This window comes from Silurus aristotelis, assembly GCF_946808225.1.
Source record: "Silurus aristotelis genome assembly, chromosome: 12".
In the NCBI taxonomy this organism is placed as follows: Eukaryota; Metazoa; Chordata; class Actinopteri; order Siluriformes; family Siluridae; genus Silurus; species Silurus aristotelis.
In genome coordinates, this window is record NC_139585.1 from 10,304,033 (window position 1) to 10,446,871 (window position 142,839).

The 142,839-nt window shown below is 37.8% G+C and overlaps 7 protein-coding genes and 1 long non-coding RNA gene across 21 annotated transcripts in view; 5 read left to right on the plus strand and 3 right to left on the minus strand.

Moving 5' to 3' along the window:
- Positions 1-4,908: 4,908 nt before the first annotated feature.
- On the plus strand, positions 4,909-9,311 carry zfp36l2 (zinc finger protein 36, C3H type-like 2). Of its 2 annotated transcripts, none has more exons than XM_083555556.1 (2): positions 4,909-5,182; positions 5,401-9,311. In XM_083555556.1, exons 1-2 carry the CDS (start codon positions 5,132-5,134, stop codon positions 6,481-6,483), a joined length of 1,134 nt encoding a protein of 377 aa, XP_083411682.1. In that variant the 5' UTR covers positions 4,909-5,131; the 3' UTR covers positions 6,484-9,311. The 2 variants fall into 2 exon arrangements, with proteins under 2 accessions (XP_083411682.1, XP_083411681.1); XM_083555555.1 differs by having other exon boundaries at positions 4,916-5,182; positions 5,398-9,228.
- A 34,541-nt stretch (positions 9,312-43,852) lies between these two features.
- LOC310734535 lies at positions 43,853-48,427 on the minus strand. 2 transcript variants are annotated; one of them, XR_014536057.1, is made up of 3 exons: positions 47,060-48,427; positions 44,860-44,967; positions 43,853-44,611 (listed from the first exon to the last, which is right to left on the minus strand). It is a non-coding gene; the product is annotated as an uncharacterized lncRNA (long non-coding RNA). The 2 variants fall into 2 exon arrangements; XR_014536058.1 differs by having other exon boundaries at positions 44,860-44,987.
- Positions 48,428-55,033: 6,606 nt separating this feature from the next.
- On the plus strand, positions 55,034-60,049 carry LOC310734503 (hydroxycarboxylic acid receptor 2-like). 4 transcript variants are annotated; one of them, XM_083556631.1, is made up of 3 exons: positions 55,034-55,052; positions 55,793-55,881; positions 58,033-60,049. In XM_083556631.1, the coding sequence occupies exon 3, from the start codon at positions 58,082-58,084 to the stop codon at positions 59,054-59,056; it is 975 nt and encodes a 324-aa protein (XP_083412757.1). In that variant the 5' UTR covers positions 55,034-55,052; positions 55,793-55,881; positions 58,033-58,081; the 3' UTR covers positions 59,057-60,049. The 4 variants fall into 4 exon arrangements, with proteins under 4 accessions (XP_083412757.1, XP_083412758.1, XP_083412755.1 ...); XM_083556632.1 differs by lacking the exon at positions 55,034-55,052 and adding an exon at positions 55,157-55,500 and having other exon boundaries at positions 55,793-55,885; positions 58,038-60,049; XM_083556629.1 differs by lacking the exon at positions 55,034-55,052 and adding an exon at positions 55,157-55,500.
- Positions 60,050-60,144: 95 nt separating this feature from the next.
- On the minus strand, positions 60,145-86,241 carry mta3 (metastasis associated 1 family, member 3). Of its 6 annotated transcripts, none has more exons than XM_083556500.1 (20): positions 85,915-86,240; positions 83,773-83,840; positions 81,981-82,074; positions 80,770-80,896; positions 77,869-77,932; positions 77,005-77,122; positions 75,457-75,559; positions 75,047-75,146; positions 74,752-74,940; positions 72,988-73,062; positions 72,842-72,900; positions 72,609-72,730; positions 70,826-70,983; positions 70,196-70,418; positions 66,357-66,449; positions 66,082-66,261; positions 65,962-65,993; positions 64,859-64,980; positions 63,762-63,789; positions 60,145-61,423 (listed from the first exon to the last, which is right to left on the minus strand). In XM_083556500.1, exons 1-20 carry the CDS (start codon positions 85,940-85,942, stop codon positions 61,376-61,378), a joined length of 2,031 nt encoding a protein of 676 aa, XP_083412626.1. In that variant the 5' UTR covers positions 85,943-86,240; the 3' UTR covers positions 60,145-61,375. The 6 variants fall into 6 exon arrangements, with proteins under 6 accessions (XP_083412626.1, XP_083412625.1, XP_083412623.1 ...); XM_083556499.1 differs by having other exon boundaries at positions 64,859-64,983; XM_083556497.1 differs by lacking the exon at positions 63,762-63,789 and having other exon boundaries at positions 85,915-86,241.
- Positions 86,242-89,032: 2,791 nt separating this feature from the next.
- Positions 89,033-95,705, plus strand: kcng3 (potassium voltage-gated channel, subfamily G, member 3). 2 transcript variants are annotated; one of them, XR_014536046.1, is made up of 3 exons: positions 89,033-90,047; positions 92,719-93,735; positions 93,806-95,705. XR_014536046.1 is itself a non-coding variant. In XM_083556615.1 (2 exons), exons 1-2 carry the CDS (start codon positions 89,383-89,385, stop codon positions 93,362-93,364), a joined length of 1,311 nt encoding a protein of 436 aa, XP_083412741.1. In that variant the 5' UTR covers positions 89,033-89,382; the 3' UTR covers positions 93,365-95,705. The 2 variants fall into 2 exon arrangements, 1 of the variants encoding a protein (XP_083412741.1); XM_083556615.1 differs by having other exon boundaries at positions 92,719-95,705.
- A 1,578-nt stretch (positions 95,706-97,283) lies between these two features.
- cox7a2l (cytochrome c oxidase subunit 7A2 like) lies at positions 97,284-99,679 on the plus strand. The gene is made up of 3 exons (XM_083557274.1): positions 97,284-97,452; positions 98,570-98,704; positions 98,787-99,679. Exons 1-3 carry the CDS (start codon positions 97,381-97,383, stop codon positions 98,925-98,927), a joined length of 348 nt encoding a protein of 115 aa, XP_083413400.1. The 5' UTR covers positions 97,284-97,380; the 3' UTR covers positions 98,928-99,679.
- Positions 99,680-125,542: 25,863 nt separating this feature from the next.
- Positions 125,543-141,710, plus strand: rhoq (ras homolog family member Q). Its single transcript, XM_083556657.1, has 5 exons — positions 125,543-126,007; positions 126,380-126,438; positions 138,073-138,237; positions 140,991-141,086; positions 141,445-141,710. The coding sequence occupies exons 1-5, from the start codon at positions 125,866-125,868 to the stop codon at positions 141,598-141,600; spliced, it is 618 nt and encodes a 205-aa protein (XP_083412783.1). The 5' UTR covers positions 125,543-125,865; the 3' UTR covers positions 141,601-141,710.
- Positions 141,711-141,761: 51 nt separating this feature from the next.
- Positions 141,762-142,839, minus strand: part of pigf (phosphatidylinositol glycan anchor biosynthesis, class F) — a 218,768-nt gene continuing 217,690 nt past the window's right edge. For all 3 annotated transcript variants that reach the window (XM_083556653.1, XM_083556652.1, XM_083556651.1), the window contains exon 6: positions 141,762-142,563. In XM_083556653.1, coding sequence (XP_083412779.1) covers positions 142,450-142,563 — 114 coding nt within the window. In that variant the 3' untranslated portion in view covers positions 141,762-142,449. The remainder of the gene's footprint in view (positions 142,564-142,839) is intronic.

Genomic DNA, 142,839 nt, shown 5'->3' on the forward strand with positions numbered 1-142,839 from the left:
CACACACACGCACGCACGCACAGACGCACGCACGCACGCACCCACGCACACACACACACACACACACACACACACACACACACACACACACACACACACATATATATATATATATATATATATATATATATATATATATATATATATGCAATCATAAACAAAAAAACAAAGCAAAAAACAAGAACTGATGGGGAACAAAATATTAATACACCACAATTTACCCACATTAGTAGTCTGTTGCTTAACTGCTGCTGTTGGCAATTACAGCTTCCCTTTTTCTACAGTAAGAAGTACATTTGTTTTGCACTATTGTGCTATAGTTTTGCTCCAGACAAATTATCTTCAGTTCCACAAGGTTACAAAGGTCCTTTTTATGTACTACATTTTAATGGAGTTCAGGTCAGGCCATGGAAAGCTTTATTTGGCTATTTTAGCTGTATGTTTGGGGTTAATCTTTGATGAAAAAAAAACTCTCAGTATGTCCTGGTACATCTCAATTAGTGTTTCATATGTCCCTATATCCTGATGCGCCCATCTACATACTTAACTATCTGATGTTTTAATGGTGTTCTCTACAATCCTTCTTGGGTCATGAAAAAAAAGGTCATGGCTGGACTTGCGAGTAGATTAAATTATATAGAATATGACAGTGTCGCCCTCTGGTGTTTAAAATACGAAACTAAATAAAACAATGCAACTCAATTTCCTTGTCTCTCGTGGATTGAGAAATGACTAACATGCAGACTGTGGCTCTTGGTGTAATCCTGCTTTTATTTTGCATACCTAATATCCTCTTCTCTTTTAATTCTACAAGGCCCAAGACCTTCTAACCAATAAACACATGAAAGGCCATGTACAGTGAAAATTATAATCATATGTGGAACCCTTTACAGTTCCTTTATGTGAATTATAATAAGCATATGCATCTTATTTATTTATTGATTTATTTTTGGGATAGTAAACAGCTCAAGGCTTCCTAGATGGATGTATTTAATCCATTTATATAATCAAGTTTATCAAGTTTAGATTTTGGACTCTTAGGCTTTGATTGTTTCTTCAGAAAAACAAAACACAGATGCAGCATGAATTAAAATGAAAAAAAAAATTTTGTATATTGAGAGGGACTCAATTATTAAATAAATAAATATATATATATATATATATATATATATATATATATATATATATATATATATATATATATATATATATATATATATATATATATATAATTTTTGTAAATATATTAAAAGATAAAAATTCATAAAATAAAAATGAATTAAATTCACAGAAGGTAGAAACGTTTTTAATGAACATGGGAGAATGAAGACAGTGCAACAGTAATCGCCACCTCAGCAGCAGAGGGCAGTGGTGCTTCCATAAGCTACCCTTAGGTTTCTACCAGCTGAAATTTAATAGGGTACCTTCTGCCTTTGCTTACTGCAAAACAATCCAAAACTTAAAAAATAATTTAGAACAGTTTTTATTAACAAGCTACTGTACTTTTTTAGGAGATATATATTTTCTACTAGTAAGATATGAGATATAACTACAGCGAGTATGTGTTCATATCTGTGCACTAATTTATTTGTACTACACACTGTACAGAATTGCAAAGAGTGCTTTTCAACAGGACGTACTCCGGTCCGAGGCGGTGTCCTCGATGGGGGTGTCCACAGTACCTCCCTCGGCTGTTTTAATGAAAGGTTTCCTGGATGTGGCGAAGCCAGCGAGGCATTCTGCAGCTCAGAATACCCAGCCTGTGACCCAGTGCTGTGGCACTGAGCACTGGGAGGAACACCACACTGGCTTAGGAGATCAGTCGTTACCCAGAACAGTGTGTGTCAACTTTAAACACAGAGAACAGCTTGAACGTGTACAAGCATGAATTAGAAACACTGTTTAGTTTAGGGCTACAACTGCCAAATTGTCTCTAGCATGACAGGGTAAGTGATGTGTAGCATTCTTTCTTAGATATTAACACTGATTATAAATATCTTAAAGGATTTCTGAAAGTACTGAAGTCGGATTGAAGAACACCTCACATGACCCAAGGGTCACAATATATGGAGAGAAAAAAAGAGAAAGCCTAGCTAAAAAAGAAAATCCCCACAGGGGAGACGCCTTTGACAATAATAACCCGGAGTGGCAAGTCGGGTTCTGTAGCAGGCAAGCGGAGCAAACCGACCCAAACCAGTCTGATACACAGGGCAGTGGCCTGGGTGCTGCAGCAGATGGTAGCTGGGGTTAAATTCAGCTCTGGGTGTAACCGTACATAAACAAGCAGAGCAGACCTCAAACAGGGCTTCTGGATGCACCACTGCCTGCTGTTTACGACGATGACTTTGGGAATAAATTTATCTGATTTACAACCTGCTGCTCCTCTACAAAAATCATAGCTGGAAACTGCACTACTGCAGGTGTGTTTGGACGAACCACATAAGAAGATCTTGTTCACAGGGAAGCTTTGAGTAGGAATCAGAAAGGCATGTATGGCTTTATTGCTGATATGCACAAATTAAGTTGACTGTCTCTATTCCCTGAAAAAAGGACACTCTTCAAAAGACAAAAAGAAATTAACTCAGGGTAGCATATGTAAGTTGTTTCAAAACTGACATGTTACAGAGCATGCACCTGTGCACCTGTTTCACTAGCTCAGGGAAAGGCAAAGAACTAGTGTGTTCAAGCATTAGCATGCTTAGCAGAAAGGGGGGATCCCTTCTTTTGTGGGATGCCCTCTATACCGAGTGGTCGCCTTGGAAACATTCTGTGGTCATCACAAAGAGACCAGTGTGTAGCGGCACACAGACGTCTTGGCCATAGTAGCTGATGTTCTCTCTCCAAGCAATGATGTAATGTTTTGGAATGATCAGAACATCTCAGTGAGAAGCACAGTCTTTATAATGGATGAGTGGTTGTTGTGGATGAAGTTTTGTTAGACAGTTTTCTTGTTTTGGACAGTGTGGTTTCAATATGGTCTCCGTTCCATGCCAAGAGTATGGCTTAGACATAAAAAAAAAACCTCACACTCTCGCAGTGTAATTTAAAACACCAAATTGATGGTTTGCCAATGCCTGCATCCTCGATGATTTGTGTTCTGTCACTTTTTTGCTCTGCTATTGAATTATTTACTTGTCTGTCCACTCATTTTTACGTACTCACCTAATGAGGAGCAAATCCTGAGCCTGTATAAGAGGCTGAATCATGTGGGACTGTTACTGTGTCTGATGTAACACATTACATAACCCAAAAAATCACAAATAAACATCCATATGGGATGCCAGTGTGGTTACTTGTAGTAAGAGAAACTGCCAATTTATGGCAACGGGAATTTTTACAAAATTGTAACGTAGACTAAAGTTTAAATAGCTTCGATGCCTGCCTCCCACTAACAGTCTGCACCAGCAGTTCTCACTTCACATATGTTCTTTTCCCTGAGAGAGGAAGGACATGGATTTCAGGCAAGGTCAAGTCAAGTTAAGTTAGACTGCAGTAAAGCACAGGACTTTTCTACATTTCTTAAATAAATGTAGTTTTCTTGCATTGAAAAAAAAATATTGTTGATTTACTTTATTAATAATAATAAAAATTCACTAATTATCATTTCACCCGCCCCCCTCCAAATAAAAAGGCATATGAAGTTAACTTTGATTAACTCTGATATTCAATAACTAAATAAAGAATTATTTTGAATACACTTTTAATTGTGCTCACATCTGACTAGTTTTTTTCTTTAATAATTAATACATTCATTAATTTCAGTGAAATAATAAGCAGTCTAAGCTGTTTGTTTTTATGGCTTTTGGCGTAATATGTAGAAAATCCTATTAAAAATCTAATTAAAATGTATTAAATAGAACCTACTTAATAAATTAATCCAATGTCTGGATTCATGCCCTAATTAATTTTGCCTATAAGGGTGTCCTGTCATATCATATAATTATACAGAGCTACACAATAAACTAGAAATTCTTTACAATGATTTTAGAAATGGCAACAAAATGCTAAAGCTGTAAAACAAAACGAAATAACATCCTGCACTAAATGGTAAATATTATTTAGTTACTTTTATTTGAAGTACCTGCTTTCCCTTTTGCTTTTTTTTTAGTTTGTTTGGGATCATTATTCATATTGGGTGAAATTGTTACTAATATCCAATGGGTGGCGCTGTTTGGCTAGTCGGTGTTGTTAATATGATAAAGCATGGAACTGCTGTTTTTTATTTATTGATTTATTTATTGATTGATTTATTTATTTATTTTTGTCTTAAACAGTATGACATGGACGCCTTGGACGAAGTTGATTTGGGGTAAGAGTTGCCATACCATATAGACCTATTATTGCGGGAAATAGTACAAAGTAAGTCATAAGCCTCTATAGGAAATGTTTCCAAGAGTCTCAGATTTGTCAGTAAGTGCTTGGATCAGGATGTTCTATTTTGCAATATCTATAGTATACGATATATGCAGTATTTTGAGAAGTAAACTATTTTGAAAGCGCTCTCTGAGTCACCAGATGACAGGAAATTTCAAAAGGTGCGTCGCATAAAAAACGTGACACCCCCCTCCCTCAGGTCAACAAAACACTCCGCTCTGATCAGTAAGCCCCTCCCACAGACCACCAAAACACTCCCCCTCGACCATCAAGCCCCTCCCACAGACCACCAAAACACTCCCCCTCGACCATCAATGCCCTTCCCACAGACCACCAAAACACTCCCCCTCCACCAGCAATGCCCTTCCCACAGACCACCAAAACACTCCCCCTTCACCAGCAATGCCCCTCCCACAGACCACCAAAACACTCCCCCTCGACCATCAAGCCCCTCCCACAGACCACCAAAACACTCCCCCTCCACAAGCAATGCCCCTCCCCTGGAACAACTGTAAGGCATTTATACACATGTGCGAAACTCGCCAAAGCGCGACACTCCCCACATGCAGGCTCGCAGAGCGCCGAAGTGAACAGGGCAGTGCGGCGATCTGTCTGTTCTCCAATCTCTATACACCACAAGAATCTCCAAACAACAACAACACCACACACACACAGACACCAGCCGTGGATAAAATACTGCATATAAGGATCAGGGATCCGACACGTTATTTTTTTGAGCTGGAACTCGCTGAAGAAAATGTCGACTTCAGTACTGTCTTCCATTTACGACTTGGACCTGTTGTACAGGGTAAGAAAAACCGCTCCAGAAAGTAAAGTAATGTCCGTGTCAAACTTGGTTTCACTGTGCAGAGCACAAGCCAGATGTTGACGCTGTATTGTGAGAGCTGTCTGGATAACTAACTTTGGTAGTCTTGTAAAGTCTAGTATATCACTATGAAAAGAAAAAAAAAGACTCGTGCCTAAAAGATTGTGTTGTGTTTTTTTTTTTTTTTTTTTCGCCAGCAGGAGAAAAGCCAAGGCTCTAACGCAGTGCACCTGAACAATGTGTTGGATAGGAGAACCGTAGGGATCCCGCTCTCTACCTCCAATAAAAACAATAACAGGTTCAACGCGGGAGGTTACTTCCGGGCCAACTCCATCAGCCACATGGACTCCATCAGCGGTGGCAAGGAGAGCCCTACACCAGCATACATGAATAAAGAGAACAAGTTCCGCGACCGCGCCTTTAGCGAGACAGGAGAACGAGGTCATCAGCAACTGCAGGAAATGCTCCAGCCTAAGCCTGGTTCTCAGATCAACTCGACTCGCTATAAAACTGAGCTGTGCAGGCCTTTTGAGGAAAACGGCTCGTGCAAGTACGGCGAGAAGTGCCAGTTTGCGCACGGCTACCACGAACTGCGCAATCTCTCCCGCCATCCCAAGTACAAGACCGAGCCGTGCCGCACCTTTCACACCATCGGGTTCTGTCCCTACGGCCCGCGGTGCCACTTCATCCACAACGTGGACGAGCGCCGAACCGCGCCGGGCGCGCAGCTGAGACTCCAGCAGGGCGAGGGCGCACTTCCGCCCGAGAGAGACACCGCACCGTTTTTCACGCACAAGGACCGACCCAGGTTGCACCACAGCCTGAGTTTCTCCGGCTTCTCGAGCTCGCACGGCGCCACGACCGACAGCCCCACGTCTCGCACGCCGCCGCCGCCCACTTCCTGCGCGCTCTCGTTCTTCGAGGACTCACTGGCTCCGAGTCCGCACTGCCTGAGCGCGTTCGCGATTCCCGAGCAGGACCTCAAGGCTTTCCTCACCCCTTTAATCCCGCACGCCCAAAGCGCTTTCAGCGGGCAGGCCTCGTACGGGCCGCAACCTTCGCCCCCTTTCACAGTGAGCTCGTTGGCGCCAGTGCGCCTGATCTCCGACTCCCCTCCGGTGTTTGACTCCCCGCCAAGCCCCCTGGACTCCCTCTCGGACCCGGAGAGCTTCGTCAGCGGCTCCCGCTGCTCGTCCGGCACGATCAGTGGCTCCGAGTCTCCAAGCCTGGATTCAAACAGGCGTCTGCCAATTTTCAGCAGGCTGTCTATCTCAGACGACTAATTATTATTATTATTATTATTATTATTATTATTATTATTATTATTATTATGTTATTATTAATCACAGAAGGTGTTTTTTTAAGCAGATCACTTCAAGCTTGAGGTTTTTAAAAGCCAACAAATAAAAAAAAAAAGAAAGAAGAAGGTGCCTTAAAATCTAGCTAAAGGGTCTAATCAAGGGCTTCTGTTTTTGTCCGATAAAGTAGCTACGTCGGAAAAATAACACGTGAGATGTGCCTTGTAATTTCGTTTTGTATTTTTAGCGCCCCCACATGGCGCGTGTCAGTCAGTGCAGTTTTTGCTGCTGATGGAATGTCGCTGCATTTATTGGTGCGTTTTTAAGTGCTACCATTGCGCTTTGCTACATGCTATGAAATCTATTTAACTTATTTATTGTCATGTGAAAAGTATGGCCTCTGTGTCTAAATTGAGTCCATGTAGTATTTATCAGGTCTAAAGCAATACATTTATATTTCTTCTTAAATTATGATTATGATCTCCATTGATAATCTGGAATCACTTGTTTTGTTTTTTTCTCTCTCACAATAATATATTTTTGTTATGTTTGGGGATTGTATGTGTTGTAAATGAGTTAATTTATAAATTGTATGCTATTTATTTCAGTTTTGTTTACGACGTGTTTAAAAGAATGGGAGCATCTAAAGAGGCCTCATTTCTATTTTCTTTTCTTTTTTTTGAGAGGCGAACAGAGGATCTCTGGGCATTTGAGTTGTATAGGATGTATAAGATTCTTTTCAAGGTGTAACATTTAACTAGCCTGTCACAATTCAAACCATCAAAAAACATAGGGACAGTAGAGACAACCAAATAAAAAAAAAACTTTGCACATAGTTGCAATATTTCAGTCAAGTGCCAGAGAATGTAGCAGTCACTTATGTCGATGTTAACTTTCTAAAATGTGCCTATGTGGTAAATGATCTCGCATTAAAGTTGGATCAGCCTAACTACGGATGATGTTTTAGTGCCTATGTCAAGGAAATTCAGTTGAATGTAGCTTTTGTTTCTATAGATCGAGATTACATACATTGATTTTGACTATTTAAATGCTTTTATTCATCTACAATTGTTTTTGTTTTGGATAATTGTGAATACACCATTCCTTATAATAAGAGTAAAGTAAACACAGTATTTTGACTTCATATAGATGAACTAAACTTGCTGGTCGGGGAAGCATTTTGAAAATGTTTTGTAATGTAGTTAACTTGTAATAATCAGTTGGACTACTTGGATTGAAAGCGAAAAAAAAAAGTTTGAATGTACAGACAGGTCAGGTTTGATTCATGAGGGACTGTGTATGCAGAGACATAAATTTGTACTTTGAAATATTTTACACCGATATCCTAATAAAAAAAACTTTTTAAATAAAAAGAGAGTTGAATATTTCTTTAAGAACACAAGAGATGTGTTTTAGTGCTCGTTCAAACTGAAAAGAGCGCTTATTGGCATGGAACTGTAAATGATTGACCGTTCTCTATTCTACATTTCCCTTCTCTACCGCTTGTCTTTCTTTGAGAAGAACAGCTCTCACAAAGTCCTAAAAGTTTGATACATTATTAAAAGGTTGAGAGAGCCAGACTGGTCTGCTTTGAATAGCAAGCAGTGCACGTGTGTGCGTTCCCGCCACATACACGCCAAAGTATGTGATCAGTTTATAAACCACACAGCAGAATCTTGCATAATGTAATGGACTTCAAAGTTTCTCCTTCTTCCTAAGATTAAAACTTAACAAAATACCATGGCATGCTAATTGTAAAGAGAAACAAAGTGCCTCGTGTTAATTTATCACAGTCAGCATATCAGCACAGGAGTTTGTGCAAAGATAAGGTGATCATCAAATATTATCCTCAGGACTTCAGACAAAGCTCTTTAACCTTGTGCAAGCATTACGATAGAGCTTTGGCCAATGTGCATTTACAGATCTGAATTTGTACAAATGTTTGCTTAAGATTCTATAAGACCATGTTCAAATTCTGTGTGTGTCTGTGTGTGTGACTAAGTGCAGATGTGTATTTGAGGAAAAATGGCCATCAGCCCTTAATGAACTGGGCACTACAATAGCAGGAAACATACTCTGTTCCCTGATTAGAGGCCCTTGGGAACAAAGCTTTTCTTCATTTTTCTTTCCATGCCTTCCACACACAAGTGTTTCATCTAGCGTGGCCTTATTTTAGCTGCGCTTGAAATAGAATAAATTTTTCCTACTTGACGTGGAGAATAAAGAATTCTTCAATCATTAGAATAAAGCATTTCTTAAGACTCATTGTCAATTCTTGGTAGTGTGTTCAAATAGCTATAAAGCTAACACTATTACGGTTAAGGTTTCCAAATAATACATCTCAATGAATTTCTTTCAAAATGTGCATCATTAGAAGCTCATTTATAGGCTTTTGATGTATGTTCATAAATGGTTTTACTGTGATTCTAAAATATTTTTACTTGCAGGACTTTAACATGAAGGATTCTAAAGTATTAAGCTTGTCCATCTGTGAATGCTGTGTAAGCAACATGAACATTCTGATGCAGACTGTTATCATGTTTTCAAGCATTTTATAAGCATTATTTAAAATCTAACAGCCAAACAAACTTAGGACTTAAACTGAATATAATGTCCTTTGTTAAACCTGTCCCTATGCCTAAAAAAGAGATGCTCAGGATGTTGCTGTAGCTGTAAATTGCTATTTAAAAAGCTTATCAAGGGGCAAATAAAAGTTCATGTTCATTAGTACATTAGGTTATTAGCACATTATTCAAGGTACAGCACCACAACCACAGGCACTGCTGACAAGCCCTGATAAAAAAAATACAAAATCAGGTTAATACTTCAGTTGCATTCCCACGCTGCTTCATTCTGGAGGATTGCGAAATGCATGCGTTCAGTTTGTTTCTATGTTAGCTGCCAGAATAGTTCACTATGTTCCCCAAGGCAATGTGTGAATGTTTACCCAAATATACCTCATGTGTTTTATAAGTGCATAATTTCACATGGTTGACAAACAATGATGGATAGGATTATGTCAGTAGCTGCTATTTGACCATACAGTGTTCAGGTCTTTGCAATCAGCATTCAAAATGATGCACGCACAAAAAGGCTCCAGATAAAAACTGGTGGCAAGTTTTTAGGGAATGAGTATTATTTATGTGGGTTAAACATAACATGCCAAGGTTATTTAATGAAATGTTAAGTAAAGCATAACAGGGCACGTAAATTAATATCTGGGGTGAGAAATGAGGTATCAGCGGGTACTATTACTTCATGGTTCTTTGAGATAATCAATAGCCAAATTATACTTAGACACAAACATATATCAGATATAAACAAAATAAGAAAAATTACAGCAGCAATTTTAGAAGCTTATAAATAATTTGTATTAAATTAAGAAGCTGATAAATAGGCAGCTTCAACATTCACACTGAGTATATTTATTTTGAATGTGGCCATATAGTGTATTACAATTGTCCTGTTGTATCAAGTATGTTATAAGGCTTGAGGCAATAATATGAGACATGTAACCAAAAGTTATTATTTGGTCCCGTGGTTTTCAAGGTGAAGTCCAGAGGTCCATAAAACATACCCATAAGGGCCATATTTTCAGATTTTTTTTTTTTTTCGAGTGATGAAAACAACAACTTACCAGTATAAAGCTGCCAAATGGACACTAATTTGCATTGTACTAGAATTGCTTCTATAAGTGGAAACTAAATAAAAAAAAAGCTATGTATTATTTGTTATTAGTTGTAAAATTTTAACAACGTGAATAACATAACAGCATGTTATTTTCGGGTCTGTGATTTTTGGGTCTTAAAATTATGCAATCATAAAATCATAACAATAAAAAAGTTTTTTTTCCTCAAAATATTTTTCTATTGATTTCACTTTGCTTTGACATACTGTAGCTTAATTGTAAAATAGTACTATATTTTCCATTTTATGCCAGCCTTCAATGATGCTTATGCACTTACATTTGTATATTATATTGCAATGTAAACCTGTTTACTGTATTTCTTTCAAAATTGCAACCCTTCTGAGCTACCTTCTAAAGACTCACACATTTACTGCAAATAGCAAAACATGGATTCGGATAGCTTAAGGAAAGCGGGGGAGTAAATAGAAGAGTTTATGAGAAATAGGGAGTGGCTGTGCTTTTAATAAAAGGCCACAATTTCAGGAACAGGATGGCTGTACTAAAGGCTAGTGGACCATGCTTTGGTCTGGTTTAAGCTTATCTACAGTTGTAGTGCACCTGTGACAAACGAACTAGCTAACTGTGAGTTTCCTGTTTTGTTGACAGAAGTGTGTGCACGGTGTGATCCATAATGGCTCCTTGCACAAGGCAAGGAAGTTCCACCCTCCTCCTCTTCCTCTAGTGCTGAAGTCAGAGAGCCCTGAGTGAATATTTCCTTCCTTTAAAGAAAGCAACATGGTCATATCCAATTCAATGCAAACTGCTACTGTGGCAGCCATATTGTTTACTTACTCTCTAATCTGAAAGCAATCAGTACAGAAAACAATAAGGCACAGTGAGTAATGTAAGAGTCTAAGAGTGCCTACTGTGTCTATATAGACATAGGAATAAAAGGTGAAATCATAAAGATAAATGTGTGAGAGGTGTATGATAACACAAAGTACTCCCAGAATTTGCTCCATAAAAAGGAATTAATGTTAATGTTTAAAGAGTGATAAACTATAACCTGTGGAAGGAACTTTATTATGTAGGTATACACTCACCAACCATTTTATAGGTACACCTGCTCAATCATACACTTAGCAAGAGCATCAGTTAAGTTACAAAACATCACGTAAAAAAAAGATATTAGTGATCATGGCATGTTGATATATTACTTGATGTTTTGATTATTTCAGAGAATAATTATTGATATTATTTCACACACAAAAGTTTCAAAATGGCACATTGCCTATTAGGTACCATTTTGCTACCACATTTTGCTGAGTAACCATGAGGAGTCGGTACTGTTTGTTACTGTTTGACAAATGATAATCTCTAACCTATAGAAAGTAACTGCCCTACATAGATATACTTAAAGTGGATTCTGACACAAACATTAATAGTTAAATGCAGCGAATCTGACACATCATGAGGCAGAACAATTAATACAAGGGCCACTCTAAGATCAACATGCTTAGCTGAGATCTAAACAAAAGGAAATGAGAGGTCCCATCTGGGATTTGATTTGACTACTTAGCACAGAACAATGGAACAACCTGTTTACTTTCGAATTCCATGTCTTCGGCCTACAGATGTGATTCTATTAGTCTACTTGGTCTGAGTAGAAAATCGCAAGTTGGCTGAAAGAAGAAAAAAAACATTCCCAGGGTAGTTAGATGATTAGGTTAATTAATATGCAGCTGCTCTGCTCTTTGGCTGCAGAGACTTTCTTTTGAGTTTCTTTTTTCCATGTGATGTCTGCCCCTTGAATGCTAAACAGGTCAAAAGGCATAAAATGTAGCACAGCACACACACCACTAGGAGCTTTTCATTGACGTCAGTGTGAAGCCTGCACGAAACTGACCTTGAGCTTGAGGCTGATGAGAGAGAATGGCTGCTCTGTTTCACCTGACTGGAAATGAGATGTTCACGACCAATCATTAACTTTCCTCTCATATAGGTCACAGAAATAACTGCTTGAGACTGAAGTTTGCAGACAAACAAAGGAGTTCAGTGCCATTTTTATGTTGAAGTTTATAGTCAATAGTTTTATACATTTGTGTTATAATAATGTTAATTGTACTTCTGAAGTGTGTGCAAACTTGACACTGCTGAATAATTAATGACTATTAAATCAATGGTTAAAATGTTGGAGTGTACTTGGGTGTGTAATGAAGTAAGAATCTGGAGAAATGTGTGTAACTATAATCATGTTGTCAAACATTATACTGTACAAGCTTTAAGCACCAAACTCCATAAAAAGTCTGACTGCTTTACCTGAATAAGTCTGCTGACACTCATTTAATCCTACTGGGCTTTCAGGGTATGGTTGCCTTGTCAGGTAATTGTCATGTAATAATCTCACAAATCATATATATACACACTTTATGTTTGCTGTTACCTTTAGGCCAGAGAACAGCTGGTTCTCTACAGTGGCACCTGCACTGACTGATCCCCTGTCATTGTTGTAAGCCTATATTCACTCACTGAATGGTGCCATATTTAACCTAAAAAAACATACTGAGATACATCCAGTGTACTGAGTCTGTGTTTAGATGCCTATCAGACATGTTTTACCTGCAAGCACATAAATAACTATAGTTTAAATAATATACATTTCCCAAATGTTTCTTATTAACCCATTCTTCAATAGGATCAACTGGTTTGATTAAATCCAGTCATTATTAATATAGATACAAATCCTGGACATATACAGTTTTAACATATACAGTCCCATATATGAATGCTTATATATAAATTTTTTTTTTTTTTTTTTATAATATAATATGTATTATTGGTACAGCAAAGTAAACAGTAAAGACCAGCTGTCTTCTACTGGTTGCTTTTGATTTGAGGTCTGCAAGGCTAAGGTTTTGATTTAATTTAGTCACCCTGTTTTGTTTTTTTGTCCTGTGCCAGGTGTTGTAGTGTAGAAACACTCAGTAATATTCACTCTGTGCCTGAGAGACCAGTAAACAAACATAAGTCAGAGAGAGCAGATCTGTACTCACTGGCACACCAAAGCATATAAAACAATATCCTGTCTTATAGTTTAGGACTTTGTCCTCCGTGAATAGCAAGCTTAAGCACATCCACCTTGCAATATCCTACACATATTACATATTAGTGATAACCCTGTTCATGCTTCAGGTTATTTTGCCTTGTAAAAATCAGTCATGAGCTATGAACCATTGTGCTACATTTATGTATGCAATAATTCTATAGGGGAAGTCTTGTACTAGCTTACCCAGTTTATGAAGGATGTATGTTTCTTTCACTTTTACTTTTTGGATTGGAAAAGCTGTCTGTACAAATCTTTCTGCCTTAGGGCCTGGCTTTCCATCTCCAGGTGTGTGCGCGCGAGGTTAAAGGTTCATAATAATTTGGGCGTGTGAGTGAAGTGGTCTATAGTGTCACTCTGATGAAGGGATCATATACTGCAGTGGTGATGGCAGTGGTGTGGCTGTAAACACTTACAATAGTAGTGACAATGGAGAAGCTTTATTTGGTTTGCAGTAACCTAAAGCTGCCAACTAAATGGATCACTTCAGGTTTTCCATTGTGCTGGATGGGACTACTGAAAGATGTTGTTCTCTTAAAAAACAGTAAAAAGTCCAACCATTGTTCCTTAACCATAACCATATACCATCACTTAATCCATTTAGTTCATCTAAACCAGAGCAACATTTACCCTTTTGGTTTGTTTACGTTTTACTTTCCTTTATTTCACATGTTAAGAGGTGTTTATGGCTGTAAATGTACTTGTAATACTTCACTAGTGACAAATACAGCAACAGAAAAATGTAAATAAAACTGTACAAACTATTGACAAGTGTGAGTAAAAACCCAAAAAATTGTCCAAGTTATATAAAGCTAAAAAAATGTGTAGAGTGAATAAATCATTCATTCATCTTTTGCACCCACTTTATCCTGGTTGTTCTGGATGTGAAGTCTGTCCTGGGAAGACTGGGCATAAGGTTAGGATACTCCTGTCAGGATAAAATGCCAGTCCATCACAGCAGCACACACAGATGTATTCATAATGTACACAAAGCAATTAACCAAACTAATACAGCTACTAGCAAGTTTTTAGGTTGCAGCAAAATGTGACAAAATGTGGTGTCACAAAAAGTGTTAAATGTAGATGAATTAGAATAGATTTGGACTGGAGATGAAACACAAAGGTTGCACAAACTTAATTGTACATACACAAATGAGGTATTAGTGCTGTGTAACTGCAGTGAAGTAAAGATTTTGCAAAAGAAGATTTGAAAGGTTACAGGCCACTTACTTCATTCTTGCTGAGAGTCAAAAAACATTTTAAACAACAAATAATAACAGGATCTCCAAGATCTTAAAATCATTAACATTTTGTCAGTTTGTAGAGCCTGAAAACACAACTTTTTATTTTTCGTAATGATTCAGGGAATTTATGAGCCTTCTGGGCTTTATCTTTTTCATAAAAAATAAAAAAAACCACACAGTTGCTGCATGTAAGGCATGTGCTCTCATCATCTCATGATGTGTGTGTATGTGTGTGTGTGTGTGTGTGTGTGTGTGTGTGTGTGTGTGTGTGTGTGTGTGTGTGTGTGTGTGTTAAAGAAAGAATGGTTAATAAAAAATAAAAAATAATATATATATATACATACACACACACAGTACAGACCAAAAGTTTGGACACACCTTCTCATTCAAAGAGTTTTCTTTATTTTCATGACTATGAAAATTGTAGAGTCACACTGAAGGCATCAAAACTATGAATCAACACGTGGAATTATATATGGAATTATATACATAACAAAAAAGTGTGAAACAGCTGAAAAATGTCATATTCTAGGTTCTTCAAAGTAGCCACCTTTTGCTTTGATTACTGCTTTGCACACTCTTGGCATTCTCTTGATGAGCTTCAAGAGGTAGTCACCTGAAATGGTCTTCCAACAGTCTTGAAGGAGTTCTCCGAGAGATGCTTGGCACTTGTTGGCCCTTTTGCCTTCAAAAGGGGTCCAGCTCACCCCTAAACCATCTCGATTGGGTTCGGCCAGGTTATCTGGCGCAGCACCCCATCACTCTCCTTCTTGGTCAAATAGCCCTTGATGCCTTCAGTGTGACTCTACAATTTTCATAGTCATGAAAATAAAGAAAACTCTTTGAATGAGAAGGTGTGTCCAAACCTTTGGTCTGTACTGTATATATATATATATATATATATATATATATATATATATATATATATATATATATATATATATATATTTATTTATTTATTTATTTTTTTCATCAATTTATAAAATGCAAGGGGAGCAAACAGAAGAAAAAAAGGTCTAAATCAATATTTGTTGTAACTACCCTTTGAATTCAAACCAGCATCAATTTTTATTTTTTGCCCACTTTGTACACTTGCGCAAAGTCAGGGATTTTGTCTAATCAGAACAAGGTGTATGATTAACCAATTATACAAGGCAGGTGCTAACGATCATCAGTTTCATATGTAGGTTGGAACACAGTCATTAACTGAAATAGCTGTTTAGGTGGCATAAATAGCTGAGGAACATTTTGCAACTAAGGTGAGGTTGTGGAAGACAGTTTTATTTCAGAGATTCCACACCATGGCCAGACTGAGCACAGCAAAAAGACACATGGTAGTTATACTGCATCAGCAAGGTCTCTCCCAGGCAAAGATTTCAAAGCAAACTGGGGCTTTAAGATGTGCTGTTTAAACTATTTTAAAGAAGCACAAAGAAACAGGCAATGTTGAGAACGTGAGATGCAGTAATCAGATAAAGGAAACTTAATGCAGCAGTTGAAAGACACATCATGCTTATGTCCCTTTGCCCAAATCATGGCCAGTGGAACCCTGTATATACTTGTGTTACCATTCATGACAAGCAATCATGATTAGGTGATGCTTTGACTCAAGTGTTAGAGGAGTGAATGCAAGATTACATTTTACCATGCTGTGGTGCTCCAGAACTGAGACTGGAAAAGTACTGACATGCATATGCTGAAGGAGGGAAAGCAAGCATGCATGTTTATTCTGCAGGAACATATTCCATTCATCTGCTAGATAGTCATGCTCAAGAGAGAATGTTTTTTTACATGCTTGACTCACAATGGAAAGGAAATACAGTGCGTAAAAACGACAGTGCATACTTTTCTTTTCGATCATTACACAAGACAGACATCCTAAGGACAAGTGCATATTTAAGTACATACAAAGAAAAATACTTGGTTGCTTTGACGTGTGTCTTCCCACTCCCATTGCTTGTTTTTAACTTGTTCTGACAGCCTCTTCCAATCCCCCACAGCAGATAACAGTGTAGGCCCAGACTGACATGCTTCTGCAGGAGCATCATCACAGGGCCATAAAAAAATCAACTGCCATGGAAAAATTGCCTCTTTTACATGCACACTCAGGCTAAAGCTGAGAAGGATTTATGTAAATTGCAGAGGCTTTCTTTCACATAAACTGTGTATATACCCTCATGCAGTAGTAGTGGGAAATATAAGTTTGGACAAATGGCATTCTAAGATGAAATCTCTTACTGTATGTAACACTGCTACCATTACCACCCATTCGATTAATGATTGACTGTATGATACTGTGAGCCTTTGAAGTTTAACAGCGAAATTACAGCTGTTACCCTGTGAAATTTGCCATGTTTGCTATGTTTTTAGACAGCTCTGACACAATAACTCAAATGTAGTGGCTAGCAGATGTGTAAATATTTAATTATTTTCTGCTGATTATACAATAAAAGAGCTTTAAACCCGATTCTTTACTCTGCACTGAACAGGAGATTTTCTGCATGCTTCTTATGTTGTCCAGGCCATCGATTAGGAAACAGTGGGACAAAAGAATAATTATCTATCAGACCGATATAAATTGACAGATGAATTTTAATTTGGCTGCAAGCTGCACACAGAGTTGTTCACAAAGATTGCATATACATTTTTGCCATTTGGCAGAGCCCTATATCCAGTGCGAATTACAAAAATACTTTCACGTTTCTTTCAATAAATTCATTCTTTTTAGATAACATTAAAAGCAATGTATTAGTGGATTTTAAAATAATATTTTCACTACTTTACCCTCCAAGAGCTCTTTTTATGGTTAAGGTCTTTTACTTGGTTTATTTTCTGAAAAGAAAAAAGCCTTCAGTATAAATCTTTTTACATAGAACAAACCTAAGGCTCATTTAGCTTGCTTTTGTCTATCAATTGACTGATGTTAATCCAACAATAAATATTTTAAATTAAGGTTTGTGCAGCCTTCAATTGGATTGTGTTTGGAAGTGTCCCTGAAAGCTGTAGTCTTTTATTGTGTTCTAAATAGAACTTTAAATGAATACGATCCAGCAATTAAACAATTTACCTCATACATCTGTAACAAAAAAATCCTTGAAAAAAAAAAAAACAACAAAAAACTAAAACAACAATGTCTTCATAAAAGTCATTCTTACAAGCAGTTCCTGGTGTGTGCTTTGGAGTTTCCATGCTCCAACATTAAGCATTAAAAGGCTTGTTAATATGTTGTTGTGTTAAATCAGGTGCAATGGAGCATGGGAAAACACTGCACTAAATTCTGACTTCTCTGTTTGTACATTTGTCAACAATTCTCTCCATGTATATTTGATCTGTGTGGATTTTACTGAGGAAATTGCATTTACATTTATTACTCTGGGTCTTTCATCTAAACTAATTTAAAACTGATGTAAATGGAAAGTTTGCAAAAAAAAACCAAACATTTTTTTTATTTGAACCAATTGTTTTCCAAGAACTTGGACTGACCCTTGTTAATTGATCTTCAAGTGCCCACATACCTGAACACTGAAAATAATCTGTCCTTGAACCTTTTTTTAATCGATAGAAAAACACAGGTTCTCATGACAGATGTGTCCAGACCAAAATAAGGAAGATTTTATAGATAAACATAACCACTGACTAGTGTGCACCTCATTAAAGTGGTGTACAGAACTATGACTAGAATCATCCAGCAAACTGGCCTACAACTACAGTGTTATTACTTCGAAATTAAAGGAAATTGAAACCCCAGGAGGATCATGTGGTGGTTTTACAAAAATATTTGTATTTCTCAAACCTCTAGGCAGGTTGCTGGATGCTGTGGCTGGCTCCAGGCTGATGGAGTGGAAAAGTAACGGCCTTCTCCCACGAGAGTTTTGCTCATCTGGGTATGCTCTGTAGAGCTCTCGCACTGAGCTGCCATTACTCAGCGGGCAGGCGCTATTTCAGCTAGTAGAGCCACAAGGGATTGCAGTGCAAGCATAGCATACCTGCACATCTCACCAACCCCCTGACTACACAGAGAGACTTTAGAGAAATTCCAGCGCAAGTAAATATCAGAGTCAGTATCATCACTCTATTAATCAACATAGATTCTTGCAGCAAAGACGTAAAAAAGCTCACACAGCAGGATATTTAACAATCCTTCAGAGTGCAAAGATTGGGCCTTGGTAAATATTCAGAAATGTAGGTCAGTTTATTTACACCTGTGAGCATTCCCAGGAATAGTTTTACTAAGATATGTTCTGGCCCTGATATTAGCTCCCAGAATCTAATCTGACGCAACACAATTTGTTAAAGTTTCAAGCATCTGGGGATAGTTTTATAATATGTGTGATAGGAAACATGAATTTAGAATATAGTGCACAGTTTACTCCCTTCAATTCTAGAAGTCCCTCTGCTGTGTTTTATCTGTGGAACATTAAACATGTGTGGCAACCGGTGAAGAGATGCCTGGGAACTGTGTCACACTCCATTGCAGGTCACGTAAATAAATAAGTGTGCCACATGGAGACCTCTGGAAAACAAAAGGTTAACATTATAATAGAAGCTTGGTCATTTTTCGCTACACCAAATGTGTTTGATTCTTTGAAAATATTTATTAAATATAAAATGTTCCCTTCTCAGGAAATCTGCTTTTCCTGTACTCACACTGACTAAAGAAGAGTCTACTGTATGGAGCTTTTTTTGATACAGGAAAGTAATGGAGGGGAGTGCCACTCTCACAAAGTCCAATAGAGACATCTGCAATCTGTCGCATCTAACAAACTTGCCCCATTGACCTTCTTTTCAAACCAGAACCTCTGCCAATGAGGGAATAAAAAAACCTAACCATGAATTCCCAGTGCTTGGCAGTCACTACAATCACAGTTTCTCTGTGTCTTTTGTACTTTGTCTCCAAAAGATTTCTTTTTCTTTTTTTCTCCCTATGGCATAGAGGTTTTCCCTCTCTTTTTCTTGCACTTTAAGCAAGGCCCTGGAGGAGTCACAGGCACTCTAATGAACAGCAGGACAAAAAAGATTCCATTTACATTTCGAGTGAATGTGGCCCCATCAGAATTACGTTCCTTACTATTCTTGCATGTGAGCTCCACATGCTGTATAAAAGACTAGAGGAATTTTATTTTCCATTCCATAGCATACAACTGGCTTTCTACATGCTATATTGCTCTGTTACAAAACCATTTAACTTTCCTAAGTTACAATTTTTATGTAATATTGTAGTAGATAGAAGTAGAATTTGGCCCATTTAAATGTTAATAGCCAAAAGAATAGGAGGCCCCTGGTCCACATCAGCATAAGAACACAGCCCCTATCTTAAGCAGTCACTCAGAAGGAAGACCTCTCTTGTGCCTCTGACGAGACCAGGCACACCAACGGTCAGATGCAACAGCAATGTGTCAGTTGGCTGCTCTAGCCCTTGGCAGTGAATCCCCAAGGGATTGCCTAAATTTGCCCTCCTTGGCTGTCATGGTGACAGACATGTTAGTATTTACAGCTCTGTTTTCTCTTGCCTCTTGTTGCTCCTCCTGCTGCTCCTCACAACACACAAGGCTACAGGGGAGGGGTGCTTAAACTTTTGTGCAAGTTTTTTTTTCGTGGTTAGTATTCTGGGTTTATTTTCCTCTCATTCGGCCTGTCTGCATTGTGAATCCTATTCAGGATACTGACCAGGCAGGAGGTTTGTGTGTTGTTTTGTTTGGGTCTTTATAAGGTCCATCTGGACACTTCCACTGCCCAGTGAAGCATCAAAAACAGCCTGATATTTACATAGAAATGTCCTTGAAACACCTTAACACTCTTGATCATATCTGATATCTGTAAGCTGTCTATGCTGTGAATTGTCACCTTAAAAACCAGATTCCCCAGAATCAGCATGCTTCAACGTGTAATCTGTGTGGGTGTGTGGTTTTTGCACTTCACTTGTCAATGCTTCAAAACTTCAAACTTCACACCTTTCAGTTTGCATGCACGGGTTCACACAGTACTTAAACAATCTCTGTGTGATTTTTTTTCTTGTCTAGTGTGACACAATAGATTTGACATTTTGCAAATATTAGAGGCTGCAAGGTGTTTCTTGGTGTGACAATGATACCTGTAGTGGTTTGCGTCACTAACACACATCTGAGGTAACAGATGTAAGTCGCTCTGGAAAAGAGCGTTTGCTAAATGCCGTAAACGTAAATGTAAGGGTATTGCAAATGTATTGCAGCATCAGTTTGCTAGAGGTTCTGCTGAGAACAGATGTTCTGAAAGACCAGTTATACAATATGTTTGTCAGCATAATACAGAAAATGAAATTACTTACATCACAAAATTTTCTGTGATCAATGTTTTTTTGTTTTTTTTTTCATTTCACATAAGACACCTATACATTTTGTTAACTTTGTTTAAAAAATTCACATCATTGGCAAGTAGCATGTGCAGGTGATTTTCAATCTTTAATTGTCCAATTTCAGTGAGCCTGTACAAACTGTACTTTTTGGAAAAAAGTGGAACCCAATGTGGTCTTTTACATTACTTTACTTTAGCAAGTTTATCCATTCTCCACTGACCTCTCTCATTAAAGTGTTTCTGCCCACATAACTGCTCACTTGATGTTTTTAGATTTTGCGTGACCCTTTTGACAGCGACACAGCCACAGTCAAAATCTCCAATTCAGATGTTTGAGGTGAACATCACATTTGTCCTGTATCTACATAATTAAATTCAGTGCACTGCTGACACATGACTGGCTGTTTGGATAATTGCACAAATACACATATAAATCTAAAAGAGTGCTTGCTTGATTTACTACCTTTAGATAGTTAAATTGCACTTACACATCTTGTGAAAACAACCACAAAACAAGCTACATCACTGAAAAAACTGGTGACTCCACCAAATCTGGAGAAACTGCAAATCTCTAGTCTGAGCGTTTATAAGCAAGAAATTACTAAGAGCTGTGAAGTTAAGTTCAAGTGACTTTTTAATGTGAAATGTGAGATTTGTAGTTAAAAAAAAAAAACCTTTCGCAGAAGTTGGGTCTTTCTGCTGAGAGGAGTTTTTTTTAGAAACTGGTTTAGGGAACTCATTTACAAAACAGACTAAAACAAATTCTCAATCTTCCTTTACTAAGTAAAGCATTATCAATGAGTCACTAATTTCAGAAGGTGTTAGCCGCACTCTCAACTGAGTGTAACTATATAACTGAAATAACCAGTGATTGTAGAGTTCAAGTCAAGGCAAAATAACAACAACAAGCTGAAGCAGCCTAGCACAGCTGAGATCGTTAGGAATTGGACTGCCACCCTGTACGTATGCAGATAGAGCTTCACAGCTGATCATGGTGTAGCAGGCATGCCCCTGCGTGTCTGAAACAGGCAGAATCACTCCTAACAGCTGAGACATGCCTCCCAGCTTCCATCCAAAATAACCTGGGTGGTTATTGCTCTTCTCTTTACTGTTAACTGAGTGATACTGGCGAAGATGATTGTGAGTAACTTGATTAATGCTAAGTTGACATCCTAAGCCAAAATATCTTAATCAGTAGTGAATAGAAAGGGTTTTATATGTGTGTGTGTGTGTGTGTGTGTGTGTGTGTGTGTGTGTGTGTGTGTGTGTGTATTAGATACATACACTTTAGTAAATATCTATATCAGTGTGTAGTGGAATTCACACACTTGTATCCAGAGGAGTACACAAACTCTTGGAATTGAGTGGTGAGAAAGGGTGGGCTGTTAAATGTCAGCTGTGACAAAACAAAACACACACACACACACACACACACACACACACACACACACACACACACACACACACACACACACACACCAAAAAAAAAAAAAACTTGGTCTAGGTTAGTCAGGACAGCCTCTCATGTCATTCCAGAGGTCCAACCAAGCATGTGGCAAGTGCAAGGTCAAGACCTGTGCTGTGAAACCCTAGAACTCTAGCCAATGACTGGTTAGAGGCACTGATGTGAAAATGGTGCCATTATTACAGGCATGATATAAAGGGAACACACAACAACACAATAACAGAGTCTTTAAAATATTATCTTGAAAAAGAAATCAATGAGTAAATACAGCCCTTGATTAGGACCCATTTTCCTTTCAGTCTCCCAAGACAAAGATAAAGGTGTGTTCTTAGAATAATGATCCACAGGAATGCAGTGCAAACCCCTGCATATGCTATTCACTCCTCCACTGAAGCTTCCAAAGCCTCTTTTGATGTCCACTTTAATGCAGACTAACAGCTGCATGCCTCTCATGAAAGCCCATTGCTTTCTTTGGAGGAAAAGAGAGAAAGGGAGTCTGATAGGAAGCCTGGCAGTAGCAGGATGAATACGGCAATGCTTGAATTGCTCATTCAATCATTTGCTAAGGATAAAGATTTAGCTTTACATGGATTAGGCACACACAAATACGTGTAAGAAATTGATTTAAATTGAGTTCTTTGTACACACTTACATTGTGCTGACCAGGGAGTGTCCCCACAAACACAGAAATATTTGATAGTTTTGACCTTGCGGGGACATTCAGCTGAGCCCACAAAGAAAAGCAACCTATCTTATAATAATAAAGAAATAGATTTTCTTATAGATTTTAATGATATGGATAGATTTACATGTAGGCAGCATGTTATTTGGTTACAGTAATGATTCTTATTATAATAATAGAAGGTGTGTGTGTGTGTCTGTGTAGTTGCAGGAAAGAGTATATGTGTCGTGATGTCAGTGGTAGTGCTATGTTGATGTGTTTCAGTTCTTCGTTTCCAATCCAACTGCCCTGTTTACTCCGCCCATCATCTAGCTTGCAGCTCTCCCCGGAGCATGTTACATAACTAACTGATGGCCTCTTGCCCCCTTTCCTCCCATCCACACACCCATAGACAGAGAGAGAGAGAGAGAGAGAGAGAGAGAGAGAGAGAGAGAGAGAGAGAGAGAGAGAGAGAGAGAGAGAGAGAGAGAGAGAGAGAATTCAGCAGATTAAGCAAGCTTTGGGTCAGAACCCTCTCCTGACTGGATTCTCTGTGTGGGTCTTTAAAGAGGTCTGGATTTTATCCTCCACTCCCCCAGTATCCCGCATTGACAGCAAGCACACAATTCCAAGCCTCTAAACCTCTTCCACTCTGCCTCCATTTTTGGCCTTGCTGGTTAGATACACAACCGAGCAAAGAGCCATGTCTCAAAGAGAATAGCAGAAAGCAGCGGTTGCCGTTTAAAAAGGAAGCCTGTAAACAGTTAACAACTTAATGCGGACACAGAGCATTACTGTAAGTCAGAGGATAAAGTAATGGCGAATCCAGATGGCTAACCTTTGACATCCTGTGTCACGTTGTTCCTTTTAAGTATTTTTTTATTTTATTTTGCCAAGTCACTCGTGATTTTAATTCATATTGCAGAGATATGTTCTTTTCTCTGTGTTTATATACCTAATTGCGGTTCAAAGGGGCTTAATAATTATTTCTCATTACAAAAGCGCACTGTTCTTCCCAAGTTCCAATGTTTGACATTTTAAATTGCTGATTTTTTTTCTACTTCGTTCCACTATACTGTCTCTCCAGTGGCTGCTGGATCTCCAGAGTGATATGTGCGTCATCAGCAGGTTAATAAATCCAATTCTGAAATAATATTTATGAGAAAAGGAGTTTATATGGCCTGCAGCAACAGAGACAGAATAGGGAGGTGGAGGGAGGGCAGGTCAGAGAGAAAATCATCTTCAGGTGGAACACATCTGGAGGGAAGATTCTCTGACTCTAAGTGCTGGCCTCCACACAATGTACACTAGACAGAATGTGTAGACTGAACTTCCAGGCCCTGGAAAGGAAAACCACGAATGTAATCTAGGCCAGACATACAAATCCATCCTAGCCTTTGAATTGCAGTAGTTAATAGGATTTTACATTATTGTATCCAACTATAATGTGCACACAAGTAACAAAATATCATATTTAATTAAGTTTTAGTCGTACTATACCATAGCAACAGTTCTCTATACTAAGGGATTGTAACATATGAAAGGAAATGTCTAAACTGAAACGTCAGCAATTGTGGTCATTCTTTGTTGCAACTTCCCAGATGTCTCTCTGTACATCAGTCCAAACCAAAAATAACTCTGAATTTACAAAAGTAGAGAGGGAAACAGATCGTCACAGATGGTATAAGTTATCACAGTTTACAATAGTCAATTACCCCACACAACTTCTCTCCAAACAAGTCAGGAGTGATTTTTCATGGAAGGGATTATGACTAACACACTCAGTATGTGCTTTATTTATGAACCCATGGGAGCCATCTTAGAGAAAGTATTTTCCAGCTTGAGTTTTGCCAGCTGTGTGGCACAGGCACTGGAAAGCTTCAGCTTGCTGGTAGTCTTGTAATAATCTGAGATAATCTCATGAATTCTCTTCACAATGATAATGGTCAGGATTTTAGTGCATGTTCTAGATTAACATGAAAATCTTTTAGCCAGGAAAAGCACCAGGCATCTCTCCCAGCTCATATCCAAACCAAAGAAGAGCTGTTTTGAGAGTTTTACTCTCCTGCCTTGGCTTTGAATTTTTCTACCAAAACCTTTGGGCATAGACTCCTTTTTCCCATTGTGTTTAATTTAAATGTTGACAACCGATTCCTGCCAACCAGACACACAGCTCTCTGCATGGGCAGGACTAGGCTGGGTGAGTAAATCAGATGAACAGCTCAAGGTCAGGTGTGACAAAGTGAGGAATCTAAACCAAGGGGGCCAAGTGAAGGCTTTACTGAGAGCAGTCATTAGACTGTCAGGGATAAACACCCCCCCCCCCCCCCCAACATGAAAAACGATGTAAGAGCTGTTGGAGTCTGCCATTAGCCCGAATGATTTGATGCACATTTTTTGACCTGGTCATGATAACACACCTTCACACTTTACCGTTATAGTGCAGAATTTATCCGAATCTTCTTAAAAAATACAAATAAAAATATTTGAACAAGCATAAAATTTTGGCACAAAACTCACTGAGTGTATTTAAGGATTGACTGTCAATACTTACATAACCTAAATATTGCAGTTGTGTTCTAAGTTCTAAGATAGTAGAATACTTTTTTATTAACCTTATGATGACACACATATCACTCTTGAGATCCAGCAGGCACTGGAGAGACAGTATGGTGGAACGAAGTAGAAAAAAAAGTTATTCCTTGTCCATTTGTATCAAATGCAAGTTTATAAATTGGTAGCATCTACCTTGTAGGCTACATAGGCAGCAATCAATTTGTAGTTAGAACAGAAAGCCATACAAGCCATTCTAGATTAGTCCTGGTAATTCACTAGACATCCATAAGGCAACTGAAAGAAAAAAAACATACCAAATCTAATCTGAACTGTGAAGATTTTAGTCATTGTTGTGGGAGAAGACATAAAAACAGTACAGTACAAGAAATACAATTCAGTCTGAGGTGACAATACAGCCTAGGTTTATACAGTCCAGCACAGGGAAATATACACCCCTGGGGCAATTTAGAACAGACAATCCACTTACTGGTGTATTTTTTACAGAAAAATTAAATACTTGAAGGAAATATACAATATACACTGGAACAACATGCCTAGGTGGAATAATATCCAGTGCACACAATATTAATTAAACTTTTTTTAATCTGAATAAATAATGGAACTTGGTAAATGAGTTGGCAACTTGCTACCCTACAGGACTCTAAACAGGTATGACATTAACCCAATGAAAGAAAACATGATGTTTTACATGCTCTGATATCCTTTTGACTGTATGGTCCATGAAGATCACACTGTCGACTTTAACTCTCGTCCTAATTCAAGGTAGAAAATTTGTGCTTTTTCTTCAGCATGGCTCCGAGAGATAAAAAAAAAAAAAAAAAGACTGCTGCGGACTTAAAACTTTCTTCCCTTTATTGTGAAGTCTCAAAAAATGTCCCTGCGCCCATAAAAAGACAAATTTTAGACCACAGACAACCTTACACACACACACACATGCACACATAGACACACACAGCTGAAGCATCAATACACAAAGAGGGCCTAAGAGATGAAGCAGTGCGGCTCCCACAAAGCCCTCCAAACAGAGCTGTGATTCATCCTCTTATCGGCTTCCAGGGGCCCATGAATGGGCTGCTTCAGAGGAGCAGGGATTCTGGGTAATCTGACTCGCTGCAGTTTATCTCTGGGGTTGGGGGAGTATGGACTCAGGAGACACAAGCTTTGGAAGAAGGGGTCAGCAGAAGGATCCAGGCTCTTTGGGGAAGCTGGTCTTGCAAGGGTTTGACAGCTGCAGATGAAACTGTGTGATGTAACCCTGCTGGGATGCAGATGTTTATAATCACAGGAAGCAGCTCAGAGATGTGAGATGTAGACTCTTCCTACATCACCCCTTACCCAACTAGGTGGATAAATCTGCTGAGGAACCAGGACCAACACAGCCAGGTCACTTCCTCTCTCAGGGCTTGTCGCTTAGCACACAGGGGTAATATAGGAAACTGTCCAGGAATAACCAACCTGGTTAAGTCAACAATATACCTCTCTTATGGGCTTCGAGTTTTGCTCTTGCATTCTAAAAAGGTAATGCCTATCTCGGTCTCTAAACCTGGTGAGTGATGCAGAAAGCAGAGGTCGAGATGAGGTGGGTGGTGAAGGATGAAAAGTCAGGATCTGAGGAGAAATCTTTCTGCCTCTCTGAAGGTGACAAGGACTGGGGGTGCTGGAGGGACTTTGTTGATAAGAGCCAAGGAAAGAAGCAAGAATCCTATAGATGATCATTAGATTACTGCTGATGAGTGAAACGCATGCTCTACTTCATTTGTCTTTTGTCTGTATGGCTTTTTTTTTTATTATTATTATTATTATTCATTTACCCAACTTAGACACATGCTCACCAAAAAGTTAGCAACAAACCAAGAGAATGCTCTGTTTTGGTATTCAACATTATATTTACTGTCCATAATATTTGTTTTTTATTCATTAACACTACTCAGAAGCCTTTTGATCCTTAATCTTTGATCCTGCTAGGACCTCTGCCCATTCTTAGAAAGAAGACTAAGGCGCTTGAAAGTGAACATTCAGGCATTGGAGAAGAAGAAGAAATCAGCTTTGCTTTAGCTGTAGTGCCATGTCCTTTTTGACAAGCTGCATTCCAGTGATCTGAGTCATCACATTGATTGTAATGTACTTCTGCAATGTATTTACTTTTCCTAAATGCCTTGCACAGCAGATAATCCTTCAAGCACCAGTGGACATCTTGAATGTATTCTTAAAGCAATAGTTAAGCAAAAAATCTAATTTACACAATTTCATTTACACAATTTTAGTTAAATTTTGCATTTCATTTATTGCATGCTGGCAAAGGTGGTAGAAGTAAACAAGATTACTTGTTTAGTAAAAAAGTGTAAATTGAAACTAAGTATTACCTTAAAAATTGAATACTGATTTAAAATCATTTATTTAGTTGTCAAAAAATAAAAATAGAATAAACACAGCAAACACATTTATTTATAGTTTGAAAGTTAAAGTACAGAAAAGAATCACAAATGAGAAAGAATTCTTACACATGGATTTGATTATTGACAGTAAATGAACATGCCTTTCACGTAGGAACAATGACTAATGCTAACTGACAACAGCTATAACCCTAACCTCTAAAATGTTAACTAGCATTCTAATAGCTCTGAAAGAACTCTAGACTGCAGGCAAATTTAGAACTGTCACGTTACCGATAACTGCCCAAGAAAATACAAAATGTAGCTAACATTGAAATAGATTATAGTTTAGATTTTTAGGAATGGTAATCAACTGCTTGTAGCCACCTAATGCTAAAATCAGGCCCCTTGTGACTTGCAAAAACGTAGATTATAAGTTCATGAAATAGAGAGATTTTCCATTTTAAATGCAATGAGTAAAAGTCAAAATGTAAAAAAAATAAATATACAGCTACTTGAAAACAGATGGATAAAATAAAAGTCCTTTGTGTAGCCTAGCTAGCACATAAGAGTTGCTCATGTCACTTTATGTTTAAGTTATGACATACCTAAAGCTGTGTCAAATTGTTCAGTAATCTCATTAGAATATAGCTTCAATTTGATTTGTAACACTGTATGGTTATAAATGGTATTATTTAGCTAGGCAATTTTGTTCGAAAATAAGAGTGCATGGTAATTTGCAGGGCTGTAACGATTCCTTGAGTAACTCGAAGCAAATTATTTTTGTCCATTTAAGCACACACTGAGCATTGTGTTTCCCACGGACCATTAAAACTGATGCACCACCCGCTAAACTCTGAAGCGCTCTGGGAAGGTAAAAGCAGAAGACGCTGCCGAATAAAAAAATGGAGGAACGGAGAGAAAACAGTAAGGACTAAGGAGAAAATTCAGACCAAAGAAAACAGCAGTTTCCAGAAGTAATCCAGAAGTTTCCAAAGTGTGGGATAATTTCACATTAAAACATATGGAAAGCACAGTACAGTGCATCTACCATTTTTCAAGTAATAAAAAAAAATGTTTTTTATATTTTTATTTATATACAGTGCTTTCAAAAATTCTCTCTGCAGCGGTCGTGTAGAGTAGGTAGTGAAGCACGTTTAAAAGCTGGCGATAAACACACTGTTTTAGTGCCTGGATTATTTAAAGCAGCTTTACCAAATCATGATACTGTTTGAGATTTAATAAATAAAGTGACAATAATTTTTACTTTTATTAAATAGAGTAAAAATAATTAAGTTTTATTAAACATTATATTTTTTTCCATAACTTACTCTACATGGCCACTGTGGAGGTACTTTTTGAATATTGTTGTAACATGGCAATTAAATGCACTAAATAGGTTTAGTTTTCACCGATATTCTTGTATGCAATTTCAGCAATAAAAATGTAAATTTTTCTAAAAAAGTAAACAAATTACTTGTTCATTTTAAGACACCTGTCTTATTTTCTCTCTAATTTAGTATTGCTCTTTGATAAATAAAAAAAGTACTTCTTATTCGATTACTCAATTAATCAATGGCAGCAGCCCTAGTGATTTGGTTTTCATGATATTTTCATAAAGACGGTAGATATAAGCTTTCATTATTTGTTAGCTACATTAACCGTGCAGCTTCAATGCCAAACTAAAGCACTTCAGACATCAAACTTCTTGACTGAACAACCACATTTGTTGTAAGCGGAAAACTATGCAAATTTTATTTTATTCCCAAACTGTTCCATTAGGAGTGTGCACCTTATTCTCACTTAGTTACTTGAAACACCACAAAAAAGTGTATCACTGTACTGTATATATGTTTAGAAATGTTATAGTGCCTCACAATTTGATCCAGTTAAGCTTGTGTTATTAGTGCAGTGTAAGTTTATATGATTAAAAATGCTTCAGAAATGCTAGTAATACATGATAACGGGAACAGCTTTTTCCACTGCTTGCTTAAACACCCCCTGTTGTCCTATTCCTAATCGATCTGCATCAGTCAAAATGATGGAACGGACCAACATTCACATGGGTTCTGCAGTAAGTCACTTTTAAAGTCAGGAATGTGTGGGTCCAAACGATTTCCAGATGTGGTGAGGTTTTACTTTAAGTGAAACTGGCACTGCTCATAAATTAGGTTTGCTTTACAGGGGTTGTAATGGGTATAGGCTATTGCTTTGATTCGATCCAGTCAGCGCAGACAATATGTTCTCTCAGTGCACATCCTTTATAGTCCCATTACCAAGCATTGCTATCCAGGGCCTTTTCAAAGTAAAGGCTTCAGTAAAGCCCTCTCAGCTTTCCACCCTCAGCATGTGGAATGCCAAAATCTGACATCCACCTTATGATCAAGGGCATTGTTTTAAAGCAAAGCAAATCACTTTTCTTTCAGTCCTCATTTTCTTTTAACCTGAAGTTGTTTGTTGTTTTGTTTAAGGGTAGACTTGACCTGTGCGGACTGCTCACATTTCTATACACAGCTAAAAAATTCAATATTTGGTCAGTGTTCTCCACCAATGAGCAAATCAAGAAAAAAATGCAAAATCAGCTAGTTAGGGAAATACAAGAATTTATGTTACCCTATACTTAATCAAAACCAATTAACCGGTTAAGCAGTGACATTGGCGCAGCAGGGAATGGTATAGTTTAGCATAAGGATTAGACCTACAGATTGGATTTGGTTTAATGAAAGAGATGTGTTAAGCAGTGCATAATCAGTGTATAATAATTTACTGAAATTGTCAATAATAAAAGCAATCATTTTAGTAGTAAGCTATTTTTTGTAATATGTCTGGTTAAGTTAGTGACGAAGTAAAAAATGTTTTCTATTTTAGTGCATTTTAAATTGTTATATTCCTCTTTTAGCAAATCAGACTTAATAATAATCAACACATCATGCTTTTGTAATCTTTCTAGTAAATGAATATTTGATTATCCACAAATTATAGCGGATAAACAATAGTTATTCCCTCACCAGCTTCTCTTTTTCTCGGAAAACTTTCCAATGATGGAAAAAAATTTGCGACGTGCCAACACTGGAGACTCCTTTTATAAATAATAAATAAACATTTCCTTACAGAGAACACAATGTAAAGGAATATGCATTTTGGTTTATAAAAAATATTTTTTCATCCATTTATTTGTCATAGATTATGTATATTGTCTGTTGTAAAAGTTTTGTGTGATGATAATAATAACGTATTACAGCAAGTGCATTAATGTAAACTTCATATGGATTCTACTTGTATTACTTTCTGGGCTGATGTTATAAAAAAGAGAATAAATCACCTTTTGGCAATTCAAAGTTTAAAATTGAAAAGCTGTGGTATAATATTGTATAATAGTAGTTTTTGTGTATTTCAACAGTATGTTCATTATTTGGTTCATGACAGCTTTGTGCAACAAAAAGATGTACCATAATTAGTGATTTCTCCTATAGCCTCTAGATAACCGGATTTTGAGAAATTAGAGGTCATGTCCTTGTCTCTCTTCCAATTCCCAGAGAAACCTACAGTATGCCTGTGAACTTGATAGTTTAATATACAACTGTGACAGTATTAACAAAACTCAGGAATGAGTTACTGAAGGAGCATATGAGGATTTTTCATAGGAGTATGAGTCTGAACACTGTGTTCTGATATAGGTCACCCAGAGAAAAAGTGAGAACAGATGGGTTGTACCAGGGTAATGTATATCTATTTGAATATCTTCATGTACAATGAGAACAAATGAGTGAGAGCACAGACAGAAGAAAAAGGTGGAGGAGAGTAATAAAGGACAAAGATAAAGTTAGTCCTGTGTTCGATTTCCAACCTACATGTATGCACACACTTTAGTTTTCATTATACATACATTATTTACCATACAGTCATAAACATGTTGACTAAGGATACACGCTGTCTTCGATGCACATTACTACATTTACTGAGAATCTTGCAGTGCTTTTTTTTCTGTGCTTATATCTACAACACAGGCAATGTAGGTCAGAGCTAATATGGGAGAGTCTGACCTAAATATTTTAGGCAGAGATAATTGAAGCAGTGAAAGTAAAAGTTCTACTTTTAAATAACATCATTATGAATAATAAACATAATAATGGAAACAGATAAATAAAATTCAGATGACAGATTTGATGACAGAAAAGGGCAGATCTGTACCTATAATGTGTGAAAGTGTTTAAATACCCTGAGGCATTGAAGCATGAATAGCTGGATTATGTCTTATTAAGCCGTTGATTGTAGCATCTGTGTCATGGCATCATAAATACAGGCTACAAGTTTGCATGTACACATTTAACATGCTTTTTGTTTTCACCTTTATTCTTTTTCATTATTAAAAATGTATTAGTTTCTTAGTTCAGAACTTTATCTTAGATAATTTGTAAAGAAAAATAGTTAGTATTATCAGACAGAGTAAACAAAACTGTGAGCTATTATACAAGCAGATAACTGTCTAGTTTCCAATTTACTACCAGTGGCAGGCTGTCAGAGCCGGCAAGGCCTTCTTTGCTGGCCTAAACTCTCAGAATCACTGGCTTACATTTTAATATATTTTTTCCATGAATATGTATAAAATTATTCCCAATAGTCTATTCTGTTCATTTCATAGCACTTTTCACAGATGCAGTGATTCAACTAGCAGCACAACTGAGTGGATTTTTTTAGATTAGAGTTTCAATCCAATCAGATTTCAGCCTACACATCATGTGTTGCTGGGGTCAAAGGGGACTGCATTAAGTCCTTCACCATGAGAACTGCAGACTCTTGGAGGTTCAAATCCATGTTGCTTGAGGCAGTTGCTTTAATATAGAATCACATCGGCATTTTCATATCTTTTGATGTCTGACAAAGGAGAAGAATTTGATTTAGTCTCAGATACAATTACAAGGACATTTACGTGACAGACCTTTTTAAAAAAGTGGGACATCATGAGGAAGGGTCAGCCAAAATTGTACAAAACAGTTTTTAATCTAGAGATGATGTGTGTGAGTGGTGCAGTGAAAGAAGACTTGTGGAATTGTGTTCATTGGTTTCTTTCTTAGTAACGCCATTTATTAGCACTGCATGAGATATCTGTCTGTGATGCAGCACTCTGTTATGCTGCATTTGTCTATAATATTGATAGTTTCTAAAAGCCTGGCATCACAACGATACTATTAAGACGTGGATTGATTAAGGTAGGACACCACTTAAGGCCTATTATTATTATTATTATTATTATTATTATTATTATTATTATTATTATTATTATTATTATTAATAAGATAAAATGATCTCACCCAGTTCTCTGGTGTCAAAAAATTCTCTTTTACAGACTGTCAGAATGCCGTTCCTACATATAGGCTAGCACTACTTTTTCCAATGTACTGTAGCTCCATGCCATTTTGTAATATAAAATTATAATATAATATAATATAATATAATATAATATAATATAATATAATATAATATAATATAATATAATATAATATAATATAATATGTGTATCCTACAAGTATATCAGTACTCCACGGTAGCTGAAGTAACGATTGGCTTGGGATTCAAAAGGCACAAGGAAGTGTTTTCAGTTTGCATGTACTTAGATTCTTGTATTTGTAATGAGGGTTAAAGTGTACAGACATTTTATGGCCACTGAATAGTTCTCAAGATCTCTAGGTGTGTTTCAGGCATTATTTACTTCATGTATGAGCAATCTGAGTAAACACATGCTGCAGAAATTAAATGTTTCTTCGATTTTGACATTTTTTACAAAAGCTATTTGGTAGTAATCGCACCCTCTGTAATATGAATCATAAGCTCATTCAACATGAAACACTTTAAAGACAAGAACGTACACAGGTACATGAGGTGCATTGAAAATGCAAAGCGAAAAAAGTGAAGAAATGGCATCATGGTTTATTGAATACATTTCAAGTGGCATTTACGTATGTGTTGTATCTGTGTATTTTTCTTTCTGCAAACACAAATAAGAAGACATAATGTCTTAAGAGGAGAAACTTATCATTAGATGTAATCTAAGATTAAAGAAATATACAAAAACTGTATTCTGGGTCTTATTGTAATTCTGATGTATTTCAAATGTACTATTCAACATCACTATAGGGTGTAGCATATTCATGAGAGGCAGCTCTAATATCTGTAATAATACTAATGTCTGATAATAATTTGAGAAATTTGAGATCTCTCTCTCTCTCTCTCTCTCTCTCTCTCTCTCTCTCTCTCTCTCTCTCTCTCTCTCTCACTCACAGTCTCTGTCTGTTTCTCTTCCTCTTTTTTTCTGTCTCAGGTGAGGCTATGATTCTGTGCTGGCAGGCAGCGTGCTGTATTTGGCAGGCTTGGATGGCCGTCCAGCTCCCAGCGCTCAGATAACACATGGCTCCGGAACGTTCCACAGCCGGGCGCCTGCTTTGTTGGGGTATAATGATCGTAGGGTTGATGGGCCAAAAACACAGAAGCCCCAGTGAGAGAAGGCCACAGTGAGATGGAGCCTGTGCGGAGGCCCTAAGGCTGCCCTCTCACTCTCACCTTACTCAAGCCGGAGTGTCCCTGCTCTCATACACTGATCTGATGGCTGAGCACAACCATGGAAAGGTATGCAGCAACAAAGCAGCCATGGGCAAGCAAAATGAAATGGTTCATGAAGATGTAGAGATTGTCTGGGGCCCTTATTTTCTGTTTAATCAACACTATCTTCAGTGGCATGTGCGCCTGATGTTTTGTGCCAGCTTCTGGAAAGAAATCTCCATTGTTCGCATTTCTTAAACGAGCTCTTAATGATCATTATGAAAGCATAATGAACAGGCGGCCATGGGGTTTAGCAGGGGAATGACAGAAGTGTTGTTTTTTTAATACTCTATTTTAACAACCCGTGAGCACCCCTTAGTGGACAAAGTTCACATAGCTGTATAAATAAGCACAAGTTTCTCTTTGTGGGTGACTTATTCCTATATCACATATATAAAGTGTTTTTTTTTTTTTTTTATTATTAAGCTTAGTTCTCATTCCAAAAATAAATGATCCTCCCAAAATGGGATGCAATTTTATTTGAATTGAAAATATTGCTTTCACTGTATAACTCCTTAAATATTTGGAAAACTTACTTTACCCTAGACTTGGCTAAAGCTTTCCTACTCTCGTTTCTTGTTTAAATATTTATCTGTCATCCAACAGGGTGCAAGTGTGATTACTTCTGCAAATTAGTTTCAACACACTCCTAGCCCAAGCCCGACTGTCAATCCTGTGAAAGGAACCACTCAATATGCAGCTCTCTGCCTTTCCTTCTTATGACTAATGATGGGAGTAGCTTTATCACATGACTAGGACTCAGGCTCTGACCAACCACTTTAACTCTATACTCAGCTCCAAGGCTGTCATAAACCTGCGAAATAGATATGGCACAGATTGTAGGATCCAGATGATGAGGAAACAGTGCTGGATTTGAGAAGTGCACCCAGAAAGGGTCTGTATACACTGCCACCCAGGGTTCAGCTGGAGATTAAATCAGGCTGGACACAGCTTGCAAACGATTCAGCAAAAACAAACTTTAGTGCACCCGTGTTTGCTTAGGCCCATGCAGCTCCCTCTCTGTCTCACCCCACTGACCTGCTTCCTACAGTTCAAATGAACTTATTCGGCTGCTTCTATTTCTAAAAGCATTTGTTTATTTTCATGAAGTGTTATTAGAAACTGATTACTTACTTTTCAGAGTATGGTATATGTGTGTGTGTCATCAATCAAAAGTAGATTTCATTTGTCAGGAAATCATGTTAAGTGTGTGTGTGTGTGTGTGTGTGTGTGTGTGTGTGTGTGTGTGTGTGTGTGTGTGTGTGTGTGTGTGTGTGTGTGTGTGTGTGTGTGTGCAATCTAGCAAATAATTTGAAGGCTTGAAAACACTTCTTTGCATTTTTCAAGTGTACTGTTCCATTCCACTGGGTCACAGAAGAGCTACAAATACTGCAGATAGCAATGGCAATAAAACTTGTTTAAAAGTGTGTTAAAAATCATTTGTTTTTTGCAGTGAAAGCTGATCTGTCTGGTCTGCTGCCAAACTACGCAGCATAAATAAAGATGTCTTGCAGATCACGCTATCATCAGTACAGGCCCAGAAAGCAAGTGAAATAGGAATTCATTTCAGTCTAGAATTGGGGACGGGCCAAACCACGCAAAATAAATACAACTCTCGTCCAGTCCATCTGCATAACATAAGAAACTACCAAAGCTGAAATAACGCTGTCCAAAGAACAGCGTTCATAACATGGTAACTTAATTAAAATGTTTGTGAAGGAACACAATATGCCATGATTTTCGACATACTCAAATACTAACAGCTAATTTTCTTTCCAAAATTTGAACATCCATACAAGGCATTTAATTAATACCATGTAAATGTATACCATGGGAACTAATGGTTATTAGAACTTGTGCATGCTGATTTAAGATTTATCATGCAACAACAAAGTGGGCCACAGAAGTCATAACTTGCTGATTAAAATGAATAATTTAAGTTTTCATCATTCTTACAATGCAGGTCAAGAATATATAATAATCAAACCTGTTGGCTTATGCTGTTAGAAGAAAATGGTAAATAAATGGGTGCTGTGAGGTAATGTAATGTAATCAGATATGGAAGGGATCCTGTTACCACTGATTTTTTTCCAGTAAAAGCATATTTTTGTTTTAACCTACTTATTATAACAGCTATAAACATGTATTCCTTCCCAAGCCCTTTTTTATTTCTCTATCTTGACTTTATTTGAGTTTGGCATAAGCCCTCCACCCTTCCATATAAGAAAAGCTTCATCACTGACTATTATAAATGCTATGACTGGAGCACTTCTTCAAAATACTAAAGAGGCATCACCCTGTAGTAAACTACTGCCACAGCTGAGACGTTATAGAAAAATCCTCTGATCAACAGATGGATAGATATATGGATGGATGGATGGACATACGTACGGACGGAGGGACAAATGGATGGATAAATGGATGATTAGAATCATCACAGAAGTTCAAAACTAGAAATAAAACAACAGTAAGAATTTTTTAAACTGCCCGGTTGGTTTTACAGCTGCATTGCGTGAGTAAAGCTGAATAGCTGAATATAATATTGTTTAGAGATCTGTGTCTAATTTCTGATAGTAATTTGTGTTGTTATGTACATCCCTGCAGAAATGCAGTTTGTGGTAAACACACTTAGCTCCTGTTACTCCCCCATGCTCTCCAGCTGCATTCTCCACACATCCTTATTACATCACTCCAGTCCCCCACTACTGCACACTTCTTGGGCCCCTTTCTGTTTTTCTCTTCTATTTCTCTCCTGAAATGTTCCTTTTGTTTTTGATCGGTAACATTTGGGCGTCCATATGCCTTTGAACCAAAATATCCTTGAGAAATAACAGGCTGCTAATGTCCTTTTGTGTGTTACTGTTTGTGGCCTAAACCATGTCTATGAAATGGGGACAAAAGCCTTTTCTTTTCTTTTCTTTTTTTTTTTTTTTTTTGTCTGCTTGAAGTATGAAAAACAGCAGCTAAATCAAAGACACCTCATTACTATTTTTTTATTTTTTTTAGTCAATTTCCTTGTTCAGATTCCAACATAATAAATACTCATGCATCAATGAGAGCCCAATGTGTTTTATATCATGTGATTGGAAAATGTAAATAATTCTCAAGACATGTCTAACAATTTCCCCATTTTGAAATTCTATCTGCAGAAATACAGGATAAAACATTGCCAAACCATGATGGGACACCAACTTTCTAATTACAGCCACTCACATTAGTTTATATCTTCAAAGGTCCCCTAATATATTCCAATGCACAAAAAAACAGCGTAATGGAAAAACATAATTGGAGCCACAGAGGCAAACAGTTTATTCAACAGACGCTATTGTTTTGATTATTTAAACATGCAATTTGTGCATAGATATTAAGAATACTAACAACTAAAAGTGAGGGGATCACATACTGCAAACATCTCAAAAGTTAGAGGAAGTTGTTACTTGTTCTGTACATTGCAAAACTGATCTATGAGGTAGAACAAAAAGAAAAAATATCATTAGCTTTGATCTCCATTTGCTCCGCATGATTTTTGGCACCCGTCATTCCAAAACGTTATAAATTCGACAAATTTAAGAGCCCAGGCTCTAAAAGAATTAAGAGAAAATTAGATGGAAGATAAAATCAGATGTTTATATGTCATTTGTAAGAGTTGCATTTAGTGAAAATCATATTCCTCCTTTTTGTCTTTCCTCTAACAAACATGGATTTTAACTTATGTGGTAAGAATGTCAGTGTTTTGGTCAGTGCTTAAAACCAGTGGCTGTCCAATGACCTGTTCAAGTTCAGCATTTGTGATAGTGAGCTGGCACATGTTTGGTCAAAAGTGAATGTGTAATTATGTATTTTGGGGCGTGGATCTGTAGTTACACAATCAGAAATCCCTTCAAAAGTTGCACAATGTGAAATGTTAGTAGTGCCATAAAAGGAACAAAATGTGCTCACTCAGGATTCACTCCGCTTCCTGAACTGGCGACAACAATCCATGTGACTTCCAATCATCCCCCATGATTAAAACTTTTTCCTTCACCGAAAACAAGAACTCAATGTGTCCCCTGAGAAGGTGTTGATTGGTTCCTTAAGAGGGACGAAAGAAGCATAGTCTTTATTTATCCAAGTGGAGATATATATTACATGTGTGAGCATGTATACACTCCATAGCCCCAGGCTGATATAGGCTCTTATTGCGCATCCGAAAGTGGAAAAAGCAGGACGGGGCAGGAAAAGCTCTCAGAGCAAGAAATGAGAGCTGTGATACATACCAAACGAGAAAGACAAAAGCAGTGCTGTTTCATCACATGTTCCAGGACAGCTCTCTGGATCATTATCTATTATTTCCTGTTATTTCATATGAGGAACGTCATTTGTTTGTTAAACACTGTGTCTAAGGAGCTGCTTTATAAACAACACTATGGAATTTGTGGCTAGAAAAAATGCAGGAGAATTTCCAATGGCTTATTTTAAGTAAAATGGAAAGTAAAAAAGACAAAGGTTTTACATTCTCAGATTTACAATGACTTTCTGAGCAGTGATGAAGCAGCAATTAGGAAGAACAGACCGAAATCACTGCTGAAATGACAGCTCTGCCTTTGGAACCACAATAACTTTGAGGAGCAATGAATTTATACATACACAAAAAGTAGCCCTGCCACACCCAGTAAAATATTTACAACATGGCACTATTTCAACAATTCTTGATTGTGGTCTTAAATAACATAGTAGCATTTTTTTCTGGTTGGGTTACATGCATCCCAGCAGCCTTCCTGTGATTTTTCTCTTCACTGAGAATAATTAATCTCAACTGAATGTGATGTAGAGAACAGCCGTTATGTTGTTTTCTTTTCTGTCTGGAAATGCCATTAAGGCAGTTGTAAAACACACAGTTCTACGTTCATCTGCATGTTCTTATAGGTTTCTGCCAGCCATACAAATAAGCCTATAGCTGTTTCACAGTGGAAACTCAGGGTTGTTAAAATATGGGAATGGACATATGGTGCTCATGAAACCGGTACAGGAGTTGGTCCATTTAGTTCCTCGGAGTGTAACTACACTTCATGGACTTGATTTGTAATGAATGGCGTGCCATGGTTTAGGCAGCATATGTGTAAACTTATGTGTGATGGTAACACATTTCTGAAAGGGAATAGCAGTAAGGAAAGAAAAGTATGAGTAAAACCTAACCTAATTAGAGACACAATTTTTAAATTAGGAAGGGGTTGGGTGGTATTTTGTTCTTTTTTTTATATTTCACACTTTATGGCCAAATCTATGTGGACACCTGACCATCACAATAATGTTGTTGCACGTGGCATTCCAAATTTATTTCAACCTACTTCTGTTATATTCATCTCTACACTTCAGGAAATGTTTTAGTTAAGTCAGGAACTGATTTCGGGTGAGGAGGTCATGTCGGTGTTCAAGTTCAACCCAAAAGTGTTTAGTGGTGGTGACGTCAGGGATCTGTTCAGGCCACTCAGGATTCGTCATTTCCAAACACCAAATCATGTCTTTGTGAAGCTTTTTCACTATGTGAACGAGGGCATTGTAATGCTACAGCATACAAAGACATTTACTTTTAAATGTGTGGAAAACAGCTTGGGGAAGAGCCACATATGGATGTGATTTTGATGGATGTTACAGAGCCCACAAACTTTTTGTCATACAGTTATTATTATAAGCCATTATGCACTAACATTTACTCTACTCCTAATCTATCAGTGGAAAATCCAGGAATAAAAGCACCACCGCACATAATACAAACTAGTATTGTAATCTTTGCAGTAAATCTAATATTTTAATAGTTTTTTTGTTTTTTTAAATGATGTGCAAACAAATATATAGCAATAGTGTCTGTAGACATTAGTGTTGGATCTATGATGATCGCAAATGTTGAGCTATTCTATGAGTTGCTCAGTAGCTCCTGGTTCCATTATCTCAAATGACTTTATAATAAAGGAAAGAACATTACTAATAATCTTACATTCCAGTGCTCATGTTAGTTCTCACTCTCCAGTGTTCTGTATTGAGAGACTATAATCACACTGTTGATATCACCCAAATGAGGATGGGTTCCCCTTTTGAGTCGGGTTCCTCTTTCTTCCTCATAACATCTAAGGGATTTTTTCCTTGCCACAGTCGCCACGGCTGCTCATCAGGGATTAACACACATCATTCACCTTAACTGTTAAATTCTGTAAAGCTGCTTTGAGACAATGTCTGTTGTGAAACGCGCTATAGAAATAAACCTGACTTGACATGACATGACATTATTTTACAGATAATGTGAATCTTGGCTGGAGAAAATGTGAGTACTCATGCCTTGGGTGTGTATGTACAGTAAATGAATGAACAGAAAAAGTCTTTACTGTAGTACAGAAAATGGATTTTGGGGGAAGAAGTGTGATAAATAGGGGATAAATATAAATAAGCATTTAAATTACTTTTAGTCTTTTAGAGACAGTTGTACCCTATTTCCTTGAAATGTTGTTTCTTGAATTGATTTACTTTGTCATAACCCTAAAGCTAAGCTTCATCTAATCCTTATTGCTATCACAAATTTCATAACATTTTATGCAGCCCGTGTCTTGAATCTTGAGAATTCGTACAAAATTTCAGGTGTGAGGCCATGTATGATGAACAATAGTACACAAAATGTCATACAAATCTCATGCTGTGTGTAAAGTAATTATACATATAGACATTTGGTTAAAGCTTGATTTAGCTCAACAGAACCCCTATTTCTCACTGCAGGCTTTCTGATACCTTCATGGGATGGAGGTCATTATAGCATCTGTGTTCCACCTGGTCGTGATGAAAATGTTTGACATCTATCACAACGTGTCTTGTGATGTAATTAGTAAACGCAAAAGCGAGCGTGTTTCAAATGAAACTGAGAAGGGAAAAGTATAAACTTCCAGCTGAACGTAAACATTTCAGAACATGTTTGACACCTCAAGGTCCTGTATTAAAAAGGTGTTCATTATAAAACTTGGTTGTGATTCTGTAGAGTAACATCTCCTGTGACATTACTTACATGTCAAGCCATAATCCTATCAGCATTTTCTTTATGTTTAAAGTCAGACTTTGAACACAGTCTTTTGATCTTCATCAAAGATGTGTTGTATATGTCAAGAGTGGTTTAAGCTTTAAGAGTTTGACTCTAGCATGGAACAGCTTTTGAGGGCCCGGTATTGGAAGTTTGAAATATAGTGCTGTGTCCTCTTTTAGAGAAGTTAATAGGTAGCCAGAGGCCTGTGCACACCTGAACATGATCAGAGCGTAGAGGGAGGGAAGTCTCCCTTGGGGGAATATCGGCACACGTGTACACACCCATTCTCATGAGCCCTGTGTTTACACATCTGTGCGCCGTCTAGCCGATGTTTCTCTCACAATCTCTGGCCTTTGTCGTCACAGAAAAGGAGGCAAATACGGGATGCTTGTTTAATCTTCTCCTGGAGTTTAGAAGAGAGAAAAAGGAGGGCAAGAAAAAACTTTTCCTGCCTATTCTAAGCCAAGATCCTCCAAGGTCATGCCAAAGTAAATATTTATGGAGCTCGGTTGATGAAAAGAAGATGTAGGCGTGGGGTCAATCGAATGGCTTTTGACCCTTTTTCAGATAGTCCTCATATGTTAAGAGCTAAAGCACTTATCAGCCTTGCCTTTTAACCAAGACCAAGCATGTAGCATGATTTTTCTCTGCCCACAGTGTTTCAAACTTCTACAACTAATGCCTTCAAATGAAAAACAGCTAAGTGAAGGGAAGTGAAAGAGGAAAGGATTAGAACATGCAGTGACAGCACTGTCCAAGTGATCTGCTTCTAGCATTTATTTTTCCTCCTCCCCTTTTCCACTTCGATTTCCAAGTACTACTTTGTCTGTACTTCCCTATAAAAATAAACCACAACCATGGGAATCTTGACTTGTTCATCCAAGCTATCTTCACTGAAGGAACATCACCCTTGCATCACTGTACACATTTTGAATTTTTTAAAGGAAAACTGGCTGAGCCGTATAAAGCTCAGTATTTATAAAGTACACATAACTGTCATCAGTGGAACCTCAAATCCAAATCAAAGCATGCGTGAAGATTATGAAAAAATAATGTTCCATCTATTATGAAAAAAATTAATCAAATGAGTGATCTGTAAAATTGTGGTTGTGTATATGAGCAACATTTAGTCAGAGTTTAAAATGTGCACCCTGGACATTTCACTGTTCTGCCTGTTACTCAGAGCCTCTAAAATTAGTCCTAATTGCAGCCTAAAAAGCGAGGAAAAAACAGAAATGACATCCAGTCATGGCCACAGCCTCGCAGCTACTCATCCTCTCAGCATTTGGATCTCAAGAACAGCATGTCCTCTGCTGAAGTTACGGGGCCACACGGCGCAGGGAGGGCCAGTGTAAATCCACTCTCTGCCACCACAGATACCACAGTCTTTAGAAACATCACTCTATTCACACGCTCCCTGTCTGGTCAAATCCAGTTTGATACAGAGAACCACAAGGTTCATCCATCATCTGACACAACAGAAGTATATTATCCTCATGCCTGTGAAATATAAGCTCTGTAGGTTTGTGCTTCCTCTGGCTTAAAAATGGGTCAAATGAGATGTGCAAGACCTTTACTTTTCATTTGAAAGTACACAAAAATTTTTTAATTCATCTCAGCTTGTGATTAATGGAAGGGGAAAAAATGTGAGCTAAAGGAGTGTGCAGACAGGATCCTGCGTGGAAATACAGGTCTGTGATGATACTTTAATAAGCACAAAACAGGCTGTGTCACAGGAGATAGCAATGCTGATTGAGATGAGGGCTTTCAAAGATGACAGTCAGCTGGACCGAACTGCGAAATGTTAAACCCAGCCTTAAATGGCACAAAACTGCATGTGAAAAAGCTCTCTTTGCTACCCCATTGGGAGAGAAGCGCAGCTCAGAGTTGACGCTTTTTTCTGTCTGTGTGCGTGACGCGTATCCCAAGAGTCTCAAGTCATGTACACACAATTACACTCCCTCCTGATATTTTGGAGCTCATATGATTTTATCATTCTCTCTGCAGATTTGAGGTCATTTCCAGAGCCTGGCCTATAAACTAATTCTATTTGAATCCATGTGCATCCAATCATCAGTGACTGCACATTTCCAGGAAAATATGCAATTTTTGAAAAGCTGAAGCATTCTTTAGGGATAGTTCAGGGGTTTATGAAGTTTCGTTTGGAAGGGAGAGAGAGAGAGAGAGAGAGAGAGAGAGAGAGAGAGAGGAGAGAGAGAGAGAGAGAGAGAGAGGAGAGAGAGAGAGAGAGAGAGAGAGAGAGAGAGAGAGAGAGAGAGAGAGAGAGTAAGAGAGAGGGGTGTAATTACAATTACAATTATAACAAATATACAGATATTCCTCTTTATATAGTGCTGTGAACAATGAGTTTAATGCTTCAAAATTAAATCTGTATGAATGTCATCTTGTCAATTACATGGGGCAGATTTAGATCAGGGCTGATTTGAGAAATCTACCACTCTATGAAGGGCAAAATGTGAATATATGCGGATGAAAACCTGCTCCACTGATGGGTTTTGAAACTACAGACCTTTACTATTAGTTTTGCTGTAGTCACTTGATATTTTATACAGGAATTAAGATGATTAAAAATAGGTAACCAAAAAAGAAACTAGAATATAGGAATTTCAATGTTAAGACCATGTGAGTGACACTTATTTCAAATTATTTCAATTATTTTATTAAGAATCCATACGTTGTAGAAGCAGAGCCTTACTGATTAAAACCTATAGGGCAAAAATAATCTTTGCCGGCTTCTGATGTTAGGTTAATTAAGAACACTGAAATGTTTTAATCACACATTCCATAGGGTTTATCGTTCAATTTATTCATGACTCATTCCACAAATTAAACACAGATGCCCCTTTGGGTATATGCAGTACATACCCTAATAGGCACATAAACAGCTAGGACAGGCCTGAAAAAAATATCATTAAAATGTAAAGAATTTACACATTTATTTTATCACAAATACACAAACATGTGCACGAAAATCAATAAGAGCTTAAGTCATGGTGAAAAGTAGATGGACTGAATGAGGATTCACTGGGAAAGAGGGAGAACAGAATGTCTCAGGCTCCAATCGGCTCAGCAGCTGTAAGAGATTTAGCCGAAGAAAGAAAAAGACTGTGGTTCAGTTCCAACACTTCTGTTGCAAGTTAGAAAGCTACACAACAGTATTCAGATTGAATGAATGCAGTTTAATACTCTTTAATAAAAGGTAAATCTGAGAGAACAACTTAACCATGCTGAGATACGTTAAGCCTAAAGCGATATGCTTAGGACAATAAAATAACAGGTTCTTTTGTTTCTTTTGTCTGTCAGTAAAAACAAGATTAGTACCCGAGTAAGTGATGACAACTGGGTGCCTGTGAATCTGAGCTGGTGATGACGGCCTCATGTGCAAGGCAGAATGAGCCTGGTGTTGACTAGGCCTTTCTGCACATGTAACTGTGAAGCAACAATAGTACCTATAATGTCATAGCATGAAAAAGGTGCAAAAAAACACAAGTGACCCTGACAAGAATTTGCCATGATGTGAGTAAAGTGAAAGAGACAGAGGAAAGGCAGAATTAAAACACTGGTGAGCGGTCTAGAAGACAAGGGGAAGAAATTCACTTGTAAACCACCAAAGCAAAACCTTTGGCCTCAGATTGTAGGCAAAGATTTAATACAATCAAGTCTCTGCAGAGCACAGATGCTACCTCAAAGCCCTACAGCAAGCCTCCAGGTCCCAGCATGCTGTTAAACAGAGAGCAGGATAGATGCTCAGAGGAAACGGTTGGCTCTGCTCCTGTCTGCACTTGCACACCAGATGCGCTGTGCCTCAGCTCTGGAATGTGTTTGTGAGAGCAGTTTAACCACTGACCCGCCCAACCATTACCACAGAAATCTGATCCTGTCAATTCACTCCACCTCCTCCTCAATATGTTTGTCTTTATGTGTGTGTTTGCTTCCTCTTCCTTCTTCTTTCTTCTTTTTCTTTCCTTTCCTTACTTCTCTCATTTTAATTTTGTCCTAAACAGCTCTGAAAATTTTTTTACTGGACCTCAAACACACTGGCTGTATAATGGTGCTCATGGAGAGTGTTATGGCAATAAAATAAAACTTGTTAGGGCTGAATTTCTCAAAAGATTACACAAAAAAACTAATTCTGTCTTCCTGCTGTTTCTATGAATCCTGTGATCCAAATATGTCAGTCTGCTAGTTTTCTCAGGACACAAACTTTTAAATGATGAAAATCCATTCAAATGAACAAAGTACCTGTCTTCCATCTCAAAATATTTATAGTTTCTATATTGGTCAGTTACCAAAGCAAATATAAGAAAAGTACAAATTTGAGGGAAGGACAGTGACGTGGTTGGATTTCAATCAAATACATACAAGTACAACTGCTTTTCATACAAACTAATTAGACAGGAACCTCTTCAACTATATAGAAAGGAAGTCCACAGAGCCGTCAAAGTACAGATTTAGTATAATGTAAAAATAACCCAACTATTAAATTAGACACACAGTATATTGCTAAATGTTTGTAGACACCTGGTCATAAATATGGTATGTGTTTTTTGAGCATCGCATTTATTCCCAATTTGCTCTTATATTATGTGGAGATTTGGAGGTTCCTCAGCAACATAGGGCAGTCAGGTACTAATGTAGGTGAGGTGAGGAGGCCTGGGGTGCAGTCAGTGTTCCACTTCATCCCAGAGGTGTTTAGTATGGTTGAGGATTAGAGCTCTATAGTACACCATTGAAGATCTTTCTCTCCAAACCATGTAAACCGTATCTTCATGGAGCTCGCTTTGCGCACAGGGGCATTCTCATGCTTGAACAGGTTTCGGTTTTCAAGTTCAAGTGAATGCAAACTTGTTTTATACTGCATCTAAAGACATGCTATCTAATTGTGTGCCTCCAGCTTTGTGGTAACAGTTTGGAGAAGAACCAAATATGGCAGGAAATGTCTTTTCCACATACATTTGGCAATATAGTGTATATATTTTGGCTATTTATCACACCCAGAAAACAGTTTAGTTAAAAGTGTCATTAGATATGAGTTCAGATTCAAAATAATTACAGGATTAGCTGGTTTTGAGATAATAAGGTTTGGATCAAGCCCAATCTCGAGTAGAAAAACAGGTTTACAAAAATAACTATAAACATGTAATTATAATTTAGTTTACCGTGAATTGTGGGTTTTTTTGCATTTTCTAACAAAATAAAAAAATGATGGTACCATGGCTATGCTTCACAAATCCCTGGAAACCCCCCCTAAGCCCCATTAATGAAACATTTTTAGTGAGAGTTTTCTCTGGTATTTATGGGTTCAAATCAAAATTTTCAGCAACATGTTCCCTGTATATAAATTGCTAAATTCTTTCTCAAAAGTTTAACATTTCTCAAACATTTATCCTGTCTATTATTCACAAACTACCATGGAGTATACCTTCACATAATGAGTTACCTTAATCTAAAGACTATGGATAAGATGCAAAGTACCTCTGTCTTTCTTCATTTGCAGACCAGAGAGCACAATGACTTTTACCTCAGTTTCATTTCAGTTGATCTTGATCTCTCCGATATCTGTCTGCAGGCTCTTTAAACTCCATCCAAGAAGAACTGTCAGCCATCCAACTATTTCAGCCTCACGTCTCTTGGCTCTTCTCAACTGCATTATGTGCTGACTGATGTCACAGCTTTATTAGGCTGTTAGGAATCAAAACAGCTCAGGAATGTTAGCAAAAGTACAAAAACAACCATAAATGTAAGATAATGCTCACAAACTGAGGAACCAACACGTATGAGAGCACTGACAAGTTGAGCAAAGCAGGAGGGCAATGGAAATCAAAAAGGATAAGTCGTGAAAGAAAATATGTTACACCTTGACTAATGTGTTATCAGTAGGAATATCAAAAAAGAACAGCAGAAGAACGTTCGAAAATCATTTAGAGGGGAATAGTTATGTGTTTCCTCAAAGTGGATGTAAATAATTGTCTCAAATTCAAGTTTAATAATTGTTCGCGTTATGTTACACTGTAATGAAATAAAGATGCTTGAATAGTTTACTTCCAACATCTTCAATCTGGTGTTCATAAAGATGCATCAGTGTACAGAGACTCGATCTCAATTCTGTCTAATGTCTCTACAACCAAAATTCATTTTAGGTTCAACCTTTAACGTTTGGTCTCAGGCTGCAGCTAATCAAGGTTCTAGAAAAGCTGCTCAATTGGATTATATTACAGCCCCTGAGGGTGAATGAAAATGATCTTTAACAGAACACTTGCTCTTCATTATTTCTCTTGTACTTGCAGTGGCTTGCAATGTTAAAACAGATATTAACCTGTACCCTATCAGTAAAACCAGAGACTCTGGAACTCGTCAGAGACTGTGGGAGAATTTAGGGGTTGCAGAGGAAAACTGCTTTTCAAGGAATCTGCACCTTATTTAACTACCTCTGGTTGTGCTGGGTTTACTACTAGACCTTTGCTGTAATAAATGTTTAAAAAAGGGGGGAAAGACTAACAAATTAGAGATTTCTCACACATAACAATACACTGGTCTCACAGTCCTCTCTAAAAGCATAGGTGTTAGCCCTGAAGTGTGTGTGTTAACAAGTCAGTGTACATGTTTCTGTATGCAGGGAAAGACATACTTAATAATTTTTAATAATATATATATAAAATGGTTTCCTGAATGTGTCTGGAAGCTCTCAAAGTACTCCTGATCATTAAAACCATCTATTCTAGTTTTAATAGGCCTAATCACAGACAGACACGGAAGTGCTATGGAAATCACAGCACGTTTTAAAGTCCAAATTACATTTACATTTACAGCATTTAGCAGCCGCTCTTATCCAGAGCTACTTGCAAAAGTGCTTTGAGTCTCTATCAATGAATAAATCAGCACTGGGTTACTGGATTATAAACTTAAGATGCTACTAAAAAAAATGCTAGTTTAAGTGTTTCAGGAAGAGGTAGGTCTTGAAGATGTCGCTTGAAGCCAGTGACTCTGCTGTTCGGACATCTAGGGAAAGTTCATTCCACCACCTTGGTGCGAGAACAGAGAAGAGCCTTGAAATATACTTACCTTTTTCCCAGAGAGAAGATGGGCTCAGGTAGTGTGATGCAGTGCGAGGAGTGATCAGGTCTCTGAGGTAAGAAGGTGCTGGTCTATTTCTGGCTTTGTAGGCAAGCATCAGTGTTTTGAATCTGATGCGTGCAGCTGGATGTGTGCAGCAGTGGGGTGGTGATGGAGAACTTGGGCAGGTTGAACACAAGTGATACAGCTGCGTTTTGGAACATTTTCAGTGGACGAATAGCGTTCAGAGGTAGACTTGCATGGATGAAATGGAAATGTTTGAATCTTTCTGATGTTGTAGAGAAGGAACCAACAAGAACTCGTCACATTAGCAAAATGTAGAGAAAAATTGACAGTTGATTGTTCATGGTTACCCAAAGGTTTAGAGCGATGGCTAAAGGGGAGAGCAGAGAGTTGTAAAGAGTTATTCAAAGATCCTGACCTGGAGATGAATCACCTGGGATGACTAGCAATTCAGTTTTACTGGGGTTGACTTTCAGTTGATGAGCACTCAGCCACAAAGATATGTCCACCAGGCATGCTCAGATCAAAGCAGAAGCTGGGGTATCCGAGGGAAAGAAGGAGAAAATGAGTTGAGTTTCATCAGCATAGTAGTGGTAAGAAAACCTATGTAAGGATATGACTTCATCAAGAGAGTGAGTATAGCGAGAGGAAAGGAGAGGACCAAGTACTGAGCCTTGTGGGACACCAGTGGAAAGTATGTGTGAAGCAGATGTAGACCCCCTCCATGTTACCTGGTAAGAGTGATCTTTCAGGTAGGAATCAAACATTCCCATGCAGCTCCATGGACACCAAGGCTCCTGAGGGTTGACAAGAGTGTTTTATGATTGACCATGTCAAATGCTGTTGAAAGATTGAGAAGAATGAGGACAGATGACAGCTTGGCTCATCTAGCAGCATGTAGTTTCTCAGTGACAGTCACAAGGACCATGTCTGTGAAAAGTGCCGCTTTGAAGCCAGACTTGTTGAGGTCTTGGAGCTTGTTCTGTGAGAGACAGACAGTTCCAGAGTTTTAGAAAGAAATGGGATGAGAAATGAAATTAACATTGATGGAAGGTTGGAGGGTTGAGGGGATTATTGAAACGACACATTTTACAGTTGTAAGAAATATAACTTTAATGAATTACATGTCCTTAATGTTAGGTTAAAGAAAATAGGTCATGCTAAGTTTTAATATTTAAATTAGGTACACTGGTTGTAGGCTAAATGACTACAAACTATTCTGAAATCCACTAAGTTGCCAGGAGCATCTGTGATATTAAACATTGAATTAAAATCTAATATCTACTAATAGCTTGAAAATAAACCGCAGGGTTTAGCAATTTTACAACATGAAGTTGGACTGATGGCTTAATAAGAAGGCTGAGTTATTACACTCTTTCTCTCTCTCTCTCTCTCTCTCTCTCTCTCTCTCTCTCTCTCTCTCTCTCTCACACACACACACACACACACACACACACACACACACACACACACACACACACACACACACACACAAACACACACACTGTGATGGTTCATGCCACATAAATAGAAACATTGTTCGGTGTTTGTTCAAACTAAAAAGCTCTATAGCCCTATAGTCCTGTCATCTGTCCTTTGCATTAATTGTACTTTAAAATGTATGATAAAGGTAATACTTCTCAATTGTATTTCACGTCTTCTCAAATCACTGCTCATGGCATGTTACTAATGCGTCAGTGACTTGTCCACATAGAAGTAAAGTATCAGCTCAAATGGTTTATAATCTAAGGGTGTGTGAGAGTACTCACTTAACACTATCACTGATCTACAGTCTGGGCTAGAAAGAAATCAGCCCCCACTGCCACCTCATGCAGTTCTGAGAGTTTTCTTATGACCACTGCTGGTTCTTTTGTGCTTTGTCCCCAAAATAATCCACCACCAGAAATATGATGAATATGTCAAAAATGAAAACTGAATATTTTAAGCACTTTTAACCCATGCGGTCACCCGTAGGTAAGAGTATTTAAGTGACTAACATCTAAACTTGTTTGCAGTTTCGCTGGCTAAAAATATGCTTCCTCTGGATCGTTCTACTGCTTAATCTCTTTGTTTTACATTTAATTATTCTCTGAAAAGAGGAGGGACAAATGAAAGGGCTATTTCAAAGTAGTAGAATCCCCCTGAAGTATACACTGGCAAACTCTTCTCTGGTAAAAACTGGTGTAAAATACTATTTGCTAAGCAGTGGTCTGATGTCAATGTACTGATCCCCCTTTTATTGGTGGATGATGTAGATAAGTTGCACAAAACAACAACTATTTACCAAACCAAACTATGTTGTAAGTGCCAAATAAAATAGCTAACCAGTTTATATAAAAAGTTTATGCACCCTTTAATGCAATTTAATTCAATTCGATTTTATTTGTATAGCACAAAAGCAACCTTTACGAATATAACTTTCAAATGTATGCAAGATAGTGGCAACAATAAAAATAATAAACTCTCTGAATTGGTATGAGGAAGAAACCTTAAGAGGAACCAGACTCAAAGGGGAACCAATCCTCACCTGGGTACAGAGGTGGGAAGTAACGGAGTACAAATACTTTGTTACTGTACTTAAGTAGATTTTTCTGGTATCAGTACTTTTACTCCACTATTTATTTTTCAGACAACATTTTACTTTTACTCATTACATTTTTACACAAATATCTGTACTTTTTACCTCTTATATTTTCAAAACAGGCTTGTTACTTATTACTTGTTATGTTTAATCCATTGATTTGGTGAAATATAACATTTTTTTTTTCACTGCGCGCCGATTTCAGCCAAACAACCGATTTACTGTTATTGCGTGTCTTTTTCAATCCACTGGTGGTTTCTCTGTTTGTGTTCTATATGTGGATCTTCAGTATGGATACATTCATTAGGTAAAAACATTTTTTATTAGTTTTGTATTTGAATATATATATATATATGGCTGTCAAAATTAAAATTATTGTAAACGGCACTAAATTTTATTTACGCGCTATCAATTCAGCGCGCATTTCTGGAAACATAGCAAAGGCTCTTGATGATGTCCATACGTCTCTGCACTGTTATAGCCTTTATATTTAATCACTGTACATATGCTTACATATATATCACATGCTGTACATATGATACATCTATCTATCTATCTATCTATCTATCTATCTATCTATCTATCTATCTATCTATCTATCTATCTATCTATCTATCTACCACATATTAATATGATGTGAGGTCCAGTTAACAGCTAAAACAGGTAGAAGTAATAACTACTTTTTATTTAAGTACATGTCAGAGCCAAGACTTCTTTACTTTCACTTAAGTAAAAAGGTATAATCAGTACTTCAACTTTTACCCGAGTATTTTAAAACATGAGTATTTGTACTTCTACTTAAGTAATGGATATGTGTACTTTTGCCACCTCTGCCTGGGTAACACCCAATGTACATTTATTACAGTTCCATCATTGTTAATTTTTATCAATTGTTCACTGATGGACGCTGTAGTCATACGACATTGTAACATCATCTTGTCCTGATTTCTGCAAAATTATGTCACAGTCTGACATGAATAATTATGTCATACGTGTAAAATTAACGAAAATGGTGATTGTAATTATTACCATGCAACACACACTTCCCATTTTGCCTTAGTCAAGGTTTCCTCCCTGTATGTTGAGCCAAACATAAAAGCGATGCTGCCCCCCAGCGGCTTCAATGTATAACACCAATTTGAACGTCAAATAATTTAAATCACATTTTTACATAAAAATTTCTGTTTTAAGCCTCTGACCACAATAAAATAAATAACCTGGAAAGACACTAAAAATATTTCAGAATGTTAACATTTTTATTTTAACAAGCAGGCGCGCATAGATAATATGAATTATAAATAGATCCATAAATAAATAAATATATTACACTGCAGAACGTGTAGGGACCGCTGTTTTATTCTCTGCATGTCATAAAGCTTACTCAAGACGGTTTCTCTCTTTTTTATTTTTTTTTTTTTTGCTAAACTGTGTGCAAAACACTGCTCCAGGTGAGGCTCGAACTCACAACCTCGGCATTGCTCTGCTTCGTACTGTCATATAAGTACCGCGCGCTAACCGATTGCGCCACTGGAGCTCGAGGACAGCGGGGCAAGAACACAGCTTACATACGTACCAGCGCCATGCGCCGGCGTGCAATACTTAATACTTAAGTTTAATTTATAGGCACCAACATATAAATTCGTATTTTGTAGCCTCTTTATTTCTGTAAATCTGCTTTGGGCCATAGTCATTGTTAAAATCGCTATTCGAAAACACCGAATTGAATTGGAATTGAATGTAATTACTAGAAACAAGTTCCATCATTAGAAAGCAGTGTTATTTCACTGCGGTTAAACCAGCCGCACTTTTCTTTGTGTTGCGCGTCTAATTGTGCACTTACGGTATGTGTAGTGGGCGTGGTCAAAATAAATGTAAAGACGCTCCAGAAACAAAAACAAAACAAAAAGACAAACAAAAATTACAAATCTCAGTGCATTTTCAATCATGTTCCACATTTAAACACTAAAACATTTTCCTTTATAGGTTTAATCAATCAAATAATTCTCATTTAGAGTGTCTCTGTCTATTACTCTATTAAATTTCAACTTGTTTTGCTATGGAGTTTTTGGAGAAAAGTAAAGGAAAAATCACTCCAAACATCAGTGCTTTTTTAATCATGTTCCATATTCAAACCCTGATAAAACATTTTCCTTTAAAGGTTTGCTCATTCTTTTAAACAATTCTTATTTACAGTCTCCCTGTTTATTACTATATACAATTTCAAGTCATTTTACTGTGGAGTTTTTAAGAAAAGTGAAGGCAAAATCACTCCAAACATCAGTGCATTGGGAATTGAGAATGTAAATGAGAATTATTTGAAAGATTGATCAAACTTATAAAGGAAAATGTTTAATGAATGTTTGAATATGAGACATGATACAAATACACTGATGTTTGGAGATGTTTGGAGATGTTTAGCTGGGGCCTTCACTTTTCTCCAAAAACTCCACAGTAAAATTAGTTGAAATTTAAGAATAAAAGACACGTGTGTGAATGAGAGGGAGGGCAGTGGAGTGGTGCGGTTGCAGGGAGAAGAGGTGGAGAAGGTGGAGGAGTTTAGATACCTGGGATCAACAGTGTAAAGTAATGGAGAGTGTGTTAGAGAAGTGAAAAAAAGTTTGCAGGCAGGGTGAGTGGGTGGAGAAGAGGGGCAGGAGTGATTTGTGATTAAAGAGTATCTGCGAGAGTAAAAGAGAAAGTTTATAGGACTGTGGTGAGACCTGCGATGGTGTATGGTTTAGAGACAGTGGCATTGAGTAAAAGACAGGAGGTGGAGCTGGAGGTAGCAGAGCTGAGGATTTTGAGGTTTTCGTTGGGAGTGACGAGAATCAACAGGATTAGAAATTAGTTTATTAGAGGGACAGCACATGTAAGACGTTTTGGAGACAAGGTGATTGAGATGGTTTGGACATGTGCAGAGGATGGAAATGGGGTATATTGGTAGGAGAATGCTGAGGATTTAGCTACCAGGAAGGAGATAAAGAGGAAGATCAAAGAGGAGGTGTATGGATGTGGTGAAGGAAGACATGCAGGTAGTTGGGTTGAAAGAGGCAGATGTAGAGGACAGGTTGGTATGGAGACAGATGATCCGCTGTGGCGCCCCCTAATGGGAGCACCCGAAAGAAGAAGAAGACAGAGACACTCTAAATAAGAATTATTTAAAAGATTGATCAAACCTAAAGGAAAATGTTTTCGTGTTTAAATGTGGAACATGATGAAAAATACACTGAGATTTTTATTTTTTTATGTCTTTTTGTTTAGTTTGTTTATAACGGAAACGCCTTTCTGAAGCGTCTTTACATTTATTTTAACCACGCCCACCACCCATACCGTAAGTGCACGATTAGACGCGCAACACAAAGAGAAGTGCGGCTGGGTTAACCGTGTATTTTCCAGATGCGGCTGGTTTAACCGTGTATTTTCCAGATGCGGCTGGTTTAACCGCAGTGTTATTTCAGCGTTATAAAATCGCACTTGGCCTCTCGCACGCCCCCATGCGCCGGGAGTAATGGCTGCCTCTCATGCAGCTGTTTTATTGCAATTTGATCGATATTAACAAGATTATTCACAGATTTGTGAAAATGTTTTCTAGACTTTGGAAGGTGACGACATGAAATTACGAGGTTTATGAATAGTATATTAATGATATTCACATAAATATTGAGCAATCAGACTTCTTTATTTTACAATAAAAAAGACCCGAAACATAGAAAATGACGTTTATAACACAGATCAGAAATTAAAAAAAAAACTTTAGTAATTTCACATTTCATTAAAAAATCATGTAATAATATAATAGACGAATCACTCCTTCATCACTGCTTCACCTGCCTCAGCTGATGCACGCGGTCCAGATGTGAATTCAATAAAAATGCATTATATTCTGTATATTTAATCTTTTTTTTTTAAAGACCTCCAGTGATGAAATTCCTGTTTAAGTTGCCGATGTCACTTCCTTTAATATATTTTTTTCCCCCCGAAATGTTAAATGGGGCATGGTTTTGTTTTTAGGTACTTTTGTTAATAAAGGGTCTTATAATTATTATCTGGAATAGTGGATGTAATTAAAATATGACGCAGGTGCAAAAAAATAAATAAATAAATAAAATTATACGGATTACGACCACAAACGCCATTTGGGGAAACGCGGCGCCTCCAGTCTGCATTAGCAGCAGATTGAGGAGGAGCAACACATTCTTCATCCTAAACTTCTGCAGAAAGAACATCCAGCCATCACCTCCCTACACCCTAACATATAGACTATTAGGTTATTTTTCATCTTAATTTTTTACTTGTCGAAACAGGTGAGTATTAGTTTGAGGTGTTTTTATTAGTAGTAGTAATTTACCGTAATGACATGCTTCTATGTGTTGATAGTAGGATGAAGAAATGGTCAGGCTGAGACTTAATTTTTTTTTTACCATATTTTATATATTCAAATATAATCAAACCCCTTTAAAACTTTAAATTCGAATCTAAGCTGTAAATCAGACCTGCTCATGTTCACACTGGTTAAACTCCATATATGGAGATCAGTTTATTACCACACATGCGGTTACACCATTCAGTATTTTTTTTTTTTTGAAATTTCCTCAGAAGGCTTCATAAGCAGGAAATGTTCCTCAAACACAGAGAGGTCTTGAACCTGTAAAAGGGACTTTTCCACCCAGTAGAACAGCTTCTCGGTAAGTCTCACTATATTTTCTGTATTTGATGAAGCTTGTATGAACTTCTGTACTTCAGAAGACCAGTTTCACCTAAAACCTGGGGTGGGGTGGTTGGAGAACTACAGAAATGTGATATTTAGGTTAGGTGATAAACAGATAAGCATTGTCTGAATACTTTCATGATTTATAGCAGCATAATGTTTAGACCTGTAGGGAAATGGCTTAAATGACTCATGTTTCCCTTTATAACACTGGAGTACAAAATATATATCGAATTATCCTCAAATGTTTCATATATTTTTTTGGTTTATTACAACATTTTTAAGATCATCTGTTGGGTAGAAGGAGCAGAGCCAGCAGTTTACCTAATGTTAATGTAAATCGTCATTCACAATTTCATTTAAAATCCTGTTAAAATACTTATTCTTTTTTCGGCTGCTCCCATTAGGGGTCTCCACAGTAGATCATCCTTCTCCATAACCCTCTGTCCTCTACATCTGCTTCTTTCACACCAACTACCTGCATGTCTTCTTTATAGATTTCCCACTACATCCATAAACCTCCTTCTTGGTCTTCCTCTTTTTCTCCTTCCAGGTGGCTCCAACCTCAGCATTCTCCTACCGATATACCCCATGTCCCTCCTCTGCACATGTCCAAACCATCTTAATCTCACCTCCCTCACCTTGTCTCCAAAACATCCTACATGCGCTGTCCCTCTAATTAACTAATTTCTAATCCTGTCCATTCTCATCCCTCCCAACAAAAACCTCGACATCTTCAGCTCTGCTACCTCCAGCTCCACAATTCCTGTTAAAATATTAATTAACACTTTTGCATGGCTTACATTTCTTTAAAGCTACTTAACAATAGTAATTGAACAAAAGTTCAATAAAGTTATCGTTGCATCTAGTGCTCGAATTGGGAACTGGAGCAGAGCTAATAATAATAAAGGCGCACTGAGGCAGGATTCGTGCTGGTTTAAGCTTGGCAAAGGAGGAAAAGATTAGTGCTGCAGCCATCGATTATTTTAGTGAGGAATATTTTAGCGATTATTCCATCGCTTAATCGAGTAATCAGTTAAGTAATAAATATAGTAATAAAAAAAAAAAAGCTAAATATACAAGAGAAATTAAAACAGGTATATTAGAAAGAAACAATTTGTTTCCTTTATAGAAGAATTTACATTTTTATTGCTGACATTGCATACAGTAATATAAGTAAAAGCGTAACCAATTTAGTGCATTTTATTGCAATAATAAATGCAAATATAAATCTAAAAAATACATTTTAGATTACTTTAAAAACGGTAACTACACTGTATGGTGTTTTCCTTTGAAATGATCCCAAACTTTGGAAACTTTTTGTGGTTTTCTTTGGCCTGAATCTTCTCCTTGTCCCTCGCTGTTTTCTCCCAATTCCTCCGTTTTTCATTTTGCAGCGTCTTCAGTGTTCCCTGTCCTGAGCGCTGAGAGTTTAGCGGGTGGTGCATCAGTAATAATGGTGCATGGGGAAACACACAGTGCTCCGGATGTAGTGTAATGATAAAAATAATTTGCTTTGATTGCCTCTTTTTTTGCATGCTTTTCATTTCAGCCTTACAACAGATAGCAAATAAGAGACATGGCCTTTTTCCACTTATGCCACTTGAGATTTTTTTCATTTTTTCATTTTGAACTAGACACAGCAACTGAGCACTTCCTAATTTAACAGATTTTCTTTGCAGTGACCTGTTTGGGCTAAGTTCGCTTTGGTCATTTGTATTAATGGGTATTTCCTTACCTTTTTAGTTGAGTATGTATGAAGAGGAATTGTAGTGGATATAATTAGAAAGTGTTTGTGTATGTAGCCTGTTAAACCTAATAAAATCGCAGACAGTTTGTCTGGCATCACAGGAGAGTGAGAAAAAGAAACAACTGCCTTAGCGCCACTCAAGATGCAATTATCACATGAGGTCTTTCAATGCACATTGATCAATGTAAACTGTATATGATCAGAATAATTATTAACGGTAAGGTTTTTTGTCTGCACTTATCATATAGCATTCTCTCTAATGTGTATATATATAATTACAACTGTTTATTAGTTTATTATAACATTTGTAAATGTAAGTTTTATTTTCAGTACCTACATTAATACTCATCTGTTAATTTTTCTAAAATTACAAAACAGGTAAGGAAACCAGACTCAGGGCTTTGTTGCTGGTTGGGGTCAATTCTGAATGCTGTACATCATGACCAACAACAGCACTTGCATGGAAGCTCAGAGCTTTGTTACCCCTGCACTACTTCCCATGTTGCTTTTGGATGTCATTTTGGGTTTACCTGGGAATATCCTTGCTTTATGGTTCCTTGGCTTTCGTGCTTCCTGGAAGTCAGCCAATATTTACCTCCTCAATTTGGTGCTGGCTGATATCCTGCTGCTCATTGCTCTTCCCTTTCACATTGACAGTTTGCTGCGTGGCAGATGGATTTTTGGGGATCCCTTTTGCCAAATCAATTTGTTCATGCTGTCAGTCAACCAGTCAGCAAGCATTGCTTTCATGACTGTTTTGGTGGTGCATCGCTTCTACGTTATTGTTCACCCACACCATCCCGTTTCCCACCTAAACATTCGGAGTTTGGTAATGGTGGCCTGTGGAGTCTGGATAGTTGTGATGACCCTTCGCCTTCCGCTGCTCGTAACTCGGCTACTAAGACCATCTGAAAACTCATCTGTGTTACTTTGCCAAAATATTGACATATGGACAGACACTGGAGCAGGCATGAAGTTTCACAATTCACTTTATATGATAGAGTTTGCAATAGCTTTCCTGGTAGTAATCATATGTTCAGTGCGTATCTTTTACTGTTTACGTGAAAAAAAGAATCTGAGAAAGCACCGAAGAGTGAAACGGACCTTCTACGTACTTTTGACAGTGGTGATCATGTTGACCTTTTGTTTCCTGCCCAATTACATCACAGGCTTTGTGTCCTTCTTCCTCAGAGATGTCTCCACATGCTCTTCATACCTTGTTGTGAGTCAAGTGTTTAGTGTTTCTTTATGCTTTGTGTTTTCAAACAGTGCTCTGGATACGGTTCTGTACGCTTTAGCAAGTGCATACTTTCGAAACACAATCAAAGAAGCATCCAATTCTACAGGGTTTACCAAGTTTCGAATAAGTGATAAGCAGTCGAGATCTCCTCGACGATCCTGAGCCATGGACTTTTGGCTATATTATTTTACTGCCAGGTCAGCATTGGTCACTTTAAAGCCTATTTTACATTGAAATGAAGGTGACATACATTCAGCAAGCAACAATTGCTTTCCAGTGGGTATGACCGACCGAAGTCAGGTTTTTCCTCTTTATATTTTAGCCTATTGTTTATTAGCTCAATACGAGCATAGCATGCAGAATCTGCTGTAGAAGTTGTTATAAAATCTGTTATAAAATCTAGACTGCAAAATACCGCATAAAAGCTGCATTTGTAAAAGGGCACTACCTACAGAAAATTTGTGGCAAAATGACTGTTCTGGCTTCATGTAATTTTGAAAACACAAATATAATGGACACTGCACACTGCTTGGGTTAACACCAGGTTAAATCGAATATTTTCTTTTTTTTGCCACTGCCCTTTTAGTGCATCCAGTGAGCTTTTATCTTTTCATTGTCAGGGCAGGAACTGATTACGTATTTCATGTTGGTTAAATTATAACTGGTGCAACCAATGCTGAAATAGTTTGCAGTTCCACATCTGGTGCAACATATGCAACATATTATTGTCTAATTTTGCTGATGTTTAATTTGACACTTCTTTATGCATCTATTTTGTGATTCATTGACAAGACACTCACAAGGCTCTCATCTACAATTAATGGTGTATTGTAAATTTCTAAATTTAAGGTTTTTTTATTTTTTTAGTCTTGTAAAACAGGTGAATATATTTTTTTATGTAAGCATTGTTTTCTGCTCTTGATACTGTAACAGTATATTTTCCCTCAGGATCCATAGTAATTAAAACTTTTATATGTATATAATGGTAGATAGACACCTTAACAAATGTCGACAATAGCATACATGTTTGTACAGTCTCATATTTGTACTTCTTTAAGCTTAATCAATGAATGTATTTTATGCTTTCAGTCTGCCATTATTCAATACAGAGCTCCATTTACAAAAAAGAAAAACACTTATGCCATTTTGACAAAAGTTACAATATGTTTTATATTATTTTATATTAAAATGTTTGTTTTATGTCTTTATTTATTACCATGAGGGAAGAAATTAAATAATAATTAGTGCAATATATACAATCTTTTTTTATTGTTCTGAGTGTTTCACTTAACACATAACATACAAGAAAACACAACACAATATATGAAGCATTAAAAAAAAGTAAGTAGCTGATCATTATGACTGTTACATGCAGTATAAACAGCCTGAATTTGCATTATGGTTATTCCCATTCTGCATTATTTAGTTTATTTATGTCAGATATGAGACGTCATATGGCCATATGGAGAAAAAAATAACCATGTAACCATCTGTGGACAAATAGCTAAATTTAAACTCTCCACACTTTTTCTTTCAGTTCTGAAAGGGCACTCTTTTTTGTTAGTTATTTTTCTTAGATCAAAAGTAGATTCAGACTACTCAGTCTGCCTTATCATTTTAGTAGAACTTCAGATCATCTTTGACATTCCACACTCCTGAATCTGTATAGTTGTCACCAAGAGTGACTTAAAAGTCCACTGAAATGTGCAATCAGAAACACATTGTTTGAAATAGAAAATGAGATTATAATGAAATGTATCAAACTGGTGGCTTCTCCAACAGATAAATCCGAAGGAAAATCCTACATCGTGAATCCAGAAGTCCCATGCTATTTACACAATTCTGCCTTCCGGTAATGTCCAACACATCAATAGTTTGGCCCTGTTCAAACAATTTAAAAACGGCTCACGAGCCTGTAGTCATAATACTCACAGACGATAAGAGAATCAAAGGACTGCAATGCAGTGCGAAATGAAATTACTAACAAAATAACACACAAATACTTTACTGAAAAGTCTGTCAAGAGTCTTCAGCATAAGAAAGAAAGGCTTTGTACAGTATGATGTCATTTCATGTGACCACTGATTTATAGGACTGTGACGTTGCAATCCTTACATCCACAAAGCATTAGATTAACAAAGACGATCAGTTCAGAGTTTAGAGAAGCATAACTGAGACTTATGGAGCCCTAGGGTTACTGTAAGTGCGTGTTTAGTGCACCATAGCGCATGGTGTTAGTTATTGAATGCACGGTTTCTGTATTTCCAGACCGAACAGAGCTGTAGAGTGTGGCCACTGTGTTGTATGATTAGGGGGAAGAGTCAAAGTGAAGAGGCAAGCAGGTGAAACGGCACAGATGAAGGTCAGTCGTGGATCACAATGGGACCTCGCATCCGTAGACTAGGGTGGGGGGGTGCAAGGATAGATCCCTGCACTGGTCCCTGGGGGACCCTGCGCAAATTAATCTGCTCGCATGGCTGCCTACAGGCTCTTCTTAACTGGGAACGAGTGAGCAGCCTCCGGGCTTTCCTGTGACCACAACACAAGAGAACATGATGACTGTTCACATCTGCAACATTACTGTGCCCAAGGCTGTGACTGAAGACTGAGGTATACAAAATGATGCTAAAGCAAAAGCAATAGTATTTCAGACAATACAGAGAAATATGGTGCCTCTGAGGTTACATGGTATTTACAAATTTATATATTGCAGCCACAAGTTAGTAGTTTCAAGTATCACACCATGATAAACTGTGGTGAAGCATGGTGTAAACCTACCACTTAATTTGTTGTAAAAACCTCAAAATTAAAGTGTCCTCCAGTAAATTCAATGTAATTGCTTGGAGATTTCACTTAAAGTGACATTAGCTAGTCGTATATCCAGGTCACAATGACCATTAACACAATATCTCTTCATGCATCATTCCATGATGAAAGTAAACTAAAATGATCAATCATCACCTGTCATGATACCGATTCCATGGCCACAATAGTTAAATTCAAATGATATCAATTGATTGATTGTTCTTGTCATTCCTATTCAGCAAATACATATAACCACCATGTCACCTCAGCGTCTCCATAGAGAAAGCTTTATTATACATTTCCTCTTTCATATAGGAACCTAGAAGACATGCAGGAAATATATGGTTACTTAACAGATCAACAATTCACAATCTTTAGACACCATCGTTATCATCAATCCATTTTCCAATCGCAAACAATAGTTTGATGTAGCAGCGGTTGAAGGCTAATCTATTGTTTTTACGTTTGGAGGAAAACATGTGATTTGTTGCTGACTAATGGAGTAACTAAATATTCCTGAACACTAGTGGCAGCTCAGTAGAAAAACACATAAATCTTTCTTAGTGGAACTGGCATGCTGTTATTGTATTACTGCAAGCTAATGTTGCCATTGTGTTATCATAACGTGGGGCATTTGTGTTTGTCGAAACCACAGAAAAACATCATTACCAACTGGATGCTAATTCTCTCCCTTGGGAGAAAGACCACACTCCAGAGCAAACAGGGACACGCATGTGGACACCACACATATACACTATCCTGCAGTTCCAGGAACATGATAATAGAAGGATAACAATAGAGTAGAGCATGAACCAAATACAAAAACACTGATATTTTTTGTTTTACAATCATTGTGAAACTGGCTATATTATATACTCTGATGCTGTCATGAAACTAATGGAATTAGTGTGAATTTCCCCCTCAGGTAATCAGAGTACCAGTTAATTTGTAAGAGTAATGCTGCTCTGAATGCACTGTCTTCCTAAGTGATTACGAGCATTAAGCTTTGTAATATGAGTCAATGAAGACTGATTATATAAATATAATTTGATTTAACATCAAGAGTATAATTGCAATAATCAGGCTAATGTACGAACCCCCTGGGTCCTGTGTTCATGCACAATTTATGAGGCTTACAGACACTTTTGCCTCTGATTGTGTCTAATGAAGAAAGCATGATCTGGACTCCTAACATCAAATGTGAATAATATATGATGAGCGAAGTGGGTTAGTGAGCACATGAATTAATGCAATTGCATGCTTGTGCATTCACAATGTAAAGGCCATCCTGTGGAAGAAAAAAATCTAGATGTAATGGTCTAAAAGGTAAAGTCTTCTGAAGACAGTCAACTTCAACAATGGAGTTGCTACATGTTGAAATATCAGGAGTGATAACTACTCACAAAAACACAAGACTTAAACATCTTTAATAGTACAATGCCTACATCACTGACCCATGTATACCCCTAGTCTACCATGGCTACATCCTTTTTAATATATTTGCCTTCCTCTGAACAATTGTCTACCCGCAAAAAACAATGCAAGAGTGATTCCACAACCTTCATTTCCTGATCACTGTATGATGATGTAAAACATGAGTTCCAGGCCCAGCCTCAGAGCAACCCTCATTTGTCTCAGCCTCTCTGAAGCTAGTTACAGGCTAATCTTTCAGAGCAAGGGCTCTAAATTTAGCCTGGCATCCGCTCCAGCAAGCACAGACGCGCTGGTCATGGCTCATCGAGATAGGGCCCTAATGGAGAAGCATTTTCCTCTAGCTTCTTCCCTATTCCAACTCCTAGTAGACATAAACTGCACTTGGGAACACTATCAGTAGGTTAGGATTGATGATGTACATCAACAGCAGACACTATGTGGGAAGGGTAACCATTCCCTCTTGCTTTTGTTGAGTCCACTTAAAGAGTAATCATCATAGGATGTCTAGCGTTAATGTTTGCTCTGCACATACATGTAATCTAATGCAGCCCCAGTCTTTGTGTGTGTGTGTGTGTATGTATGTTAGTGCATGTGTTGGTGTATATGCAGTAATGGGCCAAGGTCTTACCATGAGCAGATGTCTAACAGCTACAGCACTGAAATGAGACAAGCCGCCAGTCAATCATAAGAAGTCACAAACACACTGTGACCCACGATGTATCTGGGCATAAAACAGTCTTCCTGCTCCTCTAGTGCACTCCCTCCCTCCCATCTCACTTTGCTTTTGCTGCCTTATTAATTTCTATGCTTGTTCCCAAATAATAAAAAAAAGAATGTATAAAATCAGACCTTCTTTATAATCACCCAGAACCTGAGCACACATTTAGGCAGATAGAATACGCTAGATGAAATTTTTGAAGACTGAGAAATGATCATTAGGATTCAGGAGAGACATTTGTTGCTGCAGAACATATTTGGTATGAAATTAGCTACTTAATTCTATAGTCTGTTGACTAGGAATTAAACTAGTGATGTGCAGGTAAAACGAATCTATAGAAGGTTACAGATTTGACACCAAAGTTGAAATTCCAGGAAAAGTTTGATTTGAAATGACATTTATGTGCAGTGTATTTCTTTTGGAGGGGGAGTGGAAATTTTTCTTTGTATGAAGTTATGCTCATATGCAAGTTACCTGTGGAGTCCTGCCACATCCTGTTGAGACATTACAGACAAATGAGCATTCTAATCTTCCCAAGCTACCACCACAATCCCACTAATTATCTAAAGCCAGCAACCATATCTGCATTGATTTCCAGTTTGAACAACTTGAATTTGAACTTCTAGGTTCTTACTGGTACAGAGTGTGACCAATCTTGTAATTACGCATGTGCAGCCCTTGCCATTTGGATTTGTCTCTGGCTGTTAAATGATTGCTGCATCACTACGTGGGAAAATAAATAAGAAATTTCATGCCGAGTCAATAAATAATCCCCAAATGTGGTAATCAAAGAGCAAACTGAGCATTTTGCCACTCCTCGTCATGAGTGTTGCACTTGTTTTGTTTTGTTTTCTTTAAGGGTCTTTTGTCCTCAAGTAAGCCTCTCAATATACTAGCTGGTAAAAGTGTTTTTATTTTATTCAGAACAAAAGAACGTAGCTTATAGGTCAGTATCCACACCAAAATGCACACAAAGAGAAGACATGCTTCACATTTGTAGGACGTACCTGGTTTCTCGGGAAACAAGGAAAAAGCTGTCATCTGGCGCATCAATCCAGTTGGGTCGCCTCTTGCGCATTATCATGTTGCTGGCTCGTAAGCTGGGGCTGCCACTGCTCCGTCCATTGTGCTGCTGAGAGAAAGTGTGAAAAGTGAGCATGAAAGGATACCAACATGAAGGAAAAGACTACATTTGACGTAACTATGTTATACTCAAGGCAGCAACTCTGTTCATATTCCTAATTACAAGTCTATACACTGTTTTTCAAGCTGCCAGTGGATCAGCCGTTCTTTTATTACTGTTTTGACCACCAATATTGGTACAGACAAAGCAAAGGGATACAAAATAATGTTTAAATAAGGGCACAAATCTAATAAGTATCCCAAAAAAAGTTCTCCAAGTTACATGCATTTGAAGAGTAAGTCAATCAATAAAAAATAGATTGAATAATGCTGGTATTTAGAATTTATTTGTAACTATTCAATATACAATTTTACAGCACTAAAAAGTAGCTTTAATTGTTTAGTCAAATTTCTAAAGTACATATAGCAGCAGTTGCAATAACTAATAAATTGAGAAATCAGTGTAAATTTCCAATTTCAAGCTTTGGCTGAAAAATATACGATTAGCCATGAATAGGAATTTATAGCTGCAAATGTAGGAACAAATACAGAGGACAGAAATATAACTGTCCCATTTTGAGTATGTAAACCAGGACGTAATGATTGATATGCCAATCTGCAGTAATTTAATTAAACCGTCATGCTAGAGAAAGATTCGATTCATTTTTCCGCTTTCAACAATGTTGTCTCAAAGCAGCTTCACAGAGATGAATGTTATAAAAAAGCATGAAAGAGTGTCTAAGTTTAGTTCCTATAAGTTTGTTCGGTATAATTCTAAGTTTATCCCTAATGAGTTAGCCAGTGTCAACTGTGGCTAGGAAAAACTCAAGTGTGAACACTGGCTTTATAAATGATATATTTGTATGGTGAGCTAACTTTAAATTTACTCGCGTTTGCTTGTTTTAAATACTTATTATCCTTTGAAACGGGGTCTTCTTACTATCCACCAACACCAAAAACTGGGAATAGTGCAGTAAAGTTTACTTACCAGAATGGGACCCACGATGTGTCCCTGATTTTCTGTAATAGAACCAAACAAAAATATGTTTAAATGAAATATACATTTAAGCTGAAGAGATGAAATGGTTGTGCATGTGCGTTTCAGCACCTTGTCCTGAAGCGTTTGCTCTTCTCTCAGGGTCCATCCTGCTGCTGTGGTGATAACTGCGTTTTCCCAGCATGCCGAGTGGCCCGTGGCTTGGCAAAGAGGACAGAAGTCGGCGTGGTGGTTGGACCTGTAGGCCGGGTGTACGATGAGAGCGCTGGACATGGGGTGCTGGACGTGACTCTGAAACAACACAGCACAAACCGAGTCATTGTGGTCTCGTTTTTATTCATGCAAGAAAATCAGGCCAGCAGCTACGAAGCCCTGGTGTGACTCACCGAGGTACTGCAGGACGCTGGTTAACGTGCTCCTCTGGGAAGGTTTGGGCTTGGTGGATCGCCCTGTCGTGCCTTCTGCCACTCGAATCATGTCTACACATCAACGGGCAGCATTGGACACACAGAGAACAGGGCGGAGTCAATATGTCGCAGCAAGCAAGAGAGAGACTCGGCATGTCGCTGTGAATCACCAGTCTTTTTGACAGACACTTTGTATGAAGAACCAGGCTAAAAGAAATTCAAAGGCAAATCTGTTGTGCTGCAGTCGTTTCTTCAGGCAAAAGCCATATTTTTTGTTCTCCCTGGGCTCCAGCACATTGATCTAACCATAATGCTCTCATTAAAATCCCTGTCCAACCAACTTCAGCTCATTATAAAATTCATTATAACCTTTAGGAATGCTGGTGCAAGATTTTCTGAGACAGGCTATTCTGTTGCCTTGGCAAACGAAGGCCCGCCTTTAAGAAGCTCTGAAATGTACTTGAACCATTCCCTCTCCAACAATGCAGTTAATTGGATCACACATCACTGAGCTGACTGCAGCAGCAAAGAACTGCATTAAGCAAAGAAAATGCAATCTCATCTTTTAGTATTGGCGAGAACCTGCATTATAAATTGTAAGGTGCATTCTGATGTGCTAACTAACCAACTGAATAATGAGGTAATCCCTTTGAATCTGGTCATTTCTCATCAGGTTTGAGTGAATATTGTAAACAATGTTTAGTGGATAGTATGTGATATTCAAGTGGGTATTGATGTTTAGAGCTTACATGCATTCCCTTTAAAGCACCACTTAACCCGGGTAAAACTCATATCTTAGCAGGACTGTTATATTTTCACAGGCAGCATGCTGATTGGTATGCAAAAGAATCCAAATACCCAGCATATGTGCTTGGCTAGAGGAAATCAAATGTGAAGGAAAATGGGTGTGTGTACATTCGCATTCGCACGCCATACAAAAAAGAAACACAAAACACGCTTGATGAGGGCATGGACAGAGCAGAATGACAGGAGCTAATGGATCAGAGCTCATGCTGTCAGTGGAGGTGAACTTCATACGACTGCCGCTCCACTCAGAGTATCAAGTGTGAGTGTGGCACAGTGATGGACAGTTACACAAGACACATGAAACTACAAGGACTCAGAAAGAATGGTTTCAGCCACGGTTTTATTTTTGTTGTATTTTTTTTTTTTTGATTGCCCACAGGACATTTACACCAGGAAAACAAAGATATGATAGAAAAGAAGGAAACAACTCAAAGAGCATGCCCCGAGGGTCACCATGCCTTGTAGCACAGAGATGCCACAGGATCTTCTTACGGGTGCGACACAAACACACTTCTAGAGTGGGTGGAGAAAGGAGTGGAATGAAAGCAGAGAATGAAGGATGCAGTAGGAGCAACACAAAAACTTGCAAGAGCAACTTAAGATGAGGCATGATGCAGAGGAGAGATGATGGGTTATGGATTTTAACTGATAGGAATTATATACTGTAAAAACTGAATGAGAGTGTGGCTGTCGAAGTATTCTCAAAAAACTGTCTGTGAGACTTCCCGCTATCACATAATCCTTCTAACCTAAAACACATTTTCAAAAGCTGTTTATATAAAATGTTTTTTTAAATATATCAGTAACTGTGCAGACGAAACACAGATTAACCCCCTCAATATTGTGCACAAACCTAAAAACGAAATACATTTTTATTTAGTTAAAGGAAAACATTTAAACAGCAGGGATGTCCGAGCAATGAAAATTTGTTTCCTTGACTGTTTGACAGTCCCCTTGCTTTTATTATGTAAATTATTTAAATTGCTCTGCAATGTTCTTTTCAAATTCAGTACAGGTAAAAACATTGATTTTTCAGGCTTCAGATATTTACCAAAGGCCCAAATGTTCTTCTACTCTTGTCCGCAATCAAATGAACTGCATTGATGAGACTCTGCCAGAAGCTTCAATGTCCAAATCAATGTTTACCACCACCATAAACCTGCTCCTTGATTTTATTTGCTTACCTACTGAAACTAGCAGAAGTCTACAATTGCTCTTAAGGCATAGCCTAATACTCCAAATTATTTCCCCACTATGGACCTAACTCGACTTCATTAATGTAACATTTCCTTCTAAAAGATAGCTTCGCATTTCTGCATTTACTGACCACATAGAGTTGTAGTCACACAATTTTCACTTTCCAGCCAAGCCACTCAACTCATGACATGATTTATGATCCCATTAAAAAAAAGCACATAAGGCCTCAACAGCTTGACGATGGCTTCTTATTTTTTACGCGAGTCGTTTGATACATAAAAGCAATTCAAGCAGCCCATCTTTTCTGTGGTTTCTCATTTCTTGAGGATTAAACGATTTGAGTCCAGATTATTTTCTGTTTCCCTACCACTACAAACTCATTTTCATCGCTTGAGCTATCCAATCATCTACAGATGATGCAAGAAACAACCAAACGAACAAGCTGCTGTTCTAGTAAACATTTTTTTTTGTTTAAATGGCACCACAAGTTTGTGATAAAACACAAACTTGTTCCTGACCATCATTTAACTACATGAGAATTTTCTTGTGGAATTGAGAGATGTTTTTACAGTCCTATATTATTACAATTAAATGACAAAGAATGCATTTTTATATACTTTTATATCTTTCTCATTGTAAGTACTTATTTAAAAAAAAATCCAGTTGCTGCTTTGAACTGATTGGTAGGTTGCAAAAATGCTTTTTAAAATAGCTCATCAGCCTTCACAGACCTTTTATCGTCTATCTTTGGAAGTTTAAAATTTATGGAGTAATCCAACAGATTAGTCAGATTGATAGTCAATGCATTATTTGATATATTGTTTAGTGCATGAACACAGACTTCAAAAATCCAGGCTGAATTATCTTTCCTGAACTGTTACTCCCACACTGCATTCAATAAGTGCTTAAGCCTCCTAACCTGCAAGGGGCATACTCTATTTATTAATAACTGATCTACTAATATTAATGATCTATTCACCATTTCATAAATCTTGGATCAATATTCCATAGATCATACATTCACTCATGGACCGACATAAATTACAAACCCCTAGTGACATCCTGAATCTGTTACTGATGCAGGACAAGGCACAGGCACTACATTCAGCACTAGTCTTATAAACATCTTCAGGTACAGCACAGATATCATGCAGAAACATGAACAACGAAAAACAAGTGCTGTATATGGCCTTAAGAATGAAATGGAGCAAGCAACAGTAAAATGAAGTGTGGCATGGGAGGACAGGTTTACAGTGAGCATTCAGTAAACATCATAAGGGGTGTGCAAAATACAGTTTCTTGTAGGCAAAATAGACTTAAAGGACTATATGCAAATGTGATGTTAATAAATACAAGTCGCACATTATAAGCACTTGCAAGTACAACTACACGCTTGAGTAAAGGCAATAATAAATGGGATCTACTTCATTTTCTCGTGTGATCAAACCCTTTTTCACAGACATCCCAAATTTATTTTTACTGTTTTAAGAAAGTACAACAGCAGCAATCCAAAAACTTAAGAAACAAATGAAACTGAAATGAAAAGATGATTGCAACCCAAAATGATGGAGGACAGGCTTTCTTTATTGGAAACGAGGTGGGGGGAATACAAAAACAAAATAATATAATAATATAACAACAAAAACAGTAAAAGACAGAAATGAAGGGGAGGAATGACTGCGAGATGTTCAAGAGGTCGGTGTGGGGAGACGGGCAAAAAGGGTGCAGTGATGAGTGTGTGTGTGTCGTGTGTGTGTGTGTGTAAAGGGGCAAGATAGAGAAAGATTGAAGTTAGGAATTTAAAGAGCTCTTACACTCCGCCTTTATGGCACCACAGTTAATGGGCACAAAGGGGCGGCGCGCAGCCCGGCGCAGCCTGATGAGGTCACGGCACATGTGACGCGCCAGCTTGGTGAGGCGCGTGGCCTGTAGCAGAAAGGCCTGCTTAGTCTTCATTGAGGACTTGGGACTTCCACTGTTCCTCATGGGAACCATATGAGTGGTCTGACGCAGGCTGTGGCCACGTGAACGCATCTCCTATCAACAGACAAGAGGAAAACGAAGATTTTAACCGAAGATGGCATCATATATATTATCATTTTAATTGCCTTATGTCACTTCAGACAGCTAATTCCACTGTTTTCAGATATACATATTTTAAAAATTATTTCCAAAACAAATTTCACAAAAGTTCTCTGTTAATTATGGTCATGCAGAATTCTAAAAAATGGAGAAAAAGCAATTAGGTAGAATAGACTATAATGACCAAAGCAATTTGTTTTTACAAATGTCTTTCCCTTTTTTTCCCCTGAATTAAGAACCAAATTTGCACCGTTTTTTTAAACCTGACTGTAACTGCACCAAGAGTTTAATGTGTTGTTGATTTATGTAAGCGTTTTTCAATCCTGCAGGTGCATAAATGTTTGACTATAGCAAGTGCTTACATTCGAAGCAGGGCTTGGAGGTGTTTTCTCCTCTGTTCCCTCGGCTCGGCTTGGCATCTTCAGGCCACCATACTTTTTCCAGTACATCCAGCAGGTGACACAGAGGCGACACTGCATGTTTGGAGGACCCCACGAGTACCACTGAGGAGACTGCATTGCTGGAGAAGCAAAAGAGACAAGCACTACATTCTCACACTGACAAAACATGATTCTAGAATTTGTAAAATAAAATCCATGAATACTGTAAAATAAGAATAGTACTTTCAAACTACAAATTAATTTAAATTCAAAGTCAATGACCGAACAATAGAGCAAACCTTAGAAGGATTTATATGAAAATCTCTTTGTGAATTTCAGACAAGTGAAACCCTAAGGGGAAAAAAAATCTACTAAACCCACCCAGACATACATGAACATGTAAGGAAAAGGCACCTGCGAGGAGCCGCACTTAGAATTATCTCAACATCATCTAAACATGAGCAAGGCACGTGTTCTTTTATAAATAATCTATCATTGTTTCAGCTCTCTGAGGACCGTTCAATCAATTTGATTAGAAAATGTGTGCAGCTCTCTTAACTGATTGAAGAAAAAAGTCTTAGTTTATTCAATGTAGAGGGCATGGCATATTTTAAGGGGACTGGGGCAAATCTATTCTGCTTCTTCTTTCGGCTGCTTCCATTAGGGGTCGCCACAGCGGATCATCCGTCTCCATACCCCCGTCCTCTACATCTGCCTCTTTCAAACCAACTACCTGCATGTCTTCCCTCACCACATCCATAAACCTCCTCCTTGGTGAATCCTCAGCATCCTCCACTACACATGTCCAAACCATCTCAATCTCGCCTCCCTCACCTTGAAAAGAATGACTGATCCGTGTGACTGATCAACTTTGTTCCCCTGTAGTTACTGCAGGTCTGCACAAGTCCCTTATTCTTAAAGAAATTGCTGTCAGCAAACTCCTTCTCCATTCCTCAGGCATCCTCTTACCTTCCAGAATTTTATTAAGCAATCTGGTTAAAAACTCCACTGCCATCTCTCCTAAACATCTCCATGCTTCCACTGGTATGTCATCTGGTCCAACCGACTTTCCACTCTTCATCCTCTTAATCGTTTCTCATACAGCTGCTCATATGCCTTTTCCTTGGCTTTCGCCACATCCCTCTTTACCTGCTGACGCATCTCCTTGTACTCCTGCCTACTTTTCTCATCTTTCTGCCGATCCCAATTCTGTTTCGCCAACCTCTTTTTCCTTATGCTCTCCTGCACTTCCTCATTCCACCCCCACATCTCTTTGTCTTCCTTTCTCTTTTCAGATGTCACACCAAGTACATTCCTAGCAGTCTCCTTTATCACGTCTGCAGTAGTTGCCCAATCATCCAGCACCTCTTCACCACCACCGAGCCCCTGTCCGACCTCTTCCCTGAATCTCACACTACAGTCTTCCTCCTTCAGTTTCCACCATCTTATTCTTCTTTCAGTCCTCACTCTCCTCCTATTCTTCTACATCTCTAACGCCATCCTACAGACCGCTATCCGATGCTGTCTAGCTACACTTTCCACTGCCAACATCTTACATACTCCAATCTCTTTCAGGTTGCATCTCCTGCATGTAGCATATACTCCACCTGTGTGCACCTTCCTTCACTCTTATACGTCACCATATGCGCCTCCCTCTTCTTACAACAAGTATTCACCACTGACATTTCCATTATTTTAGCCAGATCTACCAACTAGGGCAAATGTATTGATTGTACTTAAAGGAAGAAAGTAATAAGATATTCACCAAAACAGCTTTCACATGCACGGCCCCCACTGGCTGCATGGTACCCGCCTGGTCCGGCTGCGCCATTCACGGTAGTCATCTTCCCATTGCTGACAGAGATCTGATTAGGATTTGGCTTATTACTGCAGAATAAAACAATACATCAATTTCCAATTAATGAGTGAATAAATGTTGAGTCTTTTAAGAGAATAAAGTAAGAGCAATCAGAAGGCAAAGGGGATATTCAAACTTACTATGTGGGAATATAGACTTGCTTCAATTTGCTCTCTGCTTCAGCTGCTTTAAGTCGCTTCTGAATAGAAAAAACACAATAAACAGAATATAAGGTATACGGTCAACATTACAATAACAGTGTAATCTTATTGTGCTTTTTGTTTACCTGCTGTACATATCTGTCTGTAGTTTTCCACATGTAGTAATACTCAATAATGCTAGTCAGGGACTTCCACGGGAGCTAAAACAAAGTGGGAAGAAGGTACAAAGCAAAAGTAAGAAATGGCTTGATAATGACTTGAAAATGAACAAACTACAGTGATAAAAATGCGCGCACATATCATGCGAGGCTTCGTCTGTCCCTAGTGAGCCGTTTCTTACTTTAGCAGCACAAACTGACAGACTGTATCATCAAAACTGGAACAACCTTATTCTAAGAAATTAAATGTCTGGCTATAAATGCAAATCCACATATTTATTCATGAACACCTGCCCTTGGCAGATTCCTGCCGGATAAATTCTATAAACGCTTCAATGTGTCCTAACGTAAATCTTTACCACTACCCATTAGTTCAAATGATAAAAAGACAATGGCACAGAAGTTTTGTTTAGAGTCCGTTGGTACGACTGCACACAGGAAGTTGAAGCATGCCTGGGGCTTTGTTTTTATTTCCACTTTTGTGTTTCTGGGGAATTGAATGCCTGCCTTAACTGATCTGCCCTCTTGCAAATTGGACGTTAACGTATATTTAATAACATGAAAACCTGGAAAACTCTATCCTTACACCAGTCATCTTGCAGACTGTGTCTCCAACTCCAGATGGAGAGTGCCTGATGTAGCAAAGTGCATGCTGAGACAAGAGCCCTCATCAGCCTGCAGGCTTGATTGGCGAGAAACCTACTGCAGCTTTAAAATAACATCCCTGCGGTGTACCCACAAATATGGGCTAAGTGCAGCTATGCATATACAGACATTTCATGTTTTACATTTACAATGAGATATGGTATACATACCAAACATATATACCATAATTTATATTTAATAAGGTGTCATTTTCTAAAGAGAACAGAAAGAGGTTTATTTGCCTGCAATTTTTTTCAACTCTCATTTTAGAAACAGAACTGTCCTCAAAGAGAAAGTAATTCTGCCTTTAAATACTGCCAAAAGTAATACCATGCATCTTGAGTATCACAGTGCATCGCACGCCTGATTTTTGGCACATGCTCGCTTATAGCACTCTCTACAGATCTTCATCCAGGGATGGCCAAGGAAAAAAAAATTAACTATGGGATAGCGGCCAAGCTGCTAGCATTCAAAGGCCAGCTCAGGCATATCTCACCAAAGGCCAACAGGGCTTGGTGCATCTCAGTGGGATTATGCTTGTGAACAGCACTCATGATTGTGTCTCAGCTATTGAACCACGAGTGTCTGATTAACCGTTCACACTTGAATTATCGTCTGCTGTCTTACTTCGGCAAGTGCAAAAAAAATACTGTCCATCGTGATCTTAGCTTGACAAAACCATTCAGACCAGACCTTCATTCAAGAGAGCACTTCTAAAAGTGGATTCTAAAACTTTCAATTAGAAATCAAACTCTACAGAGAGACAAAGTTAAACATTAATCTCACACACACACTTCAGCTTCACTGCCCTATTCTACCAAAATGATCTATGCTCTATCCGTGAACATTTCAGAAGGAGAAAGCTGTATAGCTTCACATTTTTTGTCAGATCTTTACATTACTTTAAACAATCCAAAAACCATTCACAAAATAAAGTTTATGAAGGTTTGTTGTAATTTATTTGATAATTAACAGGTTCACTAATTACAAATGATTTAAAATACAGGTTGCTTGCTTTTTAAGTTGTAGTGTTTCTTTTTTATACATCGCAGTTATGACCAAATGATCCTAATAATCTGGACTCACAAAGTCTTGCCGAATGTCGTTAAAGTCTTTGCCGTATTTCTCCAGTGCTTCCTCGAACAGGTTGGCTTCTGAAGAGCTCCACTCCTCCATCTCGTCTCTGCAGAGCACAGGGCCTCCCTGTGGCACCAGAACACTCAGTGCACTTGAAAGGTCATAGCCATGCCGGTGCAAAGTGTCCATGGCGTGGAACTTTACACAGTAAACACAGAGAAAAAAGAAATTAATTTATTAAATGAATGTGTCAAAAAGAAAAGAAAAGAGAGGTTATGAAACAAAGTGCTCATAAGGATGGTACCAGTGTGATGTCCCGCGACGCTGCTGCAGCACTCATGTGTAAACTGGGCTGCCTGACAGAGCTGCTGCAGTCCAAAGCTCGAGCAAAGGTACCCACCGCCCTGTGCAAACAATAATAGCACTATTATGTGTGGAATCCCCAAACTTAACACCAATCAGAGACAAAAAAAATGTCCAGTTATTATTATATAAAGTAGCATCTCATTTTATAAATACAATTCTTCTTCAAGGCACTGATTAGCCTTTTTTTTTCGAAGTAAAGTAACATAATACAAATAATGAGCATATTTGCAATGACTATCTTAATTATTTATAAATAAAAAAAATTATATAATTGTCAGTCATACAATACAACTAGTAACAGTTTGTTCATTCTTTAAGCAAAGGGACATATTGAGACAAAGCACATACCGAGCCACCACTAGAAACTGGTCTATCTGCTTATTGGTCAGTGGACATTCTGGGTCCCACATCTTCACCTCCAGCTTGGTCTGGTCCCTGTCATCTGCTTCTCCTAGTTGAAAGAGGACTAGATTTATTTGAATTATTCCATTAATTATTAATTGTGAAGGCTTGCACTTCTAAAAAAAAAAAAAAATAATAAATAAATAATAAATATCCCAAATAAAATGGTAATTGTATTAAATGACCAAGTATTAGCTAAGTGCATTAATGACTGATCCAGCAAATATATTTTTTTGTATTTTATTGTACTGTCCTTTAAACTTGGTCTTATTTCAGGTTTATGTTTTCTTTCAGTACTCTTAATTAGGAGACAATTAGTCACTTTTCATTACAATATTCAAACGCATGGTCGTCTTCAAGAGACAAATGACAACAAAAGCTCTGCAATGCACAATCTGACAAAGGAGTAAATAGGTCCCATCAGTCTCACTGCCACAATCTATTATACACAATCCATACTACAGTATCCCAAGAGATTCAGAGTCTAAGAGCTATCACAAGTGAACAATAGAAGCAATAAAATCAGAAACACAATTTGGGAAAAGGTGGCTTGTGTTGTTTATTACAAGTGGGTCAAATTCAGCTAACAATAAAATAATGGCATTTGCAATACTAACAGAACACATGCCAGTGTGATGGATGAGGTTGTCTGTATTAATGTGGGTTTCTGTGGGTGTTTTGATTATTCTTGGTATATATGTTATTATACATGAACACAATACTTTAATACTGTAGATATGTAAAAACTATGTTTTAAAAATATTTGCTATGCAGTTCTGATTTCTCCTCAGGGATGACGTGTACAACACATTTGGCCTTTATAACAGTTTTCCATCCAGGCGTCCAAGACACTGCTTATCTTTAAGCAAATTGACTCCAAAAGAACAGGAAGAGATGCGTTAAGATGTTTGCAACTGGGGATATAACCAGGGACACAGTACAAGCAGCACAGTAAAGTCAAAGAGAGTGATAGAAGAGCAATTTCACACTTGACTGATTGTAGAGGCTGATATAGTAATCTACCCTGTTCCTTCCGTGATGCACCAGCAGTCACCAATCAAACTTATACTGATGCTCTGCAAATACTAAGTGCCACACTCAAGCTCTTCCAGTCAGTGTCAAGGAAAAAAAGTTCTACTTCCCAACCTCTCTCAATCTTATAAACAGAGGATAACTTTCATAACTTAGTTTAAAACCGGACTGAAGCTTTTGAATTATTTTATTTAGTCCAAAATGAAATTAGATAAAAGATGGAAACGATATTGAATAAATTGAACGCTCAGTGGTCTGGACTACTGATCAGAAGGTGAGGAGTTCAAGATTCAGTGGAAACAAGCTGTCAAGGCTGGACCCTTGAGCAAAGAAAGCCTTTATCCCAATCTGGTCCAAGAGCACTGACTCCTGTCTGACCCTGGCCTCACTGACCTCTGACCTAAGACTTGTAATAACGTATTTATCAGAAAATAGATAAATACGTTAGTGATTTATCATCACCTTCTTGGAGCATATCAGGGACGTCAGCCTGAAAGCGGGGGCCCACACGAATCTCTCCTTTGTCTGCTAGCAGGGTCTTCTGCGTTGGGTCATACACCAAGGAATAAAAAAAGGCATCCTGTAAAAGAGAGAAAGAGACAAACATGATGAATAAATAGAACAAAATATGTAAAATATGTTATTTTTGAATTCAATTCAATTTTATTTGAATAGCATCTTTACAACACACTGTCACAAAGCAGCTTCACAGAAATTCAGATGTTTATTCAGATTCAAAATGAGCAAACAACAGATTATGACAGTAAGGTAAAAGTTCCTTGACGTGACATGAGGATGCTGTTAAACCCCAGCTTTCAAGCAAAGTTAAACTTTCCTTGTACCCAAGGATGAACAAGCCATGTCAGTTACTCCAAACAGGCTTAAAACCAAATCTAAAGTGCAGTTATAATTTTTAAATGCTCTAACACATTATGATTATAACAAATTTATGATTTGTACTATACTAGCCTCTGTGACTAATTGTGCGCATCCTAACCACTAGACCACCAGGGAAATGCGTAAATTATGACAAATCCTTGAAAATGTTTAAGCAAATGTTTAAATTGCAAGTGATTGTTGAAAAGATGAACTCATATTCTATAGAATATTCATAGAATATCATATTCTTAAAAAAAAAAAAATAATAATAAATAATAATAAAAAAAACCCAGACATGCATAAATCCCAGTAAATGTGTTAACATTCTTAAATGTAGAATATATAAATTGGTGAGGTTTGCTGGAAAAATATTTATTTGATTTATGATTTAGGCCACTTTTCACAATAGCGTAAAAATGCAGAGCTAGAAATCCAACACTTGGGTACCTCTTTATCCAGATAGGAGAGCACTGATTCAGTTTCATTCAGGAGGGCCACGCTGCACTTCCCCCTAAAAAAACAAGCAGACACAAAGCCGCTTTCAGAATCAGAACACACACACACACACACACACACACACACACACACACACACACACACACACACACACACAGTCCTACACATAGACCCTGGCACAGCAGGGGAGGAGGAAGTGACATGAGGTGCAAGATTACAGAAAAAAAAAAGTGTGAATGAAAAGAAAGTGAGAAAAGAGGAGAAATGTGCGTTGAGGTGAGAAAAAATGTGAATTAGGGGGAAAAATTTGCTCTGGTAGAAGGATGGAGGTGGGAAAGAAGCATGCGTTTTTTTTCCCCAAATAGTACAGGAGCAATTACACAGGCTTTCATTCTTCCTAAACTGGGTGAACATGAGACACGCCACAACCGGTTCCAAGTAGGAACCCATTTAAAATAAGTAAACCGGCATTACAGAAAACTGCAGCCATTATACGATTTGGGCTTGGACTTATGAGTGCCATATGAGATCATTCAGAAGCTGTCTTCTCTCTAATATGATTTATTTACATACAGGTGAAGATAACAAAAGAAATTCTAGGTGCAGTACATTAGTCATAAGTGGAGGACAAGAACTTTGCATTTTAGGCTTTCAGTTCAGCTTCTCTCAAATCCTGATTTAAACTAAATTTTGCATACAAGGTTAGCTAATTAATGAAATTATTACAATTAGGTCGACACAGGAATAACTAGAGTTTGAGCAATAGTAGCAAATCCTGAAAGATATGAAAATTTCTAATATATTAAATATAGAACATTGTAAGAAATCGGTATTGGCAATTTGTCAGTGAACAATTTGTCAAAATGATCAGTGAATTATTACATAGCCTAAATTAAGACTGATAATGATGATAATATCAGTAGAATCCTAACAAAAAGCCCATGACTCCAAGAGCTCTTGCCTTCATGTATATCTATATAATAGATAATATAATATACACACATGCAGCCATATCACTTTGTCTGGTGAACTCTTGATGCCTCAATGTTCAGAACAATACAGTCTAAAAATACTCTTTTTATTTAAGAAACAGCACACACTTAGCACATAGCAGGTGTTGGCAAACCCTACCAAGCGCACTCTTAATTAAAATTTAGGTGCAGCTTCATGCTGCTAATGAATTTATCACAAGAGTCTCAGCAGGATTGAGTGTTGATGTGTGCTAGGAATTGTGGCCCCTCTTTCGCAGATTTCCATCCAAAAGAAGGGCCATCCAAGGGTTTCATAAGAATATTGCCACAGAAATATCACAAAATAAGTGCCACAAAAATAAGTGCAATTCAAACTACAAATTCATCCAGTGCTTTTTGTCAGATTTTTGTTTTTTTATTAAAAGTTGATATCAGGCTCCTTTTCCAGCATGTTTGCATCACACACAGTGACATGATCATTGTATAATAGTTTTTCAACAAATATAACAGGTTTGATCAAATAGTTACCGTAATTTCCGGACTATAAAGCGCACCCATATATAAGCCGCACTCACTGAATTTTACAAATATTTTTATTTTTAACATAAATAAGCCGCACCTGTCTATAAGCCGCAGGTTAGTGTCTACACTAATAAACTTTACACAGGGTTTAACGAAAGACACGTTACACATTGCGTTTAAAAATAAACGTTTTTTTCTCCCGATGCCGTGCAGCTCAGAACACAAGTGAGGTGCGTTTTTTCATTTCCGGTCGAAAATGTCATTGGTCTAATGTTATGGGGTTCAGTTTTTTGGCTTGAAGTTTGTGAAACCGGGAAAAACCCAGGAAAAATTCATAAATAAGCCGCGGGGTTCAAAACATGGGGAAAAAACGGCTTATAGTCCGAAAAATACGGTATACTTCAACCATATTGTAGTATAAATATATAAATGTTTTTTTTTTTGTAATACAGAGGAACCTCGGAGTTCGCGGCCTCAGTGCTCGCGAACTCGCATGCTCGCGACTTTCATTCCGACCGGCGACTCTCATTCAGATCGGCTCGTGAGCAACCGCGAGCTGCTCAAAACGCTAGTTTTAACATTTCTAATCAAGGTTTATCTCATTAAAATTGTCTAATAATTAAGTGTTATGGAGTGAAATAGTGTTATTTACTCATTTAAATCGATTTCGTATAGTGTTCTTTGGGTTTTTACTGGGTTGGAAGGGGCGTATCAAAAGGTCGCGAAAATTCGGAACTCGCGACCGGTCTTGGTCCCTAACCCTCGCGAGTTCCGAGGTTCCACTGTATATGTATAAACCTTAATAGTGATTAAAATGTTGGATCAGAAGAATGAGAGCTCAGATCCCAGTTCCGCCAAGCTCCCACATATGGGCCCTTGAGCAAGGCTCTTAACCCTCAACTGCTCAGCTGTATAAATGAGATAACGGTAACCATAATAACCATAAATGTAAATGGTTGTAGCTCACACTGGTATGGCCAGTTTAGTGCTTCCTGAAAAAAAATGTGTCATGCCAAACAAACAAATTTCTACAAATATTATGTAAAGCAACCATCATTCTGGGATTGTGAATAAGGATGTAAACTATTTGAACTGTTTCAATACTTCAATCACTTGATAGAAAACAGAAAATACAAACATTTCAGATGAGCCTTTAGTGTGAATTAACTGATTACAGAAAGTTCAGTTTTTCACATAAGCATTCACACAAAGTTATACTCATTCCCTGGTCAAATCTGTTTTAGTTCATGTGACACTAATATAAAAGCAGACATCTGTGTAAGCATCTACCCAAAACCTTTATGTTTTATAAACCTGGTCTATGTGGTAATAACCACTCTATGTATGCATTACAGTGACTATGCATGTAGTTTCTGGCAACAAGTCTGTGTGTGTTTACCTGATGTGTGTGGCAGGGAGCGATTCATACTGGCGAGACAGAAAAAGCTCTCTGTGTCGGAGCTGGTGTTTCTGCTTCTCACTAAGATCTGGCTCTGTAGGCGTCTCCTTCTCTTCTTCCAAGTCTTCTGCTCTCACACAAGCATTGCACACACACACACAGACTATTAGAACAAGCCAAGTGCAGCTGTGACAAAAAAGGTACTCACATAAATGCAGTATGTGCATACAGACACACAGATACACACAGACACACACACACAACCTGTCAATGTTAAAATTAATGCACTGGATACTGTAGAAGTTTCCAAAAGTTTTTAAAAGTTTAATAAATTAATAGAAAAGAAACAGATGCCCATTCATCAGAGTACTAAGTAACTGCTGCAACATATCGTCATTTACTGTTGTTATATAAATTATCAGATAGTGAAATGTAAGTCAAGACACTATTGCTGAGAGCACTGCATTATGAATCAAACTCACTGGAGGAAAAAAGGTATTAGCAAAAGCATTTCAGCACCATTTATCAATGCTCAAAGTGATGTCTTCCAGAACAGACAAACCTAGCCCAGTTAACATTCTCCAATAGGGCTGCACAGCATAAACAAAGCAAACATACCACAATTTTACTACTACACCAAGCAACCCGCGAGGAGTCTGTGTTAAAGTTTGGAAGAATTTGCACCATGTTATCACACAAAGTCCATGATTTATCAAATAACCCACAGAAACTCTATGAGGATATTTCGAGATCAGACAATTTGCTCACAGAGCCTTAATAAAATGTTTCATGCTCATATCTATCTGGGAAGATTCTTCTATATTAGTACTGCAAAGCCATTAATGATGAGAAAATGGCATGTCATGCAGTCCTATTTCTCTGCAAAACATCCTAATTAAACATTCCTTAAAATGGCAAACCCTCACACTGGCTTGTCAATATCAATTAGTTAAGCATTCCTAAAACACACTGGATTAGGGTAGAGCACCATAAATTGTGTGAAATCTGCAGCTCTCTTAAGATCACAGGACCCCTTGATGACACACAGGGGTATCTTTAACTCACATAAACAAACACACACACACACACACACACACACACACAGGATGTGCATGGATGGGCTTTTGTTTTTAGTAAAACATGGCCTAATTAAAACACATTTTTCAGCCATCAACGCAAAGCAGTACACAGTCTCTCACAACCTCACTCACTCGCATGCTTGTCTGCCAGCTGGATGAGGCTCTGTGAGATGTCCCTTCTCCTGTAGAAACACACCACCTTCGCCTCCACATTGCCGCTCGCCGTCTGTAAGGAATGACACGCATGATCAATGGTGGCTTACGGTTTCACACTTGAACCACACTTTCCTGTCCCCAACAGATTAATGAAGACAGACATAGGAAAAAAGCATGGAAAAAAAAGTTTAAGACTGCTGATAGCACAAGTTGGAGAGATAGACTCTGGGTTCCTATTGGATAATGAAGTTGGATAATAAGCCATGCTGTCACCTTATTAACAAGTTTCACAGAACCAACCATTGGAGGACTCGCTCTAGTGAAGCACAATAAAGCAATTTTATGATTTGAATTTTTATTTTATTTTACCAAAGCACTTCTGGCGTTTTTGCACAGAAGTGACAGCAGTTCGTTGAAAAAAAAAATTGGGTCATTACCAATAGACTAGTGTGTGTGTGTGTATAATTATATATATATCTCAGTCTTCACACTTTTGATTTCCCACGAGAGAACAGTCAAGGTTGAGCCGATTCATGTTTTGTTTTATTATTGCACTTGTTCATTAATAAGAACAAGCCCTCACTTTATAATTTCCTGACACCCTTTGGTCTACCAAAAATGATGGATGTTATTCAAAAGGATGCAGAATTGGACAGTATGATCATCTCATTAAATCTGGATATATGAACAAGAAGTCACATCACATCACATCATCTTATCTTATTAATGTAAACATATTTCAAATCAACATATCAGCACACATCCAATTTTGAGCCAGAAGCTCCAATTCTATATTTCCTACTAAAGAGAGTTAATCCATTCTTAATGTTCCTTTACACTACACTGACCGCACTGACAGACCTCTCTCAAATTATAATAAATAAAAGTAGGGTTAAGAAGAGGTCTACGTATTTTGTTACCATGTCATGTGAACTGGGCTCTGCTGTTCTATTCCTTTATCGTTGCAATTCTATTAAAGTATACTGAGAAAAAAAGAATAATTATATTGCAGACAACCGGCTACAGATGGCACAGGTGCACACCTCTTTAACCTTTTTCGTTGCCACGGGAACAGTACATTTAACACCTGTCACCAAATATTATATTACGCCCGCATCAGAAACAAACATGAACAGAGATTGGAAAAAATATATCTTATCAGGATCTAATATGAAACCTGCTCAACACAATCAGTTTGACTCGAAGACACTTTTTAAACTGCGTCCATGCACATCCCTGACACATAAACTCACCACAGCAAACAAATCGGACGAGACTCAGAATTGGATCGGCATGTGTTTGAGTCCTGTTTTAAACAGGCCAAGAGTACTGTGAATCAGAAAATAATAAAGGGTAGGAATATATGAGTCATGGGGTCTATTTAATTTTTTTTTGCTGTTTAACAAGTGAAAGGGAAAACAAGAGTTTCATCTGGCTCTCTTTTACAAGGCTGTTTCTAAAAAAATTTTTTTGAATGTGTTAGAATAAAACGTTTTATTCTAACACATCCACAACTAAATGCACTTAAGTTCACTGTGACCATTAGCGACGGGGACTGAAACTTTTGTAAGCTTCACTGCAGGATCCCAGTGTGACCCCATCACTCCAGCACCTGAATAATTTTAAAACTATTTAAATACTCCATGTGAAATGTGTGAGCATTTTTACAAATGACTACCAATGTCAAGATCTGAGATTTCCCCTGTAGTTTTCACTACTCGTGCATGAAAAATAACCCACAGCACTCCCTTATACCTCGGGACTGTACCTTGTTCAGCTCTTCTATTCTCCGAATCAGGTACGGATTGCTTGAAGAATTCTCAAAAAAGACATAGTCTGCAACAAGAAATAAGATTTTTCATTCTTGTGTGGTTTCAAAACATATAATGGTCAAATCAGCCAGTACTTAGAGAGGAAAGGCTACAATAAAATGTTCTTAGACAATAACATTTCCTTTCAATGGATTACACAAACTCAGTTGACATGCTTTCCTTAATAAAATATTTGTTTTATATTGCGACAGAATACACCAGCCATAGGGTTTCCAACAGCATAATGAAATTGAAATGTTTGTGTATGTCCAAATACAACTACATTTACTGCATGTGGCAGACCCCCTTATCCAGAGACTTACAATCAATGTGCCTGCCATCTTTACACAGCGTGCTCAAAAGTTTGTGGACACCTAACCAATCACACCCGGATGTCCTTGTTAAATTTCCTATTTAAGACTCCTTTGCTGTTATAAAGAACCCCCCCCCCCCCCCCCCGAGGTTTTTCCACACAATTTTGCAGTGTGTTATGCTGATTTGTGCTCATTCTGCCACAAGAGCAATAGCGATGTCAGTAAGGGCAGGGGTGTGTTATAAAGAGATCTGGAATGCATTCATTGTTCCAGTTCATTTTTAAAGTGGTACAGTGCAGCTGAGGTTCCTCCAGTTCTTCCATACAAACTTTTCAAAAGCTTGCTTCATGCACAGAGGCATAGTCATGATGGAACCGTTTTGGGCCACTTTAGTTCCAGTGAATGGAAATTGTAATTCACAGCAATTTTATTTTAAAGGTTGGCAACTTTGTGGTAACGGTCAGGTGTTGAAATGGTTTTGAACACATAGTGTAACTAGTGGCCTGGAATGCTCTACTGACTAGATATTTAGCAATCACACCTCCAAATTTGGATCCAGGACTGAAAGCAAAGCAGCACTGTGCAATCTTGTGTTAATAAATCTGTCCTGATGGTCATGAGCTTTAGGACAGGTCTTGTCTTATGTGCATATGTGTGTTATGACAGACATCACCATAAAAAGAGGTCTGGATTAAATCAGAAATGTATTGATGACACAACTAATGTACACATCCCTAAAGCACACTATGAAGATGTTAAGCCACACAGGGTGATACCAGTAGGTACAGCTGCATTTAGGAATAGTGTGTGAAAGTATGAATGAATTACTTGTTAATATTGTTAGTATTTTGTAAGTAGCATGTGTGTATTGAGGCATGGTGCCTAGTTTAGGTGTAATGACTGTAAGGGCCTCAGTGTTAAAAAGCCCAGACTTGCATTTCTCATTCCGATACACTAGGACAAACCGAAAGCAAGAAATTTCTACGATATGAGTTTAACAAGAAACTTAATCCCAGGCATGCATGCAAATTCAGCTACCTGTATTCCACAAATATCAAGACTTTGGGCGTTTAGTCTTTGCCCCGATTTAACGCCGCCATGAAACAATGTCGGATTTCACCGGCACGCCGCGGCTAATCACTCCAGCTAATTATATTAAACAATGAGGAGGGAAATCGTAGTCAATAAATTAGGTTTTTTAACGCAAAGTTAAAACAGTTTACATCGTCTTTCTATGCGAATCTGTCTTAATTTTTTGCTCACGATGATTTACTAAAACCGATAATGCTAAACGGTGTTTAATGTTAGCGATAAGCTGAGCTATAAATGCTAGTTAGCTAGCATGCCGTGAGGACTCATTAGTAATGAAAATGGTGAACGTTACTAAATAATATATCGGTATAAATCAAAACCCCCACACTGGCCATCCTTCGAACAAAAACCCTTTCCATAATGAAAAGTAAATTTACAGACAGACGCACTGGTCCATTTCTGCGCCTTTAACGGCGTTAGCTAGTTAGATTAGCTGATGATGTGTTTATGATAGACTAGCCACGACAAAAACTAGCATTCTTTTTTCTTTTTTTTTTTTTTTTTTTTTTTTTTGCTAGTGCGGCTAAAAAGGCCTCACACACACATCCCAAAATAATTCGCAATAAAATCCAAACACTGATTTCAAGGGCTTCGTTTTGGGTTGTTGATAAAGTTATTCGTATACCTGTTAAAATTAGAAATACAAGTCAAAAGTCATGAAATCAGAAACGCAGATTATAACAGCCAGCCTACCTCCAACCCGGTACATGTTGGCCGCCATTTCTGCCCTCCCGGAGTGGTAAAAAAAACAAACATACACTAAATAAAATATAATAAATAAGTGAATAAAATATGCAAGGATTATAAGTTATTTAAACGTTGCAGACTGTTATAAAAAGAGGGATACACCGCAAAATGAGCATTAAATTTCTCTCCCTCGTTTCGTGGGTTTCTCTTTTTTTTTTGTTAGTGGAGAGCCCCTTGCTCGGTACACTCTCTGACTGACTGACTGACTGACTGACAACACACACACACACACACACACACACACACACACACACACACACACACACACACACACACAAAAGTATGTGTGTATACTGTAAGTTATAGGTGAAAGGAAGGACTGTAATGTACATTGCTTGAGCATTATTCTCTATAATCCATCATTTCTCAGGTGAGCCAAGTATAAAGGTGAGCTTTCAAAGCTTTCAAAGCGCCTCGAATATATCATCTCTTAAAAGTACACTGCATTTCACAACAAAATAAGACTTCCAAGTAGTAAGTCCTTAATTATCCAGCTGAGTCTCAAATCACATCTGATAAATTTTTTTTATGTTCCGATTTACATACATCAATTACTTTAATTAACCTTTGTTCCTTTTCTCCTGTGCGTTTATAACTAATGCACAGGAGAAAATCTGGTTTGATAATGGTAATCTGGTTTGATTACAGTATCTGTCCGTAGGTGTTCCTAATAATCTGGCTACTAAGTGAATACATTTCTAGAATCTTACTTTCATATCTTTGTTGTTGTTGTTGTTGTTGTTGTTTTTCCATTCGAGTAAATATAAGTGTGCTCTTGATAATGGAAAAAGTATTTAGAACGGGTAAAAGTTCTTATAGTTCTGAAAAGAATCTGTCACAGCCTGAAACAAACAAACAAACAAAAATATCATCAGAGGTTATTTAAGTATCAGCTGGATGATTAAGGACTTGTTTGAAATTACTTGGACCTTACACACTCACCTCACATTCACTCTTTACTTTTCTGTCATCTGGAAAAAAGGTGCTAAAGCATTCATGCCCCCACATCCAGGCTGTGGGCCGATTTTTTTCCGCAAGCCATTTGAATAAACTGGACACACAGACAAACTCACACAAATGCACAGAAGCACAAATAAACAGTCTCATTAACTACAAAACTGTGTTTGCACAAAATTGCTGTATTTGCACATATTGCTCTTAAAACTATTTAGTCTTTACATCCACATTATTCATTATTATACAGACGAATCCATCTGCACTAACACAAATCTGAACTATACTAGTTGGTGCTGCAGCATCACTGTTTCTCCTGTTTCACTGATTCATGTCGTTTATTTTTACACTAAATGTCACACATGTGCACTTTATGTCCTGCCCCAATTAGTTTTGTGTAGTTCTGTGTTTTGTGTTATTTTTTGTTTATTTGTGTTGTCTTATGTAGCACCTTGGTCCTAGGGGAACGTTTGTTTTTTAATTCAATGTGTACTGTACTGCATATGATTGGAATGACAATAAAAACCACGTTGACTTGACTTTATAGATCACATTCACAGCAGCTCCAGGAACACAACTAACAGAGTCACTGCTATGCTGAAAAATATCTATCACCCAAATTTTATCTGATCTGTGGTGAATTCTATTAAGTTTTTATTTTCCTGATTTATTCCCAAGGCAGCTAAAAGCAGCTGAGAGTTCAATATCTTGCTCAAGGACCCAGCAGTAGTAGTTTGGTGATGCTGGGAATAAACTCACAACCTTTCTTTTCAGTAATAGCGATACTTTAACTACTAAGACACTCTCTGATCTGCACAGTAGAGCACAGCTGACAATCTGTCCACAGATTTTAATGTTTTCCTAATATATTAGCTACTAAGTGTATACATTTCTAGATGCTAATACATTTTCATCTCTTTTTTGCATTTTGGCATTTGAGTGAATAAAGTGTGCTCTATCATGTCTGAATAATTATACAAGTAAATAGCTGCAAATTCACATTATAGCCTAGATTTTCTACATATCTGTATATTCATTGTGTATAACTTTCAGTTGTACATATCTCATATTGTAAATGTGCATTACACACATATATTTCTATCACATTTATATATTTATCTGCACTTGTCAGTTTGCATCTCTGGTAGATGCTAAATTGCATTTCGTTGCTGTGTACCTGTACTATGCAATAACAATAAAGTGATATCCATCCATCTATCTATCTATCTATCTATCTATCTATCTATCTATCTATCTATCTATCTATCTATCTATCTATCTATCTATCTATCTATCTATCTATCTATCAGGGCTGGCGCTAGCTATAGGCAGTATAGGCAATTGACTAGGGCTTTGGGCTTGGAAGAGGGGCCTCCATAACTGTAACAAACCTATACACTAGTTCAACAATCAAGATGGGCAGCTGGACTAGACTCTCTGTCCATTAGATACAAATTCTGACCCACCTGACATGAATTGTAACCAGTTAATACCACTATTTAAATGAGTCCCCACCCTCTGAATGCATAAAGAGATTGTGTGTAATGATAAACAAAATCCATCTTTTCTGTATACTGACCTAACAAATGTCTAGAACTGGCCCTTCCTATCTACCTACCTACCTACCTACCTACCTACCTACCTACCTACCTACCTATCTATCTATCTATCTATCTATCTATCTATCTATCTATCTATCTATCTATCTATCTATCTATCTATCTATCTCATAATCAACGTAAACGTGTTTCAACGGTTTTTAGAATAGGTGAGGGTTCTCATAAATTGACAACATATATCTTTATAAAAAAAATATATACATAATAAATAAAACAAGGGTTTCAGCAAATACTGAGTGAGCAACTACAGTCACTAGAGTTTGTGGTGCACAAAAGACACACAGTGCTGAGTCAACACTTACATAGTTACTGAATGAAATCGTTTCTTCATCAATTTCCTGCTCGACTTATATAAACACAGTATATGCTCATGAAACCCTGGGCTTTGTGCCGCCCTAATAATAAACTACAGGATAAACTTTTGGTAGAAAAAAATAAAACCAAAGATGTTCTCTGGGATTGAATGCGTCACTAAAGCAGGATTAGAAAAGCACCTGATTCATTTGTCACGCCTGACCTGCTGGGAACGCCCCCCTTCCCCCTCCCCCAGTGCGTAAAATATGCGCAGCGGGAACCGAGACCTGGTGAAGGAGTGATGAAGAGAGAGAGAAAGAGAGAGAGAGCGAGCGAGAGAGAGAGAGAGAGAGAGAGAGAGCTGGAGTTGGGATGGGGTGGGGTGGGATGGGATGGGAGAGACAAGCAGAAGATCGGAGCTCCTTTGCCTGAAAACCCGAACACTTCAAAAGCTGTGCAACTCTTTTCTTGCAACAAATCCATGCCAAAAGTGCACGCAGCACTGCAATGGTTACCCAAAAGATCACGTTTTTACCTTTTTACCTGAATGAGAAAGGTAAGATCCGCCTGTAGCCACGACGAGATGAAGTTCGGCAAGAATATATGCATCTTGAACGTCGGCGGCACCAAATACGCGTTCACCCGAGAGGTGATAAAGGATTTCCCTCTTAGGAGAGTGAGCAGGTTGCACAGCTGCTCGTCGGAAAAGGAGGTGCTGGAGGTGTGCGACGACTACGACCGCGAGCGCAACGAGTTCTTCTTTGACCGTCACTCCGAGGCGTTCGTGTTCATCATGCTGTACGTGCGCTCGGGGAAGTTGCGCTTCGTGCCGCGGATGTGCGAGCTCTCCTTCTACAACGAAATGATCTACTGGGGGCTGGAGAGCTCGCACCTGGAGTTCTGCTGCCAGCGGCGCCTGGACGACCGCATGTCCGACACGTACACGTACTTCTCGGAGGAGGACGGACGGGCCGATGAGGAGTCGCGAGCCGGCGACGAGGAGTCGGACGCGAGAGGCTCGTGCGCGGAGGGCGCAAACCCGGGCTGGCTCGAGCGCATGCGGCGGACCTTCGAGGAGCCTGCGTCCTCCGTGGCCGCGCAGATCCTCGCATCAGTTTCTGTGATTTTTGTCATAATTTCCATGGTCATCCTGTGCGCCAGCACCCTACCTGACTGGGACACAGCCAAGAACAACACAGTCGAGGAGCACAGGTAAAACAAATGAAGCTGAATCAGAGCGAAAGTGAAGTGTAGAAAAAGTTATCAAGGGCAATGCTGAAGGAATTAAAGCTTTCACACACACACACACACACACACACACACACACACACACACACATACACACACACATTTCCTAATGTCTTGTCCCTGTCTCCATGCTTGTTCCCAAATTGTGACATTTCCTGTTGTGCTGTATAGTTACATTTTTTCATTTCGTTTGTCTTTCTTAATCCGTATAAACACTCAAAATGTTACCTACAAGTTTTATATAAATATTCTATATAAGCTACAAATTGACTTTGCATACTGCACACAGACTGTGGCACAATACAGTAATCCTTTCATTTAATCCTGAATCAGCAATTAAAAAAAGCATGCTTAATGTGCACGTTTGCACAAAATAAGGATAATAATAAAAAGTTTAAAAAACACAATTTCGGAAGGAGCGATAGACTGCAAAATAGGCTGAAGACGTGGAAATGTCCTTATTGCCCAATAGGTGGCGCTAGAAATCCTACGTGAGGAACCGTGATTATACTGGTGCAAAATCAGACAGGTGGTTCATGCGAAAAATACACACCAAAAAAAAAAAAAAAGCTTAGGAAAGAAACATATAGTGTAGTATAGAGGGAATAGTGATCTCCTGTTAAATAAATATAATGTAAATAGACACGTGTGGTCACTCCAAGGCAAAGGCAGAAGTCAGATACATAGGATTCTAACACATTAAACCCATTGTTACATGCATTGGATGCAGATAAAAAAGAATCCACATCCACAAACCGATTTGTATTCAGATATGCCTTCTGTTTAGAAAGTAACTAATAATATACGAATCAGCAAAAGGCTCTAGAGCTTTTACTATTGTCGTGGTTCTCCTTCTATTCTTTTCCTTCATCATTTCAAAATAATTATCAACAGATGTCTACCAGTATCACTAATTGATCAGGGAAAAAAAAGCCAGCACTGAATCCATAAATTTGGGCAACATGAATCCTGCTTACAAGATTCTTGATCATTTTATGTTTGCACCCCGGGTAGAGCACGTTTACTTAAAGCATTTGATTTAGAGTTTGTTTTTCTGTTTTTATTGATCACCATGCACTGCACTGCAAGTTTGGTCCAAATCTAATTCCCCGCTTTTAAATTATACATAATTAGGCATGCTCGCTCTCCCTCTTTTTTCTCTCTCTCTCTCTCTCTCTCTCTCTCTCTCTCTCTCTCTCTCTCTCTCTCTCTCTCTCTCTCTCTCTCTCTCTCTCTCTCTCTCTCTCTCTATTTCTATCCAAACACACAGTACCAGACTTTAGCTGGTTTATATTTCTTTGCATCCAATAAAAACTGCAAAAAAACCCAAATGCTAATATGGTGCATTTTATGTCTTTGTATTTATGGTTTCAAGCGTAATGAGTAGCATTAAAAATGTCTTTATTTCAGCTAAGATGACAGATTGTCCTAAAAGGAAATAAGCCATGTTATTCTATTTCACTGACTAATGTTTCTCCCCTCATTGTTTCCAACTTGTATGTTCACTGGCATTTCTCTCTTTTTTACTGATGTGTTTGGACAATTTGTGTGTCCTCATTCTTATATCCTGTGCATTCTTGATTCCATGTCCTTCAGTATCACGAGGTCAGATATGTGTCACTGTGTGTTTATGAGGCACTTACAGGGGGTACATTTAAGTGTTGGTGTTTGTAATGCATGTGAATTTGAATGATGCCAAAAATGCCAGAGATGGTGTGAGTAATGGTGGCCATCATGTTGTCAAGAGAGTATGGGCAGAAATCATACGAATTTGACATCATTGTTAAATATTATTGATGGTCACTGTGGTGGGATGAATGTGTCTTCAATCTGGAAAAGTTAATGTAGTGTATGTCTAACATTAATTTTAATTATGACCTGAGATTTAAAGGTACGGGACGTGTCTGTTTTGAGGTAAATGACCGTTAGGGACACTACCCCAGTGACGCCTTTTCTGGGATCATTGTACTTCATACTACTACCTGTGCTAGCTCAGAACTAAAGTGTTTATGGTTCTTTAATACTCTGGCATTTGTGAGCAGAAAAATATGCATTTTTATATATATATAATAATAATAATACTTGCATATAATAAATGCATTATTACTACACTGTCATTTTCTTCACCCTGAAGCTTGATGTTGTTTCTTTATTACAGCATGCCACCATTTTACTATTGTCTATTTTTTTTTGTTGACAGACATATGGCATTGCTGGGGCATGGCAAATATCAGATAATAAATAATCAGACATTATAATTTAATACAGACATTGTATATTTTTATGTGTACGTCAACTCCATGGACCTGCGAAATCATTCAATTTGACAACTATAAAATATACTTAAAGATGACAATAATTCAGCTGGATTGTTGTTTTAAAGACTTTTTTCCCTCTTTTTTTTTTTATCTTTGAGCAGCATCAAGCTTTCCATCTGTAGCTGTTTTAAGTCTAAATGGCACACATCAACTGCATGATGACATTTATACTTATGATCCTCAGAGTGCATGGTTGCATTTTAAATGCTGTAAATTAGACATAATCACCTGTCAAGGAGCTGACAGTAGTGCTATTAGCATGAATTGTGACCAATGCTGTTTGCTCACTTACTCTTTGTCATCTCTCTCTCTGCCAGGATCATTGAAGCGGTATGCATTGGCTGGTTCACTGCCGAGTGCATAGTACGTTTCATTGTCTCAAGGGACAAATGTGAGTTTGTACGGCGGCCTTTGAACATCATCGACCTCCTGGCTATAACGCCTTACTATGTATCAGTGGCCATGACTGCCCTCACTGGGGAAAACCCGCAGCTTCAAAGAGCAGGAGTCACACTACGTGTGCTGAGGATGATGCGCATCTTTTGGCTCATTAAGCTTGCACGCCACTTCCTTGGTCTGCAGACACTGGGGCTGACACTGCGCCGCTGCTACCGTGAGATGGTCATGCTGCTGGTGTTCGTGTGTGTTGCCATGGCCATCTTCAGCGCTCTGGCTCAGCTTCTAGAGCACGGGCTAGACCTGGAAAGCAGCAATGAGGACTACGCCAGCATCCCGGCAGCCTGCTGGTGGGTTATTATCTCCATGACCACCGTAGGCTATGGAGACATGTATCCCATCACGATGCCGGGTCGCGTGCTGGGTGGTGTGTGTGTTGTGAGTGGCATTGTGCTCCTGGCTCTCCCAATTACCTTTATCTACCACAGCTTTGTGCAGTGCTACCACGAACTCAAATTCCGCTCAGCACGCTGCGTGCGAAGTCTCTCTGCTGAGTTTCTTAACTGATGTTGGTTTCTCTGGGACATACTGGTCCACAGCCCAGCTCCGTTACCCCTCATCTGATCTTTCTGTGCCTTTGTTTTAAAACCAATTAACAGCCTCATTAATTGTAAACTAAATGATTTACTGAAAAATTACTACTAACGACTACTCCAATGCAGGATCTCTACATGTTGAAGTTTAAATGATAGCTGGTACCTCAGACAACTGTGATTCATACTTTGATTGTAAGCGACAGAAGAAAAATACAAAAAAGCCCAATTTGGATCGCATACAGTAATCATAGCTGCCCAAAGGGACTTCACAGGATAGTGGTCAATTTACACCCACATCCTTATGAAAACCAATGAAACTGACCCAAAGAGACATCATTTACTGTGTTTGGTGATATTTAAAAAAGGACAACTGTGGCAACAGCTGGCACCAGATGGATTGGCGGCCTAGAAGGGGCATTTTTTGGAAAGTTTAAAAAAAAGAGCCTGCAGCAAGGTGTAGTCCTAGTTAATGCCATTATATGTGAAACAAAATTCCAGCCAGTGCTTCAGCCACATTATGAAGAGCTGACCCTTAACTTAAAAAAACAAACATCAGATGTTGAGCTACACAAGGAAAAAGCCACCACCTGCCCATATCTCAATCGAAGGAGATGACTGTGCGGACGGAGAGGTGTTAACCAAATTGATTAGCAAACACCTCACCCACACACTCAGCAGTCAGAGAGCTGTCACTCTCCTCCTCCTTCACTATACACATAGCAAGCACAAAACCTAGCCTATCTCCAACACTAGCTACAATCTATTCTGTGTTTAGGCAGATATTGAAAGCAAATTAACAGTTCATTTACTTGTATGTTTGTTTATTGATAGTATCAAATATTATGTTGGAGAAAAACTAAAAACGAATGCTACTTAATTAATGGCGCATGCAACAGGTTATCTCAGACTAATGCTCATACCATCATGGAAAACCATTATGAATGATGTTTGCATTGCTCGGTAGATATAAAATTAAAAAAAAAGGAAAAGAAAGGAAAAAAAAAGATGGTCCTGCACAGGTATAATATTGTTAATTTTACTCAGTGAGCACCATCTGACCAGATATACTAATGGATGCACTGGACTGTCCTGAACATAAGAAGACAGTGTTATAGGTTATGTTTACATTAGCACGTTTGTGTCCAACTATATTATATATTTATTAAGTTTACAGTTGAGTGCAAAAGTTTGCAAACCCTTTGAAAAAACGGATACAAAGCGGATACAAATATAATGAAATTATAGTAGAAGACGTCCCAATGGGGGAAATTACATCGGAAGAATAATTTAAAAAGAAAAGGAAAAAAAGATAAAATATATTAAGAATAACTACCATTTAAATGTCAATCCTTTACCTTTTCAGCTGTCTCTAACTTCTTTTATGTTCTTAAAAAAAAAAAACTTTCACTATCAGAATATTAAGGAAAGTGAAGGGGAGGATTTGCTATGTTTTACCATTCACCAACAATTCATTTATATAAAGTATAAATACACTGTATATATTGTGAATGTTGATACATATTTGGACAGACAAGTTATTTTCCCATCATGTCTATATAAGAGAGTAAAGACCTATTTTTATACTTTAATAATGCTCAGATTTGAAAATTGTCAGTGGCAAGTGAACAGTAAATATATTTAAGTAGTTTTAGTATGTTATTTTTTATTATCATTATTTCGTATATTACGGTTTAATATAATGTGCAATATAATGGGGACATGAACCTGAATGCAGACTGGACATTTACTACTTTTGTACTATTAAAGCTAATGTTCTAATTTTGTAGAATTGTATACATTAGGCTTGAATCACAGATCTTGTTTATTCAAATGTGTCTGCAGATCACAGTAAAATATAATTTAAATACTCTAGAATTTATTTATAATACTCTAGAGGCTTTATGATTATAGATATTTTTCTCTCTGCCTAGGATCTTTTCTTGGGAAACCAATGGGAATACAAACTTTTGCAGTCAATTGTATACTTTTCTGCCTCTATAGAGGATATAATACAAACATTTACCACTGGCAAAGATTTGTTTCATGTCTTTCAGCATCTCTGTGCTCATTGGGTTATTTTTCGGACCACATTGCACCGTTTAAAACATTCTGCTTTGTAACTGTGAAGCTAGGAATATTGTAAAATTGCATCAAATACTTTATGCAGATATCTGATTTAGAAAGATAAACCTGAAATCATATATGTTTGTTGTGTGATGTAAATGTACTTGTCTTCTGCTAAAGAAACATTTGTAAATATGTTTTATATTTAGCTTACATTTTTGGCAGGCTTTAATGCAGAAATATTTGGACATTTAGAAAATAAAATAATAATTGCAAATTGGCTGGATATATGTCAGTTCTTCAAATATCTACGTTCTACTTTGATCTTGGGCACTGTGTGCATTTAATTATATTTTATTTCTCACTCTCTGTTACTCCCTCTCTCTCTCTCTCTCTCTCTCTCAGGGTTTTTTCTTCAACATAAAATATTTATTTTACCAAAGGTTGTGGAATATTTCAATAATTAACACTAAGAATATAAACATGCAGCATTAGCAATATTAAATGTTCAACATTCTCAATTAATTTCTAGATGCCTATTAGTTAAAATATTAAGTACTGCTATTTGCAATATTAACTGCTTTGTACAAAAGCTCAGATTTTCCCCATGCATATTCTCTTCCACTGAAGCATATATGCAGATGACACTGACACTTGTGGAGTTCATGTAAAGAAGTCACATTTCAAGACTCTTCTTTGTTCTGGGCCTAGGTGGTGGAATATATAGAAGTGATATAAGTGAGGATATCTGGAAAGCATCCAGATTGAAATTGGACAGTGGATTTTTTTTATATAAAATGTAAATGTAAATGTGAACTCACTAAAGAGAAATTAGAAACTCTGAAACACTAGAAAACCATGAAATTCATGTAAATATTTAGAGGACTTAGTAAACATTTTATTACTTTAAAACATGTTTATTCAGGTTGAGTTCAAGAAAATAATTGTAACTGTTTTAACAGATCAATGAGGTTCTACTAATGTTTTGCAGTTTTTTAAATAAAAGAGATTATAACAACAATATTGAGGAAAAAAAAGTATATTTATATTTTTCTGGTGTAAAACATGTAGTTATACAATTAACTATCCACAGTTAATGGAACAGAAAAAAAAATAGAAGATATACAGTATAAGCAGACTTAACAAAAAATTTAATTAAATAACAGACAGAGTAAACCAATAAATGAATAAACAAAGAAATAAACAAAGGAACAAATAGAAACATAAATATCAGAAACAAAAAATCACAATGTATAATTAATTAAATCTGAGTGTCGAGACAGAGAAGATTTATGGTTTTCTATTAGATTGAACAAGTTCTAAATGTTTTGTATTTTTTTATAATATTTAAGGGCATTAATTTAGGAAGTGATTTACAAAATTTAACATTTATGAATGTCGAACTTGGCCATCAAAATATAAAAGATGACAATGTATTCAAAATGACTTGTTATTATGGCCGAAAAATATATTTATATCCTTTAATGTGAAATGAAAAGAATAATGAATAAAATTCTAAATATCATTTTCAAGTTGCTAAAAAGATTGTACCACACCACAACTACAAAAAAAAAAGTTTTTTTTGGAATTTATTATTTTTGTTAGTTGCAAAATGTACATAGAGCCACAATGTCCACATATTTTGCAATTATGGAATAAACAAGATAAATACACTGTACACTATTTTTTCTAATTATTTTTTCAATTATTGAAGCCCAATAAACTTTTTGTGTACGTTCTTGTTTAGGTTATGAATGATTTGACGTATATATTTGTTGTTACATTTTACTCATTATTGGCACTCAACCCCTTTGTGTGAGCGGGAGTGACGTCATATTTGTTGGACACCCTCTGCGACGCGGAAGAAGGAAAGCCGGTCGCTCACGTGCCACACGCCGAGGTCACTTTAACCCAGCCGGGAAAATGTACTATAAATTCAGCGGTTTCACACAGAGGCTGACCGGGTCTGGGTCTTCTACTGCCTACTGCCCACAGGTAATTTTCATTACAAACTGGAGGAAAAGTAAACATTTTCCTGAAATTGTAGAAACTGGTAGAGAACGAGTTAGCTGAAAAAGCTAACAGTGTCGTGTCCTGGGGTTTGTCATTGGATCATTCGAGTTTGATTGAATGTCTTGGTTCAGCCAGTGTAGATTTGCTTTAAACCTATCATTAATGTTTTATGAGTACTCGAGAATGAAAACGGTCAGATGAATGAAATGGTACTAAACTGGAAATGGGTCCTTGTAGTTGGGTTGGTAACCTTATTGCCCATCTCTCTGTAAATGCCATTACCTTACATCCTTTTTATATTGTATATTATAGTGTATTCCTCCCTTGGAAGATTCAATTGCCATAATTGTGACCCTAAAGCTTTTAATATGCATTATCTACATCTTTCTAGATAGAACATGAATCAGAAATGTGCATAAAGGGTACCACCTCACTATTTTTCTTTCTGAGAGTCTATAGATGCACTGATCCGACAATACATTTGCAATACATGACTGATCTCAGCACTTATTATTTATGTTTACATGAAGCTGATTTTCATAATAAAAAAAAAAAAAAGATTTATAATTCTCACAGTAGTTGAGCAGAGTATTGAACTCTTAACTGACACTTTCCATGGGATTTGGATGATCCTTACTGGAGAGAACTGAGGTTTAAGCAAAAACAAGATTTTCTTTTGTGTTTCTTGTATTTGTGTCTCAAATGTACCTTGTTTGGCTAAGCATTGGTCCTCCTCACTTGTCACTGAATACTTTTAAGCAACACCATCTTTATCTAGATGTGTGTCTAAATTATTCTTTGCTTTAGTTATGCTTGGGTTTTGGTTATATATGTCAGGGTTTCAAAATCATGTAAAGTTATTCATTGGTAGACACCGCTAATGATAGACTAGTGATATGTTGTGCCAGGGTTATGTTTTGTGTATTTGTCTGCTACTGATTCCACTGAAGGCTGCCGTCTAATTGCAGGTAAAGGAATGATTCTCTACAATGTGATTATAATCAGAAATTAAATTGAAACAAAGGATTAAATTAATTTGAACTTGGAAATACAAACATAAAGTTCAATGTCTCATAAAGTGAATGTAATTTGATTTCAGGGTTTAGGGACAAGTGTACCCTCTGAAGCTTCTACATTGATCTTTTCTACACCAACCAAACTGATGTCTGAGTCCAAAGCTCCTCTGGAGTACATGGGTGCCAACAGAGTTCCAGATCTCCAGAGGATATTTCAGGTATGCATTTTAGGAAAAAAGTTCAGATGTTACTGGAGTTATGTCTGCTCTCGTAATGACTGGATTATTCTCCAATTTTAAGGCTTCAGATGGGATCCCAGTGCACCTAAAACGTGGTATTCCTGACCGGCTCCTGTACAGGACCACCATGGCTTTGACTGTCGGAGGTGCTCTGTACTGTTTGGTGGCTCTTTACATAGCAGCACAGCCAAAGAATAAGTGAGGGTTAACCAGCGTGTTTGCACGTCCTCACATTGGTATTCGTGAACTTTAAGAGAGACTTTAATGTGCACCTGGATATATTTATCATCGTGTGACAAATGGCAGTTCTGTGGGAAGATTCTGAGGAGGACTCTGAACAACTTCTGAACTTATTTACTGTGAACAATCCTGCAATACTGGTCTTCTCAAGTTAATACAAAGGGACAAATGGTTAGCTTCTCAAGCAGCAATAAATGTGTGTTTGTGAGAATGGGGAAATTTAGTTCAGATTTCATTTAAATAAGTTTGAGTATGAGAAGGCTTTATGTAGATAAATCTTAGATAGATCACTTAATTGATCCTGGGGAGAAATTCAAAATTACTTTACAGTGAAGGCTATAAAGTTTTTTTCTCTGTATTTAAAATATTATTCACACACTGGTCACACATACAACCTGTACTACACTTAAGATAGTTATGTGGTGGTGTCAGTGATTGAGTCTGTTTTGAAAATGAGATCTGAAACATCTGACGTATGAAAAAAATGGAGGAAACTGTATCTTGCATCTATTTTAATCGCTTTTGCATTTTAATGCAACCGGTCTCTGCTCTGTAAATCAGTTCAAAATAAATACGTATTTATATGGTAAGTTACTGCCGTGAGTGCTAGAGAGGTGAGTCGGGTACAGCACAGCACTTTCTTGTGAACTGAATAATGTTTTGATACATTTTTAATACAAATGTCTTTAATTAAAAATGTGTTCTTTTAAATAATGAGACATTGTGAATATTTGTGTTTGTTCAATTATTCATTTAAACTTTATTATGGATCACTGAAATCCATCTATTCTGTTTTTATATTTTTTTCCCCCCACTCGTTTACATGGCAACAAGAGTTTGAAACAGTTGTAAAAGGATTCAGTGACAAACAAAAGACTTTCGAATGTGCATCTCATTTTTCACCCAAAACGATCAGGAATTTTGTATATACTATTGATGACAACAGAGGACCATTGTTCTTTTGAATCTTATTTTCATAAATTTCTTTGCACTCAGTGGTAATAATACATGATAAAGCTGACAGCTTGCATGACTGTTGGCTGAAGTTTGATAGGCTGTCACAATACAAAGCAGTGCAAGGCAGTCTATGACAATGAGACACGATAATTCATTTGCTACGGCTTGACGTCTGTGGTAATGAAAGACCATTTATTCCCAACCCTAGACAGAGTCATCAGCAGCTAAAATGATCTATCACACTAGGCTTAAAAGCTCCACTCCAAACCACAAAATGTGTGCAGATAGAGACAAAGAAAGCATGACAAAGCCCAAACTGGTATGGTGATTTAATCGGACTGCATCCAGAATAGGCACGTGGATGGCTAAATGTGAATCAATAAACACTTTGGAGGGTTCAGTAATGATGTGGAGACAAAGACTTCTTATTCCTTGCCAATCAATGGTAATTTTCCACAGTTCAGGATTGAGTTGTAGAGTTGTTGAGTTGAGAAATCTTGTAACTATGGAAACATAAGGCCTTTTTCCAGCTGTTTTTTGATTTCCAAGAAATGTATTAATTCTAATCCAAATTACTTGACCAATAATATTGATTTTTACATCTAAATCAATTTGTCAGTAGGAGAATCTGGTAACGAGTTTAAGAAGTTGGGTGTGAGAAGGAAATCTGGTTTGGTTTGTACAGGAAACTTAGATGTCTGACTCTGTTTGTTTCTTTCTGTTGAAATATGGATATCCATTCTATGTTTCTGGCTATCGTTGGTAGAAACAAATATGTGCAGAAATATGCCTTAATCCCCCTCTCTCACCCAATTTATAGCTTGCACTTCTCACTGACCTGTGATGTCTCATTAAAGAATAAAAATAAAACAAGAATGAACCAGTGGGAGAGGAAAGAGCAGGGAAAGAGCAGACATTGCGGGGGTGCAGGGATCTGGGAGTCGGATTGGTGTGAGACCCCCAAGCCTGTGGATCTTACTGATTGAAGGAGAGCCATTGCGCTTCTCCATCTGCAGCCCTGCTGCTCTCTTGGCTCGGACAAGCTTGTTCTCACACTGCTCTGGGGAATATGTGCTTGCGTGTGTTTTCCAGAACAATTTGTCATTTACTTTCCCCCTCGTTCTCTCACACATTATTCCCTGGACCTTAATACATTTAGTAGGGACTGCTTACAGAGCATGAATACTGAATTAGGTGTTTTTTTTTCTAGGTGGCACACTTAAGTATGAATGAAAAGGCTCAGGGTGTTTTGGCTTCCTCAAGACTTTGTATTCATTTGTCACTGTTTAGAAAAACATTCAGTGCATTTGTTATGTAATAAAATTAGTTAATCATTATCACCACAAAATGAGCAACTAATAAATAGCATCAGTTAATGTGATGAAGTACCCAGTACAGCGTACAATTACACACAAGGAGGGGAACCTTTAGGGGACTTTACACTAATGTATTCATACATCTTCACTAACCACTCTATCCTGGTTGGGATCATGGATCTTCCAGAACCTTTTACAGGAACATTGAGTGTGAATTGGGAATACACCTGGGATACACCGAAGAGCAACATGCGCACACACTTTTATACCCAAGTGTCACCAATCTATTAGTATGTTTTGGGAGCTGGAAGGAAATCCCCATGAACATGGTGAGAAAATGTGAGGCTACAGACGGCAAACCATGCTCACACTCAAACTGAGGACACTGGAACTGCAAGGTGCTTTAATACTGTTGGGGGGGCACATTCACTAGCTGACATCTTGACATTAACTGATAAAAAAAATGTCTTCACTGTTAATCTGTCATCATTGTTACTCTTGCATTTTAGTGTCTGTTGTAATGTGATATTTCTCAATGAGGATTCATAAATTCTATCTAGTATTTACTATTATAAGGTCATCATAAACCAAGTACTGTATAGTATTTATAAACCAATTTCCAGACACCTGTAGTAATTTTTCCTTTTTTATTATTATTAGTGTTTGATCTGTAGAAATCTTATATTGAGAAATACTATTTTTGACTATATTTAATATTCTGTATTGACTATTATAATGTATTATATATTGTATTGTTATAACTATATTCACTTGCTAAGATGTAGTTTTCTGCAGTGCATAAGCAGGTTTAAAATGTCTTAACTTTCCCCACAGGAGACATTTATATTGTGATGTTGAAGGAGGCACAGAAGAGCAAAAATTAGCATGAAGGAACTTTTTTTTCTTATGAACAATTTACAAAATATAACTTTTAAACATCAACCATCATTCATTCATCATAAGTGGAATAGTGTCTTGTCAGGTGGGAACCTTTGGCCAGGCATTGGCTGATTTGGGAAAAAAAAGTTTCCCCAAATCTATTGTAATATGAATCATCCAAATTAAACATCCAAATCAATATGGCTGCAGGATGCCAAATAAATGGCCATGCCAATATCTGGATTTGAACGATGGAAACATCTTGGTCTGATTTAAGGAGAGGTCCAAATGTGCAAACCTGAAATTATAAAGTAATTTGAAATATTGTGCATAGAGGAATGGCCAAGCTATTTCCATCTTTGTTAGACATTTTAAAAAGACTTCATAGAAAAAGGTCAGCAGCCATCATTAAAACAGTTTTGCAGAAATTATCCAAAAATTCTTTCTGTGATGAAAAGATTTTGGGCACCAATCCATTAATAGCAACTTTTTTTTTCGTTTAGAGTTATACAATCTAAATGAGAGGTTTGAGAGGCTCTCTCACTAGCTTCCTCCTACTGCTGAACAAAATCACCAGAGACCTTGCAGAATCCCTACTGGGTTAATACTTTAATAACTCACAAACCATTCCTTTTTCTCCTTTAGATATTTGTAAAATTCAAGGATCTACTTATCCTCATGGAAAGAGTACAAAGTGTTCTGTATAAAGAATAAAACAATGGTCAATGCAAAAAAAAAAGAAAAACATTGTAAATTTTTTTCTTAACATTAACAGTGTGATTACTTTCCATTTCTAGCCTGTACAAAAGTGGTTAATTCCTGATATACCATAGCGATTTGCCAACACAAACAAGTGTAATTTAGTAAAGAATATGTCGTCCCTTTTAATCATTTATAGTTAGATTTGAATGTGCTGAAATCTCGATGAAACAAGTGGGTTGTCATTGCTTGCCTCATATTGCTTATATTTACACATACAAATATTTACAAAAGTATTAGCACACCTGAATTTTCCAGCCATATGTGGTTCTTCCCCAAACTGTTACCACAAAGTTGGAGGCACACAATTGTCCAGGATGTCTTTGGATTCAGTAGCATTCCCTTGTTCATTCCATTGAACTGGGAGACCCAAACCTGTTCATGACAATGCCCCTGTGCACAAAGCGATTTCTATTAAGATATTGTTTAAATGGTTCGGAGTGGAAGATCATGAGTGGCCTGTTACAGATCATTGAGCTTAACCCTTCGAAACACCTTTGGAATTAACTGTAACTCTTCCATCACCATTCACCAATATTTGACTTAAGCAACACCCTGTTAGCCGAATAAGCACAACTGTCTTTAACCATACTTTGAAATCCTTCCCAGAAGAGTGAAAGTTGTTTAGACAGCAAATGTGGACTAAATGTGGACTGGGATGTTCAAAAAGTATGTATGAATCTCATGGTCAGGTGTCCAAAAACTTCTGTTCATATAGTGCCATCTGTCACCACCCTTAATAAGTTAATAAAACTGAACAATAAAGCACAAGATCCTCTTTTCTGACAACCCAAAGAAACAGCTTTATCTGTTTTAAAAAGCACTGGTAAAAGTGCTTCCAAGCTTCCAACTCCAAAAACCTTAAAGGTGTTTTTTTTTTTTTAAAGAAATGCACACAGATTTTTAAAACTAGTTAATATGTTGTATATCTTGATGTATAACCTCTTCCTTACATGTCCTTATGTATATCATATAGAACATATAGAGCAATTATATTTTTGATTAAATGCATAAATATAAATTGAGAGAAATTGGTAATTTGAGTACTGGTCTCACATCTTTGGGGTTGGGGGATTGAATTCCAGAACTCCATATACAGTGGGGCAAATAAGTATTTGATACACTGCTGTTTTTTCCCACTTACAAAGAATCTAAAAAAGATATATAAAAAATCCAGAAAATCACATTTTTAAATAAAGAAATTTCAATTTATTGCATGAAATAAGAATCATATCACCTACCAACCAGCAAGATGTCTGTCTCTCACAGACCTGTTAGTTTGTCTTTAAGAAGCCACCCTATCCTCCACTCATTACCTTAATTGCATTAATTCATTCATTAGTATAATTTGCACCTGTTTGAATTTGTTACCTTTATAAAAGACACCTGTCCAGACACTCAATCAATCAGACACCAACTTCTCCACTATGGGCAAGACCAAAGAGCTGTCTAAGGACACTAGGGCCAAAATTGTAGACCTGCACAAGGCTGGGATTGGCTACAGGACAATAGGCAATCAGCTTGGTGAGAAGGCAGCATCTGTTGGTGCAATTATTCGAAAATGGAAGAAATTCAAGATGACTGTCAATCTCCCTCAGATTGGGGCTCCATGCAAGATCTAGCCTCGTGGAGTATCAATGATCCTTAAAAAGGTGAGGGATCAGCCTAGAGCTAAGCGGGAGGACCTGGTCAATGACCTGAAGAGAGCTGGAACCACAGTCCCAATGGTTACCATTAGTAAAAGAATAAAATAGCCTTTATTTGTCACATATACATTACAACACAGTGAAATTTGTTCTTCGCATATCCCAGCTTGCTTGGAAACTGGGGTCAGAGCGCAGGGTCAGGCTTGGCGATACCGGGATTGAACCCCCGACCTTCCGATCAGTAATCCAGCGCCTTAACCACTGAAGCTACCAGTCCCCCGTAACCACTACACCGTCATAGATTAAAATCCTGCAGTGCGTACAAGGTCCCCCTGCTCAAGCCAGCACATGTCCAGGCCCTTCTGAAGTTCACCAAAGACCATCTGGATGATCCAATGGAGGCATGGTAGAAGCCCAAAATGAGACCAAAATAGAATAGAACATAGAATATTTTTTGGTATAAAATCCACTCGCCATTTTCGATGGAAGAAGAAGGATAAGTACAATCCTAAGAACACCATCACAACCAGGAAGCATTGGGGTGGAAACATCATGCTTTGGGGGTGCTTTTCTGCAAAGGGGACAGGACAACTGCACCGTATTAAGGGGAGATGGGAAGGAGCCATGTATTGTGAGATTTTGGGCAACAACCTCCTTCCCTCAGTAAGAGCATTGAAGATGGGTCGAGGCTGGATATTCCAGCATGACAATGACCCCAAACACACAGCCAGGGCAACTAAGGAATGGCTCCATAAGAAGCATTTCAAGGTCCTGGAGTGGCCTAGCCAGTCTCCAACCCAAACGCAATAGAAAATCTATATAGCGGGAGCTAAATCTGTGTTGCCCAGCGACAGCCCCAAAACCTAAAAGATCTGGAGAAGACCTGTATATAGCAGTGAGTCAAAATCCCTGCTGCAGTGTTTGCAAACCTGGTCAAAAACTACAGGAAACGTCTGACCTCTTTACTTGTAAACAAATACTTATTTCATGCAATAAAATGGAAATTAATTATTTAAAAATCATACAATGTGATTTTCTGGATTTATTATTTTAGATTCTGTCTCTCACCTTTTTAATGTAGGTACACAGTTGTACCTACATTAAAAATTACAGATCTCTCTGTTCTTTGTAAGTGAAAAAACATCGGCAGTGTATCAAATACTTATTTGCCCCACTGTATGTGCTCTGGTTTATCCTACAGTGCAAAAACATGCAAGACTGTAGATTGATTATTATTCAAATAGTCATTAGACATTACATGTCAACATTGCAATTTGATACTACATTGCATTGCAAGTAGTATCAAGTTATTCATAGTGTGTGTGAGATTGTACCCTGTGATGAGTAAGCACCCTGTCCCCTGCTTTGTGCCCTGAGTTCCCTGTATAGGCCACAGGCTCCCCATTGACCCCATTGTGACATAAGCAGCATAGAGTGGATGAATGAATAGATTTGCCTTGCAGCAGGAAGTACATATCTGACAGTAATTAATCAACACCTTTCCCATCAGAATTGAGAAGTCGGCAGCAGTGTGCTAAGCCAATTTAATTCTAAATTCTATGCATATTATGTTAAAAGAGATTAAATCTCTCATTTTTTCCCCAAACTGACATGCCATTTGTCTAAGCTTCAATCAAAAATACACACCTTTTATAACTTATAATGAGTACTTTGCATTGACTTTACACAGATATGCTGTGTTTCATTTAGAATGAAAGTTAATAAAGTTATTTCAAGCTATTTAAAGTCAAATTCATAGGTAGTGAATGCAACATTTCGAAAAGCCCCTAATTCATAATGTATGGTTGGTCAATGGTTTTTAGTCCAAAGAACCATCCCTAATTCTTTAAATCACCCGTAAGCAGAAAAAGTAGCACTGCATTAACATGGCATGTCTTTCAGAATTAGCCTTCATTAGCTTGTCTCTGCACAGTGGGGTAGCGAGAGGGAGCGGCACAGCATTTGTACTGGCTTAAAGCCATGCCAACCGTTCCACAGACAGACACCCACCACTACTGACACAGCAAGCCAAGTCTGTTCTTTAAACAGTCACCATGGGACATTCTATGCCAGATTGTAACCTGAGTGTAACTGGGGATAAAATCACTGCTCCAGGACCAGTGAGGTTGGCAGAGAGCTGTTGAGTGGTTTCATGTCGACAGCCTCTCAGGATTGACACGGCTCTGTGAAACTGACATGAGTGAGGGGGGAACCATCTGCCTTTGCAAAATCAGTGCCAGATCAGAGCATGTACTGCAGGCTAATTCGCAATGTCAAGATTGCCTTCTTCCTACCTAACATTTCAGAGACAACTACTGCATCCAAAGTGTAACACACTTTAAAGTTTTACCTCAAAGGCAACATGGGAAAGTAATGGATTTGGCTTTTAGTGCAGTCTGGAGAAATTCTTACATTATGAAATGAGATCATATTTAATATACTAAGCTTTTTTAATAGCAACAGACATTTTAAGTACAGACTTCAATTCTTTTTGTGGCCGTAAATCATTTTGTCGAAATGTCTGCACTGGTCATTAACATAGCTGGGCTTTTATTAAACCTTTCTCTGAATGGCTCTTTTTCTCTCTGATCCTCTCACTATATTTGACTAATTTTCATGTTACATATTTTAGGACAAGCTGGAAATAATCAGTCAAAGATCCGTAAACAGGACAAACTAAGTTTCAACAGGTGGGAAGGTATGGAATGCAGAAGTAAGACAGGTGTGATCAACTATGCAGCTTGTTTTAATAAAGTTTGTCATTTGCTAGCTAAGGACCCTGGGAAATGTGTAGTTTCAGTGGACACAGATTTTATATTTTTTTTGTTGCACATGCATTCAATTCTCTGTTTTTGGATAGTCTGCAGACAGTCCCATTAAAATGCACACTTAATCAATTCTAAGCAGAACCAAAAATAAAATATATATGTAAAAGGTAATATGGTCTACATTTAGCAGATTGCAGGCACGAAGAGATTATATAACCAGTAATTAAACTAAGTATTGTATCAGCCTTTCTTGTTATTGTGTGAAAAAAACACAAAATGTGTGTGTGTGTGTGTGTTTGTCATTTCAAACAATGTTATTTTCAAGATTTCCAGTTGCCCTGCATGGTTAATATGAAAGCCTTGAAGTCTGCCTTTGCCCCAGCAGGATATTATTTAATAAGGGTCAGTAAGTGGGTGATGTCCAGCAGACTCATGGGAATTTAGTTCCAGGAAATTGTCAGTTTGTAGCCACAGAGAAGGACATCCAGAGTGCATGGCCTTTTTTTTTTTTTTTTTTACCAAACAGAAGCGCTGCCCTGTTGTGAAGTGGCCTTCTTTTATCATTAGATCGACCAGCCATAACATTAAAACCACTGACTTGTGAAGGGAATAACATTAATGATCTTGTTACAATAAAATTAATCAAGATGTGAGATATATTAGACAGCAAGTGAACAGTTCTCAAAGTTGATGTATTGAAGCAACTTTGACTATAGCAAAATCGTGATGGCTGGATAACTAGATCACTGCAGTTCCAAAAATGCAGTCTAATAAGGTATTTAAAGGTTAGTACCTGTCAAATGTGGTCCAATAAAAGGAGAAATGGTAAATCGGGGAGAAGTTATGGTTGTCCAAGACCCACTGATGCGTGTGGGTAGCAAAAGCTAGCCGTCTCTTTTGATTTCACAGCAGAGCTACTTTTGCTGTAAAAGTTCATGCTGGCTATGATAGAAAGGTGTCAGTGCTGCTTGGTGTTTATTAGAATGTGTAGGCACAAACCAGTCAGAGTGCATATAATCTCTGAGGCATTGTCAGGTTCTGGGCAATGTTATGCTAGGAAACCTTGAGTCCTTGCATTTATGAAGATGTTAGTTTGACACGTACCACCTATATAAAAATTGTTGCAGACCAAGCACACCCTTTAATGGCAGTGGTATTCCCTAATGGCAGTGGCCTTTTTTCAGGAGTATAATGGACCCTGACAGACTGCAAAAAATGTCAGAGCTGTTTTTGTGGCCCAAGGGGGACCTGCACAGTATAAGACAGATGACTTTAGCGTTATGACCAATCAGTGAATTTTAAAGTAAATGTTTGGTACAGAGACAGAAAAAAGAAAGCACCTCTTATATAAACATGTTTATTTTTCCATCAAGTAATTTGAAACAAAAACTCATGCATCATTATACAAAGTCAGAGATGAATTGTCAACATTTAGTGCCCCTTTTTTCATTGTATGTGTTAATGAACAGCATACATAACACTGCAATCAAATAATGAGCTATTTCCATACAGGTGAATCATTTACATGCGCTTTACTGGCTAACGACTAGAGATTTTTCTTTAACTAAAGAAAGGAGAGTCTCAACTCTCCAGAATGTTATTGATTCTTTTGTGCTGCATCTATCTCCATTGAATGTCTTTCTCCAAGCAGGATGTAAACAACTTGCCAAACACTTCTCCTTGCACATAGTGAACACACGAGAGACTTTTTTAAAATTATTATTAATATTACATAGAAAATCAAATTTGTAATTACACCACGCTGCTCACTCTCAACTAAACTCAGAGATGTAGGTGCTCTGATGATGGTTATAAAGAGCTGTCCATGTGCCTGTTTGATAGCTCAGTATAGATGGGATTTTCCAAAGGTGTGATTTCAAGGATTTTTGATCTACCACACAGATGATAAAAGCTCAGATGGGAAAAAAATGTTTTGCTATATTTTTGAAAAATATTACTCACCTTGAAGGCTGTTTCAGCTCATTCCATGCAATCTTGGTGTACTCTTTTTGATACTAATATACCTCTACTCTGGTCTGCCACACTTTCTTGTTTTTTTTTTCTGTGAAACAGAATGATGTTATGGTACTTCTCTAAATGCTCTAGTTCAAAATAACACTACTCAGTGAGATTATACCTAAGCTTAAACAACTTATGGACTGCCTGGGCACCAAGTAAGTCTTTCTTATCGCTTTCAGTAGCACAGTGGGATGGAACAAAGTCATTACATCAAGGGTGGAAAGTCCACGGTTAATCAACACAACTGCAAGAAGAGGTCATTACTCACATTTCCCTAAGGTGCCTGATATGTATAACTCAGCTCACTGAAGTTTTCTAGACAGAATTAATTTTGCTCTAAGTAAACATAATCAATATTGGCTCCAAAACTGTAGAATGAGATGACAGTGAGTGGGTTGAAAAGAGATTGAAATGAATCAGCAATACATTCATTCTGTTTTCATTATGATTCTTCCCCCGCTTTCAAATACTCTGTCTTGACATTGTTTTGAAATGGTGCAGTCGAAATTGTCCTGTTTTTCACCAAGTTATAAACAAATACTGTTATTATAATGCATTTATGGATACAAGACACTGCATTCAAGTTCTGGAAGTACTTGGAACTTGTATAAAAAGTTTAAAAGTTTATAAAAAGTTTATAAAAATGTTTAAATGTTTCAGGTACTTTCCAAGAAATAACTGTTTAAATCATATGCAACGCAATGAAGGAGACAATATTTAAATGTATTTTTGCTTTAGGATTATGGTCAACAACCTTGATCAGATCTCACAGAAACCCATAGAAGAGTTAACTGAAAGGTACTATACTATATACTTTCTTTTGGCTCCTCCCGTTAGGGGTCGCCACAGCGGGCCATCCACATGTTTGATGTGGCACATGTTTTTACGCTGGATGCCCTTCCTAACGCAACCCTCCCCATTTATCCGGGCTTGGGACCGGCACTAAGAGTGGCTGGAGTTGGTTTCCTGACCGGGGATCGAACCCAGGCCGCAGCGGTGAGAGCGCCGCATCCTAACCACTAGACCACCAGGGACCACCAAGCTACTAAAAGTAATAAATGTTTGCATTGCCACACAATGTATAGCAGATTAAAAGCACTAAGATGCCTACAGAAACTACAGAACTGTAGGTGGATGATCATAATTAGATAATTAAGAAAAGAGATAATCATAGAGAGTCGATAAATGTAGGTATTACTGAGGATACAATTGTGTGGTGAAAATGTCCAATGATACTAGATTTACTGTGGTAATATTATAGAACAATTTCAAGAAACGTGCATTTAAAAAGATTTAAATTAATAATATGGGTTTTTTTTTTCTTTAAAAACTCTTCTTTAGTTTTCACACTAACACTTGTTCATTTCAGTGCTCCTGCACTGAACCTGATAAATCACACAGCATGGGTTCAATTAAACTATTTGCATTAACCACTTATTCTTTTTGTCGAAACACCCTGAATAGCATGTCTGTAATGAACAAATTGTGATTTTTGTCTGTAGATCGTCATTTTAAGGTTGTACGTGTTTTAATACACACAAACCCTGAGTAAATCAGGGAGCCTTCTTCCTGCAGGGACATGGCTAAAATGTCTCTATTAGTACTTTAGACAGCACCTTTAATAACAAACAACATGGTTGTGGTTGAGGTGGTGCAAGATTCAATCACTTGTTGCTGGAGGGCAAGAATAGCCTTGAAGCTTGCACAAGAAAATACAGTATATATCTGCCAAGGTATTTTAAATGTGTTGTATTGCATTCTTAACAAATATTAATACTCTATTTATATCCTAAGAGTAATAATTGCCTTCAGGTAGGTGCTGATTTTTTCACCAATGTACAGCAGCATACAGTGAGGAAAATAAGTATTTGAACACCCTGCTATTATGCAAGTTCTCCCACTTAGAAATCATGGAGGGGTCTGAAATTGTCATCGTAGGTGCATGTCCACTGTGAGAGACATAATCTAAAAAAAAAATCCAGAAATCACACTATATGATTTTTAAACTATTTATTTGTATGATACAGCTAGGTCCCCTGGTGGTCTAGTGGTTAAGATGCAGCGCTCCCACCGCTGCGACCCGGGTTCGATTCCCGGTCAGGGAACCATCCCCAGCCACTCTTAGTGCCGGTCCCAAGCCCGGATAAATTGGGGAGGGTTGCGTTAGGAAGGGCATCCAGCGTAAAACATGTGCCAAATCAAACGTGCGGAGGATCCGCTGTGGCGACCCCTAACGGGAGAAGCCGAAAAGAAATCTCTATTTGTATGATACAGCTGCAAATAAGTATTTGAACACCTGTCTATCAGCTAGAATTCTGACCCTCAAAGACCTGTTAGTCTGCCTTAAAAATGTCCACCTCCACTACATTTATTATCCTAAATTAGATGCACCTGTTTGAGGTCGTTAGCTGCATAAAGAAACCTGTCCACCCCATACAATCAGTAAGAATCCAACTACTAACATGGCCAAGACCAAAGAGCTGTCCAAAGACACTAGAGACAAAATTGTACACCTCCACAAGGCTGGAAAGGGCTACGGGGAAATTGCCAAGCAGCTTGGTGAAAAAAGGTCCACTGTTGGAGCAATCATTAGAAAATGGAAGAAGCTAAACATGACTGTCAATCTCCCTCGGACTGGGGCTCCATGCAAGATCTCACCTCGTGGGGTCTCAATGATCCTAAGGAAGGTGAGAAATCAGCCCAGAACTACACGGGAGGAGCTGGTTAATGACCTGAAAAGAGCTGGGACCACCGTTTCCAAGGTTACTGTTGGTAATACACTAAGACGTCATGGTTTAAAATCATGCATGGCACGGAAGGTTCCCCTGCTTAAACCAGCACATGTAAAGGCATGTCTTAAGTTTGCCAATGACCATTTGGATGATCCAGAGGAGTCATGGGAGAAAGTCATGTGGTCAGATGAGACCAAAATAGAACTTTTAGGTCATAATTCCACTAAACGTGTTTGGAGGAAGAAGAATGATGAGTACCATCCCAAGAACACCATCCCTACTGTGAAGCATGGGGGTGGTAGCATCATGCTTTGGGGGTGTTTTTCTGCACATGGGACAGGGCGACTGCACTGTTTTAAGGAGAGGATGACCGGGGCCATGTATTGTGAGATTTTGTGGAACAACCTCCTTCCCTCAGTTAGAGCATTGAAGATGGGTCGAGGCTGGGTCTTCCAACATGACAATGACCGGAAGCACACAGCCAGGATAACCAAGGAGTGGCTTTGTAAGAAGCATATCAAGGTTCTGGCATGGCCTAGCCAGTCTCCAGACCTAAACCCAATAGAGAATCTTTGGAGGGAGCTCAAACTCCGTGTTTCTCAGCGACAGGCCAGAAACCTGACTGATCTAGAGAAGATCTGTGTGGAGAAGTGGGCCAAAATCCCTCCTGCAGTGTGTGCAAACCTGGTGAAAAACTACAGGACACGTTTGACCTCTGTAATTGCAAACAAAGGCTACTGTACCAAATATTAACATTGACTTTCTCAGGTGTTCAAATACTTATTTGCAGCTGTATCATACAAATAAATAGTTATATCATATATTACAAAATCATATATTGTAATTTCTGGATTTTTTTTTTAGATTATGTCTCCCACAGTGGACATGCACCTACGATGACAATTTCAGACCCCTCCATGATTTCTAAGTGGGAAAACTTGCAAAATAGCAGGGTGTTCAAATACTTATTTTCCTCACTGTATGTACCCAAGCCCCTTCAAGAGATCACACTTCCCCACTCCAGCTGCTGCCTGTATCCACATTCTCACAGTCTCTTTATTTTTCTCCAGCATGTAAATAAGGAAACTGTCTACGGCTTAACTGATTACACTTTTCAAAGTATTTGTATTCTCATTGCAGCCCTTCATCTTCCACCACAGAATAGTTTCTTCAAAGCCTCATCTTTTTTTCCATACAGTGAGGTCAACAAGAGCACATATTCTTTTTTCTCAAAATATTAAAATACCTTTGACACTTTTAGTTAATGCTCAACTGATTTCTTCTTTTGACATTAATTGCAAACTATAATAACATTATGCACTCTCGTGTCTCTGAGGGTAACCTGTCCAAAAGAATTAAGGTGGTCATTAGAATAAGCTATTATGCCACCAAAATCCTGGGGAGAGCAAAGCGAAGTGTGATTGCAGCATTGATTAGTTTCACTACTTATGTATCCTGTGTGACCTTTACTCAGGAAAACCCAACTAGTATAATATGTACGACAATAAGTTCTGCAAAGACCCATCATGTAGACTGACAACTTAAAAGCATGACAATTTCCTTGTGAACACAGCGAAGTCCATGCAGACATGATTTACCAAACATTAAAGTAAAATAAATTCTTAGAACACACTGAGTGCACTCCAGACCTTCTCATCAGACATCAGTGCTCAGGTTTATGTGGCAAAATGGGCAAATTCTCTCAGCTTCATAACAAGTGGACGTTATTATAACAGCGAAGGGGGGGCTAAATATGAAAAAGGATTTTCAACAAGAACATAGGGATGTGATGGCAGGTTGTCCACATACATTTGGTCATATAATGTAGCTTATTTGAACAAACTGTAGAATAGTATTGGAAAATCTTAAAATAAATTGCCAGAGAGCAAAAAAGCCTTGAGACTTTTAAAAGAATAAAATGTGTCCTAAGGTATTAACTGTCCCAATTAGTAAAGACCAAATGACCTCTTAGGACTTGACTGTATTAGGAATAAAATACAATAGGGCATGTTTATATTGAAAAAAAATTTGATTATTAATGAATATCTTAATTTAATTTTAGATGTCTGCAAACCAGTTAAGTTCCTATTATCACTTTTACAAATGCTGTAAACATTTGTTCCATTACCAGCTCTTTTTGTTTTTCTGTCTTGAAGTTAAGACAAAGAAAATGCAGTTATTCGTGTTACTAAAAAACTGAAGGGCACATGAGTTCTGTCCTGGAAGAGCTCTTCACAGTAGAAAACTCACTGACTTTTACAAAGCACTGATACTGCAGGCACTACCTATAAATGTTTAAACATCTCTATTATACTTTTATGTGGTAGCTCACTGGGTAAGCTGCTGGAATTTGGCTCAGAAGGTTGTGAGTTCAAATCCAACCATCACCAAGCTGCCACTTCTGGGCCGCTAAGCAAGGCCCTTAACCCATTAACTGCTCAGTTGAATACAAATGAGTTAACTGTAAGTCACTCTGGACAAAGGTGTCTGCCAATGCCATAAATGTAAATATATTTGCCTATCAAGCCTATGTGAATGAGCTTTTACTATAGAAAAGATAGCAAGCACAAGAACTCACTGAAGTAATTGTGGGAGCTGATGTTCAGAAGAATTAATCAACCGATCTTTTTATGAAAAAATATATTAACTGATGATATATTCAGTACCTTCAATACTAGATCATCCTTTGGGAAAGAAATAAGATTTGGTTTGTTGTAATATCTGTACATACAATTCACTTATGCTGTATCTGACTATATATAATTCACATGTGCATATAATAGGGTAAATTATTTACACATCTTACATCAATCTGTCATTTTGAATTATAGCAGTAAAAAACAAGAACAACATTGTGTGCTGTGTTCAGTCTATCTGATTTGCACTTTAGTTGAGTCTGGAGAGATGCTGTTAAGCCTCAAGACCACTGGCCTAATAAGTATGCCTGCCAGAGTTGTACTTCTAAAGCAATCACTAATCACCTTGTACTTCACCAGTGGGCCTTTCTGCCAAGAGAGAGAATTAGTAAGAAAGAGTAAGAGAGAGAGAGAGAGATAGATAGCTAGAGAAATAAAAAAAAAAAGAGAGAGAGAGAGAGAGAGAGAAGAGAGAGAGAGAGAGAGAGAGAGAGAGAGAGAGAGAGAGAGAGAGAGAGAGAGAGAGAGAGAGAGAGAGAGAGAGAGAGAGAGAGACATACATTATACAAAAAAATTGGTGTGAGGGAGTGAGGGCAACCTATAAATCACAACAAGGACCTAAAGTGTAAAGAAAGCTGGAAGGCTGTGCCACACATCGGTGATCAATCCTTCGATGCAGAGTGGCACACTGTATGATAAAGTACCGTCGAGCAGCTGCCTGAACCTACAGAATCCCATTATACATTTTAATCTTAACATCAAACCCACAAATCACTGTGTTGGAGTTCCTCATACACAGCCAAATGGTAGGAGCTTTTACATAATTATGATGCAGAACAAGAGCTATTTCCTCTTGCTTGTAATAAAACCTGCAGATGTTAATGTTGACGTATAATAGACGTATATCCATGCAGCTTTACTTTGGACATTGAACAGCTCCTAATGGCCCTTGAGCCTGCAGATCTGGCCAATTCCCCAATCAAATCCACACCGTTTAAAGACCAGAAAGGCTAGCAATTAGGCATATGGCAGCCAGTTGGTTTGGGCACTGTAATACATACAAGGATATGAGGTTAACAATGCTGTACTATATACAAAAACAACGAATGTACAGCAGTATAGAATAAAAAAGCGAATGTTGTTTATATTCCTAACATTGAACAATGAAGTTTAACGTTTACCACAGCATAAAAACTTCCTATTTGTTAGTTACACTTGTTGAATGCTTACATTTATTGACCATTTTGTCATGCACACCCACTGTAAGTCACATTGTTGGTATATAATGACTAATTATACCCTGGCTGTTGCTCTCTATAATTTGTCCATCAATGAATATGGATTACTAATAGTGCTGATATATTGGGTAATGGTCCTTTTTTAGTACAACAGTGACACTGACATTTAGGAAATTCAAAGGATAGGTTTTAATTATCTATTACTGCTGATAAGGTTGAAAAAAATAATACTTTTTTAACGTATTTCTTTAAAAAGTTTTCAAACATTCCTTTCATATTTCACTGTGACTGAGCCCTGCTCACCCATCGCCCTATGTGTGATGAGCAGATGTAAGCTCTATTTCTCCTCTGTGTGTGTGAACAATGTTCTGTGGCTAAACTTAAAGCTCTCAATAAAACATGACTCCATATTTCACGCCGAGATAAAAAATTCATGGTCCCTCCCTCATAAAGCCTACAGAGCATAGTGCTGGGTGCAGCTCTAATATTAAAATAATGGCCTTTTGTTTTTTTAGTCAGGACAGCTTCAGACAGACTTTCACATCGATTCTCATGATACACAATGATGTATGGATGTGTTTTTTTTCCTCTGGAAAACATAATTCCTAAAATTAAGAAATATTGTACAACTTTTTTACCCTGCACCCACCCCTGTATATTCAGTGCCAAAACATAAAATCATGCTCAATATAAAGCCAAAACAACAAATAAGTCATAGTTGTGCACTTCCCAAAGGTACTAACAGTTGTTCCATTCATATTTTGAACAACCATACGGCCATACGGCATTGTAAATGACAGATGTATTACTGTATTACATCACTTGTGTAAATGTTGGACAAAGCACTCAACTAAAGTCATTATAGATTGCTTATATAATGGACTTGAACATCCATGTATAATAGATCAATATGGTTGAGGTTAATTGAATTCAGTCCATTGGGGAAAATTACATTGATTCATATTGTATAGGTCAGTAATTTTAAACCAGAGAATTGCTGCATTTGTTGTGTGTTTTTCATTCACAGTACAGTTTAAATCCTAGGGCTTGGTATTCTAGAAAGCCCTCGTGAACTGTGGAATAAATATGTAGTTCACTCAAAACCATCTCCAACATGTCAGTGAAAGTGTTACATGGGTTATTTGACTCCCAGGTAGACTTGATATTTATTTTGTTTTTAAATTGAGTAGCAGAATCAAAGCTATTTTCTGTTTTTTAAGTCCATATGTTTTATCTGAAACCTTAAACAAGGCCACAAATGTTGATGTTAGAAGATCTGTAAAATTGCCAAAAGTTCAATGACTCCACCCTCTACATTGAAATGAGGCATGTGGTTCCCCAATTAATCAAAGTTTCTAATCAAGTAGTAGTAAGTAATCAAAGTTTCCAATCAGTTTGAATAAACTTCGACCACTGATGGTACGCTCCCTAACAGAGGGGTGTCTGAAGCTCTGGGAGATATCTACACTGATTTTCTTTAAGGGAGATTCACACTTTTGAGCTGATTCTTCTTTAATACTAATCATTTCTCAGCATGTTCTATTTCCACAATTTTCTATTAATTGTGATAATGAAAGAATGTCTGAAACCTAACATATTGGTTCATAGAAATATTTTATTTAATAGGGGCAGAGGAGTGACAAGATATGCTGCATAATTTCTACTGTAAAATAAGGAGAGAAACGTGTTAAATGCATAGAGAAACACTTCTATTGTCAAACTGTGAGACACGCTATAACCAACAGAGGCTTGCCTTACCATGGAGAGACAGACCCCTGATAGAAAAAGCTGTTTGTCTGGACTCCTTCAAGTCAGGTGAGGGAATTGATTTGAAACACTATATGTGGTAGTTTCTTTCCTTAAATAAACCATTCTGATCAGGCAGATCTGAGAGCCCTGGTCCAATCCATACTGAACAGATATTTGATGAAAAGTATCGTATGCGGTACAATTCGTCGTTCTCATTCTTATTCTCTGTCTGTTTTTTTTTCCCATCACACTTCTCTCAAACTCATTAATATCCATGAGAACAAGAAACAAAGCCTTGAGTCTACACTTGACGGCTGTTCGTGGAGATGTGTAATAAACACACTCTGCACATCCATCTGTTGTTTAAAGGCTAAGTGGCACTCACTGTGGCCTCATAAGTACTCATGCCCTGCCTCTTACCTGATCTGTCATTCACCTTCTCTTTGTCCTCATCAAGTGTCAGAAAAAAAATGACACAAACCTGAATTGAGGAAGAGGGAAACAAAGAGAACTCAATTACAGCCGGGTGCATGGAGGATGGAGAATAGTGCTAAGCGAGTGAAGAGTGCAAACAGAGAGGAATGAATAGGAATGGAGTGCTGAGATGTGTACAGCAGGAGAGGCTTTTGAATGTGAGATGAGATGAGTTTCAGGCTGACACTGGACTCCTAAGCCTCAGGCGACCAATTACATCCCGGAGAAGAGGAAAGGCCATGTTTCAGCAACACATGCATTATTGATCAGTTCTTATACTCATTCCACATCTCTCATTTATACCCCTCAGGTCTTTAACGGTTTTGCAAAGTCTCTCCCAAAGAAATCTCTGATTCAGCGGCAGTACAATGTCCTCAGTGGCACAATCCAGACCTGGCAAAGGATTTTACAATGATGTTTGACCTCTTAATCCATATCAACTGCCTAAAGCTAAAGCTTTCATACTCAAACCATTTATATTATAATACATGATCCGTTTAAAAATGAGGCAGAAAACCTTGTAGTTTTCCTAATTTGTCAAATCCTGTATTCTTAGACAATAGCACCACCTAGCGAGTAAAGTGGTGAAGAATAACCATTGACTTAGAAATATGTGGAAAGAGTAAATTCATACTTGCATCTCTGTCTGTCTGTCTGTCTGTCTGTCTGTCTGTCTGTCTGTCTGTCTGTCTATCTATCTGTCTATCTATCTATCTATCTATCTATCTATCTATCTATCTATCTATCTATCTATCTATCTATCTATCTATCTATCTATCTATCTATCTATCTATCTATCTATCTCATTAAACACAGAGTGATTATGTTTGAAATCACCACTGTGAAGTTATTTAGTGCCTTGAATTGGACTAATGTAATTTTTATTCTCAAAAACAAGTAACCTATAAATAATGTAATTTTCTCTGGTCACCATCTCTAAATAATATACCCCAACACAACAACAACAACAACAACAACAACAACAACAACAACAACAACAACAACAACAGCAACAACAACAACAACAACAGCAACAACAACAATTCAATCTATTTTCAATTATTTTGTACCCATGTGTAACTACATATATTATTTTTATATAAACTATATTTGCATCTTTTATTTCCCTTTAGTGCCTATTAAGATTTTTGACAAGGCAGAAATAAAATAGATTTATATTTTTTATTAAAATGATAGGAAATTGCATAATTAGCTATTTAGATTTTTCTCATAATGTGGATTTGGCCTGTTGGTCTTAGTTTAAATATTGTTACCCTTCACTCTCAAACATTAACAGTAATTCTAGCACTGCATTGTCCAGTACATGTTAAGTGGTTTTTCTCAGTTGGCTCTGTTTGAACACTTATTATTCTTTTTCAATTAAAATAAATGATTTTAATAACACAGAGAAATCTCTGTTTCACCCTAGGACATGGTTTCATCTTTAACTGCAAATTTATGATAAAATACACAGAGTCACCAACTGACTGTAATTTTGCTGTATCTTTCATTGTAATTTTATATCACTGGATAAACTGCAGGGTATGGAAACGGATATAGGGGGGTTTTAGAAAATGAAAAGGATTATCACAAAAGATTATTAAATGAATCGCACACTTATTGCCACAAGAGGGAAGCAAAACACTACGAAACACTCATCTTACATTGCTGGTGTATTACATAGGTGGAAACGTCGGTAACCAAAATAATATTGAATAAAATTATAATCATACAACAATAATAATTGGAGTTGAAAAATATATGGATTTAGTTAAAATTTAAGGTTTGCTTTTTTATGTATCTGTAAAGATCTTGTACATTAAATTTAATTTAAATAACAAAGAATGTCTACTGCACTGCAGAGTTTACTTCCAACTCAACACCTGATCCGGCAAATCAGAGAATGAATAGAGCAGCCTTTATTTGTCACATATACATTACAGCTCAGTAAAATGTTGTTCTTCGCAAATCCCAGCTTGCTTAGAAGCTGTGGTCAGAGTGCAGGGTCGGCCATGATATGGCACCCCTGGAGCACAGAGGGAAAAGGGCCTTGCTCAAGGGCCCAAGTGTGGCAGCTTGGCGATACCAGGGCTTGAACCCCCGACCTTTTAATCAGTAACCCAGGACCTTAACCACCTAGCTAGCACGGCCTCCCACTAAATCATATACTTATCCAGGGATCAGTGGGTGCTACTTGAGAACACACCCTAGATAGTTCACCAGTCCATCACAGGGCAATATTCCCACACACAAAGGGACAATTTAGTGTAGGAAGTGGATTTTGGAGGCAGTAGGAAATTAAAGATCCCGGAGAAAACCGGCAAACACAGGGAGATCATAGGAAATTCTACACAGACTAAATTGAGTTAATGATCATACTGAGGACTTTGGAGCTGTGTGGTGGCACCAACTTACTTCTTGTGCCACCATGTCATCCCAGTGCAATACGAGCAACAAGAGCATTAGTGAGGTCAGGCACTGATGGTGTGTAATGAGAGGAGAAGGTAGCTCAGTGGTTAAAGCTCTAGGTTGCTGATCTGTTCAATCACCTGTATTGCCAAACTGTCACTCTTTGGGCACCTAAACATTGCCCTGAACCCTCAGTGCTCCAGGGGTGCTGTATCATATCTGACCCCTGCTTCTAACATTGCTGATATGTGAAGAAAGATTTTCACTGTGCTGTAAAGTACACGTGACAAGTATAAAGCACCCAGCACCTTTTGACGAGACCTGGCACATAGTCAGCTTTACAGGGTTTGAGGGCTGTGCAAATCACTCAAGTTCATTCATGTTCATTTTAGAACATGTCTGTATTGACCTCACTTGTCATGGAATGCTGGATGTCTGGGTCCCTTTTTGGGAAAAAACCCACATGGCTGTGATTGTCGAATGTCCTGTTCCTTTTACCGTATAGTGTACACGCACAAAAGCAAGAGATATAGTGATACCAGAGGTGTAAATCGGCCTTACACTGCATGCTGTTGCCAGGACAGTAAGGTAATAAAGTGATAGGTAATGTTGAAGACGCATGAGAAATTTTTTAGTTTGGGTGCAGTTAATGGTTGTAGCTCTCTAAAGAGGTTCTGTTTGGAACCGTTCCTAAAAAGACACATATATTGTATTGTTCTACATGAACTCTTCAGGGTTTTCCCTTAGAAAGGCATTTATTGTGCCAAGAAAATAGGCTCAGTGAGCACTTTCACAAAGTTTTAAGAAATAATATGATTACAAATTGAAATAAGCAAAATCATGGCTAATTGCACAGTATATTGTACATGATAGAAGCCATAGAAATGTGTTTTCCATGTCTGAGGTGCAAAAAAGGCTTTTTTTTCCTGATTGGTCAGTGACTGAAAATTTGACCTTGACTTATTTTGGGAGCAGTTGGGTTTACAGCACCTGGCAGGCACTTAGTATGACTTCCCTCATGTATAACTGGGCAGTTTGGAAGTGGTGGTGCCTGGATTTGAATTCACAACCCTCTGATCAGACATACAGCATCCTAACCACTGAGCTACCACCTCCCCCAAAACTGTGTAACTTATAATGTTCAAACTGACCGATTAATATTTTGTCACATTTAGTATCACTAAATGCACTTTTTCTATATATCCAATTTTATATACACTTACTGTACACTTTATAAGGAACACTATAGCATAATTATAAAAAATAAAAAATTCTGACTATTCTACCTCTATATTTTTTAAACTAACTGTACTGTCTGTGACCTACTGAACCAGTATCAGGATGTATTTATTGATGGAGACTACAAAGCACTTCTGTAAGTCACGCTGGATCAGGGTGTCGCTTTGCTCTCGCTTTGCTCTCTAAACAGCCTCAGTACTTTGTGGTATGGATTCCACAAGATGTTAGAAACTTTGCTTTAAGATTCTGATTGTATCATGCAATTCCTGCAGATTTTCCAGTTGCATTTCAGGCTGCGAATCTCTCTGTTCACCACATCCCAAAGGAGCTCTACTGAAATCAGATCTGGTGACTTTGAAGGACTGGAAAACACTAAACTCATTGTCATGTGCATGACATGATACATTATCATGCTAGAAATACTGTGACCATGAAGGGATGATCATCAGCGACAATGCTCAAGTGTGCCAAGAAAACATACCCTAAACTATTTCAACACCTTGACCCGCCCGTTGACACTAAACAGGTTGAGTCCATAGATTCATGCTGTAGACACCAAATTCTGGCCCTACCATCTGTATATATCAGCAGAAATAAGGATTCACCAGACTATGCTGCAGTTTTCTTTTTTTTTTTTTTTTTTGTGAACCTGTGCCTCAGATCTCTGATTTTGGCTCACAAGGCTTGAACCCCACATAGTTTTCTGCTGTTGTAGACCATCCGCATAAAGGATGCAACTGACTGGATGTTTTTTCTTTTAATTTATTGCTATTTTCTTGTTAAACTTTAGAGATTAACATGCGTAAACCCAGAAGAGATCAAAGGTTATATTCACCCAAACAAGCATGCACTAGTCAGAATCACTGAGATCACATTACTTCCATCCTGATGGATGATGTGAACATTATTAAAAGCCGCTGGCCTGTATTTCCATCATTTTAATCATTGAACTGCCACAATCGACTGATTAAATACATGCACGGAATAAGTTGGCGGTACAGGTGTTCAGATGTGTGCCGAATGTATGTTTGCAAAAAATAAAAAAATCAACAGCACAGCATTTTGATCAGGTAAATAAAAAAGAAAAGAGCTTTCTTTTTCAATGATAATTTATTTCAAATATTCTTTAGAGATGTCAGCATTATTGGCACATCATACATTGTATTTGTAATACATTTGTTATAGAAAACTCTTTAAGTGAAAATGTTTTAAAATCATTGTGTTTATTTCTAAAAAAAATAAAATAAAAAATTATTCCAGTCAATTCTTATGAAAGGTCTGTGTGTTGTGAAATTGACTATTTATCCTGCAGAATGATGTGCAACACGTAGCTCACCAGTAGCCCTCTGTGAGATTCTAACAGTAAATGAGTAAAGTCACTTATACATGTTTCAGAGCAGTGTTTCATTGTCAAGTAGGTTACAGTGAGATGATTGAGGAGCTCCAGCGGCGATGTCCAAACGAATGGGTGCGTCTCGAGACTTGTACGCCTGCGCGCGCGTCTCCAGCACGCGCATACACACACGCACACACACACACACACACACACACAGAAAGAGAGAGAGAGAGTGTGTGTGTGTGTGTGTGTGTGTGTGTGTGTAAGAGAGTGAAAGAGAGAGAGAGAGAGAGAGAGAGAGAGAGAGAGAGAGAGAGAGAGAGAGAGAGGTATGAGGTAATTGTTTGGTCACGTGACTTCTGCAGTGGCTGTCAAAACTGATACAGCAGCGCATCCCTGCTCCCCCCCCCCTCCCAGCTGATTGGACTGCAAGTAGAAGTTAGGGGTCCTCTACAAATTACATTGGCCACATCCACAAGCTTCTTCCATGAGAATAAACACAGCAAGAGGTACATACAGTATTTCTTATTGGACCATGTTGTTGTCAAGTAGATTAGAGAAGCAAATCAAATTATTTTCCTGCTTATTTTTTTGCCCTCTCATATAATTACTAGTAAAAAGTAATGTTTTTAATTAGGCATGTGATGCTATGAGAGAATATTTAGGAAAAAAAATAAAATTTGATAGATAACTAGATGCAACTGTTTTGACATTGCTTAGTACAATTCAATGACAATTGCAGATAATATATGTGCATCAAATAAATGTAAAGGCTATTGCCAGTGAAAGCTGGTGAGCAAAAAATAAAGAAAAAAAAAAATAATAATAATAATATATATATATATATATATATATATATATATATATATATATATATATATACGTACATACATACATACATACATACTTGCTTTTGATGGTAAATAAGTATTAAAAGGACAAGCACTGGTCCACTAAATTTTGTGCACTTCTATTATACCTATACGTAATTTCTATTGTTATAGGTACACTGATAGTATTTCAACTTTAAGAAAACTTTTGTGAGAACTGTTTGTAAGTTGTGGTTTCATGACAGGTCACTGTAATAATACATGTATTCATTTTTAGGTATCAAGAAATGACATGTAGTGGAGTAAAAAGTTAGTTATTAGAGTTATAGAGATGCTAAACAGGCACGCAAAGAAACAGCAGCTTGTGAGGCAGCTACGTGAGCTGTCCATCTATTTTTTATTATAAATTATAACTAAAATAAATGAATTCAATAAATAAATGATTTGCGTCAGCGCCATTTAAACATGGATTGTTATTATTTAAAACAGCGTGAGGGCCAGGACGACTTTAAAAAATAATAAAGAAAAAGTTTGTAAATAAAAACAGCAATCTCATATGCTAGATGAAAATGATATTTCACCCAATGTTACTGTAGAGGGTAGTCAAAAATGTTCATTATTCCAAATAGTGGTTAAGTCTGCTACTGTGAATAAATTACTAAACAAATCACTAAAGCTCCTGGGTGATTCATTGTGTCTCTGTGAGTTATTTATAATAAAATTATCATCTTAAACACAATTAAGTTAGCATTTTTAATTAGAAAAACATTATCAAAGCAAATGAATACTTTACAGTGTAGGATGCGGCGCTCTCACCGCTGCGGCCCGGGTTCGATCCCCAGTCATGGAACCAACCCCAGCCACTCTTAGTGCAGGTCCCAAGCCCGGATAAATGGGGAGGGTTCCATTAGGAAGGGCATCCAGCATGTGCCAAACAAAAAACATGTGCCAAATCAAACATGCAGATGATCCGCTGTGGCGACCCCTAACGGGAGAAGCCGAAAGAACAGTGTAGCCTAGCTAACATGATATGTCATGCCAGAAAATAAGAAGAAGCTGGTTCCGATTAATTTTCTTCTTTACATTTATGTCATTTAGCAGATACATTTATCCAGAGCAACTTACAGGATGAAGGGCCCTGCTCAAGGGCCCAGCAGTAGCAGACTGGTGCTGCTGTGATTTATAGCTATGACTTTCCAATCCAGAGTCCAATGCTTTAACTGAGCTATAACCTTTTTAGTGTTAAGTTAAAGTTTATTTAATATACACATTTACGTAAATATATAAAAGTACTGATAGGTTTTGTATAAATAAAAAGGTTAAAGATTCAATTTGTTTTAATGCCTTTTCTGAAAGTTGGAAGGAAGGCGGACAGGGGCCCTCCAATATATATTTTGCCTAGAACCAACCCCTATCTACCTATCTATTTTCTTTATCTCTGTATAGCTGCTTTGGAACAATGTTTATTATTAAAAGCAAAAAAAACAACAACATACAAATAAAATTGAACTGAAATGAATCGAAAAACACACTACCGTCCACTATTGCCTGTTTCTAAAAGTGTTTTGCGCTTTAAAGTAAACACGTAGTTTTCTCTTGATCCCTTGAAAGAAGGTCTCCCCCCCCCGCCCGTGTGCGGAGAGTGAGCTGAGCTCGTGGAGATTTTTCTTCTTTAAAAAGTGGCTCAATGCAGAAGGTGTTCAGAAGCACAGCAAGGGCGATGATGTGGGCATGAGGGGATTAGAGGGCACATGGTGTGTGTGCACGTTTAAAACCGGGAAAACGCATAGGGGAGGAGGAGCGACGGTGTGTGAGGCGGTGAGTCAGGCTGAAGCAGCTCTTTAACAGCCAGTGGAAGCGGATCACAGGCTGAGCATGGTGGTGGTGATGATGATGATGATGTGCTGTGTGTCATGGCAAACGAGACCGGTGCGATCATGCTGAAGTGTGTGGTGGTCGGTGACGGCGCCGTCGGCAAAACGTGCCTCTTGATGAGCTACGCCAACGACGCGTTTCCCGAGGAATACGTGCCCACCGTGTTTGATCACTATGCAGGTAAGTTGTGGGCGAGCACAACCGTAGGATTGCTGGCCATGCATTTTTTTTTTCATGACGATCCTACCATGCATGACCTTCTGTCTATTTTGTAAAAGAAATAAAAAGGGGTGCAATCAGTGCGCGTGTGTGTGCGCGCGCGCGCGCTCGCCCGCTCAAAAAATGTGGTGTGTTGCGGCTTTCATTGTCTCGCGCGTTCCCCTGATCGAAACCACCTGTTGGGCTTCAGGGAAGGCAGCAGCTGATGTGTTTAGCCGCACTTCCTCCCTCTCTCACATGGCGGTCACACAATTCCAACTCATGACACACGAATGCATCCGGATCATCACATGCTTTTAGTAAAGTAACTGTTGCATGTTTTGATTTTTGCAGTGAGTGTGACTGTTGGGGGAAAGCAGTACCTTCTTGGGCTGTATGACACCGCTGGTCAGGTATGAACATAAAATCCATCCATTGTTTAATTTCAATCCTTGATAAGAACTATGCACACTTTTTGCACATCTTTAGAGATTTAAAGTTCTCAATCTATGCTGGGCTCAAAATGCTGCAATCACGAGTCACTCAACAGGTCAGCAGACTGCTCATAGTGGCAAATAGAGTCAAATCAAAATCAGTCACATGCTGTTTTCCCTCAAATATAATCACAAAATCTGGCAATTTTTGTTTTTTTCCTTCCTTAGCATTCCTCCTGCATAGGCTTTTCAACATTCAAGCACAATCTTGTCTGTGTCTTGAAGGCAGTTTTATTCATTTATTTGTTTTATTTGTCACATTAGAGGAACTGACTATCACACTGACTATCACAGTGTTGTTAAAGCCGCATATTTTAGACAATTAAACAAAAAATTTTACTTAAAGAAAAAAAAAAGGTTTAAATAAAACTTATGAACCAAGTAATGCACAGTGAAGTGGATTCAAGAATAAAAGATCTGAAAGAAAAGAGGGGGAAAAAAAAAATTGGTATTCCCAAACATGATGTCCTTGAAGGCTTGAAGGATTTGGTTGTGTGTGTGTGTAGGTAACATGGGGGGGATAATCTTCGAGTGTAAATCTAAGCATGTAACATGCTCAGGGTGAAAGCAAAAGTGTGATCCAAAATGAGGAAACCGTTGTGAACAGTAATCCGAAGTGCCTGCTCTCAGAGGAAGAGAGGAAGCTTTCGTTTCATTCTTAGAAGGTGTCTGCTTCAAAGAAACGAATCTCTGTGGGTTTGACGCTCTAATGAGGTGGATGAGGTGACCGGGGCGGGTGTGTGAATAAAAGTGGATCTACTGCACTGTGCTGAGAGTGCACTAATAAGAGGAGCTTTAAAACCTAGGCTTTTCTCCAGAGCAAAGATGGATCTGACATGGCTGCTAGTTTTCTTTCGGAGCACTTGAAAGGGGACTGAAACTGTGAGGAGCAGGCCAGATGTTGCAGAAGGGTCAGGAGGGGCCAAATGCTGGGGTTTGATTTCAAAGCAGACGAAAGTCAAATGCTGCTCTGTGCTCTCACAGCTGGATTTGATTTAAAAAAACACACAAAAAAAACCCACTACACACTTTGATTTATCAGACGCTCTGAGGACTTGTTTAGATGAGAAATGAGAGGGTGTGTCTGCGATCCGGGCCATGATCGAAAAAGAGCAAAGGAAAGATTTATGTAAGATGATGCATATGCTGTATATATTTTTGAGCATAGTTAACTGTCCATTAACACAATACAAACTAAAGTATTAAGATAAAAGATGGTTTATGGACACAACTCTATGAATGGTGGAGGGGGAAAAAAGCTCTTTAGTGGACATTGACAGTGTTAGAAAGTTTATCCAGAAATGTTAGATTTGCATTAAAATAGCAAAACTGCACGTACTACAGTTTTTACTGTGGGTGTAGTTTGCTAGCTACCATCAGCTATTACTCTGCAAACCAAGATTAGTCGTATAGGTGTTCACATGTGTCTGGACAAAATGTGTTAGCATTTGAGTGTTTAGCTTACTTAGCTATGCACCTAGTAAGGCAGCTCTGTTTCTAGCGAAGCTATTGTTTTTATTGTAATTTTAAATCATTTTATGAACTAGCTATCTCTAATGAATGCTCAATTATATTTCCTTACTTTTGACTTTATACAGGTGTATATAACTTCTAAAGGGTATATAAATTAAGAAAATAAACTGCTGACGTCAATAAATGCTAATAAAACCAAATTGTTTGACTGGTAGCATCTTTTGATTTGCTTCTGTTTAATAACAGAAGATTGAACAAAAAGTGTGCGTACTGAACCATTTTTTAAGTTATAATAAAGCATAGCTTTCGCCAACTGCAATTCCTGCAAGCTATAGAATATAAATTTTTTTTTTTCATATAAATGTTTCTCACAGCCAGCTTGCTTGTTGTATAAAAAGTCTGAAAAATGAGAATTATGGTCTTTTTAGCTACATTCATTATCATATACAGTTAACCTCCGATAATCCCCGGTTCGGAACTCACGTCTTGGAAAATTCGTGGGTTCTTATTTGGAACGTAATAAACAGCAAGTTGCGGATCATCTTAAAATTCGCAGGAATCCGCAGCAGGACCCGAATGTTCAGGAACGTTAGGAATAACATTTTAAACTGTTTTCACGAACACATTTTATACACATTTTTAAAACACATTATTGTATTAAAGTGACCATGTCTAGATGAATTCACTAAGGTACCATAGGGGCTGTGGGGGTGCGTCTAAAATTCGCAGATTTTCAGGATCTCGTCTTGGAATGTAACTCTCGTGAGTTCCAGTGGACCACTGTACTGCAGTACTGTCTTCTCCAGGTAGTTCCATAAAACATTTCAGACCCATCACTTCAGAGTACATCACCTCAGTGTTTCGTGTGAGATTTGTTTGGAACTAGTTGGCCATAATTTGTGTGTGGAAATGTTTTAAACTGGCTGTGTTTGCCATTTTTCTGACATTACTGTTTACATCATTGCTACTTCTAATGTAATTTGCATGAAGTATATGTACCTACTGTGGTGGAAATCTCCAATACTACATAATATTCTCGGGCTCGAGTAGAATCAAACGAAACAAAGTTTATCAAAGAAAACAGATCCTTCGAAGAGGGATGTCTGTCACAAGCACACACACACACACACACACACACACACACACATACATACAGAGTGAGGAAGGAAGGAAGGAAGGAAAGAAAGAGATACCTCCTCTTCTCTCACTCTTCTTTTATCTCTCTTCACTCCTACCCCTCCCATCCCCATGCAGCACATACAGCATATTCATACAACAAGTTGCCTTTTACTGGAACAGAATATTTTAAAGCATGTAGCCATATAAAAACTCTGTGAAAAAACAACCTCGGGGGGGACAGAATGTTCTTTACTGACACACTTTACATTTCATAAGGTGTTGATTTGTTCAAAAACCCGAGGACTGAAATGAAGATCTGATTTTCTGTTGTTAGACTTAAATGTGAGAAAAGAGGAATTTCAGATTAACATGACATTCACAAAGTGTGTGATTGAATATGATTTAAAAGTTTTTCCATTACACTACAGTACTCAATTCTGATTGGTCAGAAAGTGCTAGACTTTTTAAAGTTATTTAAATTTATTTTAATGTTTATAGGAAACAACAATTTTATAGCGATTTGTATGTTAGATTCTCACAATACTAAGGCCTAACAACTAAATGAGAGGGGAAAATTTTTTTTTACATTTTTAAAAAAAAATTTAACGTAACACCGTGAACAGTTTTTTTTTATTTATTTTTTTTATTTCATTTAATTTTTTTAATGAGATTAATTTCATGTTTACAGACAGAGACCGCAAGATACAGCTATTCCTAAAAAGCTCCCTTTTTTTTTTTCTTTTAAATTGGAAGTTCATGTTTTAGTTGCTAAACATTTAATGAAAATCACTGAGTAAGAATGTTGTTTAGAACTATGTCTGAAAAATGCATTACGTTTCCCAATACCCTTTTAATTGACACTGATTTCACCGTACATTTGTTCTATCAGGTACTTGTTAAATTACAGCTGAGACTTTTATAGACACTTGTATTTCACACAAGTGAGAAAAAAAATGTACTCTTAGAGATACACTCATATTGGGAAAGTTGAGCTTGTGATCTATTCTACAGACAGTATCCAAGTAGTTCTCCTAGATTTCTTAGTTTAGGAATAGGATATAATTTTTAGGAAAGCTGTCATTAAGAAACTACCACCATATGCAAACCTTAGCAAAAAATATTTGAACGAGAACACAGTTGGATCTGCATTTGCATTAATTACACCTAAAAAGACACTGCTAACCCTAATCCCTTAAACCTACTCATACCATGAGACCTGTGCCAATTAGTATTATTGTGCCTTACATGGTCTTTTTTTTTTTTTCAATAGTTTTTTTAATGCATATAGTCATTAGACACCTAATATGAAGTGGGATTGACAACTGTATTATTATTAGTATTAGGCCAGTAGTAGAAGCATATTCTGAGTGCTAAATAGTGCTTTACATTTAAAAGCTGCAATTCTATGGAGGCAAGAAAATAAAGAGTAAGACCTATTATTTCTTATATAAAGGTAGAGAATTCAGTCAGTCAAGGAAAGACGGGGATGTCTTACACTCCCACAAGTGCAGTCTGCTCTGACTGTAGGTTTGTGTATATAGCAACGTCCTTTAAGCCACAATTTAAACTTTGTCTGGTTATAAGTACAACCACAAACAGCACGTATTGTTCCTGAGCTTTTAAATGCCATAATACATGTGAACATATTTCCACCTGAAAAGCAAACCTCACGCAAACAAAACATATTGGTGTTGGTGCAAGTCAGTCAAGGCTGCTATTGCTTCCGTGGAATTATGCCTATAATTGTTTTTAGGGGATATAAGTACAAAACGAAACAATTACCATGAATCCTGTGTGTGTGTGTGTGTGTGTGTGTGTGTGTGTGTGTGTGTGTGTGTGTGTGTGTGTGTGTGTGTGTGTGTGTGTGTGTGTGTGTGTGTGTGTATGTATATATGTGTATATGTGTATATATATATATATATATAGAGAGAGAGAGAGAGAGAGAGAGAGAGAGAGAGAGAGAGAGAGAGAGAGAGAGAGAGAGAGAGAGAGAGAGAGAGAGAGAGAGAGAGATTTTTTTTGTTTGTTTGTTTTTGAGAACGGATGCAGTTTCGCCAAACAAAATAGCGCGGTGCAGGACATATGGATATTTTCTTACACCCCTATTGGAGAGATTGACTAAGCTAAATTACCGGTACCTCAAAGTGTGAATGTATGTGTGTGGTGTCTCTTCATTCCCACTTCATCTCCAGTGTTCTCAGGATAGACTCTCGATACTAGATAAGAGTAAATGAATTAAATTATATAAATGAATGTTTTTAATCTTTTTCACATTTTGAAAATTAAAATGCTTATACTTGGAGGTGAGTTTTGAATGATAAATACTATTTACACCAGTTATTAATTGATTTGTTTGCACATACCGTACATATGGCCATGCACTGCATTGTCCTCCAGTTAAACTCTTTCTTGATCGCTTATGATCCATCTTCATGAGTATGAGTTATGATGGTTATTGTTTGACACAGCAATATCTCAAGCTCCTCAATGTAACATCAACCTAAATTACTGTTTCACATGGAAACACACCAAAATGAGGATTCAAACATTAGTACAAAAAGAAAGATGATTTTTGCCTTACTACATTGTGTGTAGCAGAAATGGGTGTTTTTATTTAGTTGTGCTCTGTGATTGTCTAGTGTTTGTTCTCAGCATCCATGGTTATGCTTCTGGGCTTGTTGCTCAGGTTAGGTGGTGATGGATGAACTTTGCTGTTCTCGGCACTCAATAATTTTCCCACAACCAGCTGATTTAAAAAATAAAAAACCTCACAGACCTTATTTTATCTCGGGACACTTTGCAGTGCTGCACGGAACCACATTAGACTGTGTGTTCCATGCTGAACAGGGCTTTGGTGCTAAAGGAAAACTGCTGGTTGTCTAAGCAGAGAAGTAGCATTGATATTCCAGCTGCCTGGGATCATTTTGGAAGCATCGACTCTTGCTCATAATTTTTTGTGTGGATGGAAAGAGTTTCACACAGCTTGTTGGATGTGTAGATGTACCACTTCATGTACACTGCCTGATTGCTTGTGACATGTGGAGCGCACTAGCAGTAATCTGGGAGCGTGTCGAGAAACGAGGGTGGTGAATCCTATTTTTTTTTTTTCCCCCAAAAAAAGAACAGGAGAATGAACTTCAAATTAGTCCTGCCGATGGTGTTCACGTCCTAATTTCTGTTTCAGCCCTTTAAATTCTCTTTCTCACTCCCTGTCGTTTACCATACTGAGATCAGAGCAGACCCACTGTCACTGCGCTTTCCAGTTGTTAAAAGTTTAGTATTTGAAAATACCAAAGTACTGTATATTGCTGTACTTACTTACTTATTTAGACTACCCTGGAGTGACCCCCCCCCATATTTAACTAATTTAAATAAAATTAAAGAAATAAAGGCCATTATTCTATGACTGTAATTGCCTTATTTGCATACTTTAGCAAATATTTTTTTTTTATATACAATACAAAAAGGTTCCCTAATGTTTGCTTTAGTTTCAGTAAAAGAAACTCTGAACACTTCACTTCTCTGAACACTCACTGTGAAAAAAGAGGTTCTGCTGGTACAGTGATAACTTAAAAAAGCAGAGCACTCGAACACCCTTTAAGACTTGGAAATGTCTTCAGAGATTTCCAGATCGCGTGTCTCTTTCTTCTTTATGCAATGGCCTCCTGTTCATACTTTCTCTCTCAGAGATGCTCAAATTCCTGAAGGGATGAAAATCAACTTTGGCTTTGATGGAAGGAATGAAGGACGATTTATTTAGTTTGTTCTCTCTATCTCTCTGTCTTTCTGTCTGTCTTTTCTGTCTCGTCTCTCTGTCTCTGTCTGTCTCTCGGTCACTTGCACACAAACACACACCAACTTATCCTCAGTCATTAAATACAGGGCAGATGAGTTGGGCCAATCACAGCGGATAATTGTGTGTGTGTGTGTGTGTGTGTGTGTGTGTGTGGGTGTCCTTGTTGGTGTTCAAGCAATGCATGGAGATGTTCGCACATGCAGAGTGTGTAATTTCAGGTGCTGGAAGCCTGGAGCATCACGCTGTGGCACCCATCCGCTTCCAAAGAATAGAGGGAAAATCCTTAGCGTGTGTGCGTGTGCACGCATGTGCGCATGCTGAAGTGCCGGCAAGCTTCAATTAATCTGCACTAGCTGAGTAAACACAGGCATGAATTATTCTCTTTGGATAGCGGCTCAGAATTCTCAACTGCCCACCCGTCTTTTTTTTTTCCTACTGCTTACCATCTCCACAGCATTTCATCTTTTGGCTTTGACTACACTTTCTCTTTGCTTGTTTGTCGGAGCAGGGGTGTAAATATAGAAGTCTTATATAAGGAACTAAGCACTGTCGGTAATAAAAGACTGAGCAGAAATCTGACCCATTTAACACTTCACATCAAATGACAAATTTACAGAAGTGTGTCCTGATAAACAAAATGTATGATGAAATGTGCATTTTTTTCTGTAAAGGATTCACTGACCAGACAGAGGCAGATTCCACCACTACACACATACACAGATGCACACAAGCAGGGCTTGGTGTGTAAGGTTTAAGAAGAACCTGAAATATTATGCAAACCTGACTGACCAGAGTAAATCTTTTTAAATAATAAGCTGTTAAAAGAATAAAATGCTGTTCTAAAGTGTAGTCGTTAGCAAGACAGAGTGGAGTAAAAACTTGATAATTGGTTTGTATTCTACTTTTACCAGAACACCTGTTCCTGTTGACTTTCACCACTGCAGTCCAACTCCTTATCTGCTCTAATAGCAAACTGACTTTTGCAACAAAAGGGATTTTCTTTTTTTTCTTTTACATTTTTAATTAAAGCCAAACCACTTGCCATTCTTGTCTTGTTCTCTCATTTTTTTGTTTTTACAAAAATAAAGAAACTTTTTAAAATACTATGCTTGTTAGGTCTCATAAATACATATTTTGTAGCATTTATTTATTTTATATTGTTTTAGGTTTTCACATTTGCATGTCTGCTTGTTTTTTATTCTTTTGTTTCACCTCTTTTAACATAAAGGTGTAGAGATTAGAAGTGAGGGGAAACCATCAAAAACGTCAATTCCAATCTGTTTAAAACAGTATGTGGAAGTAAGAAAGCTATAGAGAAAGACATTTTTTCATCTGCAAACCATTAGTGATTGAAGACTACATAGGAATATGTAATATGCAAATAACAAATTGCACTTCAAAATCTTTTAAGGTAGTTCGCTCTTTTGTAAATGCTTTTTTCTAGATTTACATTTATGGCATTTATTAGATGCCCTTCTCCTGAGCGGCTATGGGGTTCAGGGCCTTGCACAGGGGCCCAGGAGTTGCAGCTTGGAATGGCTGGGATTTGAACTCTCAATCTTCGGATCCAAATTCTAATGCCTTAATCACTAAGTTACCACCCACCCATCCTAGATCTACCATAGGGGCTGAAACTCATAACCAACTGGTCATTGTTGATGATGGTGAACGTGACTGACGGCATTTAAAAACTTCAACATATCATTGCCATTCAGTCAAACACTGTGTTACAGCAGTTGTAGCTATTGTATGTATAAAGTTATTTTTGATGATCTCTGTGTTTTCGGAAGTATAACATTTTTCGGTTGCTGGTTATCACCAGCTTTTTTGGAAAAAGTCTTTACATGCTTTTACTCATGATAAGAAACCAGTTATTAAACTTGTCCGCAATTGAATTTGGAGTTTGTAGAACAAAAATTGGTATTTTCAGCTCTCTTGGTACTGATTGGTTAACTGGTAGTGGTATAACCACACACACGTTGCCTTGTCTTTTGTCAGACAGCTGTTCCTACTGTTTTATAAAAGTGTTAATAAGCAGTCTTGTTCAGAATAACAGTTTGCATTCTGCCTTGGCATTGATTGTTGTCGTTATACCACTTAAACTGCATTAGTGAGAATTGCACAGTAAGTGGCTTTTTTGGTATTGGATGCTGAACCTGTAAAAATTACTTGGGCAGAGATTAATGTCTACAAGTAAAATTATAATATTCTGTAATCACTGTTTTGCGTTAATTATTCTACTACTTTATAGGTTACACCTTACTTGAAATTTGACAACGGCGCAGTATAAATCCTGTGAGATTACCTGCAGTGACACACACACACACACATCCTCGTGAGTTGAATGTTTTATTGGACAGGTTGCTTAAAACGCACCCTGTACCTCCTTTCTCTCTGTACCACCCTATTATTTTATTGTTCAATTTTTTTATAATTTTTTGTCCGAATCATGCTAAAGCTCAGCATGAGCGTTGCAGATGGCAAGCCGATATAAAAGACTAGAGTAGAGGTAGGGGAGGCGCTGATTTGTGTGCGTGCTTGTGGATAATGCGTGTGTGGAAACTGAAACTGATCTCTGAGGAGCTATAGAGGCAGGAAAGGTAACACACTCCTGCTTATCCCACATAGACACTCAATTCCAGGTCTATATAAAACATCAGTGTGGGTGTGTGTCTCAGTGTGATGGTGCTTGTTTAGGAGCAATAGGGAGAGCCGGATTCCTACGCAGAGATCCTTCTAAAGATGTATTGCTGCACACACATCTCTGAACGTTTCTTCTCGGGAAATAAAAACAACTGCAAATACTTTCAACATGAGGGAAAAACCATTGTGCAGACTAGAGAAAGGCATAAAAATATTGGCACCCTGGATTGTAATCAAATTACCACTACTGTACCCGGCACAGAAACGTCTGCATGTGTGGGAGTGTGGTTTACAAACGACACTATTGTGGGGAAAGCGAGCTTAGAGCGTGCTGGTGTATGTGTGCGCGCTGATCTGTGCGAGTGTTACACGCTGTGAGCTGTGAGGTGAGCTGCAGTTGTGTGCAAAGTGAGAGAGAGATAGTGAGAGGGAGAGCTTTATGGTAATGCTTAAGCCACAGAGGGAAGGGTGTTTCCAGGTTCGCTGCATTAGACTGCTGTCTTTGTTCCAGTACATTTCCCACCGCTTTTAAAAAAGGTGGCTGAGCTCATACACTCGCACATTCATACACTTATAAATCTGTGTGCAGCCTCTTAAATGTCTTTATACTTCACTGTTAACAAGATCCAGATTGTTGCCACTGGTAACCTGCTACAGGGTGTAACCGGCTCGGCGCTCATCTAATAACCTATTAAATCAGTGGTCTATAAATGTGTGTGTGACGGAATACATCTGAACTTTACTATTACTAAGCTAATGAATTTCATAACCTGCACCGACTATGCTCCTCATCCCACATACGAGTTGTAGCGAACGATCCAGCGAGATCTGGTGTGTGGATTTTGTCTGGGTAGAGGCCAGCTGTAACTAATACTCCACTTTCCCTCCCTCCAGAATGTTTCAACAGGGCAAAGAAACAGTTGAGGGGTATATTTATAACACCACTTGCCCCACAGGGACACGCATACATGTGTGGTCACACCACAGAAGCACCTGCTCCATGCTGTGTGTATCGGTTTTGTTTTAATACGCATGATAAGATTATGAACAGGACCCATCTTTTTTTTTTGTTACAAGTATTAGGCACCAAAAAAAAAAACACACACACATCAGTTTTGTAGTAGTATTCTGTTTTTCATATGACTGGAGAACAGGTCTGTTCTATGGGAGGAAAAAAATTAAAAAAGACTCATCTGTCTGACCTTTTGACAACGTGACTCGGTGCAGGGAGCTGGTGTCGCCATGGCTTGATGAGGTCACACGCTTTGTTTCCGGAGAAGCCGAAGGGCAGTGTTGCTCAGGAAAGGGACAATGATAATGAGTGTGACTGTTTAGAGGTCATGTCACCACTTACGTGAGGATGATGTAGTGTTGCGTCCCCAGAAGCGGTGCAGAGCTGGTCTTATTTATATATTTTTTGTATTTATTTATTTATTTTTTTTTGGTATATATTTATAAATGAGTCTCCGCTTTATGCCTCCTAGCAGCTCTGGGCTGGTTCCGACAAGCATCTGTCACTTAATGAATCGTTTCTTCAACAATGTCTGCATAGCCAGGGGCACACACTGATCCAGTGGAGATGCTTAGACTTGAAATAAGAACCATGAATATCTCTCCTCCCCACACACACACACACACACACACACACACACACACACACACACATAAACAATGGCCCCCAAATATCAGTCACATGTTCCCTGTAAATCCAGGCTGATCAGGTGTTGTCTCTGGTTTCCCGCAAATTAATTAATACACATACATCTGGGTTATAATTTCTAATCTAAATCGGATTAGCGTCTGCTCTATCATCATACCGATGTCAAATCCTGCTGTTGTGTTCTTAGGCTTAAAGCAATTGTCTAGTGTTTTTTTCAGCCTAATATTTACTATTAGGTCGATTATCACAAGCAGGATTTTCCACAACCTAACCCTGTACTGAAAGAGAGGGAAGAAAATATGAAAAATTAATTTTTTTCACAGTCTCATTTATAATGGTGTGGAAGGGCAATAAATTTCATCATAAAGAGCTTAAGAGATTTAACTATTACTCTTACAATAAGGTCTTTGGACATTTCATATTCGGTTTTATCCAACTTTTCCGTAACACTTAAGTACGGTTAAAAGAGTTAAAAGTAATTTCTGATTTAATACACGTTCTCACAGGTTTTGTATAATACATGTACCTTCAGACTCGTACGACTAGCAAATAACCACATGCTTCCTCTCTGTAATTGTTGTCGAATTTCCAAAGGTCACGTTTTAATGTTTTTTTTGTTTTTTTTGTTTTTTTTGGTTTGGTTTTTATCATTTTGACCAGTGTATTAGAGAAATGTGTCAAGTACTACTGTATTGAGTAAACACATTTCTTGTTGTGGGAATGAATATAAAAAATGTACATCTGCAGTAATCAAACCTACATAGCAGATGTGGTAGATATTACAGGAAAGAGGTTGTTGCTATTATCTTTAAACCAATTCAATTCAGCCTGCTCATGTGTATTTTCTTTTTACTCTTTATAGGAAGACTATGATCGCCTCCGTCCCCTGTCTTACCCCATGACTGATGTCTTCCTGATTTGCTTCTCGGTGGTGAATCCAGCAAGTTTCCAGAACGTGAGGGAGGAGTGGGTCCCTGAGCTGCAGGAGTGTGCACCCAATGTCCCCTACCTGCTCATTGGCACTCAGGTATTCTCCTTTACATTGGAAAGTGTCCACTTGAGAGGTTTGCTGTCAGACTGCATTGCCATGATAAACTCTGTGTCTGATTATTGCTGACTAATATTGTATTGTTTTCATTAATTGTGCCAGAACATAAAAAAATTACCTGTGCAGTTTGAGTGGAAGTTTTACAGAATCTTATCTTGCAGTGTTGAATGCTCTACTCTGATTGGTCAGAAACTGTTTTATAACAGCATGTGTACACAGTAGATCTGAGTGTAAGCCTAATCACAGGTTTCTATGAATTCACAATGTCTAATGTGTTCCTATTCTTCTGGTAAAATAGCTCTTTCTCATTCACCTTTATAGAGCAGACACTCCAGGTAAAAGCATTGTTAGAAGGAGTCTCCAGTATCAGCATTGATGGTTAGGCTATTTTTGAGATGTGGGAAAAGTTTCTCGTTGGGTGGCTTTTCAGTGTCTTGGTAACATGTCAAACTGCAGGTTGGTGAGGGAATGACAGGTTATAGCTGTTCTAGGAAAGGTATAAGAGGAATTCATTGGTTTCTCAGACATTGTACACCATTGAATAACTGTAAATGGATGCAATTATCAATGTCATTATTTAGATACAAAATTACATCATAAACATATAATGGTGGTATCAAGCACTTTAGGGATTGTGGTTGGAAAATAATCTCAATAATAAAAAATAACAGTAACTCTGCCTCACACCAGGCCACATTGCGCCATTCTGTTGATTTTCTTATTACTCGTAATACATTTTGTAACTAGGACTATTTTTGAGTGTTTAGAAATGATATCAGTCTTTCCGTCATCAACGTTGAGCTCTACCGATTTTTTTTGTTTTTGCCAGATTTCACCTCGTGATAAAAGTGGAAGTGTTAATGGATTGTAGGTCAGAACTATTGCTTCATGTATGACGCTGTACACAATAGCCGTCTCCTATAAGTGTATATCAGGTTTTTATTATACACTACTGCGATGGACAAATCATTTTTTGTCTACAAATATCAGATATGGATCATATATATATCCCACATGGCTTTATATAACTCAACAATCTGTGATTCTGTGTTAGACTTTCCATCTGCTTGACAAACATGGAGAGACTGTTAATGACTTGCTCACTCAATCTGTTGAGGGAGAAACCTGTTTAATCAGAAATGATTGTCCTTCACCAACTGCAGCCTATTAATATAGGATAGACTGGTCATTACAGTGCTAGTGATGTCACCTGTTGCCCAGGGAGAGATTGTCCAGAAAATATGCTACATTATAACTGCCAGAAGCTCTGTGTGTATATATGTTCAGGTTTTCATTGGAAATACTGTATTCAAAAAGAAAAAAATTTTTTTTGGACATCAAGCTTTCATACCCATTTGTAGACCAAAAGAATTGGAAGCATACAATTGTATAGAAAGCCTTTGTATGCTGTAACTTTTTATATTTTCCCTCACTGGAACTGAAAAGAAACCTGTTTGAGCATAAAAATGGCCCTGTGTACAAAGAAAACTCCAAGTCATGGTTTACAAATGCCAACGTGGAAGATCTTGTGTTCTTGAGCCTAGGCTATAAGAAGATCGGTAACACCCTGAAACCCTGTCCTGGTTTTCCAAGGCCTCACAAGGTTCGATCAAAGAAGTTGAGTCCTCGTGCTGTGCGTCAGGTGCAGAAGCTGCTTCACAAAACAGACGCATGAGTGCTGCAGCATTGCTTTAGAGGTTGCAGAAGGTCTGCTAGTCAGTGCTCCGATCATAAAACACAATGCAACAGGTTTGCATGACCGTCCTCCCAAAAGGAAGCCTCTGTCCAAGAGCATGAATTACTGGAACCATGTCCTGTGGTCTGATGCGACTAAGAGAAACTACAAAATATCCATCAGTTTCTTTCCTATGTTTTAGTTAGAATTCTGAGTGTACGTAGTAAAGGCAATATAAATTCACCAAATCAACATTTCCATTAAACACATGGCTGATATCCAATATTTTTTTACTTGTAACTACACACTAGCTGTACTTTAGTCATTATCTAAGCAGCACTAGTCCTGAGTACATTGTTAGGTTTATTATGCAGCTGTAGCTTAATACCCTGAAGGACACATACTGTTCATGTAATATATAAATGTATGATTTTTGATGATTCATACACAAACCAAGTTTCTATCCGGTATTAAATCTTCTTGTTCTAGCGAGTGTGTTTCTGCATTAAGATATATCCTTTCTATTGACATTAATTTTCAGGGCATGTTTATGAAAAAAAAAACCTTATTAATTAAATATCTTTGAGGGTTATGTAGATAAAAATAAAATATTATTATTGAGCCATTTTTAGTTTCATAGGAATATTTTTGTAAAATAACTACTTTTACAATGAAACACTGAAAACTAAGCTGTACAGTGTTGGGATTATAATTAAAGCCAAGATATGAAGAGATTGAGATCCTTTCAGTCAACTGTAAAGGAGCTTTTTAGGGCAAAGGGCAGTGTGTGCAGATGAATGCCAGCATCTGGCTTTGGGTCGGATATCTTGGAGCCTTCTGCTCTAAAAACAAACCTCGACATATGGAATACCGTCCACCACCCTGAAAATAAAGATTCATAGACCACATGCTCGCATAGTTAACCACTCGCTTCACTTCCTGCCTTCAGAAAATGTTTTGGATTTGTTTCAATTTGCTCAAGATTTTGAGACTGAAAACTGTAACTGAGACATTCCCTCCTCTAACACTTTCCTTTGTTTCCTCTTCTGTGCTACAGATTGATCTGCGTGATGACCCCAAGACCATCACAAAGTTGAATGATGTGAAGGAGAAGCCCATTGTGACAGAACAGGGGCAAAAGTTGGCAAAGGAGGTAAGGCACAAAGGACAAGCCAAGACTAGTTCTAACTCTAGATCTGCTGGTGGAATGTGGACAGAAGGAAGATGACACAATTTTCAATGAGCATCATGTCCCAAAGCATATTATTCACCACATTATTCACCATATTATAGGTAATGCCAATTTGCCAATACACAGTTAAAACTTTTTTATTTTATATTTATTAAAAAGACTGTCATAGTTTAAGCTTTAATATTTATTGCCTCAAAGAAAGTACCTGATGTGACGGTTTCTCACCAGAAGTATTAAAGCAGATAAAGAAAAAATGTAATAATATATTATCAGAAAACGGTGCTGTTCTGAATTATAACCATTTGGTGCACGTGTGTAGATTGGTGCCTGCTGTTATGTGGAGTGTTCAGCCCTGACGCAGAAAGGCTTGAAGACGGTATTTGACGAGGCCATTATCGCAATTCTAGCTCCCAAGAAATGTGTGTTAAAGCGACGTCTTGGCCCACGGTGCATCAACTGCTGCCTTATAACGTGAGCATCCTGTTACACACCAGCTCAGGGACAATTCTGTGTCAGAGCTACAAGACGTCGACCTGAATAAGGAGGGCAAGTTTACGAATCAACCAGAGTGCAACCTCTCTGTAAACAGACGACAAAAACACATTCTGGAAGAAAAAAAAACAAACAAAAAAAAACCACAGGTATGAAATCTTTTACTGTCTAGAAACAGGAACCAATGTTGCTCTAGGATAGGAGGAGTAAATAAATGAAAATAATGACAAAAATCATTCGGAGGTCAAACTAGTGACCAACAAGGACACTAAACGTGAACGAGGCGACACCCAAGCATGTAACACAAGCACAGAAAATGAAAACTTGCAAGAGCAAGACACTGAATGGCACACTACAACAATCTCGATGATTAAGAACAGTTTGACTGTATTTCCAGTTTTGCCTCTGTAGGCATGTGTGGTCTAGTGGAAAAAAAAAAGACAGACTAAAGAGCACAACCAAACATTTACAGAAGCAAGACGTTGTGTCAGAAAAAAGGGAACCTGCATCTGGCAACACTGGGGTTGCTAAATGAATGCCTTTTACAAAACATTTCTCTTTTTCCAGTCTGGGTTTTTACAGCCTTTATTTACACACAAAAAAAAGGTGAGACCCAAATGATCAAGCATCCCTGTATAAAGCCTATTGAACTATTGAAGGAACAAATCATTTAAAACCTGAGGGGCAAAAAACAACTTTCTCTTGCTGCATTTGACCTCAGAAGTTACGACTTGTAAAGGAACTGGTGCAAAAATGAGGAACTTGTAATGTAATGATTTATAACGCAGCCCTTGGACGCTCATCCAGAATGTGGCCTGTCAGTTCCTGTCCTTCATTTGAGTTTGTAGGTGAGCTGCTTGCGATGCCAGCGGATCCAGATCGGAGCAGCGAGCAGTCCCGTCAGAAATCCTCCTGTAGCCCCAAGGGAACACGAAATGGGCCACACCTGGAGGGAGGAGCCAGAGAAAAAGCTGGAATCAGCAACAACCAATCAGCAACAACCAATCAGCTTTGTAACTGCACAACTAACTGGCTGCAACCAACAAGATCACTGTGGTGTTTTAATGGTTAACTTTCATACTCGAAGCTTTAAACCGTTTTGTTTATTTTCTTTTTAAAATGCACATAGATTTGATTTTTAAATGTTTTTGAGGCCTGATGTATTTTTCATTTTCAAATCTATATCAAGTACTGAAGTTAAGCATCAATAGCTATTTTAAAT

Coding starts and splice junctions, on each gene's coding strand:
- rhoq (XM_083556657.1), top strand. CDS start 125,866: ATGGCAAACGAGACCGGTGCGATCATGCTGAAGTGTGTGGTGGTCGGT. Junction 126,439..138,072: donor TGTATGACACCGCTGGTCAG/GTATGAACATAA, acceptor TACTCTTTATAG/GAAGACTATGATCGCCTCCG. Junction 138,238..140,990: donor ACCTGCTCATTGGCACTCAG/GTATTCTCCTTT, acceptor TCTGTGCTACAG/ATTGATCTGCGTGATGACCC.
- zfp36l2 (XM_083555555.1), top strand. CDS start 5,132: ATGTCGACTTCAGTACTGTCTTCCATTTACGACTTGGACCTGTTGTAC. Junction 5,183..5,397: donor ACTTGGACCTGTTGTACAGG/GTAAGAAAAACC, acceptor TTTTTTCGCCAG/CAGGAGAAAAGCCAAGGCTC.
- kcng3 (XM_083556615.1), top strand. CDS start 89,383: ATGAGAAAGGTAAGATCCGCCTGTAGCCACGACGAGATGAAGTTCGGC. Junction 90,048..92,718: donor AACACAGTCGAGGAGCACAG/GTAAAACAAATG, acceptor TCTCTCTGCCAG/GATCATTGAAGCGGTATGCA.
- cox7a2l (XM_083557274.1), top strand. CDS start 97,381: ATGTACTATAAATTCAGCGGTTTCACACAGAGGCTGACCGGGTCTGGG. Junction 97,453..98,569: donor CTACTGCCTACTGCCCACAG/GTAATTTTCATT, acceptor ATTTGATTTCAG/GGTTTAGGGACAAGTGTACC. Junction 98,705..98,786: donor ATCTCCAGAGGATATTTCAG/GTATGCATTTTA, acceptor TCCAATTTTAAG/GCTTCAGATGGGATCCCAGT.
- LOC310734503 (XM_083556631.1), top strand. CDS start 58,082: ATGCTGTACATCATGACCAACAACAGCACTTGCATGGAAGCTCAGAGC.
- mta3 (XM_083556495.1), bottom strand. CDS start 85,942: ATGGCGGCCAACATGTACCGGGTTGGAG. Junction 74,941..75,046: donor CGTCGCGGGACATCACACTG/GTACCATCCTTA, acceptor TACTGTGTAAAG/TTCCACGCCATGGACACTTT. Junction 70,984..72,608: donor TGCATGTGAAAGCTGTTTTG/GTGAATATCTTA, acceptor TTGCTTCTCCAG/CAATGCAGTCTCCTCAGTGG.